At 42.3% G+C, this 144,179-nt stretch overlaps 2 protein-coding genes and 1 pseudogene across 2 annotated transcripts; 2 read left to right on the forward strand and 1 right to left on the reverse strand.

The window, feature by feature from the left end:
- Positions 1-43,761: 43,761 nt before the first annotated feature.
- Positions 43,762-97,591, reverse strand: LOC131483200 (cytochrome P450 3A6-like). Its single transcript, XM_058680606.1, has 13 exons — positions 97,521-97,591; positions 88,307-88,400; positions 86,170-86,222; positions 83,306-83,405; positions 72,515-72,628; positions 72,083-72,171; positions 70,089-70,237; positions 59,879-60,006; positions 59,593-59,659; positions 57,302-57,462; positions 54,984-55,210; positions 47,841-48,003; positions 43,762-43,839 (listed from the first exon to the last, which is right to left on the reverse strand). Exons 1-13 carry the CDS (start codon positions 97,589-97,591, stop codon positions 43,762-43,764), a joined length of 1,494 nt encoding a protein of 497 aa, XP_058536589.1.
- A 15,741-nt stretch (positions 97,592-113,332) lies between these two features.
- On the forward strand, positions 113,333-113,677 carry LOC131483192 (small nuclear ribonucleoprotein Sm D2-like; annotated as a pseudogene).
- A 10,426-nt stretch (positions 113,678-124,103) lies between these two features.
- LOC131483237 (ski-like protein) lies at positions 124,104-126,382 on the forward strand. The gene is given in 3 exon segments (XM_058680829.1): positions 124,104-125,651; positions 125,653-125,872; positions 125,875-126,382. Coding segments are annotated over 3 exon segments (1,950 nt in total). The 3' UTR covers positions 126,057-126,382.
- Positions 126,383-144,179: the final 17,797 nt, after the last annotated feature.

Genomic DNA, 144,179 nt, shown 5'->3' on the forward strand with positions numbered 1-144,179 from the left:
TGGTTCTCTTGGTTCCACAATGTAAAAGAACATGTCATCTGTGAACAGTGATAGCTTGACTTCTTCATTTCCCATTTGAATTCCTTTGATTTCTTTTTCTTGTCTTACAGCCTCTGTGAGTACCTCTAGGACTATTTTGAATAACAGCGGTGATAGTGGACATCCTTGTCTCAATCAAGATTTCAGTGGAAAGGGATCCAGTTTTCCTCCATTCAGTATGATGCTGGCGTTGGGCTTTTCATATATTGCTTTGATTATGTTGTGGAGTGTTCCATCTATGCCTACCTTGATTAGGGTTTTTAACATGAAGTGGTGTTGGATTTTGTCGAAGGCTTTTTCTGCGTCTATTTATGCTATTATATGCTTTTTGTTCTTCAGTTTTTGGATGTTGTGAATCACATTTATGGATTTTCTTATGTTGAACCACCCCTGCGTTCCCAGGATGAGTCCTACTTGGTCTGAATGAATGATCTGTCTGATGTTTTGTTGAATTCCATTGGCTAGGATTTTGTTGAGAATCTTAGCATCAATCTTCATCAGGGAGATCGGTCTGTAGTTTTCCTTCTCAGTTGGTTCTCTATCTGGTTTTGGGATTAAGGTAATATTGGCTTCATAGAATGAGTTTGGAAGGGTTGCCTCCTTTTCTGTTGTCTTGGAGAGTTTGTAGAAGATTGGGGTTAGCTCAGTTTGGAATGTTTTGTAGAATTCTGTAGTGAAGCCATCTGGTCCTGGGCTTTTCTTTGTTGGGAGAACTTTAATCACTGACTCTATCTCTGCTTCAGTTATGGGTTTATTCAGGTCTTTTGTTGCCTCTGAAGTAAGTTTTGGTAAGTGGTGGGAGTCTAAGATTAAGAACATTTCCATTTCCTGGTGGTTTTCTGATTTGAGGGAGTGCATTTCATTGTACTAATTTCGTATTATTTTCTTAATAGTTGCAGTGTCTGTTGTTATGTTGCCTTTTTCATCTTGATGCTGCTAATTCTCGCTTTCTCTTGTTTTTTCTTTGTCAATTGGGCCAGTGGGTTGTCTATTTTATTTATCTTCTCAAGAAACCAGCTTTTTGATTCATTGATTTTGTGTGGAGTTTTTTTTATTTCTATTTGATTTAACTCTTCCGTTGTTTTAATAATTTCTTGTTTCCTATTGTTTGTGCTGTCATTTTGCTGCTGTTTTTCCAATTCCTGGAGGTGTGTTTAGCTCCTGTGTTTGATGCCGTTCATGGGTCTTGGCATGAGCTCCAATTACAATAAACGTACCGCGTAACACTGCTTTGACGGTCTCCCACAAGTTTTCGACTGCTGTTTCTGAATTTTCATTGGTTTCCATATTTTTTTTTTATCTTGTCTTTAATTTCTTCTCTGATGCATTGCTTGTTTAATAGCATATTGTTCAATTTCCAAGAGTTCACGTATTTCCTGGGAGGTTTTTAATTGCTGATTTCCAGTTTCATTCCGTGGTTGTCTGAGAAGGTACATGGTATCTTTTTGAAATTAGGTAGACTTGCTTTGTGTCCTATCATGTGGTCAATCCTGGAGAAGGTGCCCTGTACTGCTGAAACAAATGTGCAATCTGTGGTCTTTGGATAAAAAGTTCTATAAATGTCTACCAAGTCCAGCTGTTCTATTGTTTGTGTGAGTCCTGTTGTTTCTTGGTTGAATTTTTTTTTTTTGTTGATCTGTCTATTAGTGTTTTTTTTCTTTTTATTGTATTGTTGTTGACAATCTTTACATAGTTAATTACAGTTAAAGGAAAAAGAAGGAAAAAAAAAGTTTAGGGGGATAGGAAAGTGGGTAATGCTATTATGTCCATATTGTTTCCATCACGTATCTGAGGTAAAGGGGGATATTGAGGGAGAAGCCCCACCCGGTTTCCCGCCCACCCTAAGTCCCGGATGTGGGGCATGCTCTGAGATATGTGCTCGAGTGGTGTTAATAGTTCTCCAGTTATGAATCGCTGCCAGTTTCGCTCAATGAGGTCGTCCACCAATTGATATGGTCCATCATAAAGTCTCCGTTTGCCCCATAATTTGCTGCCAACATATAGCTGAGATGAATGATTGTCCTGTTCTGTCTTCTGTCTTTTCTTGGTTAGAGTTCTGAGTCCAGCAGTTCGATTGGGGAGATCTCCAAAGATACTTTGAGGTATTCCCAGACTAGTTTCTTGTATGTTCTAGCAAGCACAGGGCCCGGCACAGTCCCTCACCACGATCAGCTGGTGGTTGCAATTGCTGGGTTGGTTCTGTTTTCACTCCCGAGTTGCACTGGAACCAATGGGTGTTGCAGTCCAGTCTGGTTCGGCCCTTACATCACCCAGTGGGAGCTGAAGCCTAGTAGGGGCGACCCACAATAACCCCCACCAGGCCCGCCCCCTACCCTGGTTTGCCAGTAAGTGTAGCAGAAGACCAGTCTGTCCCACATCCCATTTGGCTCTGGTACTTGTCAATGGGTATTAAAGCTTAGTTCTATCTAACCAACTCAACCATCCAGCCCTCCCAGATGTTGTTGAGTGCCTCTCTATCTAGCCATCCCAGCCCCCGTCCTAGTTTTCATGCCCTCCCACGGGAATAGTGACCCAAGAAGGGGGAACCCACTTTTCCCTCCCAGGTCTCTCACTCCCGGTTTATGCACTCTTTATGTGGTCCTGAGATTTGACTCGACAGAATTAGTCCCCAGTGCCAGCTTCTGCCAGCTGATGCTGCGGCCCTGATCTAGTCCACATGCAGCGCACAGGTGTTATAGCCTTGCTTGGTCGGGTCTGTCTCTATCCCAGCCCACGCTCTCCAGTGGGAGTAGCTGACCGGCGAGGGGACCAGCCCCTTAATCCCCCCGCCAGCTCTGCCCCTCCCTTCCTGGATCTCACGTGTGCTGGATGGGTGCTGCATTCACATCCAGTACAGGCAGCCACGCCCTGGCATTCCATAATGTGTACTGGTTGTGTCGCAACCAAACCCGGCCCATCCCACACTCTGTTCTGGCGATCGGATTTGCCAGTGGTTGACATGAACTGATTCAGCCTGGTCTGCCACTGACCCATGCCGAATGTATGCTAGTGGGAAACTTTCCATGGCCTATTCTGGGCTGTTTCCTATCATGCTTCTTGCGCTTACCTGCAGGGACTGTGTCCTGCCAGAGGAGTTGCCCAGGCTCCTCCATCAGAACCCCTCCCAATGCCAGATTTTGTGCTTGCCAGGGGGTTCTTGAGCCAACCCTACTCAGTTCACCTCCTGTCCTAGCAGGAACAGTGGTTTTTCCTGGCTGGCTTTCACCCCATTCTCGTTCTTGTTGTTGGATGTTTCAGCCCAGCCATGGCTCGTCCATACCCACATACAGCTCACACATGGCTCAGAAGAGGAGTGAGACCCAGCCTAGTCAGTCCCACATCTACCCTGGTTCTCCATAACACCAGATGGTGTTGGGATCTGAACCGGCCTGGTGCATCCAATCCCAGCCCACACTAGTGCCTAGGGTGACTACAACTGTTTCCTAGATAGAACGCAGCCCCCATTCCAGCACATACACTCCTTGGTGGGAGCCTCATCCCAGTTGTGGTGTCCCCTTACCTCCCAGATTGGGCCTGTTCCTAGCCGTAAATCACACACCTGCCCGTGGTTGTTCTGAGGAGCATTAGCTGCAAGCCTCAAGTTCATTTAGGATTCCCTCATTGCCAGCATTCTGTTTCCTCCATTTTGATTGAAGGGATCCCCAAAGAGACTTTGAGGTGTTCAGAGATCAGGTTACTAGCAAGCACAGTGCTTCATGCCCGCAGCACTGTGGGTTCAGGAGGGAGCCTCCCAGGCAGCAGGTCAATGAACCAAAAGTCAAAAACTCTCTGGCCGGGCGGCCAGCAGGCGGAGCCTGGCGCCAAATGGCGTGCTGGCCGCCCTGGAGCAGCTCCCCACGTGTACGTGGTAGCTACTGTGTGTTCCCAGGCTTGAGGCGAGGCCATCCCAAGGCCCCCCGGCAGGCAGCAAGGTAGCTACCTGCCGGAAGTTCAAGTCCTTGGGCCCCAGTCCCACCCTTCCTGGCTCCTCCCCCCAGCTCAAGCCACATGGCGAGCAGTAGGGGAGGCCCAGACCCGCTACACAGACCCCCGGGACTCACCCAGAAAAGGGGTAGCCATCGAGGTTCCGGCAAATCTGGGAGCAGCTCCCCACGTGTACGTGGTAGCTACTGTGTGTTCCCAGGCTTGAGGCGAGGCCATCCCAAGGCCTATTAGTGTTAATGGGGTGTTGAGGTCACCCACAATTATTTTATGCATATCTATGTCTCTACTTAAGTCTATAAGTAATTGTTTCACATAGCTGGGTGCATCTGGACTTGAAGCCTAAACATTAAGGATGGTAATTACTTCATGATGGATCATTCCTTTCACTAATATAAAATGCCTTCCCTCCCTTTTGATGTTTGTCACATTGAAGTCTATATCATCTGAAATTAGGACAGCTACGCCAGCCTTTTTTCCTCGTCCATTAGCATGAAATACCTATTGCCATCCTTCACTTACAGTTTCTCAGCGTCTTTTCTGGTTAGATGTGTCTCTTGTAGGCAACAGATAATTGGGTCCTGCCAATGATCTATTCCATTAATCTATGTCTTTTGACTGGTGAATTTAGGCCGTTTTTGGTAAGAGTTAGTATTGAGAGGTTGCGATTTTGTCCTGCCATGTGTGTGTTTTTGTGGGAGTTTGTATCTCCTTAATTGCTGCTCTTTGTGTGGACTTTAGTGGGGAGACCTTCCTGTTTGCCATCTTTGCTTATGTTTGCCTCCTTTTTTTTCTGGATTTAGCACATTTTTAAGGAGATTTTGTAGAGCTGGTTTTGTGCTGGCATGTTCTTCTAGTTTCTCTTTGCTATGGAAGTATCTAATTTCATTCTCAAATGCAAATGAGACCTTTGCTGGGTACATTATTCTTGGTTGACAGTTCAGGATTTGGAAGATCTTTGTCCATTCTCTTCTTGTTTGTAGGATCCCGTCAGTGAAGTCAGTAGTGATTCTGATTGGTTTTCCCCTATGTGTGATCTTTTCTCTGCTTCGTGCTAGTCTCAAGATTCTTTCCTTGTCTTCGTGGGAATGGAACTTGAGCACCATATGTCTGGGTGAGGCTCTCTTTGGATCATATCTTTGGGACTTCTCTGACTGTCCTGGATTTGGGCTGGGTTCATGTTCCAAGTGTTTTGGAAATAAAACTTCCTGTTTAATTTCGTCAAGCACAATTTGCATTCCTGACTCTCTTTCTGATCCTTCAGGAAGGCCTATAATCCTGATATTTGATTTTCTTAGGTTGTCTTTCATCTCCTGTATGGTCTTGTTGGCTTTGTTTAGACTTGCTCCAGCTGTTTAATGAGCTGGGTACCTTCATTCTGCATGTCTTCCGTTTCAGAGATCCTCTCTTCTGCTGTATTTATTCTGTTGGTTAGACTCTCAACTTTGTGCTCTAAGTCAAGAATTTTGCTTTTGACTTGTTGTGTTTCTGTGACTATGTGGTTCTTGAAGTCTTCCCAGTTCTTCTCATTGTCTCTGACAAATTTTATCATTATTTTAAAAAATTCCTTGTCTGGTAGAACTTCCATGTCTTCATCTCGCATCTCTGAAATAGATGCTGGCTTTTAGTCCTTTTTTGGCTGGGTGCTGGCTCTCTCATCTGGATCATTACTTTTTCTGATATCTCTTCCCATTGTGTTATTGTTTCATGTTGATTTGGGGAATGTATTCTCTGATGTGTTTATTCACAGCTTCTGGTCTCAGTGCAGTAGTCTGGAATAGGTTTGAGTCTGCTACTGCTTTTTGGTTTGCATATGAAAGAGAATTTCTCTGAGTTCTATTGGGGACGTTTGGAGACGTTAGGGGTAGGGTAATTTTATTAACCCCTGAATGTTTATAACCCTCTGTAGGTGGTTTTCTCTAAGGTCTGCTTGCTATGGTGTCATCCAATGTGTGTCTTCAGAGGTAGGGCATAGTAGCAGCACTTTTTAGCTTCAGAACTCCGTGTCTCTGCTCTGAGCAGATTTGGGAGACCTCCCACGCCCCTCAGGCTTGTGAGGGAGTATGCATCAGGCCACTAGGGGCTTTAGCTATGGCTGTCAGGGCTAATGCCCACTAAGGCCTCTGCCCTCCCCCACACACTACTGTTTTTTTTCTACAGCCTCTCCTGTGGATTCTTTTCTCTGGTGCCCCCACCATCTTGATAGATTATTGCGCACTCTGCCTGCCCCCTATGCTCACTGGGGCCCTGAGTTCCCGCATGTTGCTGATGCTAGTGCAGTTGCAATTTTGGTGTGCACTCTTCCCAGTCCCTGTGATTGCCAGGGCCCTGGGCGCCCACATGTTGCATATGCTGGTGTCACCAAGGGGTTTCCTGACATGGTCCACCTATACCCTATGCTGATGAAGACATCAGGTGCTGGTACTACTTAGGAGCCTGCAGTGGCAGAACAGCGCAGCCCTGTCCTGATGCGAAATCCAAGCAATGGTGCGCTGAGGGATCTCCAAGCGCTATCCTGCAGAGAATGTGTGCTTGCTCACACCACCAGTGCTGCGCCACCTCGGAGCCTGCAGTTGTGGAGCAGCATGGCCCTCTCCTGATGTGAAACTCATGTGCCAATGCACTGAGGGGTTTCCAAGCACTGTCTTGCATAGAACGTGGGCTAGCGTATATCACCTCGGAGCCTGCAAGTGTGGAGTAATGGGGTGTGGGAGTACTCAAGGCACTTTTGGTGTGTCTCCAGCACACAGGACAGCAGAGCACGGAGGATTCAAGGCACTCTCTCAGTGCATCTCCCACGCACAGGTCCACAGGTTGCGGGAGTATTCAAGGCACTATTTGTACATCCCCAGTGCATGGGACAGCAGGGCACGGAATATTCAAGAAACTCTCTCAGTGTGTCTCCTCTGCTCGGGCCCATACGGCACAGGAGTATTCAAGGCACTCTTGGTGCGTCCCCCACACACAGGACCACAGGGCACAACCTCCGAGTCCCAGTGGATTCAAGGCACACTCTCAGTGGATCCCCAATGTGCACATGACCGCAGGGTGTAGAATTCAAGGCGCTCTCTTGGTGCATCCCTTGTGTGAGGGTCCACAGGGAGCAGAGCATTCAAGGCTCTCTCTCAGAGTCCCCAGCACACAGGACTGCTGTGTGCCACCTCCAAGGCACAGTTTCAGCAGTTTCAAGGCAGTTTCAAGGCACTTGCCCTGTGGCCTCAGTAGCTGGAAACTCCACGGGGAGGAGTGGGGAGAGGAGCACCAAGGAGGCTCAAGCTTTGTGCGTGCCCCTGGGGGGAGAGCTCCAGTAACTGTTGACTCACTGACACCCCTACCCAGCTCACCCACACATCAGGCTCTCTTGCAGTCTGCCTCTGTCACTCTTGAGGATTTGTTTTATTCTCGTTGCCCTTCTGAGTTGTGTGGATCTTTTTGCTTCCACACTGTCCAGGGAACTTCACGCACCTCTCCCTGCAGTTCCTTGCTGCTCCATTTGCATTTCTGTCGCGTTCTATCCCTCTCTCACTGAGATCTCCCTCAGATCCATCCTCCTGTTGGCCATCTTGGCTTCCTCTCAAACTAGCAGCTCTTTATCTGGGTTCACCTCCTGATCTCCTGCTGAATGTCCCTTTCCACCTTGTTGCCAGGGAAGTTCCAACTGCCACTGCAATTCAGATCTCCACTTGCCTAATGCTGCTGGGGTATCAGTCACTTCAATGCTACACCATTGTGTCTGCTGCTATCCTGCGTCTATTAGTGTACTGGCAACCCTCTGCTGTTGTTCTGTCCTCTCCAATTTCCTGGAATGTGCCTTCTCTGCTTCACACTGGTTAATATTTCTCCATCTGTTCAAATGTCTCCTTATCCTATTCCATCATCTTGGTTGTTTGGGTTTGCCATGTACAGTGTCTGTAATATGTGTAGTACACCCATGACCATTGTGAAAATTTGAGGAGTTAATTAATGGATAGAAATGCATACTGCTTCACTTGCTGTGTCCTACTTCAAGAAAAATTTTTAAAAATTTCCAATAAATTAGAATAAAGGAAAATTAGATTGAAATGTATGCAAAGATATAGTTATATGGTTATACTTGGATCAGTCTATCCTACTATCTAAGCCGATTATGAGGTACTTAATTATTTCGCCAGATAGTTCACAAAACTTTCTGCTTGAAGCAAGTAGCTTGAAATTTAACATGATGAGAATATTTATGTTAAAGAAATAGGTTATGGATTAGGAAGTTTTTGAGAGAAACAAAAAATGTGAATGGAGAAATAAAAAAATGTTCACTGACATTACTTGGTATGATATCAATGGAAGTAACTCACTTCTGGTTCTCTGTAAATAAATTTGATTTTCACATTTTGATCACAGAAATAATCTAGAAAAGAGACAACTTGGTAGCAATGATCACTTCTAGCTCTCAAAAATTAAGAATGTAAGAAGATATTTCACATCCAGCACAATGACCATGGGTTAATTTGAAAGCCATCACTTCATGATCAAAGTAGTAGGTAGAGCTTTCAGAAGAAACTGCAAATACACAAATACTTAAAAATGTTCCCCACAAGGTGCATGTGTACTACAAACATAAAAATGAAACGTTGTAGGAGATTAGGCCAGTAAGCACAATTTCACCAAGCAGTCCCACTTAATAAAACAGCTTTGGATACAGTGACTGCTTTCACATATAAATGAACATTTCCAGGCTGAGAGTCTGACACAGGGATGTGGATGTGACTGGGGATCTGCCACTGTTCTACCAATAATGGTGATCCATTGACCACTCACTGGCATTCTGGCATGAAATGCTGTGCTTCTTGTTGTCATATCACTGGTTGGGAGAATTCACTCTGGCTACCACTGTCATATCTGAACACGCATTTCTCTGCAATTTGGAAGAATTGCTCACCTGCCTGGAAAATTGCATGCATGTTTTGGAACAAACCCTCCCTCAGAGCTTCCACACCACAGATCTCACAGAAATCCAGGGTTATCCTTTTAGGAATTTATTGCTTTACAATTCTGGTATTTAATCATAAATTGCAGAAAATCCACTTGCTACTGAAAGAAAATTTAAAAGACAAGATAACCACTTGTCAGAAATGCATCAGGAGCTCAGGACTGCAACTGCTCTCTGAGAAGACCTCTCACAAATCCAGAGGTCTGACTGGAGTCGCCTGAGTCATCATCTCAAAACTATGACTCAAAATGCTAATTGTCATGCCTATAATTTTATTGTAAATGTCACTGACTCATTTTCGTATCACTTCTGCAAAACCAAAATCCTTCATCACACAACAAATACAAAAACTCACCTTAAACCTAGAACAATCAGGCTCAATACAATAACGTCGTGGTTAAATCCTCCCCCAAATCCCATATGGGCACCAGTTTTTGCCCCAACTGCTCCACTTCCCTTCCATCTCCCCACTTGTACCAGGGATAGCAATAGTGGAGCCCAAAGCCTTGGGACCCTGCACTCAAGTAGGGGACCAAGAAGAAGCTCCTGGCTCCTGCCTTTGGATTGGCTCAGCTCCAGTCATTGTGGGCACTTGGGAAGAGAACCAACAGACAGGAGATCTTTATGTCTCTACTTTTCTCTGTATATCCACCTTTCCAATAAAATCAAGTAAATGTTTGATAAAAAATCAATCATAGTTACAGTCCCCCAAACTTGGCAAAAGCACACCATTTTCATGTAATATTGAATTTACCTCTTTATACCTGAGGCAATCTTCTTTAATCCTTTCTACATACATTTTCAAAAAATCTGTTGCATCTTTGGCTTACCTAGTGATATACACTGTTTCACATACTGGGGTGAAGAAAGAAAGAGTGATATAGGAAAAAATATAAAATAATGAAAAGTAAATTTCATGTGGCTCAATTGAGATTCTCATTCAGAGGAGTAAAAGTCATCAGGGTTCCAACCAGGAAGCACTCCCTCCATATTTTTTTTTTTTTTTACTACCAAGCTAATGGATGAACAATGGCACATTCACACAAAGATTCCATCACTGGCACCTAGAGCATCAATGGCCTTTTCTTCATCTTTGCAAGGACCACAGGAGTGGATGAGATCCCCAATTTCAGATGCATTCAACGATGGACACAATAATGTATTTAAAGAATTAGTGTCACTTCTCCCAAAAAAATTGTAAACCAAGGAAGGAAAATGAGTACATCCAGATTCATTCTATGAAACTGGCAGCCAATATGGGCACCGTTTCATATCCGGATTGCTCAACCTCCCATCTAGCTCCCTGCTTATGACCTGTGAAAGTAGTGGAGAATGGACTAAATTTTTGGGCTGGGCACCCATTCAGGAGATCCAGAGGAGGATCCCGACTTCTGGTTTTAGATTTGTTCAACTCCAAACATTGTGGTTATTTGAGGAGCAAAAATTGGTAGATGGAAAATCACTCTCTCAACATTCCCAGTTTTTAAACGGAGAAAGATGTATCACCATAGCAAGTGTGGTGGTGTCTGCAGTATAGACAGAGATCAAAATAACAGAAATTCAGTACAGAAGTAAACTTTATTTTCATGATCCATTGAATCTTGTGAAAGTATTACAGACATTTAAGGAATGAGACCTCCAATTCAGCAAATATTGCTGGCAAATTGAACAGCCACACATATAAATAATAGAGTCAGTTCTTTGTTAAACATTCTGTACAAAGCTAACTGGAGAGGCTGGAACTGTGGTGCAAGAAATTAAGTCACTCCACAGCAGAGACATCCCATATGGATTCTGGTTTAATTACAAGCCACTTTATTTCCTATCCATCTTACTGCTAATGCACTCTGGGGATGTATCAGAAAATGAAACAAGTTCTGAGTCCCATACACCTTGTGAAGACCTTTAAAATCTCCTGACCCTGGCTTTTCCTTGCCTGACCTGAACTAGTGAGACAGTCTGGGAAACAAACCAAATCAGAGATGAAAATTTCGCTCTTAATCTCTAGCCCCACCTCTACACTCATACTTCCTTTCCCTCACTGTAACTCTGTCCTTCAAATCAATAAAAATAATTCATTTTGGTGGCAACTTACTACCATTGCTGTGTTGGTGATGCACTGGCCATCAAGTGGTTGAGAGCACGTGGAGGCCTATGGATGAAGGCTTGGGGCAGGAGAGGGATATAGTTATAGCATTGGTGGGCATGTGGGGACCTGGGACATTACCTCTAGGCAGATGGAATGAACCTGGTGACTTTTCCATGTGTTTGATCCTGGCTAAGGAGAGAGGAAGGGAGGGTCCAAGACAACATACTGCCCTCATGTGCTGATGAATCAGGCCTAGAGAACTCCAATGGACCTTGATCTTGGGTGTGTGGAGGGGTAAAGCAACAGGCCAGCACATGTGGAGCTTGGGACTGTAGTGGTTTGGGAGAATATCAGATGAACATACCAGCCACTCGGCTTCCAAAGACAGGACAAGATCATTCATACAGTCCTGGTCTCAATGATTGTAGATTGAATGGGGAAAAGAGCATGGAATAGGTAGTAAGGAGGGCCACTCTGGGGGTATCTTGCAGGTGAGGGATGACTCCTGAGGAGCTTCCAGTGACAGGGCCATTGAACCTATAGGTAAGGTAGGCTACTGAGACGTTGCCATATGCAGGGGAGAGGACAGAAGATCTTTATGGATCAGACCAATACACCAGGGCACATGGGGGACCTGATGTGGGCTTGTTAGCATGGAACACTTTCGACTACCACACACCAGCCTACACAAAAGCTAGGGCTTGGGGCATGTCTGGCAAGGGCTAGATCCCAGGCTCTGAAAGTGAGTGTCAAAACAGATTACAGGGCACATTAGACTGGCCCATGACACAAGCCAGCATGCAAGATAATCAGATTCAGAGGTAGTTTTCTTTTTTTTTTTTTTTGGAGTTAAAAGTAAGTTTATTTTGATGTAAAAAATTGAAATCATACATATGAAGAATATTCAAAATTAGTGAAAATGCACTTTATGGAAAAACTATGCACAGATTATTATTATTTTTCGTACCAGAATAAACATCTTCAATTCTGCTCTCCATGACCTTTTTGAAATATTTTTTGGACTTACACCTAATTTACCATGTTGTATAATGCTGTAACACCTAATTTACCATTCTGGAAGTTGATCTGCTAGTTCACTCCACAAAATTGATTAAGGGTTATGCTTTTGGTAATAATTTAGGTCATCTGTTAACAGTATCAACATCTTCATGTAGTGATAGGAAGTGTTACAATTTAAGGTCAAATCCCCATTTTTATCTCTGAGAAAGCTTAAAATGACCTTTGTTAGACTCTCCAAACTCCTTATATTCTGCAAGTTGAAATGTCTCATTGAATGTTTCCAGGGCTCTGTCTGCAGCTGACATTCCACTGGTGACACAGTTAAATTCTTGGTATGAAAACATTTGAAACGGGCTTCATCCCATGGACATGACATACGGTAAAACTGTGAAGAACCTAAGATTTCAATACGGCTCTCTCCATGTTTACCTTAGGTTGGATAACGTGTCTTTTGAAGAAGAGCCTTAAGTGACTTAGACACTGCTAAAATGTAGCTATTTTGTTGTTACCCTTCACTTTTATCCTAGGCCGACATTTTTTTTTTTTCTTCTAGAATCTGGAACCTGTCACTCCATTCTCTTCTTGCCTGAAGAGTTTCCTGTGAGAGATCTCCTGTGAGTTTAATTGGCATTCCTTTATATTTCAATTAATTTTTCACGTGCACATTTAAGGTTCTTTTTCTTATGTTCAAATGAAGAGAGCTTGATGATCATGGGTCTTGGTGAAGATCGCTTTTGATCAAGCCTGTTGGGAGTTCTGTGCCCCTCCTGAATCTTGTTTCCCAATTCTTTCTCTAGATTAGGGAAATTTTCCTTTATTACTTCATTAAATACATTTGCAAACTCAGCTTCTTTTTCTGCACCTTCTGGGACTCCCAAAACTCTTATATTTGTCCTGTTAAATTGTCTTTAATTCTTGAATACTTTTTTTGGCCTGATCCAGCTCTGCTTCTAGCTTTTTGTTTGTTTCCACAAGATGACAGGAAATATCTTTCAATTCTGAGATTCTTTCTTCTGCTTTCTTCATTCTATTTTGGAGACTCTCCACTGTACTTTTAATTTGCTCTACTGTGTTTTTAATTTCTGATATATCAGCCTTGATTTGCTTTATTGCTTCCTTAAATTCTTTGAACTCTTGCATGAGCTTTTCATTTTTTAAACATATTTTATTATTATACCTCAAATACCAAAAATGATAGAAGCAACATATAAAGTAAAATTATAAAGCAGCTTAACACATAAATAAAGATAGAAAGATTTTGACAAAATGTTGTTAAGTCTTGCCTGGTAAAACTTAAAATGATAATACATCAAGACAATATATTTTATATCCCTTAAATGGAAGGTTAGTTCATCTTCTAATACTTAACTAATCAACAAAAATATTATCATAACAAATTGGCAAACAAAAACGGTGACCATTATCATCAAAGCAAGGGCCTTTCATACAATTTGAACACATCATTTTTTTAAAAAGAAAATACTATTAACGGGACATAATATGATTAAACCATCAAAGAAAATTACTTTTTTTTTTTACTATTTTTTCGGATTGACATCATTTCATAACAGCCACATCGATCACAGCAACAATAACAACAACAACATAACAACAAATTGTAGCACCCTGATAAAATAATGTGCCACTGAGTAAACAACACATGCATAACTAAAAGGAAACACAGAATTCTCTTAGGAACTATGATGCCATCGTATACTTCATGGGCACTTGATGGATTCTATTAGAGAAAAGAAATTATTTGGAAGCAAGCAAACCACATCAGAACATATGAGATATAGCCAAAAGATCAAACAGACACTCAAAAAACAGTGTAGATTGGACTGTTGGAGTTACCCTTTCCATGTTGGCTTCCTTATATGAGAGAGAATATATGGTATTTATTCTTTTGTGATTGACTCATTTCATTGACCATAGTGGTTTCTAGTTGGGACCACCTGGTTTTAAATAAAATAATATCATTCTTCTTAAAAGCTGAATATTATTCCATTGAGTAGATGTACCACAGTTTCTTTAACCACTCTTCCTTGTATGCACATCTGGTTTATTTCCATGTCATTGCTATTGTAAATTGTGCTGCTGTAAATATAGGATTACAAATCCCCTTCTCATTTACAGATTTCGCTTCTGTTGGGTATATTCCTAAGAGAGGGATTGCTGGGTCATATGGCAGGTTTATTTGCAATTTTACAAGCACTCTCCATACTGATTTCCACAATGATTGTACTAGCCTACACTCCCACCAGCAGTGAAGGCGGGTGCCTTTCTCCCCACATCCACACCAGCATGTGTTGTTTCTCGAATTCTGAATGTAGGCCAGTCTCACAGGAGTTAGGTGGTACCTCAAGGTGGTTTTCATCTGTATCTCTAGGATGGCTAGAGAGCCTGACCATCTTTTCATATGTCTGTTAGCCATTTGAATCTGTTCTTTTGAGAAACGTCTGTTCGTTTCCTTTGCCCATTTTGCTACAGTTTTTGTATTTTCACTGTCCCTGGGTTTCTGAAGCTCTTTGTAGATCCTAGATATTAGTCCCCCATCACTTGTGTAGAATGCAAAAATTTTCTCCCATTCTGTTGATTGTTTCTTCACTTTGTTAATTGTTTCCTTTGCTGTAGAGAAACTTTTTAGTTTGATGTAGTCCCATTTGTTCATTTTGGATTTGATTGCTGTTGCTTTAGGCGTCTTTTCTAAGAAGATTTTCCCTGTTCCTATATCTTGGAGTGTGTTTCCTATGTTTTCCTTTAATAGTTTGATGGATTCTGGGTGTAGGTTTAGGTCCTTGAACCACTTAGAGCTGATTTTTGTATAGTGCGACAGGTGCGGGTCTTGCTTCTTTATTCTGCAAGCTGCTATACAGTTGTCCCAACAGCATTTATTGAATAGACCAGGTTTTTTTTACCTGGATTGTTTTCAATTTTCTTGTCAAAGATTAGTTGACTATACATGTGTGGATTACCTTCTGCTCCACTGATCTTCTTCTCTGTTTCTATACCAGTACCAGACTGTTTGATAACCACTTCTCTGTAATATGTCTTGAGGTCTGGAATTGTGATTCCTCCGATTTGATTTCTATTTTTCAAGACAGCTTTAGCTATTCGTGGTCTTTTGTGATTCCAGATAAACTTCTGTATCAGCTTTTCTATTTTTGAGAAGAATGTTGCTGGGATTTTGATTGGGATTGTGTTGAATCTGTATATTGCTTTTGGTAATATGGTCATTTTGATAATGGTGCTCTTGCCAACATTTTCTTCCAAAAGTTTGAAGGTTTCTGGACGTAGGTTTAGGTCTTTTATCCATTTAGATTTGATCTTGGTGTATGGTGAGAATTGGATCTATCTTTTTGTTTCTGCACGCCGTCAACCAGTTGTCCCAACAGCATTTATTGAACAGACCTTCCCATTTGTTTAGATAGTTGTCTGTCTTTTTGTCAAAGATTAATTGACTGTATCTGTGTGGGTTCCTGTCTGGTGTTTCTATTCTGCTCCATTGATCTTCCTCTCTATCTTTGTGCCAGTACCAGGCTGTTTTGATAACCACTGCCCTATAGTATGTCCAGAGGTCTGGAACTGTGATTCCCCCTGCTAACTTCTTGTTCTTCAGGATGGTTCTGGCTACTTGTGGTTTTTTGTGTTCCAGATGAACCTTTGGATCATTGTTTCCAGTTCCATGAAGAATGTTTTGGGCAATTTGATTGGAATTGCGTTGAATGTATATATCGCCTTTGGCAATATAGACATTTTAATGAAATTGATTTTACCTATCCAGGAGCATGGGAGGTTACTCCATCTTTTGAGGTCTTCTTCAATTTATTTTTTAAGTGGTTTGTAGTTTTCCTCAAATAGGTCAACTACGTTTTTGGTTAGGTTAATTCCCAGATACTTCATGCTTTTCTCTGTTATTTTGAATGGTATTTTGCTGGTTAGATCTTTTTCCATCTTGGGGCTGTTTGCATACACTATGGCTGTTCATTTTTGTTCATTAATTTTGTACCCTGCCACTCTACCAAACTCTCGTATAAGTTCTAGGAGTCTCTGTGTTGAGCCTCTTGGCTCTTCTATATAAAGAATCATGTCATCTGCGTATAGTGAAAGCTGGACTTCTTCGTTTCCCATTTGGATTCCTTTGATTTCTTTTTCTTGTATTATGGCCTCAGCAAGTACCTCTAGGACTATATTGAATAGCAGTGGAGAAAGTGGACATCCCTGTCTTGTCCCAGATCTTAGTGGGAAGGGTTTCAGTTTTTCTCCATTCAGTATGATGCTGGCGTTGGGTTTTTCATATATTGCTTTGATTATGTTGTGCATTTTTCCATCTATGCCTACCTTGGTTAGGGTTTTTAGCAGGAAGTTGTGTTGGATTTTGTCAAAAGCTTTTTCTGCGTCTATTGATACTATCATGTGATTCTTGTTTTTCAGTTTTTGGATGTGGTGTAATATATTGATGGATTTCCTTATGTTGAACCATCCCTGCATTCCAGGGATGAATCCTACTTGATCTGGATGAATGATCTGTCGGATGATTTTTTGAATTCTATTGGCTAGGATTTTGTTGAGTATCTTAGCATCAATGTTCATCAGAGAGATAGGTCTGTAGTTTTCTTTCTCTGTAGGATCTCTGTCCGGTTTTGGGATTAAGGTGATGTTGGTTTCATAGAATGAGTTTGGAAGGGTTGCTTCCTTTTCTATTGTATTGAAGAGTTTGTAGAGGATTGGGGTTAGTTCTGTTCGGAATGTTTTGTAGAATTCTGTAGTGAAGCCGTCTGGACCTGGGCTTTTCTTTGTTGGGAGATCTTTAATCACTGATTCAATCTCTGCTTCAGTTATGTGTTTGTTCAGGTCATTTGTTGCCTCTGGGCTAAGTTTTGGCAGGTTGTATAACTCTAAGAACTTTTCCATTTCTTGGTGGTCTTCTGATTTGTTGGAGTATAGTGCTTTTTAGTAATTTCTGATTATGTTCTTAATGGTTGCAGTGTCTGTTGTTATGTTGCCTTTTTCATCTTTGATGCGGTTAATTCTTGCTTTCTCTTGTTTTTTCTTTGTCAGTCGGGCCTGTGTGGTATCTATTTTGTTTATCTTTTCAAAAAACCAACTTTTAGATTCATTGATTATGTGTATAGTTTTTTTTTGTATCTATCTGATTAATTTCCTCACTTGTTTTGATGATTTCTTGTTTCCTGTTGCGCGTGGGGCTCTTCTGCTGCTGTTTTTCCAATTCCTGGAGGTGTGTGCTTAGTTCCTGTATTTGGCGCCTCTCTTGGGCCTTGACATGGGCTCCAATTGCGATGAATTTACCCCATAGCACTGCTTTGGCCGTGTCACATAAGATTTGGAATGTTGTGTCAGAGTTTTCGTTGGTTTCCATAAAGTTTTTGATCACATATTTAATTTCTTCTCTGATCCATTGTTCGTTTAATAGCATATTGTTTAGCCTCCAAGTGTTTCTGTATTTCCTGCGACATTTTGAATTGCTGATTTCCAATTTCATTCCATGGTGGTCTGAGAGGGTACATGGTATGATTCCTATCTTTTTGAAGTTATTTAGGTTTGCTTTGTGTCCTATCATGTGGTCAATCCTGGAGATGGTGCCATGTACTGCTGAAAAAAATGTATAATCTGTGGCCTTGGGGTATAAAGTTCTATAAATGTCTACCAAGTCCAGTTGTTCTAATGTTTGTATGAGCTCTGTTGTTTCTTTGTTGAGTTTTTGTTTTGTTGATTTGTCTGTTGTTGTTTGCGGGTTGTTAAGATCACCCACTATTATTGTGTGCATATCTGTGTCTCCTCTTAAGTCTGTAAGTAATTGCTTCACGTAGCTAGGCGCGTTGGAATTAGGTGCATATATATTCACAATGGTGATTACTTCCTGATGGATCAGTCCCCTCACCAATAAATAGCCAACTTCCCTGTCTTTTTTGATGTCTGTCAGCTTGAAGTCTATATCATCTGAAATTAGAATAGCTACCCCAGCCTTTTTTTCTCGTCCATTGTCATGAAATATCTTTTTCCATCCACTTACTTTCAGTTTCTTAGAGGCTTTTCTGGTAAGATGTGTCTCTTGTAGGCAACAGATTGATGGGTTCTGTTTCAGGATCCAGTCTGTTAATCTGTGTCTTTTGATTGGGGAGTTTAGGCCATTTGTGTTTAGAGATAATATTGAGAGGAATTGATTTTGAGCTGCCATGAGTGTGTGTAAGTGTGCAATGTGTTTTGCGACTATTACAGTCTGTGCCTGGTTGACTGTCCTCTTATGGATATTAGTGGGGAGGTCTTCCCATTTGCCATCTTTGATTTTGATTTTCATTTTTTCTCTCTGGGTTTAGCACCTTCCTGAGGAGGTTGTCTAGGGCCGGTTTCATGCTCTCAATATGCTATGTTAATCCGTAATGGGGGGGGGGGGGAGTGCAGGGAAGCCTTTCAGGACCATAAAAAGAGTGAGGAAAAAGTACAATATAGCCTATCAAGATCAAATCTGCTAATTCATAGACAACAGATTCAAAGTGGCACTAAAAAATAGTAAAACTACTATAACAATGCATGAGGGGGGAATCGGGTGTGACCCTGACAACCTCTTAACAGGAGGTCATGTGCGTGGAGCAGAGGGGCACTCCAGGGTGGAGCAGGTGGTAAGGAGAAAGCCTGGATCCCAACCATGAAGACTCCCAGACCTTCACCACAAACTATTAATACGAGCAACAAGGACTATATCCCAACTGCCAAGGAGGCCACAGGGAATTGGATGCCCTCAGAGGCCGAGTACTCTGAGGTCACCCACCCCCAACCGGAGCTTCCGCAGGGGATGGAAGAAGTCCAAACACTACCGTGCAGAAACCAACATCACCAGAAAGACAACCAGAAGCCCTGAGCGGTCCGCAGACACAGAAGAACAATAAACGTCCTTCGGGACCAGGGAGGAGAGCTTTCTCTGGTCCGAGCCTGGCTCCACCTCTGGACCCCACCCTCCCTTGCAATGACCATCAGGATCGCTCTGAAAACCCCTCATAGCAAACAAACAATCATACAAACTAAAAAAAACCTAAAATAAATAGACAAACAACAAAAAGTAGAGCTTGGAATCTGACAGGAAAGAACTGGCATGGATTTGCTCATGCCTCGCTGGGTGGGACACGAAGATTAGTCACTCTTCACCGTGGTGTTGGGGACTTTCCTGCACAACCCCACCCCCCAAAAATGTTCTGTACCTTAATTGTTGACAAATGTCTTGTTAGACATACAAGCCAGTATAGATTATCCTAAAATCTGCCAAGATCAGTAAAATTATACTTCAACACAACAAATGGCTAAATCCTAAAATGAAATAGACACGAGACAGCTGAATGGTAACTTACAGCCATTTTAAGGTATATAGCAGCCGGTCCTGTATACAAACGAAAATTGAAATGTCAATGAGCAAATCATAGGTTGTGGTTAAGAACTTGTTTTTTGGATTTTTTTTTTTAACATACTGGTTATGCAAAACCATGTCAATTCCATAATGTTGCAAATTGCTGTTAATGTTATATTGGGACTATTAATTGACTGTGATGATATTCTACCAGCTCTAACTTTGGACCAGAAATGGTCTACCCAAGAAACTGTTCAACCCATCTGGACGATAAGTAGCTGGACTCTATGTTTGATATATGTTTGCAAGGAAAGAATCTTGATTGAATTTGAACTGTAATACTACATCAAGGTGGAGGAATCCACCAGGGGGGAGGGGCATGTGGAGGGGTGTCTATCTTGTTTATCTTCGCAAAAAATCAGCTTTTTGATTCATTAATTTTGTGTATAGTTTTTTTGTTATTTCTATCTGCTTAATTTCCTCCCTTGTTTTGATGATTTCTTGTTTCCTATTGTGTGTGGGGCTCTTCTGCTGTTGTTTTTCCAATTCCTGGAGGTGTGTGTTTAGTTCCTGTATTTCGCGCCTCTCTTGGGCCTTGACATGAGCTCCAATTGCGATGAATTTACCCCGTAGCACTGCTTTGGCAGTGTCCCACAAGTTTTGGAATGTTGTGTCAGAGTTTTCATTGGTTTCCATAAATTTTTTGATCTCATATTTAATTTCTTCTCTGATCCATTGTTCGTTTAATAGCATATTGTTTAGCCTCCAAGAGTTTCTGTATTTCCTGGGGCTTTTTGAATTGCTGATTTCCAATTTCATTCCATGGTGGTCTGAGAGGGTACATGGTATGATTCCTATCTTTTTGAAGTTATTTAGGTTTGCTTTGTGTCCTATCATGTGGTCAATCCTGGAGAAGGTGCCATGCACTGCTGAAAAAATGTATAATCTGTGGTCTTAGGATAAAAAGTTCTTTAAATGTCTTCTAAGTCCAGTTGTTCTAAAGTTTGTATGAGCTCTGTTGTTTCTTTGTTGAGTTTTTGTTTTGTTGATCTGTCTATTGTTGTTAGTGGGGTGTTAAGATCACCCACTATTATTGTGTGCATATCTGTGTCTCCCCTTAAGTCCGTAAGTAATTGCTTCACGTAGCTAGGTGCGTTTGAATTTGGTGCATATATGTTCACAATTGTAACTACTTCCTGATGGATCAGTCCCTTCACCAATATATAATGTTCTTCCCTGTCCTTTTTGATGTGTGTAAGATTGAAGTCCACATCATCTGAAATTAAGACAGCTACCCCAGCCTTTTTTTCTCGTCCATTGGCATGAAATATCTGTTTCCAACCTTTCACTTTCAGTTTCTTAGACTCTCTTCTGGTTAGATGTGTCTCTTGTAGGCAACAGAGAGTTGGGTGCTGTTTGATAATCCATTCTGTTAATTTATGCCTTTTAATTGGTGAGTTCAGGCCATTTGTGTTAAGAGTTACAATTGAGAGGTTGTGATTTTGCCCTGCCATACTTGTTTTTGTGGGTGTTGATATCTGTGTAATTGCCCTTCCTTGTGTGGATTTTAGTGGGGAGACCTTCCTGTTTGCCATCTTTGCTTACGTTTGCCTCCTTTTTTTCTGGATTTAGTGCATTCCTAAGGAGATTTTGTAGAGCTGGTTTTGTGCTGGCATATTCTTCTAATTTCTCTTTGCTATGAAAGTGTCTGATTTCATTCTCAAATATGAATGAGATCTTTGCTGGGTACAATATTCTTGGTTGACAGTTGTTCTGATTCAGGATTTGGAAGATCTTTGTCCATTCTCTTCTTGCTTGTAAGGTCTCTTCAGAGAAGTCAGCAGTGATTCTGATTGGTTTTCTCCTGTGTGTGATCTATTCTCTGCTTCGTACTTGTCTCAGGATTCTTTCTTTGTCTTCGTTGGAGTGGAACTTGAGCACCATATGTCTGGGTGAAGATTGCTTTGGGTCATAACTGCTGGGAGTCCTCTGACTGTCCTGGATTTGGACTGGGTTCATGTTCCAAGTGTTTTGGAAGTTTTCCTGTATAATTTCGTCGAGCACCATTTGCATTCCTGACTCTTTTTCCGCTTCTTCAGGAAGACCAATAATCCTAATATTCGATTTTCTGAGGTTGTCATTCATTTCTTGTATGGTCTTATTGGCTTTGTTCAGACTTGTCTCCAGCTGTTTAATGAGCTGGGCATGTTCGTTTTGTGTGTCTTCCATTTCAGAGATCCTCTCTTCTGCTGTATTTATTCTGTTGGTTAGGCTCTCAATTTTGTGCTCCAAGTCAAGGATTTTATTTTTCATTTGTTGTATTTCTGCGACTATGTGGTTCTTGAATTCCTTGAAGTCCTCCCAATTCTTTTCATTTTCTCTGACATATTTTGACATTATTTTTTTGAATTCCTTGTCTGGTAGATCTTCTATGTCTTCATCTCGCATCTCCAAAATAGACATTGGCTTTTGATCCTTTATTGGTAGGGTGTTGGCACTCTCATCTGGATCATTACCTTTTCTGGTATTTCTTCCCCATTGTGTTAATGTTTCTTTTTTGAGAGACCTAGGCACCAGTGTGCTGAGGGGTCTCCAAGCACTATCCCGTAGAGATCGGAGTCTGCAGGCATGGAGTAGCAGGGTGTGGGAATTTTCAAAGCACTTTTGGTGCGTCTCCAGAACACTGGACCTCAGGGCGCCACTTCCAGGGCCCAGCAGATTCAAAGCACACTCTCAGCTCGTCCCCTACAGGTATGCTACCACAGGGTGTGGGGGAGTGAAGGCACTCTCTGTGCGCACACCCTTTGCACAGGATCACAGGGCTCGGAGGATTCTAGGTGCTTTCTCGGTGTGTCCCCAGTGCCAGGGACTGCAGGGCATGGAGGTTCCAGGTGCTCTCTGGGAAAGCCTCCTGCACGCGGGTCCTCAGTGCCCTCCTGGTGCGTCTCCCAAGCATGGGACTATAGGGCGTGGGGTGTTCTAGGTGCTCTCTGGAAGCACCTCCTGCACAGGCCAGCCCACCCCAGCGCTTGCAGGGGACTGATCGCCCCAGCGCTAGCACGGGACTGCCCAGAGGAGTGCTCGGGGTCCTGTGGGACAGCACTACCCAGCTGAGTGCCAGACTGCAAAGGCACAGGGCAGTATTCAATGTGCCTTTTGCCTTTCTCCTCAGAGCACAGGACAGCTGTGCGTCACCTCCCAGACACAGTTTTGGCAGTTTCAAGGCACTCGCCCTGTGTCCCCAGATGCTGGAATCTCGGGGGGGGAGGGGAGGGGAGATGAGCACCAAGGGTGTTCAGGCTCTGTGCATGCCCCTGGGGGGCCAACTCCCAAAACCTCCGACCCACCACTGTCCCCACCCAACTCTCTCAAACCTCAGGTTCTTGCAGTCTGCCTCTTCCTCTGGTGGGAACCCTTGCTGCAGGTGCGTCTCCTGGCGACTGCATCCGGTGCAGGACCTGACTGGTCCCAATGGGACCTGGAGACTGCGGCTGGTGAAGGCCCCGGCGGGACTTGGCGACTAGGATGGGCAGGTGCCAGCGGGTCCTGATCACTGCTGGTCCTCACGGCCACAGCGTCTGCGGGTCTTGAGGTCTGCGGGTCAACTGCGGCTCTCAGTGGCTGCACTCAAAGGTGACTCAGCAGGTCAGGAGCGGAAAGCCATCTTCCCTGCCCTTTGTTTTGTTTTTCCCTGGTTGCTCTTCCGAGTTGTGTGGATTTTTTTGGCTCCACACTGTCCAGGGAACTTCACGTTCTTCTCCCTGTAGCTCTATGCTGCTCCACTTACGCTTTTGTCACGTTCTAGCCCTCTCTGTCTGTGAGCTCCCTCACAGTCTTCCTCCTATGTCGGCCATCTTGCGAGTCTCCCTCAGTTACAAGCAATTCTTAATTTCCCCTTTGATTTCCTCTCTAACCCATTGCTCATTTAGTAATTTATTACTAAGCCTCCATGTGTTTGTAAGTCTTCCTTGGTGTTTCGACTTCTTGGTCTCAAGCTTCACTCCTTGGTGGTCTGAGAAGATGCATAGTATGATTTCCACTTTTTAAAATTTGCTAAGGCTCGTTTTATGGCCTATAATATGATCAATTCTGGAGAAAGCTCCATGTACTGATGAAAAGAAAGTGTATTCTCTCTCAGTAGGATGAAAGGTTTGATAGATGTCAACTAAGTCCACTTGCTCTAGAGTTTGTGTAAGTTCTATTGTTTCTTTGCTGAGATTCTAGTTTTTTGATCTGTCCATTTCTGTTAATGGGGTATTAAGGTCTCCCACTATGATCGTATTGGAGTCTATTTCTCCCTTTAAGCCTGTTAATATTTGTTTCACGTAGCTAGCTGCTTTGGCATTTGGAGCATAAACATTTATTATGCTGATCTCTTCTTGCTGAAGGCATCCTTTGATCATTATGTGGTATCCTTCTTTATCTCTTTTGATGCTCTTCACATCAAAGTCTATGTCATCTGATATAAGAATGGCTACTCCTGCTTGTCTTTCCTTACCATTTGCTTGAAATATCTTTTTCCATCCTTTCACTTTCAATTTTTTCTGAACTTTGTTGGTGAGATGCATCTCCTGTAAGCAGCAGATAGTTGGGTTTTGCTTTTTGATCCAATCCTTCTATCTCTGGCGTTTGACTGATGAGTTTAAGCCGTTTACATTCAACGTTATTATAGATAAGGGGCAGTTTGGTCCTGTCATTTTGGCAATGTGTTGTTCTATGATTGGGCCTTCTGTTAGCCTTTTAGCGGGATGTTCTCCACATTTGCCTTTGTTTCTGATGGTTGCTATTTCTTTTTTCTTTCATGGGAACCTCCTTGAGTATCATTTGTAGGGCATGTTAAGATGAGACAAAATCTTGAAGTTTTTCTTTATTGTGGAAGAATTTTATTTCATTTTCAAAGACAAAGGAGAGCTTTGCAGGGTAAGTTATTCTGGGCTGAAAATTTTTCTCTTTTAGAATCTGGAATATATCACTCCAGTTCCTTCTGGCCTGTAGTGTTTCCTCTGAGAGGTCAGCTGTGATTTTTATTGGGGTTCCCCTATATGACACTTGATTTTTTTCACATGCGCAGTTAGGGATTTTTTTCTTTTTCTTTTTGTTCAACTGAAGAGAGCTTGATTATCATGTGTCGTGATGAAGTTAGTTTTTGGTCAACTCTGTTGGGAATTTTGTAGCCCTCCTGAATATTATTTTTTAATTCTTTGCTCAGCTTAGGGAAGTTTTCCTGTATTATTACATTGAATACGCCTCTAATCCCAGCTTCTCTTTCTGCACCTTCTGGAACTCCCATAACTCTTATGTTAGACCTTTCAATCATGTCTTTTAATTTTTGGATACTTTTTTTAGCTTGACCTAGCTCTGCTTCCAGCTTTTTGTTTGTTTCTTCATGGTGACAGGACATATATTCTGATTCTGAAATTCTTTCTCCTGCCTCATTCATTCTGTTTTTGAGACTCTCCACTGTATTTTTAATTTGCTCTACTGTGTTCTTCATTTCTGATATATCAGCCTTAATTTGATGTATTACTGCTATTTCTTCTTTGAACTCTTGTTTGTACTTCTCATTGTTGACCAGCAGCTTTGCAATGAGTTTTCTGAGTTCTTTGTCCCCCATTTTCTCAATGCCTTCCTCACTTAACTCTGAGAATGGGATAAGCTTTTGCTCCTTTGTTGGAGAGACTTGAGTAACATTCATAGTGCTTTTGTCTTGTCTTTTGCCTTTTGCAGTTGCCAATCTGTTTGACGACATCTCTATGTTCTATTACCTACAGGTGTACACGTTGACTTTAATGTTCAATCAGTGCCCTGGATTTGAGAAACACAGCTGTCCTGAATAATTGCTTTGTTCGTGGCACTGATTTTGTAGGCAGCACTCAGCTTGTCGCCCCCTGCTGGCCAACAAGTCTAAGTACCTCTTGGGGCCACCCTGGGCGGACTTGGTGGCATGCCCTGTAGAGGCTGTTTTTTTTTCCGTGGAGCCTGTGCAGTGCTCTAAGATGGAGGTATTTTTGTCCCCAGGTCAATTTTTGGCCATTCAGCTGACCGCCCTTTAGTGTAACAGTGTCTGGTCCCGTGACACTGTTATCTGAGAGCTGCTGAGCCAGTGCATACACAGTTTGCCATTCCTCCTCTTGCAATTTATCAGTGTTCGGAGCACTTGCCTCAGTGTCCAAGATGGTGCCCATATGAGGCACCAGAAAGATCAGGGGGCTGTTGGACGTCAGCTGCAGGGACTACACAGACTCCCCCTCCAGGCTGCAAGGTTGTTGCCGTGGACTCAGCTCAGCGCAATTAATCAGCAACATGCCCACTCTGGATCTCCACTTAGGGTTCACACCTGCTGCCCTGCCACCCAATATGGCTCCAGGTGGAGACCTGCAGCTGCTAGCTTTCAGTTCCATGGACCACACCAACCATGCAGGGAGCAGGGCCGGTGCTCCCCTCCACCCCTGGATCAGCTCCGTATGAACAGTCAGAAAGGGGCCTGTGTGTTGCTCTGTGAACTCCACTTTCCGTCTTTCCACACAAGGTGGCGCCCTGAGTCCCTGACTCCCTCTGCCTGCAGCTGGTCTCAATCACCCAGCTCAGATTGTCAGGTCCCAGACCACACTCGCCTTCCTAACTCCCCACACGGACCCAGGCTCTCACCTGGCAGTCACAACGTCCATGTGGAGGCCACCGCTGTATGTCTGACTGGCGCTGGAAACAGATCGCTGGGGCCTGGATCACCGGAACCTGCAGTTCTGAAGACTGGCGAGTCCCTGGTTGGCCAAGAGGTCAGTCACTGGAGCTCTAGTACGCTGGAGGCTGCGTCCTGTGGTTCTCTGCATTCAGCCCCTTGTAGAGAGATCCGTGTGTAGAAAAGCCACAGTAGACTGGCGGCCGGCTGTTAGCGAAGCAAAAGTGCCTCATTTCCATCTCCACAGCAGCTCCATCGCTCCGAACGCCATGTTGGCTCTCACATTTGTTAGGGGTAGATTCTTTAGGGGATTTATGGGTCTAACCTTGTGGAGTTGCAAGTCCCACTAGTTAGTTTAAGAGTTTTAGGGGGTGAAGGATTGAGATAAGCATGACCACGGAACCTGCCAACACTGGGGCTCTGTGAATAGGCTCAAGCTGAGCAGGTGCAGACTGCAGCACCCGCATGAGCACAATAAAAGAGAATGTGGAGCAGACTGGGACACAACATCCACTAGCTCATACAAGGCTATGGTGATGATAGGGGGCAAGATGTCCAGGCAAGGGCCTAGTATCCACTAGTATGTGTGAGATGTCTGCGAGCAGGCTAGATGGGAGAACTTGGGAAACTCTGTTGGTAGATCAAAGCATCCACTGGTGAACAGGTGGTCCAGGTCTGGGTTGGGCAGCATAGGTAAGATAGCTCCATCCACTGTCAAGTTTGTGGGTTGTTTTGGAAGAGGGTGGAATAGGTTGGCTGAGCAAACCTTAGCCCACTGGTGAGTGCAGAAACCAGGCTGGAATGTGAGTCATGCTGTGCTATGGTATCATACCTACTGCTTTACATGAGCCAAGGATGGGAGCAGACTGAGCAGGGGCAGACTGCAGCACCTGGAGGTGAGAGGCTATACAAAGCTGGATAAAAGTAACCACTGGCATACGTAAGATCTGTGGCTGGCAATAGGCCTGGTTGGAGAGCTATGGGGGTGCTTTGGCTGGTTTCTGGGTCCCACTGGTAAGCAAAAGGGATGCAGTGAGGGATGCTATCTGGTCTGAACATGACTACAGTGTCAGCACAAGTGTGTACTGGGTCTGGGATTTACCAGACTGGGCTAGAATCCAGTATCAACTGGTGCTTTTGAGAACCAGGGTGTTTGTAGAATGAACTGGACTAGGTCTCTGCACCTGTTGAGCTATGTGTGAGCTTTGTCTGGGTGTGGACCAGGCTTGTCTGGGCTGTAATACCCAAGCGTAAAACCAGAAAGGCTGAGAGGGGATCCGGAAAGGCCATTGCTCCTGGTAGGACAAAATGTGGACTAAGTAGTTCTTGACAATGGACCAACAGGTATGCATGAGATCTGGCATTGGGAGAGGTTCTGATTGAGGAGCTTGGGGAACTCATCTGTTGGGACACAGTCCTAGCAGATTAGTGCAAAAACCAAAAGAAGGAACTGCCTAGACAAGACAAGGTAATGGTGCCCGTGGCATGCATTTGGCTCAGATCTGGGGTGAACCAGGCTGGGCCAGTTCATATCACATGCTGGCAAATTAATGCACCAGAATTGAGCATGAGACATGCTGGGTCAGGATGCAATACCAGCCAACCCACATTTGGGCCGAAGTTGAAGGCTCCCTTGGCTGGGCTAGACTATAGCCCCCACCAGTGTGAGCTAAAATTGGTGGTGTGCTGGGCTCAGCCAGTTTACAGCAACCACTGGCAAATGTCAAAGTGAGCATGGCCATACCAGATGGGATGCAGCACCCAACCATCACAAGTAAGGTTCAGAGAGTGGGGGTAAACACATTAGGGGGATTACAGAGGGCCTTCCTGCTGGACCACTACTCCAACTGCTAAGCATGAGAGCCGGGATTGGGGGCAGACCAGACAAAGCATGTTTTCAATACCTGTTGGCCTCATGTGAGCTGGATCGGGGACAACCAGGCTGGGCTGAATGTACCTTTGGTGCATGCATAAGCCAGAGTGGGTGTGGGTTGGTTGGGGTTTGCCATGGCATCAGCTAGCAGATGCTGGCATGGGGAGCAAATTCTATAAATCTAAACAGCAAAACCACCTGGAGAGTGCAAGAACTCTGTGTGGAAGTGGGCCCAGTAGGGAACCAGTGGGCATCTCCCTTTTGGGGTGCCACTTCTACCAGTGAGCAGGAGAACCAGGACTGGGGCAGGCATGGCTAAATGGAGAGTGGCACCTGCTGTCTGATCTGTGGGATAGAGAGTGGGCTGGGTATGTCAACACCCACTAACACGTATGAGAGGTGAATGGGATGTGGGACAGACTGGCCCAGTCTGCTATACATACTGGCAAGTAGAGAAAACAGTGCAGGGAGTGGGCATGGTGGAGATTATTTTACCTCTCTCTGACTAGGCTGCAGCTCCCATTGGTTTGCATGAACGCTAAATGTGTGACGAATAGTGCTGGGGTCCATGAAGTGGGTGTGGATGACACAAAGGTGTGAAGAGAACAGCTCCCTGTGTGGCAAGGCCTGGGGGAGCTTCCAGCTGTCAGGCAAGGCTCAGCAAATTTCTCTCTGACCACCTTGATGCAGTCTCACCACCTTTTTTGCATGGAAACTCAAGCACCCCACTAAAAATTCTGTGATCTATTGAGGCATTGTTTGCCCCTGTGAGATGGCTTTTGACACCAATGTGAGCTTGAGAGTTAATGTTATTGATAATGTCTTGGTGAGTGGGCCTTTAACTGCACACAGGAGTACAATTAAACCCATGCAATTTCTGGACACCTTATTGTGTACCTACCCATTGCCCTGAAATTGGGCCTAGACATATAGCGTGCCTTCTGGGAAATGGCTTAATAAGAACTTTACAAAGTAATGGAAGTGATGGGAGTGAGAGCAGAAACTGCTATGGCAATAAATATAGTTATTGTTCTCTCAAAGGCTAGCCTGTCTTTATAATTTTTTGGAGCACAGAAAATGCAATTGTTTTAGCCACTTTTATAATTTTTAGCTAGAGGAATTAAGGATGCTTTTATTAAAGAAAAATGCTTTTGATTATTTTCTCATTGTTTATGGGGTTGTAGAGTCTGTAGTTATAGGGGGATTCTATATTTGAAATTTCTGTTTTGGATTTTAAGTTTTTTTCCTTATAACCTATTTTCCCATTAAATGATGGGTAAATTGTAGAAATAGAAATGTGGTGGGAATGTACAACTAATTAGCAGGTAATCGCATGTGCCTTGTCCTTGGAGTCCTGGCTGCTACTCCATGGCTACTGCTGAAGAATACATAATGGCTTGCTTTGAAGAATATGAATACAGTATTTTGCAGAATTATCTTTAGGGGCACCTACTTAGCCTTGAAGTGCAGACGGAGTGACCAAATGTCTGTACATGCCCCCTTAGTCTTGAAGTAAAAATAGAATAATTAGTTGTTTGTGTAGAAGCTTGTGAGGTGTCTGAGTGAATAAAAAGGACCACTTTTTCTTGGGCTGTTGTGAGAACGCACCAAATGTCTGTGTCTGTGTCTTTATCGCTGACTCCACGCACCCTTCCCAAGCTCTGAACTCGGCTGGGGCTGGACTTCAGCAGAATAGGATGTGGCAAAGCTACAACACGCATTAATTCACTCAGAAGATAGGATTTGAGACAACTACCCAGCCATTGGAACTAACGCTGTGTGCATAGGCTGATTTGGATGACAGACTGTGCCAGACCCTGTACTGGCAATTAGGTCTGCGATTACCTCAGACAAAGGTTCTCGCCAACTGAAGTGCTGGAGAAAACTCCAACCATGGAGGAAATTTCAGGTTCCATTTTCTGAACATGGAATGCATGTGTCAGCTCTGGGCCTCTTCAGTGTCTTAGAAGTAGCAGTGGACAGCATATTCAGGTGCATATGGAGGATATGCCTTACACTGGAGCCTGCAGAGGACATATGGTACCATAGCAGAGGATGGAGGATTTGCTCCTTGTCATACAGTGCCTGGGGCAGCCTCTGGTGACCTGTGGGCTAACATGGGAGCTAGAGGAGTTGGCCTGGGATCTTGCTCAGATGAATAGGGGATGACAGAGAGGAGTGAGCCTGGGGTCTTTCACTCATTCTCTTCATTTTAAAATGAACAGAAGTTTAAAACAATGTCCAAAATGGGTGCAGGAATTCCCAGGCCAAGAAATTCTGTACAGAAAGCCATGAAAAAGAAACACAGGGAAAGGCCTCAAAGCATTTGTTTAGGGCTGAACACAAGTGACAAATCACTTGTACAAGGGGCACAAACTACATTTCTATACTGTCTTATCATTGGATTTCTAGTTGGCAATTGGGTGTCTGCAAACACAGAACCATTGTTGTGCATGCCCTGACAGGGAAAAGAAAAATCACTCAATTCCTTGGGACCCAACAGTACACCAAAAGGAATGGAATGCCTGTCGCTGGAACAGGGAACACAATAAAGTATAGTATATACCAAATTTGCACCTAAGTCAAAGCTCATTTTTAAAGCTTTTCTCTTACTAATTTGAGTTAAAATAAAAAGAACACATGGCAAGTTTACCTTCTTCTAACTATACATCACAGAGATGTGAGAACAATATAGCAACAATTCTTATTTTCACTGGCCTCACCACAGTTCCCAACTGTTGCCACCAGAGGTGAATGACTCCTTATTCCAGTTTGCAGTCATGATGGACTTTATGTTCAGAATTGGTTCACTAACAGGTACACATCTGAAGCTCCTCTACAAAAAGACAAATTCACAAGACAAGAACACATGAAATGCAAGAGGATGTGACATGCAGGATCTATTTAACCATAGTCACCTCTGTGTTCCTGTTCATTGGGAACAACAATACTCCATTTTTTAAAATACAGAGGGGCACACTCAAGCAGCAGATTTTTATGACTGGACTCAGGAGAGAATGATTAGGGTAGAGGACACTGACCTTCCTTCTGCTGCTTTCCCAATGACAAGAGTCCATATGGTAGAAGTATGTGTCCTGAATTACATCAATATCAACACAATGACACCAGGAGAGTCCCTCACAGCATTTCACTGTCCAATAAAACACATGAGTCCACAGAAAGAGAAGAGTCAGGGTCTCAGGATGGGGTGTTTCTTGCCTGGATCCCAGACACCAGCCACCACGTGCATGTGGTGAACTTTCCCTGGGCATGCCTGGGCGGGGGCTGCTCCTTTTGGGGTGAGTACACTGAGGGGGGAGGTCTCCATGACTTGGCAGGTCCAGGGCCCACCCGCTGCCCTCATTTGGTGGTGAATGGGGTTGGGGAGGGGCGCAACCTTTGGCCTGGGAGTTTAAACTTCCAGAAGCCTCCTGGCTGCTGGTAGGTCTCAGGACGGGGTGTCTCATACCTGGATCCAAGACGCCAACTACCACGTGCACGTGGTGAGCTGTCCCCGGAGAGCCAGTTCGCCATTTGGTGCCAGGCTCCACATGCTGGCTGCCCGGCTGGGCAGCTCTGGGGTTTTGGTTTTTTTGAATCGTTGCTTAGGTAGCTACAGGTTGAACTCACTGAGCTTCTAGGACGTGAATCAAATTAAAGTTTCCCAGTGACAGTAACTCTTCCTTTGAATAACTAGTAATCACTGAAAAATGCTGACCACCAAATACCAGTCCATGCAAAAGCTATGGCTCGGGGCTTGTCTGGCAGGATCATATCCTATTACCTGACATGATGTTGGATCAGGAGATGGGTCACATTAGGCAGGACCATGATATTAACTAACACTCGAGAACCATATCCAGGGGTAGATTCTGTGAGGGATCTGTGGGCCAAACCCTGTGGAAATTCTAGCCCCACTGGTTAACTCGAGGGTTGGGGTGGTGATGGCCTAAGCTACGTGTGACCAAGGAGTCTGCCATCAATCACAGGTAAAGGAAACTGCAATAGTCTGGACTGTTCAAGGCAGCAGCACCCAAATGTGCATCCTGAATAGGGTGTGGGGTGGGCTGGGCTGCAATGTTCACCAGCTCATACAAGCCCAAATGGAAGGCCAAACTTCGCTGGAACCTGGCCTAAACCCAATGGCACGTATGAGAACTGGGTCTGGGAATGGATTTAGTGGAGGAACTTGGGAAACCCCCTTGGTGAGTCATAGCTCCCACTGGTGAACACGTGGTCCAGACCTGGGGGTCGGACAATCTAGGCAAAGTAGCTCCAACAGCTGGGTAATGTGTCAATTGATAATGGAACATGGTGGATTAGGCAGGACTGAGCATACCTTAGCCCACAAGTGAAATTAGAAACCAGAATTTAGCACAAGTCATGCTGAGCTAGGCTCTTGCACCTACTGGTCTGCATGATCCAGAAATGCTAAGACATTGTGTCTAATGAAGAGGTCAGGACAGGTGAGGGGCTGAGCCAAGCTGAGTCAGAGCAACCACTGGCAGGCGCGTGATCTATGGCTGGGAACAGGCCCAGTTGTGGCGCTAAGGGGACAACCCTAGCTGGGTTCAGGTTCCTACCAAAGGGTGCGTGGCCTGGAATGGGGCTACATTCTGATCAGGCAATGGTTGTAGTCTCCCTTGACACAAATGCGGACTGGGATTAGATGCACTGAGCTGTGCCAGACTCCAACACCTTCTGGTGTTCTGGAGGACCAGGGTAGATGTGGGATGGACTAGGCTAGGTCTCAACCCATACTGAGTCATGTGTGAGCCATATGTGGGTATGGATGAGCCATGGCTGGGCTGAAACATCCAACAGCAAGAACCAGAATGGGTTGAAGGCCAGTCAAGAAAAGCCACTGTTCCTGCTAGGACAGGAGGTGAACTGAGTAGGACTGGCTCATGGACCCCCAGGTATGCACAAAACCTGGCATTGGGAGAGGTTCTGATGGAGGAGCCTGGGCAACTCCTCTGGCAGGACACAGACCCAACAGGTAAGGGCAAGAAACATGATAGGAAACATCCCAGAACAGGCCATGGAAAGTTACCCACTGGCATACATTCGGCATGGGTTGGGGGAAGACCAGGCTGAATCAGTTCATGTCATCCACTGGCAAATCTGAACGCCGGAACAGTGTGGGTCGAGCCAGGTTCAGTCGCAACAAAAACTAGTGCACAATATGGAATGCCAAGGTGAGGTTGTCTGTACTGGATGTGACCACAGCGCCCAAGCAGCATGCATGAGAACCAGGAAGGGAGGGGGCGGAGCCAGCATGGGAATAAGGGGTGGTTCCCTTGCTGGACAGCTACTCCCACTGGAGAGCGAGAACTGGGATGGGGGCAGACCAGACTGGGCAAGCTACAGCACCTGTGTGCCTAATGAGCACCAGATCAGAGAAAAGCCAGGCTGGGCTGATTGATCCCACTGGTGCAAACAAAATTAGATTGGGTAAGGGCTGCTTGGGCTTAGCCACAGCATCAGCTGGCAGAAGCTGGCACTGGGGGCTAATTCTCTCTAATCAAACCACAGAACTACCTGGAGTGTGCATAACCCAGGAGTGGGAGATGCCTGGGAAGGAAATAGTGGGCTCCTCTCTCGTGGGTTACCACTTCCATGGGAGGGCATGAAAACTAGGACAGGGGCTGGGGTGGCTATACAGAGACCCAACAGCATCTGTGTGGGCTGCATAGTGGAGCTGGATAGATGGAACTAAGCTTTAATACCCATTGACAAGTATGAGAGCCGAATGGGATGTGGGACAGACTGGAATACTGCTACACTTACTGGCAAACCAGGGTAGGGGGTGGACCTGTTGGGGGTTGTTGTGGGTCACTCCGACTAGGCTGCAGCTCCCACTGGTTTACGTGAAGGCCGAGTACGTACTGGACAGAAACAGGCTGAACTGCAGCACCTATTGGTTTATGTGGAAGTCGGGGCTGAAAACAGAATCAGCCCAGCAATTGCAACCACCAGCTGTTCAGGTCGATGGACTGTGCTGGGCCCTGTACTTGCTAGTGCATTCAAGAATCTGGTCTGAGAACACCTCAGACAAAGTTTCTTTGGAGATCTCCCCAGTCGAAATGCTGTACTCAGAACCCTAACCAACAAAAGGCAGAAGACAGAACAGGTCAATCAACCATCTCAGCTATATGCTGGCAGCGAAATACTGGGCAAATGGAGACTCTATGATGGACTATGTCAATCAGTGGATTCTTCAAAGACCTCATTTTGCTTGGAGTGGCAAGATTGGCAGTGATTTGTAAGTGGTGAACTATCAAAACCACTTGAGCAAGAACCTCGGAGCATGCCCTACATCCGGGACCTGGGGTGGGTGGGAAATTGGGTGGACCTTCTCCCTTAATACTCACCTTTAAACATGAAGGAAACAATATGGAAAAAAAAAAATAACCAATCACAATGTAAGGGATAAATGGTGATATTGGGTGGGGGAAATAAAAAAAGCTAAAATTAAAAAAAAAGAAAGAGTAAAATCATCAAAATGCATTTAAGGGATAACCCATAACTCTGAACATGGAACAGAGATTGGGAAAGGAAAGGCACAATTCAAAGGGAGAAGATGTCAGGGCAGTTCTTCAGTCTAGAAACACAAGTAGTCAAGAGTGTTGTCATAAAATTCTCTTCTTCACAACTCATACGGCAACATCCTTGAGGCTGATAGAGGAAATGACTGAAACTCGGAATGTTCTCTCCAGAATTCAGCTAGTCACTCTGAGCAGTGAACTCCAGGGATTTGATCTGGAACATTGAACTTACCACACTCTGTATGAAACTTATTGAGCACTCTAGGAAGAAATGATTTGATTAGCATACATCAATTATACATAATAATAGTCCACACTCCGATGTATCAATACATCTATACGGCATGTATTGATTGAGTCAGATTAATTAGCACTGACATTGTACACCACTGCTTTACACTTGGGACCTTTACTCTCTTCAAGCTCTTTATTTAAAAAGAACAAAATCTATTAATCTGAACTGCAGTCATCCAGCAGAATATAATGTGGAGCATTCACAATTTATCTTCCATTTAGCCATTTTGAGACCTGTTATCCAATCTTGAAAAATACTACCTCTTCTCGATATTCTCCACAACTGCACAAAAAATTTTATAGGTTTTCTTGAAAATAACCATTATAACTGACAGGAGGCTACTTTCCACTGTAGTTTTGACTTGCATTACCTGGTGACTTGAAATATTGACAATTTACTCATATTCTTTATGCTATTTAGAGGTTCTTTGGAAAACTGTCATTAATTTCTCAGTTTTTGATCAAGATACTTGGAGTTTGTTGTGGAGTTCCTTATATGATCTGGAAAATGATGAACAGTGCTTAAATATCCTCTCCCTATAATATGCCTTAAAAATCAAGCTGGAATTCCTGAAGAGGCATCACAGTGTGTTCATGTGGATATAAAATGTCAGCCATTGGTTCTCACTGATTCAGTTCCTTAGATTGCCACTTAAATAACAAGAATGTGTTAGAAGAAAAAATTTGAAAGTAATTGGCATGTTTAATGCATACTTATACTAGTAAATACAAACAATAAAAAATACAAATGTTACTACTAGGGCGATCTCATTTATTCAAATATATTTTTTAGTATAATTGATAAACTACTAAGAATGTTTTATTGTGTGATCCAGCTAAGCAAGGGATGAGAGGACTAAAAGAATATGGAGAGATATGATTAACAAGAACTTTCTAGAAAAAAGATGGCCGACAGCGGAGAGCTGGTGTAAGGTGGAGTAGAGAGAGAGGGGGACCGATCCAGCAAAGAAACAAACCAGGAGACACAGAATTGCAGGAAGAGGAAAGGGAAGATCACTGGAGCTCACTGAAGTAAGAAGATCTACACAGCAAGGAAGAACAGCCATAAAACGACAGAAGGGAAAGACAACACGTGGCAGGAAACGTGGTGAGTCCTGCTCCCAGGCAGGGGGAAGGAGGTGGATTCTCAGCTGACCCAGGGAAGACAAAGGCAGCTAAAAAAAAAAAAAAAAAAAAAAAACAACCCACACCTGCAAGGGCACAGGCCACTGGAGTGCTGGAGACCCTAAAGGTAGCTACAGGACTGAAAATAGGGGCCATTAACCCATGCTGAAGTAGAGGACAAGCAGGGGGGGATTTCCAGTAACACGCCTCCCAGCAGGTCAGCAGCTTTGAGAGAGTGCAGAGGGGACTGGAGCTGCACTCTCTGGCTGGGTTGCAGCAATCCCTGAATCAGCTCCGAACTGTGGACTACCTACTAGAGACCCCAGTGGAATCTCCTGCTGTTCTCAGCCAGAGCCCCAGAAGTTGGCCAACACTCAACAGAACCTCCCGACCTGGACAGTAGGGCAAGCTAGTAGGGGCACGGCTACATGCCTCCCATGGCTCCGCTCCTTTGAGAGAGTGCAACAGGGAGAGAAACCCTCACGGGGGCAGGGTGCGGTTGTGAACTGGGAGCAGTAAACAACTGAAGACTCAAACAGATTAGCCTGCTGAATTCAGCTCAAACCCCAGAAGTGGGACTTTGCTCAACAATCTGCCAACCCCAGCTGGGCAGCACTTTTGAGAGAAAGCTCTCGGGAGAGGAGCAGGGTACTAGGGTCGGATCTGAGGAACCTCCCTAGCCAGCTCAGGGCTGTGGATACCTTGCAACTAGTGGCTAGAGTCTGCAGTGGAACCCCCTTGCCTACGTGGTCTAGCAGGGACACAATGGCATGTCTTCCAGCAGTGCCCTCAGGCAGCCAAAGGCTGCAGCAGAACCCCTGGTGTCCTAGATCCAACCTCCAGAGGTGGAAAGCAGCTCAGCAGAGCTTGCCTACAGGGGTCTAGCAGGGACACAATAGCATGTCTCCCAGCAGCGGCTGGCGGTTAGAGGCTGCAGCAGAACCCCATGCTGTGCTAGATCCAAGCTCCAAAGGCAGAACGAGGCTCAGCAGGGTCTGCAGCAGAGACATAATAGTGTGTCTCCCAGGCGGCTAGAGACTTCAGCAGAACCCCATGCTGTGCTAGATCCAAGCTCCAGAGGCAGACACAGCTCTGCAGTTTGCCTACGTGGTCTACAGGGACACAATAATGTGCCTCCCAGCTGTGGCAGCGTCTTTGAGTGGGAGTTGCAGGGGAAGGGGCCTGGCACCAGGGTTGGGATGCAGAGCGTCCTGACCCAGCCTGGAGCAGTGAACTACAGACTTCGAACAGCAAGCAGTTGGAGAACCAGGCAGAATCCCCTGCTATGCTCAGCTAGAGCCCCTAAGGCAGCAGTGCCACCCAACAGATCTCCTGATCGGGAAAGAAGCACGGGCAAGTAGGGCCATTGCAGCGTGCTTCCCAACAGGGGAACACATTTGAGAGAATATAGCAGAGTGTGGAACCAAATGCTCTACGTCTGTCCGAAGCAAAGATAAGAAGCCTGAGGTTGCAAATTCTCTCATCTACACCCTATCCCCACTGGCATACACAAGACAACACCTAATCAACTAGCAACAACAGAACCAGGTTGCAGAGATATAAACCCAGGCGCAAACGAAACAACCCAACACCCACCCCACCATCACCTGCTGTCACCAATAGAGTAAGAAGAATTACGCTCATGCCAACGTTCCATGCAGTAGCAGCTAGAAAACACCTCCTATAGGCTACAGCACTGAGGGCAGTGGCTGTGGACAAGCAAGTCAGAGATTAAAATTCCAAAACGACAGGAAACAACATCACAATGAGGAGGAGTATCAAAAAAAGTAATGACTTAGAAGAAAGATCAAGCACTATCCGAAAAAAAAAGAACCAAAAACTAATCTCAATATCAGAGATGCAGGATGAAGACATAGAGGAATTACCAGATAAGGAATTTAAGAAATTAGTGATAAAATTCATCAAAGACAGCGAGAAGCACTGGGAAGAGTCCAAGAAATTCGAAAACCATGTCACTGCAGAAATAAATCAAGTCAAAAAGGGAATCCTCGATCTAGAGCACAAAATTGAGAGCTTAACCAACAGAATGAATACAGCAGAGGACAGGATATCAGAATTGGAAGACAATCAGAATGAAAGGCAGCAGCTCATCAAGCAGTTGGAGACAAATCTGGAGAAAGCCAACAGGTCAATACAGGAAATGAAAGACAACCTCAAAAAATCTAATATAAGAACAATAGGCCTCCCCAAAGGAGTGGAAAAGGAGATAGGCTTACAACAGGTTTTCAATGAGATAATACAGGAGAACTTCCAGAACACTGGAAATATAAATCCAGCACATATCCAGGAAGGACAAAGAACCCCCAACAGATTTGACCCAAAGAGATCCTCACCCAGACATGTAGTTCTCAAGCTCCCTTCATGCGAATACAAAAAAAAAAAAAAACTATTCTAAGACAAGTAAGAAGAAAGGATAAGATTACTTTCAGAGGAAGGCAAATCAGAATAACAGCCGATCTCTCAGAAGAAACACTCCAAGCAAGGAGAGAATGGGGTAAAACATTTCAAATCCTGAAACAAAACAACTGCCAATCGAGATTAATGTACCCAGCAAAGCTCTCATTTGTATTTGCAAATGAAGTCAAATCCTTTAACAGTAAAGAGAAACTCAAAGAATACATCAGCACAAAACCTGCACTAGAAAATCTCCACAGGAAGGTGCTAAACCCAGAAAGAAAAACTGAAAACCAAAATCAAAGATGGGTAATGGGAAGACCTCTCCACTAAAACCATACGAGGAAAGTCAACCAATCAGAGATCTTAATAGACACAAATCCAAACTTGCACGCTTACACACACACACATGGCAGCTCAAAATTACAACCTCTCAATATTATCTCTAAACACAAATGGATTAAACTCATCAGTCAAAAGACACAGATTAACAGAATGGATCAAAAAACAGAACACAAACATATGTTGCCTACAAGAGACACATCCAGATGTGAAGAAAATGAAAGTGAAGGGGTGGAAAAAGATATATCACACCAATGGACGAGAAAAAAAGACTGGGGTAGCGGTTCTATTTTCAGATGATATGGACTTCAATCTGACAAGCATTAAAAAGGACAGAGAAGGATATTATATGTTGGTGAAGGGAACGATCCATCAGGAAGTAATTACAATTGTGAACATATATGCACCTAACTCCAACGCGCCTAGCTACGTGAAGCAATTGCTTACAGACTTAAGGGGAGACATAGATACGCACACATTAAATATGGGTGATCTTAGAACTCCACTAACAACAATAGACAGATCAAAAAAACAAAAACTCAACAAAGAAACAACAGAGCTCATACAAACTTTAGAACAACCAGACTTAGAAGACATTTAAAGAACTTTTTATCCTAAGACCACAGATTATGCATTTTTTTCAGCAGTGCAAGGCACCTTCTCCAGGATCGACCACATGATAGGACAAAAAGCTAATCTACAAAACATCAAAAAGATAGGAATCATAGCATGTACCCTCTCAGACCACCACGGAATGAAACTGGAAATCAGCAATTCAAAATGCCCAAGGAAATACAGAAACACTTGGAGGTTGAAAAATTTGCTATTAAATGAACAATGGGTCAGAGAAGAAATCAAAGATGAAATAAAAAAAAATTATGGAAACCAATGAAAACTCTGACACAACATTCCAAAACTTGTGGGACACTGCCAAAGCAGTGCTACGGGACAAACTCATCACAATAGGAGCTCATGTCAAGGCTCAAGAGAGACCCCAAATACAGGAACTAAACACACACCTCCAGGAATTGGAAAAACAACAGCAGATGAGCCCCACATACAACAGGAAACAAGAAATCATCAAAACAAGTGAAGAAATTAATCAGATAGAAATAAAAAAACCAAACACAAAATCAATGAATCAAAAAGCTGGTTTTTTGAGAAGGTAAACAAAATAGACACCCCGCTGGCCCGTCTGACAAGGAAAAAACAAGAGAAAGCAAGAATTAACAGCATCAAAGATGAAAAAGGAAACATAACAACAGACACCACATGCATTAAGAACATAATTGGAATTTACTACAAAGCACTGTACTCCAACAAATCAGAAGACCACCAAGAAATGGAAAAGTTCTTAGATTCACACCACCTGCCAAAACTTAGCCCAGAGGCAACAAATGACCTGAACAAACACATAACTGTAGCAGAGATTGAATCACTGAATAACGATCTCCCAACAAAGAAAAGCCCAGGACCAGACGGCTTCACTACAGAATTCTACAAAACATTCTGAACAGAACTAACCCCAATCCTCTACAAACTCTTCAAAACAATAGAAAAGGAAGCAACCCTTCCAAACTCATTCTATGAAACCAACATTACCTTAATCCCAAAACCGGGCAGAGATCCAACAGAGAAAGAAAACTACAGACTTATCTCTTTGATGAACATTTATGCTAAGATACTCAAGAAAATCCTAGCCAATAGAATTCAAAAAATCTTCTGACAGACCATTCATCCAGATCAAGTAGGATTCATCCCTGGAATGCAGGGATGGTTCAACATCCGGAAATCCATCAATATATTACACCACATCCAAAAACTGAAAAACAAGAATCACATGATAGTATCAATAGACGCAGGAAAAGCTTTCGACAAAATCCAGGACAACTTCCTGCTAAAGATCTAACCAAGGTAGGCATAGATGGAAAAATGCACAACATAATCAAAGCAACATATGAAAAACCCAACGCCAGTGTCATACTAAATGGAGAAAAACTGGGGCCCTTCCCACTGAGATCTAGAATAAGACAGGGATGTCCGCTTTCCTCACTGCTATTCAACATAGTTCTAGAGGTACTCGCTGAGGCCATAAGACAAGAAAAAGAAATCAAAGGAATCCAAATGGGAAACGAAGAAGTCAAGTTTTCACTATACGCAGATGACATGATTCTTTATATAGAAGAGCCAAGAGGCTCAACACAGAAACAGGGTGGCAGGGTACAAAATTAATGAACAAAAATCAACAGCCATAGTGTATGCTAACAGCCCAAGTTGGAAAAAGATCTAACCAGCAAGATACCATTCAAAATAACAGAGAAATGTATGAAGTATCTACGAATAAATCTAACCAAAAACGTAGTTGACCTATTTCGGGAAAACTACAAACTAATTAAAAAAGAAATTGAACAAGACCTCAAAAGATGGAGTAACCTCCCATGCTCCTGGATAGGTAAAATCAATTTCATTAAAATGTCTATATTGCCAAAAGCAATATATACATTCAATGCAATTCAATTCAAATTGCCAAAAACATTCTTCATGGAACTGGAAACAATGATCCAAAGTTTCATCTGGAAACACAAAAAACCACGAATAGCTACAACCATCCTGAAGAATAGGAAGTTAGCAGGGGAAATCACAGTCCCACACCTCTGGACATACTATAGGGCAGTGGTTATCAAAACAGCCTGGTACTGGCACAAAGATAGAGAGGAAGATCAACGGAGCAGAATAGAAACAACAGAAGAGAACCCACACAGATACAGTCAAATAATCTTTGACAAAAAGGACAAACGATAATCCAGGCAAATGGGAAGGTCTGTTCAATAAATGCTGTTGGGACAACAGGTTGATAGCCTGTAGAAACAAAAACATAGACACACATCTATCACCATACACTAATATCAAATCTAAATGGATAAAATATCTAAACCTGCATCCACAAACCTTCAAACTTTTGGAAGAAAATGTTGGAAATACTCTGCAAGATCTAGAGGTAGGTCCCTACTTCCTAAAAAGGACACCAAAAGCAATAGCAATCAAGACCAAAATAAACAAATGGGATCTCATCAAACTAAGAAGCTTCTGCACAGCAAAGGAAACAATCAACAAAGTAAAAAAGCAGCCCACAGAATGGGAGATCTTGGCGCACGACATAGGTGATAGAGGGCTAATATCCAGAGCATACAAAGAACTACAAAACAGCCAAAACACCAAAATAAACAAGCCACTCAAGAAATGGGCACGGGAAATGGGCAGACATTTCACAAAGGAACAAACCCAAATGGCAAATAAACATGTGAAAAAATGCTCAAGCTCCCTGGCAATAAGGGAAATCTAAATTAAAACATCAATGAGATACCACCTAACGCCAATAAGACTGGCCCACATGAATAAAAGCACCAACAACACTTGTTGGCGAGGTTGCGGGAAAAAAGGAACCCTACTCCACTGCTGGTGGGGCTGCAGATTGTTTCAGCCTCTATGGAAATCAGTATGGAGAATATTCAAACAACTCAAAATTGACATACCGTATGACCCAGCTATAGCACTCCTAGGAATATATCCAAAAAACTTGTTTTACGAGAAACCAACATGCACTCCTATGTTCATAGCAGCACAATCAGTAATTGCAAAAACATGGAAACATAATGGCATTGCCCACTTTCCTATCCCCCTGAACCTTTTTTTCCTTTTTTCTTTTTTTTTCTTTTTCCTTTAACTGTAATTAACTATGTAAAGATTGTCAACAACAATACAATAATAAAACAAACAAACAAACAAACAAAAAGAAAAAAAAATGGAAACAATCAAAATTCCCATCAGCAGAGGTTTAGATAAGAAAGCTATGGTTCATCTACTCCATGGAATACTACTCAGCTATTAAAAAAAACAAAATGCAGCTCTTTGTGGCCAAATGGGCCCAACTGGAAACCATAATGCTAAGGGAAATGAACCAATCCCAAAAGGTTAGATACCACATGTTTGCCTTAATTTAAGATGATATAATGTTAAGCATAACATGTCATGTTATGGATGTTATGTCATATTTAGTATTTAAACTAAAATTGAACTGTGAATGGGGGGTCACAGAAAGTGGTTAAGAAATCGCCTTTATTTTTAACATGTTGACTGCTCAATACCATATCAATTAATCCCATAATGATGTTAATTGTTGCAGATGGTATGTTAGTGCTTTTATTTGACCGGGATGATATTCTGCTGTCTCTGCCCTCAGATCAGAAAGGGTCTCCCCAGTAAGTAGTTGGACTTGACTGTACTATAAGATGTTGGACTCTATGCTTGGCATATACTTGCAAAGAGGAAAGTTCAACTGAACTTGAACTATGGTATGCAACAAGGTGGAGGGACCCACCATGGGGGGCGTGGGGGGAGAATCCCAGATTCTATGTAATTACAACACAATGTAATTAATGAATAAATTTAATTTAAAAAAAAAGAAATTTTATTCTGATGTTGTGCCTCAGAGGGTTAGAATATAGGACACAGATTTCCAAAATATTTAAGGTATAAGACAAAGCTGTTTAAACTCAAGTGTGTCCTTTAATGCAAACTACAGCATTGTGTATTGTATTACTATTACTACTACTCATTTTGAGAGCACATGTACAAGCATATGGACATCAATAATACTGTCTAGACTTTGTTAAAATGGATTTTTTACGTCTCAAATTTTGTACACTGGTGGACAAAATGTATTTCATGGAGATATCTGTATCTTTGACAATGTACCTATTATAAAGTGACTGAATTTCCAAAAATAAAAAAAAATAAAAAAAAAAACAAGAACCAGTGAGTTTGAATCTACACATCAGGCACTGATTTATTCATCTCCTCTCTACTATACAAAAGAGAGTACTCTCCACACAGAGATGGCTCAATGTGCCCCTCCCCTACCCTGCAACGCTTCTTTGTATGACACAGGTTAGTTACAACCTTATTCGTAACTATTAGTATCAAAATGCATTGAGGTCTCTGGTGTTTTGCGTACAGCTTCCATGAAAAGCAAAGGCGATGTTCACAGATAATCAAGCTTGATGTACAGTTCAATTTCTTGACACAATCTTCAGAATAATGGGCTTCTTAGGCTTGAGGATTCCGTGTGTGGCTAATTTAGGGGGAATCTGCAACAATGAAGTAAACATACTGAGAAACAGAAAATTAAGCACAATCAATAACAGAAGCAAAACAGAAAAGCTACAATAACAATACTGAAATGTGCTAGCATCATTTCTGACCATATGGTTAACACATTTAGAAAAGTCTGATGAAGTTAATTTTTCTATGTTGAAACTTAAGTTGCTCTTGAGTGGATAACATATTTCAAGCTCATAAACAGTTCTGACCTTATGGAAAAGTCAATTGCATTTAGTAATGCAAACGAAAATATGTGCTTTTTGTTTCTAACATCTTCTCTTGTTTTCCAGCTGTACTGTGAATTGTAACTGCTGGAATTCTGAAGTTCTGAAGAGCTTTCTTGAATCCTCTTAGCTTCATTATCAGGGAGCCATTTATTTAGTGTGGGAGAGCATGCAATATTCTCATCTCAGTAAAGACAAGCTGCAGCAACTCCTCACAGACATGAACTAGAGCAGCATGAAGATGACTGGAAGCCTGACAAGGAGGAGTTATCTCTCACCACATGTGGCAGAGACCTGCTTTCCTGAAGTGATGAGTCCATTTCTTCACACATTTACAAACTTACACACTGAATTTCAGTTGGTGGCCAATTCTACTCTCCCAGCTTCCTCTGCAGAAAACATACTGAGGTCAAGGAGATGAATATTAAATGCAACTTAAACTCTAGACATAAGTTTCCTAGGGCCTTCCCTAGTAGGAATCTATGGCCATACTCTGTAATGATACTCTGCCACAGTTCATCACAAGACCAAAACCAGAGCAAGATGGAAAAAGATGAATACTGGACAGCTCCTGACAACCACTGGGACTGGGATTTTTAGCAGCCATTCCACCCAATCACATGTCAGTTCAAGCCTCTGTTACTGCATTTTCATGGTATTAACAGTTTGCACTTAAAGATAGAATCAAGAAGGTTATAAACTGAAACATCATGGGAGAGGAATTAAAAACACTAAATGAAAAGTAATTGTAAAAATGATAATATTCATGTGAGGGTTACAAAAGCATGCACTTCAGAACATCAAAATATAACAATTAATTTGCCTGCAAAAGGCATAGGCAAAGTCACATTAGTTCTCATCTATCATGATCATCACATTGGATATCTAAAACAAACCTAACACATGTGATGCTGACGATCAAATATAATGAACTATTCATTCTCACTGATTCTGTTCTATAAATTCTCATATTAATGGACATGAAGGCAAAAGATCACTGCTTATTATAAACATAACAAGTGATCATATTTGAATTTGAAATTCCACTTATACACATCTTTAGGAGATATACACAGAGATCTCTTGATAATATCATTTCAAATAAATTCCAAATCAAAGTCAAATCATTCTTCAACCTCTTTTTTTGCATGCTGACAGTGGGATGAGCCCCATAAAACACATTATTGAAAGATTATTCAAGGACGAAAGTGACACTAAAGAGTGTAGATTTGGGGAAGCATTCAGAGATGTAGGAAAAACAGAATTAAGAAAACAGTGTAGATATCTTGTGGCAGGGTGAGTTTGGGAGGGGTTTGGGCCTTGGGATTCGGAGGCAAGTGCCGCTCCTCACCGTGTGGCAGCTGTGGGGGGTGCCCCTGCTGGGTCGGACCCAATGCTGTGGGCTCAAGCCAAAGACACTGCCGCAAGGCAGTGAACGAGTCCTCCACCGTGTGGCAGCTGTGGGGGGTGCCCCTGCTGGGCCGGACCCAATGCTGTGGGCTCAAGCCAAAGACACTGCCGCAAGGCAGTGAACGAGTCCTCGGCCAGGGAGCTCTGGTGTATTGGTTGTCTGAATCGCTGCTTAGTTAGCTACTTGAGTCAAGGATGCTAAGTCACACTGTCTAAGGCAGAGGCCAGGACAAGTGAGGGACTGAGATAAGCTGAGTCAGAGTAACCACTGGCAGCCGCATGATCTACGGCTAGAAACAGGCCCAGTTGGGGAGGCATGGGGACACCTTACCTGGGTTGATGTTCCCACCAAGGGGCACTTGTGCTGGAAGGCGGATGCATTCTATCTAGGAAACAGTTGTAGTCACCCGAGGCATTAGTGTGGGCTGGGATTGGATGCACCAGGCCAGTTCAGATCCCAACACCATCTGGTGTCATGGAGAACCAGACGGTAGATGTGGGACTGATTAGGCTGGGTCTCAACCCCCTACTGAGCCATGCGTGAGCTGTACGGGGGTATGGACAAGGCTTGGCTGGGCTGAAACATCCAACAACAAGAACCAGAATGGGGTGAAAGCCAGCCAGGAAAAGCCACTGTTCCTGCTAGGACAGGAGGTAAACTGGGTAGGGTTGGCTCATGGACCCCCTGGTATGCGCAAAATCTGCCATTGGGAGGGGTTCTGATGGAGGAGCCTGGGCAACTTCTCTGGCAGGACACAGTCCCTGCAGGTAAGCGCAAGAAGCATGATAGGAAACAGCCCACAATAGGCCATGGAAAGTTTCCCACTATCACACACTCAGCATGGGTCAGGAGCAGACCAGGCTGAATCGGTTCATGTCACCGACTGGCAAATCTGATCACCAGAACAGAGTGTGGGATGAACCGGGTTTGGTTGCGACAAAACCAGTACACATTATGGAATGCCAGGGCGTGGTTGCCTATACTGGATATGAATGCAGCACCCAATAGGCACACGTGAGATCCAGGAAGGGAGGGGCAGAACCGGCAGGGGGATTAAGGGGCTGGTTCCCTCACCAGACAGCTACTCCCAATGGATAGCGTGGGCTGGGATAGAGACAGATCTGGCTAAGCAAGGCTACAACACCTGTGCGCTGCATGTGGACTAGATCAGGGAAAGGCCAGGCTGGGCTGATTGTTCCTGCTGGTGCAAGCATAAATTAGAGTGGGTGAGGGATGTATGGGCATAGCCACAGTAGCTGGCACTGGGGACTAATTCTGTCAAGTCAAATCACAGAACCACATAAAGAGTGCATAAACCGGGACAGAGAGACCTGAGAGGGAAAAAGTGGGTTCCCCCTTCTTGGGTCACTATTCCCGTGGGAGGGCATGAAAACTATGACGGGAGCTGGGATGGCTAGAGAGGCACTCAACAACACCCGTGAGGGCTGGATGGTTGAGTTGGTTAGATAGAACTAAGCTTTAATACCCATTGACAAGTACAAGAGGCAAATGGGATGTGGGACAGACTGGTCTACTGCTACACATACTGGCAAACCAGGGTAGGGGGCGGGCCTGGGTTATTGTGGGTCGCCCCAACTAAGCTGCAGCTCCCACTGGTTGATGCAAGGGCCGAACCAGACTGGACTGCAACACCCATTGAATCCAGTGCAACTCGGGACCGAAAACAGAACCAACTCAGCAATTGAAACCACCAGGTGATTGGGGTAATGGGCTGTGCTGGGCCCTGCGCTTGCTAGAACATACAAGAAACTGGTCTGGGAATACCTCAAAGTTTCTTTGGAGATCTCCCCAATTGAACTGCTGGATTCAGAACTCTAATCAAAAAAAGACAGAAGACAGAGCAGATCAATCATTCATCTCAGCTATATGTTGGCAGTGAAATATGGGGCACACGGAGACTTTATAATGGACCATATCAATCAGTGGACGACCTCATGGAGCGAAACTGGCAGCGATTCATAACCGGAGAACTATTAACACCACTCGAGCACATATCTCAGAGCATGCCCCACATCTGGGACTTGGGGTAGGTGGGAAACCGGGTGGGGCTTCTCCCTCAATATCCCCCTGTACCTCAGATACATGATGGAAACAATATGGACATAATAGTATTACCCACTTCCCTATATCCCCCTGAACCTTTTTTCTCCCTTTTTTTCTTTTTCTTTCTTTAACTGTAATTAATTATGTAAAGATTGTCAACAACAATACAATAAAATAGATTATAAAAAAGAAAACAGTGTAATGACAAAGCATTCTATTATAACACGAAAACAATCGGTTTTTGAAAAACCTGTCAGAAAAATATTCTCACTACATTAAGTACACTAACCTGGGTTTCCTTGCAAGGCTTGAAGGAGAAGTTCTGCATTAATCGGACCAGAGCAAGTTTTATGTTCATGAGAGCAAACCTCATGCCAATGCAATTTCGAGGACCAGCTCCAAAGGGAAGGTATACATAAGGATTAATATTGTCCTTGTTTTTCTTATTGAACCTGATTCCACAACAGAAATGACGACACATTAGTGATGCGTAGAATCACAAAAATCACTTAGTTGGACTTATCAATTGGACCTTTGAGATAATTATTGTTTGGCCATTCAAATCTTGCTATTATTGAACTTTCAGAATTCTAAATTGGAGAGCTGTTCCAGTTAGCAATTACCCTCACCACACAGGACTTTTCTGTCTTGTTGATGAGATAATGTGAGTGCTGTTCAAAAAGACACTTTGCACCTTAACATTATATTAAAGGTGGTGATGAGTTCACATTTTGGAATACATATGGGAAGTAAGGATGGAGGAAGGGAAAGCAGGTTCCTGCTTCAGCTGACAACCATATGGACATATGTTAACTGAGGAAAAAGATGATGTCTGCTAGTGTCTAAACAAAACTTTTCCCCCATTTTCTCTCTTCTCCAACCTCCTTTCCACCTGTCTTCCTCCTCATTCTCTTTCACCTTTCTTTCACTTCACTCCTTATCCATATACTTATTCTCTTTCCAAATTCTCCATCAAACACTCTTTGACATTACTCCCCACCAGCATACTTCTTCTCTCTTGCCATAATTGTTTAAGTGAGTTACTGACATGACATCTGATGCTATCATACTTTAATAACAGCAGTGATTTATTTTATATCTCTTCAATCAAGTCACAAATTATTTGAATATAAAGCTATCATTTCCTCATGCAATTCCTGGATAGTTGATGGTATTGAGAAAATAGTGTTTATACTGGGAAAACGACCATGGGATATTGTTCTTTGATTTTAAAATAGAGTTACAGTTTTGTACAATATCCTTAAATTTCTATAGTTTTTTCTTTTTGAAAAATTAATCTATCATTTTTATAAGGAAGTCAGATATACATGTAGGAGGAGTGACAGAGGTGAAGATTCCCATCTGCTTTTTCAAACCCAAAGTGGCCACAATTGCCCCCATAGACTTGTATTTCTCTCTTACATATGGGAATATTTCAAACATTCTCCAGCTTCAACATTGATAACATCCAGTGTTCTCATTGTTTGGCCCAAGCACTGACACTTAAAGGTTGATGACTAAAGTATTCGAAGAGAACCCTACAGACTTATCACTGAACATGAATAAAGCTACAGAAAGTAGATGTCCTGATTGCAGGACACAAAGAATTCATGGATTTCAAAACAAAGGGTTATGCGAACACTAATTTAATTGACTCATAATTACCACATGAGCACTCTGTGCCATCTGTAGGGCCAACATGCCCTCAACAAAATTTCTGTCAACAGGAAGTCCATCTGTAAGCGATAAAAATGTCTGCATCCCAAGACTTCTGACTTGCCAGCCAGTGTTCCATAAATTTCTTCACTTTTCCTTACCAAAACAACAATGGTAGCTGATCCACCATTTCCAAACTGTACAATGTGCAAAAGCCTGACCTATATTACTACTTCCAAGAATAGCAAACAGCTTTGGGAGCCAGTGACTTCACACTGAAAGAAGGATTCACTCACTACTAAGTAAGCATGTGGCCTGCCAGAAGATAGCAACTAGAACCAGGATCAGGGTGCAGGCCCCGGTCTCCCAAAGATTAATTCCACAGCTTAGCTTGTTTCTCAGAGGGTAACAGGATGGGCAATTTTGGCCTGATACATCTAGCAACTGGCTTAACCGCAACTTCCTGCTTCCTATTTGTCAAGTTATCTGCCAAGGGATTGGATAAACACTGGGAGGAACTCGAGGGATTTAGGGTGGCCACTTGAGGATTGGATAGACACTGGGAGGAACTCAAGGGATTTAGGGTGGCCACTACTGGGAGGAACTTGAAGGATTTAGGGTGGCCACTTGAGGACTGGATAAACACTGGCAGGAGCTAGACAGAGTATAAAAGAAAGCCTGGAGTTTCAATAAAGATCAATCTATCATCGATTGGCATTCGGTGTACTGCGTGTTGTCTTGTTGTCTTTTTTGTAACCCTAGTCCCTCCGCTCAGCTCGGGGTACGTGGTGACGCGGGCGTTGCCAACATCTGGATGTCCCACCAAGTTTGAGAAAGAGAGGATACGACGAAGGGTCGTCCCGGGAGGCTGGACAGCTGATTCAGGTAAGTGGGACATATTGTAAGTCTCTCCTAAACTGGTAGGAGAGGGAGTTTCATTTTGAAATATAGTTAGGTTTTAGTTTTATTTTGAAATATAGTTAGATTTTAGACTTATTTTGAAATATAACTAGGTTTTAGATTTTCTTTTGTAAGTTTTCGATTTATTTTGAAGTATAGTCAGGTTTTAGATTTATTTTGAAGTATAGTTAGGTCTTGGTGTTTAATTTATCCGGTGAAAAGTACGATAAAATGGGTTCTGCCTTCTCCCGGGATAAATTGGCCACCGAGCCTGAAGAACTTCTACATCAACTGGGGATGCCAGTTAAATTTAAAATGATTAGAAATTTTGTTAAAGCCATTCAATCTAGCAGTCCTTGGTTTATTGTTTCAGGCAACTTGAATATTCCTGATTGGGAACAGGTTAAGGCCAATTCACCATCCTGTTTACAAAAAGACCCAGATAATTTCCCCATTGTTAACATTTCTTTGTGGCGCTTAGTCCGTGATTCATTATTTACTCATAAAGTGAAAGTTGAGAGACAGTTAAGAGAAGTACAGACTACTTTTGAAGAAATCCAGGGGTGGGAAGTTCTACGGTCCTTGGAAGCCTGGAATGAGGCGGCCTCGAGTGAGGCCACCCGGAGTAAGACTTCTTCTTTAGAAGAGAGTGAGGTCTCTTCTTTAGAGGAGAGTGAAGCCTCTTCTTCAGATGAGAACGAGGCCTCTTCCTCAGAAGAGAGTGAGGACAAATGAGATGAGGAGGTTTTCTTAAAGTGGAAAATTAAGGATAAAGAGAAGGTTTTCTTAAAGCAGGAAATTAGGGACATTAAAAGAAAGTTAAAGAAAGCAAGAATAGGTGCACGTTCCTCTGGCAAATTGTCCAGTTCAAGACAACCACCATATGTCCCTAATTTTGTGACCCCTACCGCTCCTCCTGAGGAGGAAGCCACGGGCCATTCACCCAATAATTACCCCATGCGGCCATTGAGTGATGGCCTCACTGATCAGCCTGTGGGTGGGGTTCGATGCTTCCCTGTAATAGAGGTCCCAGTTCGAGGAGGTCCCCCTCACCGGGAGCATCAGCCCCTTCAATTTAAAGACCTCAAAAATGTAAAGCAGGCTGTTAAAGATTATGGTGCCCAGGCACCCTTTATTCTTGCACTCATAGAATCCTTTTCAACTTTGAATCTTACTCCTAGTGATTAGATGCAATTGTGCCGCTCTGCTCTCGATGGTGGCGACTTTCTCCTATGGAGAGGGGATTTTCAAGATAGGTGCAGATTCTTTGCTGAGCAGAACTGGGGGCTGGGGGACATGCAGATCGAAGCCTTGAAATGCTTACTGGCGCTGGACCTTTTGAGGGCATCCAACAACAAGTTAATTATCACCTAGGAGTTTATGCACAGATAGCAAATGCAGCCCTTGGAGCCTGGAAGGCCTTACCTAACGCTAATACAGGAGACCAGCTTTCCAAGGTCTTGCAAGGCCCTACAGAACCTTTTCAAGAATTTGTGGACCGTATTATGCAGGTTGCTACTAAGATCTTTGGTAACGTGGAACCAGCAATGCCAGTAATTAAGCATATAGCCTTTGAGAATGCTAATAAATATTGCCAGGATGCTTTCAGGTCCCACAGAGATAAGTCCCTGCATGATTATCTTAAAATTTGCAGACATATTGACTCCACCCATGCCCTTGGGCAAGTGATAGCAGCCGCTGTTCAACACCCTCAGCCCCACCCTAGGGTGCCTCCCAAAACCTGTTTCAGATGTGGACAACCTGGACATTTTAAAAAACAGTGCCCCAAAATTCCGCGACAAGGAAGATCACCCCCACAATCCTTGCAGGCCCCAGATCTTTGTCCAAGATGCCATAAAGGCTATCATTGGAGCAGTGATTGTAGGTCCAGATATGATGCCCAAGGCAATCCCCTATCGGGAAACGGGATCAGGGGCCCGCTCCGGGCCCCCCAACCTCAAGTGTATGGAGCCCAGCAGACACCTGTAACCTCTGGAACAGCGCAGACTCCTTCCAGAGTCCCTCTCCCACGGCGAGGAACACCGACATTTCAACCCTCCTCAGAGCAACACCAGGTAGCGCAGGACTGGACCTCTGTGCCACCTCCGGAGAGGTATTGACCCCGCTCCTGGGGCCCCAACGGATAAAAACAGGAGTCAGGGGCCCCTTGCCTAAGAATACCTTGGGCCTGATCCTAGGGAGAAGTAGTGCTACTATGCATGGAATCAGAGTACTCCCCGGAGTGATAGATGAGGTTACTCCAGCAAAAATAGAAGTCATGGCAGAATCAGCCAAAGGCACTATAATCATTCCACCAGGAGCTAGATTTGCCCAGCTGATCTTGATCCCCAAGGTTCCAACTGACAACCCCATTCTTAAGAGAGATAGACAAGGAGGATTTGGAGATTCTGGCCCCTTAGCATGTTGGGTCTCCCACATGCAAACCCGACCCACCTTACAGTTAGAGATAGAAGGGAGAAAATTCACAGGTTTACTTGATACCGGGGCTGACAGTACAGTTATATCCCAGGCACAGTGGCCAAGTTCCTGGCCATTAGAGGCCACCCCAACCGTTCTCCAAGGGATAGGAACTTCTCAGCCACAGAAAAGCGCCAGGTTGTTAAGGTGGAAGGATCAAGAGGGGCATTCAGGAGTTTTCCAGCCGTATGTCTTACCAGATATTCCTATCAATCTGTGGGGAAGAGATTTGTTGAGTGTCATGAATGTTGTATTGACCTCTCAGCCTGTGCCAAATATGCTTAATACACAGGGATACTTTCCTGGAAAAGGTTTGGGCAGACATCTTCAAGGTGACCCCCAACCAGTCTGTGACAGGGTTAAAAATTAGAGGCTGCAATGGAATTGGTAAAGGAACAGCTTGAGAGAAATTAAAAGAAGCCCATTGTTTACAGGTCTTTGCCTATATTTTAATATAACTCACAAAACAGGCATCCCTTATAATCCTCAGGGTCAAGCCATTGTTGAACGTTACAACCGTACCCTTAAAGTTTATCTAGAAAAAATAAAGAAGGGGGATGTGGCTGAGCATTGCAGCTCACCCCATTCCTTACTGGCATCTGCCATCTATGTGCTAAACTTTTTAACTGTCACTAATGATGTAGCTCCTGCAGAGTGCGATTGGCTTCGCCCTGCTAATGAGAATAAAGGCCAAGTAAAATGGAAAGATCTGGCCACAAATAAATGTACTAACCCCTAGATGGGTTCCCGAGAGACTTACACGACAAATCTCCTTGGCTCCAACTCAGCATAATCCCACTCCTAATGATGTTCTTGCAGGATAGGAGACCCTGACAGCAGTGGCGCAACTTCCTGGTATCCTGCCCATGTGAAACGCAGATCCCCAGCTGCTCCCCGATTTACCATCATATATGTGTTACCCCTGTGAAATGGCATTTAACTGGCAGCATGGATGTTTTAGGAGCAAAGCGCAATCTTGGCCATGGGGCTGATGGTCGTAGCCATGATTGCAGTACTATTTACACTTCTTTACCGCCTATGCAGGCAACAAGCCTGGGAGCAGGTCATTATTTGACAAACCATGATGCCTTTAGCTGTGGAAAACCCTAGCGCTCAAGTTTTGTTGAACATGGTATGATGGGCAGCCAGAGCCGGGTAAGATCTGGCAGCGCTGATGACCAACCTAAGACAGGGATTTCCCAGGTGGGGCTCCCCATGACGGGTAAGGCGTCAACTGACTGCTGGACAACCTAAGACAGGCGTCCATTAAAAAAAAAAAAAAACAAAAAAAGAGGGGGACATGCAGGCCCCGGTCTCCCAAGGATTAACTCCACAGCTTAGCTTGTTTCTCAGAGGGTAACAGGATGGGCAATTTTGGCCTGATACATCTAGCAACTGGCTTAACCGCAACTTCCTGCTTCCTATTTGTCAAGTTATCTGCCAAGGGATTGGATAAACACTGGGAGGAACTCGAGGGATTTAGGGTGGCCACTTGAGGATTGGATAGACACTGGGAGGAACTCAAGGGATTTAGGGTGGCCACTACTGGGAGGAACTTGAAGGATTTAGGGTGGCCACTTGAGGACTGGATAAACACTGGCAGGAGCTAGACAGAGTATAAAAGAAAGCCTGGAGTTTCAATAAAGATCAATCTATCATCGATTGGCATTCGGTGTACTGCGTGTTGTCTTGTTGTCTTTTTTGTAACCCTAGTCCCTCCGCTCAGCTCGGGGTACGTGGTGACGCGGGCGTTGCCAACATCCGGGCACCCAGACTCTCTTGACCTGACTGACTCTTCTGTCCATCCGCAATGAGGACTTCTCATTAGCACATCTTGTGGTTTTACAATTGCTTTACAGGAAGAGGCCACCAGATGCAAATTGGAAAGCTTTTCTATAAGTACTATGACATTTCACACCCAAAGTAATTAGCATAGGAAAACTGGAAAGAAGTTTTAAAAGCCTGCACACTTAAAATAAACTACAGTTAATAAATTACAGCTAAATGCAAATATTACCAAAACTATATAAATATTTATATGTATATACTGTCTGTGTATCAGTAGAAGACAACATCCAAGATCCACAATAATACACAATCCACACACTCAAGTCCATAATAGGAAATTACATAGCATTTTCAGAGCCTCCTTGTATAATTTAAGCTTATGAGAAGCAACAACAACAATTTGGATTTAAGCATGACAATAGTATGCTTTCTCCAATTATCAGTTTGGACAATTTTGAAAACAATCATTATTTTTCCATAAGAAAAGCTTCTAAAAATAAGGTATACAAATGATTCTACCCTCACAAGTTCCTTATCTTCACAGATATTTACCACATATGCTTGAGCAAGATTGTTTCAACGTAGGTTCCCCTTTCCAGGGATCCTGTACCTTTCAGGGCGAAACTCACAAGGCTTTGTCCAGTACTTCAGATCTTGGTGAAGGGCATAGGTCGGAATTGCCACAATTGTCCCTTTAGGAATGAATACCCCATTTATTTCAATGTCTTTCTTGCATATCCTCTCAATTCTGGTAGCAAGTGGGTATAATCTGAGAGTTTCATTCACCACCATGTCAAGATATTCCATCTGCATGACAGCATCATATGTGACAAGCATCTGGGCAGAAACAAACAGATTTTGACAAAATGAGATTTGAAATTGAAACAGATGTGTCCTCCATCCTGTTCAATGAACAGTGCCTCCAGATGTGGAAAGTAGTTGTGAACAAGGAGATTTTGTGGACAAACCCCTAACCAGGCTCAGAAATCATGAGCATGGCCTTACAATGCTCATGCTTTCTCATGTGTATGAAAGAGATAAACATTGGGCATGGCATGGTTGCCTAATGGCTAAAGAACTCGCCTTGCATGTGCTGGGGTCCTCTATGGGTGCTGGATCCAAATAGGGCAGCCCCACTTCTCCTCCAGGTCCCTGCCTGTGGTCTGGGACAGCAGTGGAGGACAGCCCAAAGCGTTGGGACTCTGCACCTGCATGGGAGACCCAAAAGAATCTCCTGGCTCCTGGCTTCAGATTGGCTCAGTTCTGGCTGTTGCAGCCACTTGGAGAATCAATCATTGGATGAAAGATCTTTCTCTCTGTCTCTGCTCCTCTCTGTATATCTTTCAATTAAAAAATGATGAATCATTTTTAAAAAGACAGATGAACAGAGTAGAACACTGTGCTTAAAGAAAATAGGCAGGGCCCAGTGTGATGGCGTAATGGTTAAAGTCCTCACCTTACATGCCTGGGATCGCATATGGTTGCCGGTTCTAATCCCAGTGGCCCTGCTTCCCACCCAGCTCCCTGCTTGTTGCCTAGAAAAGCAGTTGAAGATGGCCCAAAGCCTTGGGACCCTACACCCATGTGGGAGACCCGGAAGAGCTCCTGGGTCCTGGCTTCAGATTGGCTTAGCTCCAGCCGTTGTGGTCACTTGGGGAGTGAACCATCGGACGGGAGATCTTCCTCTCTGTCTCTCCTCCTCTCTGTATATCTGCCTTTCAATAAAAGTAACAAAATAAATCTTTAAAAAACAAACAAACAAACAAACAAAAAATATGCAAAGTCACAGTCACCTCTCAAAGAGAGGCTACAGCACTGCCAACAAAATGGACCATTAAAAGCAGAGAATCCCTCAATTTGCCTCAGAATTTTCTCCTCAAAAATGCTGGTTGGAAACTGCTTTGGCCCCATATAAAATATCTGAAAGGGCCAAGATTGGCATGTAGCAGGTGAAGCCACCGCTTTCAATGACACCATCCCTCATGAGGGTCAGGAGGTATCTATTCCATTTTCATCCATCTCACAGATAATGATCTGAAAATGGCAACATAGTGCATGCCAGGACTTTCTGTCCCAGTCACCATTAAGGGAGACCATAAGCAACTCTGATTCCTGCCTTCATCCTGATGTCACACTTGTCATTGTGGACATAAAGGAGTGACAAGAAAATGAAAGATCTCTCTGTCCCTCCTTCTCTTTTTTCCTTTCTCTGCATTTATCTCTCAAAATAACTGAAGAAAGAAATAGTTTTTCTAATTGTCCAACTAGGCCCCCGTTATTTTTTTTTATATATGTGTTAATATGACAATAAATTCAGGTCAACTGAGGTTCTACAGAGATAGGAAAACACTTTCACTCCATATATTATTTCTAGAATTGTCCCTCGTGCATACCTTAAGGCTGTGTTTATCTGGCCATCAAATAGCCATGCCACACTAGATTCCAGGCTCCTTCACAATCAAGAGCAGACACCCTGAATAATCTCTTGTCTTTTTTAACACTGGTGGTGTGAATGGAGGATGAGAATGGCAGGAAACAGAACACAGTCTGCCTCCCTAGGCCAGTCTGGACAGCCCTGGCCAGCTTCACCCACGCAACAGCTCAACAAGACAAAATCCAGTCAAATGAAGCAGACCTAATGACCACAGACTTGAGTAACAAAGACTCCTTCTAGGTGCCTTTGTGGATTCTTGCACCTGACACGTAGGACAAACACTGATTTACCAAGTTGTTATAGTTCTGTGAGTAGCACCTTCAGCCCCTTTTCCCCATGAGTTTTTCTCCTTAGATTATTCCTTTTCTTGTAAATGAAGTATCTTCACTGCATACTTTGCAAGCAGTTCCCTGAACAGTGCTCTAGAGGCATTCTATCAAGACACTACTCCTGTCCCACAGTTCACCCATCCCAAGTACCACTCATTCACTCACCTTATTGGAAAAAGCTGTATCAATCTCCTGCTGCAGTTTCTGCTGAACATCAGGGTGAGTGGCCAATAAATACATGATGAAAGAAAGAGTATTGCTAGTGGTCTCATAGCCACCAAAAAGAAACATAATTGACTGGGCTACCAATTCTGTATCAGTCAGAGCTAACAAGAGAAGAAAAAGATTTTAAGCAGAGTAGGTCACTGTGAGTCACCCTATAGTAGATGAAAAATTCCATATTGCCGGGGTCCGTGTAATGGATGTAGGGAAACAGGAAGGTGTGAGACACATTGCTTCCATTGCAGGCAGGGCCGCGAAGGAACTCCCCGCCGAGCAGGGCTCCGGCAGGACGTTGTTTTGATCACCTGAATGCAGCCCGCTTTCCATTGCCCGACACCGGACTTCCCCACTGAGTTTTCAGTAATCTGCCTAGGCATTGTCTGCCCCTGCGGAGTTAACAGTTGATGTATGGTATCTGTGCTAGCTTGGAAGTTGATGTTATTGATATTTGCTTCTAGCATAAAGGTTTTTGCCTACTACTGCTACGGCTGCCACCATTGCTATGTTAATCAAAGGTGTCCCGTCCCCAGGTGCCAGGGACTTGTTTACAGCCTTTTCTCTCCCATTGATGTATTAGTCAAAGGTGTCCCATCCCCAGGCACCAGGGACTTGTTTACAGCTCTTCCTCTCCTATTGACGGTATGCTAATCAAGGGTGCTAACTCCCCAGGTGTGGGGAAAACCCATTCTTTCCCTTCTCTGATCTTTGGATCTCGCCTCCTGTTTCACATTTCCTCTCTTAGTTGATTCAAGAGGTATGAGCCTGCCTTAGGTGAGACAAATGGCAAAATTATCTTTAGCAACACCCATTTAATCATGACGTAAAAAGTCTGAGCCAGAGTTTAACTGATTCTGTATAAATAAAGCGGACGGCTTTATTGCCGTGTCCACTATCTTCAAGGAATTCTGGTGGTCCGTCTCTTTCTTTGCGCTGACTCCACGCACACTTCGCGGGTTTCGAGCCTCGGCTGGAGCTGGACTCCGGCACCATATATAAACAGATGTTATTGTACACCAAGTTAAGCTACCGCCTACAAAGACAGCATTGGATTTGACTGCTGGAATCACGTCTAGGTTCCTGATTCTAATTCAGCATTCTGGTAGTGATTCTGGAAGGGAAAAAAAAAAAATATGGCTCCACTACTTGTGTCCCTGAACATGCACAATAGATTTCAACAGAGTTTCAGGTTCTTGGATTATCTCTGCCCAGCCCCAGTCTTGGCAGCCATGTGTGGAATCAATCAGTGATGGAGGGATACTCACTCTCTGGTTCCCACTTTAATTCTTATTTTAAATAAATAAATACTTAAAGGAACAAAAAGTTTACAAAAATTTCAAAATTATTGTAGGAAAAAAATGTGCAAATATGCAGCAGGTTGGCTCAATTGGCTAATGCTTCACCTCCCATGGCCAGCATTATGTAGGGTGCCAGTATTTATCCCAGCTTTTCTACTTCCCATCCAGCTCCCTGCTTACAGTCTGGGAAAGCAACAGAATAGGATCAAAGGTAAGGGTTATGCAATGGCATGGGGGAGTATGAAAAAGCCCCTGACTCTCGGTTTAGGATTGGCTAAACTCTTGTCATTGTGGCAGTTAGAGAGTAAATCAGTGGTTCAAGTCTTTTCTGTTTTTCCTTTACTCTGTAAATCTGATTAGCATTTCCAATAGAAATTTTAAAAAAGAAAAAAAAATGAAGAAGAAATTCAGTGTTAAAAATGAATGTTATTCACACAGAGCCAGAAAAAAATATTTCCTTGAGTTCACTTTATCCCAGCTTATCCCATGCACTGCCATCCTCTCTTCATTACAACATCCTCATCACCAATTCAGTTAGGTGATGTCAGGAGAATGCTTCTCTGTCACACATGCACAGTGCAACCAGTACACCATTTGGATAATATGGAGTATCATTGTCCTTAAGGAAAATACATTAAATTCTACTTATAATATTTGAAAACACTGAGTGTAAAATAATGACTTTACTGTATAAAAACTAAAGGATGTTTCACTTATGTATATGTGAGTTAAATTAAGGGGACAAGAATGGGCTACAGATAAAATTGTGACATTTAGAATGTAGTCCAAGGATGAACTGCAGCTAGGAGCTCACGAAAAATTCAGATTTCCAGCAACAATTACACAGGACAACATGGAAATTCTTCAGAATTCTGAAAATAGATCTACCATCTGACACAGCCATTTTTCCCTCTGAGTTTCCCATGCATGCTTGGTTACCTTTGTAGGAATCAACTTCCTTGGAATTCTGGGAGTTAATCATCAGTTGTAGAAAATCGACTCGGTGCTGAAAGAGAAAGATCAAAGCAAGATAACCTATGTCACAAGTCCATCAGGAGTTCAGCAGTGCAGCTGCTCTCTGAGGAGACCCCACTCAAGTCTAGAGTTCTGCCTGGAGTGGCCTGAGTCATCATCTCAATACTATATCTCAAAACGATCATATGGCTGAAACTCCAAAACCTGGGCAAAAAAAGAACACCCTCATGCAAGTAGCATCACATTTTACCTTTTTCTTATCTTTGAGACGTTCTTCTTTAATCTTTTCAACAGAGGTTATCAAAAAATCTGTAACATCTCTGGGGTACCTAGTGACATTCAATGCTTCATATACTGGGGTGAGGAAGGGAAAGAGTGCTACAGGAAAAAGACAAAAAAAAATGATAAGGAAAAGCAAATTTTATGTAGCATAATTATAATCTCTGAATCAGGACAGTAAAAGACCTCAGGGTTCTCAACAAGGAAGCATTCCCTCAGTGTTCTCTTTAGTCTTCCAGAACAAACACTGAGCAATTGCACAACCACATACAGAGGCCATTACTAGAATGGGCCATCAATGGCCTTTTCTTCATTTTTGCAATGAAAGGGTCCTGGAATGAAGCTCACTGGATAGAATGGCACAAGTGACTGCAATTGAAGAACAAGGTACTTAACACATTCCTTAAAATGAACTGTAGACTTTTGGTGACAAAGCTTAGAAAACATCCTAAGAAACATCTAATCAGAAGTGCAATGACCAAGAGCAATAGAAGAGACAGGCACGATGAATATTACTAATGCCTCCCCCCAAAAACGAAGTAAAAATATTTATCAACTGTGAAGTAAACTGAGGAATACTTTGAGGAAATGGGGGATAAAGAATTTTAAAAGTGGCATTCCTTTGCTGAGATGGTGGGGGGTGGATGGGTAAGGGTTTGTATCAGCTCATGGGAGCCTGAGGATATGGGCTTGGTAGGGGCAGGGGGGCATCACCAGTGGGGCAATGGGGACCTTAGAGTTCACATCTAAGCAGGCAAACAAACCTGGAGAATTCCTCATGTTCTTGGTGCCAGGTGAAGTGAGGAGAGGGGAAGGCAGAGCCACAGGGCAACATGCTGCCCTGGTATGCTGGTTGACCAGGCCTGGAAAACTACAATAGGCATGAATTATGGATAGGTAAAGGGGTAAAGCAATAGTCTAGCACATGTACCAGCAGCTTGGGACTCTGGGTGGGCAGGTAGAGCTCTGTATCAGCACACCACTCACTGGGCTTGCAAAGGTTGAGCTGGAGAACACAGGCACTGATGGGCACAAGGATTGTGGATTCATTAGGGAAAGGGGTAAAGGGATATGTGGAAGGGAGGACCACTCAGGGAGTTTGTTGCAGTAAGAAATGATTCCTGAGGAACTCCTAGCAACAAGGCCACTGTAATTGAAGAACTTTATGGTCTGACTGATGTACTGCAAAATGGGAGACCTGAGTTGGGCTTGTTAGCATGAAATACTGCTGACCACCACAGACCAGCCCACACAAAAGCTAGGGCTAGGGTCCTTCCTGGCAGGATTAGATCACAGTATCTGACAGTGAGTGTTGTCATAGGGGATGGGTAATATTAGGCTGGCCCGTGACACCAGCACAATAGGGAAGCAGGTCCAGGGGTAGATTCTGTGGGCGATATGTGGGCCTAACCCTCAGGAATCACAAGTACTGCTGGTTAGCTTAAGATTTGGGATAGTGCAGGGCTGAGCTAGGCATGACCATGGAACCTAACCTACCAACACTCATTGATAGTGGGGCTAGGAACAGGCACAGCAGGTTCCAGTTGTAGCTCCCATATATGCACCACAAAACAGGATATGGGGCAGAACAGGTCAAAACGTTACCCAGCTCATGCAATGCCTGGGATGAAAGGGCAAGCTATGCCAGGTATGGATCTACACCACCTGGCATGTGTGAGATCTAGGCTTGGGATTGGACAAGGTGAGGAACTTTGGAAACTCCCCTGGTGGGCCATAGTTCTGGCTATTGAGCACATGTTTCAGGCCTGGGCAATGGGCATGCTCCCCATGGTAGCTCTACCCACTGAGAAGTGTGTGGGATGGTTTTGAAAGACCATGGAAGAGGCAGGGCCAAGCAAACCTTAACACAATGACAAGTACAAAACTATGCGGGAGTTTGGATCATGCCAGGCTTGGCTATCATACCTACCAGTTTGCATGAGGCAGAGATGGGAACAGACTGAGCAAGGCCTGGATGCAGCACTGCCTACAGGATTTGGGAGTAAGGCCAGCCAAGTCAGGCTAGGCTACAGCATCTGAAGGCAAAACGCAAGACAGGGGAGGGGGGATACCAAACTAGGCCAGAGCAACCAGTGGCATGCACATCATCCGTGCCTGGGAACAAACCTGGTTGTGGAGTTAAGAGGACACCAAGGCTGAGTAGGGACATAATTGGTGAGTGCAAGGTTTCAGTGGGGGCTGTAATCTGGTCTGGGCATGGCTGTAATGTACTTCGGCAAGGGTGTGGACCATTATGGTGTGTGACACACTAGATTACAATCCAGAACCCACTGGTGCTAATGAGAACCAGGGTGGGTGAAAGACAGCCATGTGTGAGCTTTGCCTGGGTGTGGACTAGGCTTTGGTGGCCCAAGCACCCAGCAATAAGAACCCACGTTTGTGAGGTCAGCTCAGGAAAGGACACTGTTCCTCTTAGGACAGGATGTGTTTTAAGTCGGCTGGGCATGGACCCACCAGTATGTGAGAGACCTGACACTGGGACAGTATCTGATGGAGGGGCATGGGGAACTCCTCTCTTGGTACACAGTCCCTGTAGGTAAGCACAAGATTCAATGCAGGATGCAGCCAAGACCAGGCCAGTTTATGGCTCAGGTCTGGGGCAAGCCAGGATGGGCCAGTTCATATCACCCTCTGGCGAATCTGAGCACAACAAAGTGGTGTGGGTTGGACAAGTTGGGCCACAATACCAGCCAGTTCACATTATGGCTGGGACTGGAGGAGGCAAGCAAGACTGAGCCATGGTAGAACTCCGACTGGCAAATGTAGATGTGAGGGGCCCATGCAAGACTGGAAAACATTTAAAGCAATGAAGAACAGCACATAGTGATCAAAGAATCCAAACAGCAAGAAGAGATCAACTGACAGGTTTATTAGGATCTTATTTTTTTTTATCTCTAAATTTAATTGTTTTTCTCTCTTACTTTTCTTTGCTAGTGTGGGTAAAACAGTGCTTTGCTCAACTTCTTTTAAAATAATGGCTTGTTCCTAAGAACCAGGACTGGAGGCAAGTCTGGCTAGACAGGTGCTGATACCCACTGGCCAGAGTGTGGGGTGGAGGGTGGAGTAGGCTGAGATAAGTTAGGCTTCAATGGTCAATTATGTATACAAGAGCTGAAGGGAAGATAAGACAGACTGGACCAATCCATTGCACAGGCTGACAGACACAGAAACTAGGGCTCGGGTCCAGCTCAGAGGAAGTTTTGGAGGTCACTCTGAGAGGACTGCAGTTCCCAATGGTATACATGAGGGATGACTATGTGGAGGAAAGGGTTGGGGTGAGCCACAGCACCCATTCCTTTGTGTAAGCAATGGGACTGGAGATAATCAAGCTGGTGGAATAGGGTCATGACACATTTAAATGGACAGAGAAATATTAGCCAGCATCAAGCAGAGAGGGCACCTTCCAGGAAATAGGAGAGGACAGACTAACAGTACAGGGACATTTGGAGAATAATAGGCACAGTAAAGCAATGAATACAATGGTGTGATGCTACAGTGACTGAATACACCAGTAGCATTCAGCAAGTGGTGATCTGAACTGCACCAGGAGCCAGAAATCCACCAGGAACCAAGTGAGAGGTGGGGCTCATTGAGAACTCAGAATGTGAACCCAGTCAAAGAATTGCCCAACCTGCTGGTTTGTTTGAGTTGACCAGGAGCAGAGACAGAGCAGCAGATTTCAAATAGGTGGTGCCGGAACAGGGTGTATTTTATAACCTAAGCCCACTAAAGCCAAACCAGGTGCCCTCTTGTGTAGGGAGGCAATGGCTATGGGACAGAACTGTGCATGAACCAAGTTGTAAGTGAACTCATTTCTGGCTCAGTGAACTGCAATGATGTGGCATCCTTCAGGTTTCACCCAAAATAGGTCCAGGTAGCCCCCAGACCTAATGGCCAGCAGATGAAGAACTCCACAAGTTTCACATGAGGTGTCACTTGGTACAGTGTGGCAAAAGCTTTGCCACTGTAGGGACAAGAATGAGCTGCACATATATTTTCTGGGGAATTACATTAATTGAAACTGGGAGAAACATTCAACAGACAATGGTGCAAAAATAGTGCAGGGTTACAGGAAATATAGAGTGGTGAGCCAGGAGCTGAGATATGCAGACCATGGTAGAAGTCTAGCACAAGAGCAAAGATATGAGACTAGCTGGAGGAAGTGGCAAATGTAACTGCAAACTAACAACCGTGTGCCAGCTGCAATAAGTAAGTTGAGTTGCAGACCTGTGGGTGACAGAGCTTGGAAATCTGCCCCATGGAGATGAATCTGATAATCAGAAGCAAAATGACCAAGAGCAAAATATGACACAAAAGCACAAGTTATATTAATGAAGACTTCCCTTCAGAGGAGCAAACACCTTTGCCAACCTCAGGGATCATTGAAGAAAACATTGAGAAAATGGGGGATAACAAATTCAAAACACTTGTTATAAAGCTTCTTATCAACAACATGAAGCACTCAAAGAAGGAGTTTAAGCAGTTTAAGGAATATGTTACACAGGAAATAGAGCAGCAATGAATCAAATGAAAGCTGATATATCAGAAATTAAGAAAAGGTGAAGCAAATTAAAAGTACAGTGGGGAATCTCCAAACTGGAATGAAGGAAGCAGAAGAAAGAATTGCAGAATTGGAATATATTTTCTTTCAGCAAGGGGAAGCAAACAGACAGCTGCAAGCAAAGCTGGGTCAAGGTAAAAAAAGTATTCAAAAACTGAAAGACACTATTAAAAGGACAAATATAATTGTTATGAGTCCCAGAAGGTACACAAAGAGAAGCTGGGTTTAAAAAATGTATTTTAGATATAATAAAGGAAATCTTGCATAATCTGCAGAAAGAAATGGGAAATAACATTCTGGGAGGGCACAGAACTCTGAACAGGGTTGAACAAAAGCAATCTTCACCATGACACATGGAAATCAAGCTCTCCTCAATCGAACATAAGGAAAAAATCTTTAAATATGCTAGTGCAAATAATCAATTGGCATACAGAGGAATGGCAATTAAATTGACAGCTGATCTCTCACAGGAAACTCTACATGCCAGAAGAGAATGTAGCAACATATTCCAGATTCTAAAAGCAACGAATTGTCAGCCCAGGATAATGTTCACAGCAAAGTTGTCCTTTGTATTTGGAATGAAATAAAAATTCTTCCACAATAAATAAAAGTTAAACAAATATGCCTCTTCCAAACCTGCCCTACAAAGGCTAGTTAAAGATGTTCTCTTGACAGAAAAATAGGAATAGCCCAACCAAAATGAAAGACAAATGTGAAGAACATCACAGTAAAAAACAATAGACTAAATCAATGAAGAACACATTGCTAAAATGACAGGACCACATTGCCACCTATTTATATTCACCCTGAATGTAAATCTTTCAAACTCATCAAATATCATAGAGAATTAGACTGAATTAAAAAGGCAAAACCCATCTATTTGTTACCGACAGGAGATACATCTCACCAACAAAGATCAATGGAAACTAAATCTCATGGATTTTGTTGTTTTAATTTCATTTCTTCAAAACACGTTTTTTTTTGCTCATTAAATTCTTCACCGACTCAAGTCATACAGTAGTATCATTTTCTTCATGACGGTTTTTTATTTCCTTTTTTTATTTCTTCAGCAACACATTAGTCATGCAGTAGCATGCTACTTAACATCATGGTGTTTTAAATTTCTTTTGTTCTTCCTGTTGTTGATTTTGTTTTGTGGCCTTTCACTTTGGGGGGTTTACACTAACTGTGTAGTGGAGAATGAAATGTTTAGATGTGAGGATACGGGCGCAGTATGCAACTCTACTTCTAGATTGAGAGTGCACTCCCAGTGAAACTGTTGAAACTGTACCTTGACAATGGGATGCTGCTCATGCCCACAAGGATGGATTTGTGACAGTCTATTATGTACTATGCTGTTGTAATGCTATGGGGGACTTCAGTGGGTGGGGTGGGATTAGAGTTCAGGATAATGGAAATCCTAGGGCTGATGGAACTGTATCCTAAAATGATAATAATAATAAAAATAAAACATATAAATAATTAAATAAAACTGAAAAATAAAGGGGGCTCGAGATGGATCTGACCTAGTAAGTGCAATTATCAGTGTGAACATAGGATGATATGGGTGAAAGAACAACATCTACTCCTATAAGTGGGCACGCACAGAAGAGTTTGGTCTGATGCCGCATGGGCAAGAGTACTTTAAGGATCCCAGAGCAAAACTGCTAGACTCATAACTCCAACCATGGGGAGAGCAGCAGTACCAGTGGTCTGTCAATGGAGTGCATGTGTCCCAATTGGGTCTCCTCAGTGGCTTTGACAGAACATTGGACAACATATTCAGAAGAACATGGAGGATATGTCAGGCCATTGGAGCCTACGGAGGACACCTGGTACCAGAGCAGAGGAAAGAGTTCAGAACAATCTGGTTGACTACCCCAGTGAAGCATGACAGCACATATCAGAGCCAGTGGGAACTTAGAGGTGGACTGTGCCAACCAATGAACCTTGGAAAGATATCCTCATCCTTGCATCTCTGAGATCAATGTTGAAACCTCTTGAGCAGAACCCTTGAGGCATGCTCCAATTCAACGACTTTGCAATGACATCGGGTACCATGCCCCATTCCTCTGGTACTGAGGTGTTTTGGAGGCTGGGTGTGGCTTCTCCCTTTACTTTCTCCTTCCCCATATACAGGAAGAAGGAAAGGAAAATGTGGACACAATGGTTTCACCCATTTTGCCCTGATTCTACACGTTTTCTACTTCAATTGACTTAAAAACATCACCAAAAACCTTTTTAAAAAATAAAAATAAAAACTGCTCATTCCTGTTGCAATGTGTAGTTTGTTCAGTTTCAATTTATTTTGATGTGATTTTTTTATCATTTCCTGCTTCCTGTTCACTTTTTCCTTTTTAATAATCCTTAAGATGCTTTATCAGATCATTTATTCAAGATATTTTGATTGCTTTGTAAACATCTCATGTTTTAAATGTCCCCTTTAATGCTGTTTTGGACACATTTAATGAGTTGTGATTTTTTTCTTTTCTTTTTTTTTTTTTTGAAGTTTTTTTTTCTGCAGATTTATTCAGTGATACATAGGCCACGTAGTAGCATATTTTCCTCAAGAAAGTTTTTATTTTATTTTTCATTTCTTCATTTTCACATTGGTCATTTAGTAGCATGTTATTTAACTTCATGGTGTGAATTTTCTCTATTTCTCCTGTTCTTGATTTTGCTATGGCTTTTCATTAAGGGCATATTTAATGACTAGGTCGTACAGACTTTCATGAACAGGCATCAAGATACAATGCAGTATGCGACTCTGCTTTCAAATTACAAGTGGACTTTCAATGAAACTGTTAAATATATCTTGACAATAGGATGATGGCTGTCTGCCATTCTCCATACCTACATTGTCAGGATACACTTAAATAGCAGAATGATGGACTATTTATGATGAAACATACTATTGTAATACTAAAAGGGGTATTAATGAAGGGAAGGTGATTTAGGAGGAAGTAGGGGAAATTCCAGAACTGATGAAACTGTATCATAAAATTAATTAATTAAAAAAACATTTGGAATAATATAAACTTCCAGATTCATACTATGAAACTAATATTACTCTGATAATAACATTAGATATCAAGGCCTGTGCAGTGGCAACCTGATCAATAATCTGTCTGCAGATTAAATGACTCAATCGAGCCTGGCAGAATAGCCTAGTGACTGAAATTCTTGCCTTCCATAAGCCAGGATCCCATATGGTCACCAGTTTGTATTCCTGCTGCTCTTCTACCCATTCTTGCTTGTGGCCTGGGAAGGTGGTAGAGGTATCCCAACGCCTTGGGACCCTGTACCTGCATGGAAATCCAGGGAAGAATCTCCTGGCTTCTGGCTTTGGATCAGCTCAGCCGTTGCTATTATGGTCACCTGTGTTGTGAACAAGTGCATGGGCAATCTTACTTTCTGTCTTTCCTCCTTCCTGTAAATCTGATTTTGGAATAAATACATGAATCTCTGCAACAGCCAGAAAAGGATGTTGACTGCTGTCTTCAGATTAGCTCAACTCCAGATGTTATGGCCATTTAAGAAGAAACTGGCATATGAAAAATCACTCTTTCATAACTCCCTATTTCAACATACAGAAAGCTATAAGACCACAGCAAATGTGGCCTTCTGTATAGACAGAGATCAAAATAACAGAAGTAGAGTCCAGAAGTGAACATTATTTCCATTTTTCTACTGAATAAAGTGAATGATTTATTTCCATAAAACAGAGGGGGCTATTCAGTTCAACATTTAGTGCTGGCATAATTGGATAGACACAGACAAAAAGAAAAGAGTCAGACCCTTATTTATCATTCTGTACAAAGCTAATTCCAAGAGCTGGCACCGTGTTCTGAGAAATTAAGTCATTTTCTGCAGCAGAGGCATCTCATATGGGTCCTGGTTCAAGCTTTGGCTGCACCAATTCTGATCTAGGCTCCTGCTAATGTACCTTGGAAATGCAGCAGAAAATGGCACAAGTCCTCAGGCCCCTGCACCATTTAAAGACATTCATGAAGCTCCTACTCCTGGATTTGGCTTTGTCCTGCCCCCAGCACTCGAGGCAATTTGGGAAATAAGCCATATCAGAGATGAAAAATTCTCTCTCAATCCCTCGTTCCCACCTCTACACCCAACCATCTCTAGAACTCTTCCATCCAAATCAATAAAAATAAATCTTTAAAACCTTAAATGCATCAACAGCTATAAAACAGCTATAAATGCATCAATAGATATAAAGCTATACAATTCTAGCATAAAAGCCATGAGGGTTGAGTTCATGGTTTCAGACTTGGCAATGGATTCTTAGAATTGATACCCAAATCACAAGCAATAAAAGGAAATACGTAAATCGTACATTACCAAAATTTAATCATTTGCACTTACACAGCTGCTATCTATATAGGTAAACGATACCCACAGAACAGGAAAAAGTAGGATGCTGCACCCTTTGCCATTTCTATACCTGCAGGATCAAGATATATCTATGTAGCACAATGAGTGCTGTATTATTGCTTATTAATCAATATACTGTTGCAATAATATATGGGAGATCAGAGTAGTGGGGATTTGAAGAGGGGTAGAATAAATTCAAGATCCTATGGAATTGTATTATAAGATAAAAATTATTTAGAAATTAATAATACTGCAATAAACAAAAATGATTCACACTTACACAGAAACTGTCAAGAGTGGTAAAAGATAAAAATCAGGAGAAATCTTACAAACAATTTATTTGGAAAGAGAATATATCTAAAATATAAAGATTTCTTGCAACTCAAAAACACAGAAAAAATAATTCAAATAGTATGGCACTGGAAATTGAGTAGACAATTATTGAGAGAAGACATGAAAATGGTAAATGATGGTTAATGTGATTATCAATTTGAGGATGAACATTTAAACCAACATGGGTTATAAATTCTATTCATAATAAATGCTATATGATGAAAAAGATGGAAGAGTCAATCACTGGCAAAGAAGAGAAAAAATTGGAACCTTACATACTCCAAGTGAGAAAGCAAAATTATACAAGTATTATGGAAAACCCTTGAAAGTTACTGAATTAGCTAAATAGAATTATTGCCACTAATTCTACTACTGAACTTATATTCGAAATATTGAAATGGATATAAAATCACAAATTTAACTTGAATTTTCAAACAATGAACACAGTTTTCAAGCCAACACAATAACAATTTCAAATGTCCAACAACAAATGAATCCATTGATAAAAATACTGAAAGTTACATAATGGAATAATATTACTTGCTGCTATGTGGAAATGATGTTATGACACACACATCAACACAGAAAAAAATTGAGAACCTAACAATGATTGAAATAAGCCAATCACAAGGGAACATGTATTACACGATTCCATTTGAACACAATTAAGGAAAAAGCCAATTTATGGAGATAAAAGATTAGTGATACAGGGGTAAGGAGTGATGAGACAAGGAACAGAATTGCTGGAGTGACAAAAATATTCTAGAATTGGTGACAATGATGACTTAACTGTACATTTAAAACAGGTACATTGTTGCTTCTGAAGTATTTCTCAAAGACATATTTTCAGAAGAGGAAGAAATGGTGCAATACTTACTAACTGAGAAAAGTAAAGGACTAAACAAATTAAGATTTAATAGTCTCCTGAGATTTTTCAAGAAGGGATCCTGCGGGTTTCTAAGGGAATCAATGTTCACGCCAAACGATGTTGCAGTGATCACATCCATGCTGTATGCCTCAAGGATTCTGTGGGGAGAGATACAAGGACAATTAAAACCAGCACCTCCTTGCCATTCTTGAGCCACACATGCAGCAGGAAGTGCTGAGAAAGCACATGTCAAGCACAACAGGCAGACAGCCAAACAGTTCCTGGACCACATCCGGAGGCAGGCATTGAGGCTCAGTGGCTTAGGTTTAGTAAGCACATATCACCAGTCAAAATTCTGCTTCAAATCCAGCCGACCACACATCTGATCTAGCTTCATGCTATCATATCCTGGGATGCAGAAGATGGTAGGTTAACAGCTTGGTTCCCTATTACACATGTAGGACATGCATGAGTTCAAACAACCTAGCATGGTGAACTAGCAAATGGAAGATCTCTCTCTCTCTCTCTCTCCCATCGAGATAAACATCTTTATAAAAAATAGAACTACCACCTAGATCATCAGAATGATCAGTACTACTATCACTCACATTCAAGCATATCAAGGGTGGAAGATACAGTTGTCTTTGCCCTGGGTAGCAGGGACTATAGTAAAATTAAAGATGCATCTAAGCTCAAACAGATTTAAAGACCATAATCACACAGGTTACAGAACTCTGTGCTGTATTTGGATATAAGACCTAAGCTTTAGCAGGATAGCTGGAATAATTCACTCTTCCCTGGGAGTCATGAAGGTGGCGCTCATCCAGGTCTTGCCTCACCTTAGAAACTATCTGGAAAGATGATTTTTTCCTAACACATTACTAAATATCAACACTCTGATCTGAATTGCAAAACAATTAATCATTCTCTCCATTCATGACAAAGCTCTAAAATACACCCTCTTTTCCATCTCCAGAATCTGAGGTGGCCCTGAGGGTAGAATTCCCTTTAAAAGGTAAACCAAAGGACAACCGTGGTTAAATTAAATATAATAACTCTCCACTTAACTTATTAACAAGAAGAATTCATTACTGTGTGAAATGCTATCTGCTTCTCCAGGAATTCGTAGTTTACAAAGCTTACTCATGAATAATTCAAAGTTAGCCCATGCTGATTGGGAGAGCAAATATTACAAAGTAAGGATGTTAATTTGGATGCCATATTCCATATGTTAGTCCTCTGTCCAAATAGCAGCTCCAATAATAAATTCCAGCAAATACATGTTCTTGGAGATACCATGTAGTAAGTCAGGCATTTGTGTCATTCCACCCCCCACTTGAGACAAGATTGAATCCCTAGCTCTTGGCTTAAGCTTAACTAATCCCTAGTTGCTGCAGATATTTAGGATCAGGAGACAGAATATATCTCGTTCTAGGCCTCTGATCACACCAAATAAATATAAATATATAAATAAATATTCAAGTTTAGATAACAAATTATTTTCTTGCCATCCCCCAAAGACTTTTCTGGGCCTTCTCTCTCCACATATTCAAGAAATTTGAAGTAAAAGATATACTTCAACATTTAGCATTTTTCTAATATAGTCAGCAATTCCATGAAGGTGTTTTGGTTCTTCCTACACACACACTGGGACTCTCCTGGCATAGACCCTGCTTCCCAATTTGTACCAAATTCTTCCCTTAGTTCTCAATCCCAATTCCATACCATCTTTAAAAAAAAAGCTTCTACGCATGAATTTTGTCTCTCAAATAGTCAAAGTGACAGCCAAGCTGGTAACTGTATTTTGTGCTCTATTCCAAGAAAAACCAGTCTGTCACCAACTTCGTTTGTGTTGTATGTGACCCTTTCTGGTTGAATAACTGGAGTTTTAACACAACATAACCACTTCTGTATGCTCACTCTAGGGATTCCAGAAGAGAAATTTCAACTCCATGCCATACACTGAAAGAGACCTGAATCCCCACAAATACATTCCTACTTACTCTTTCAAGTTGACGGGCTTGCCTTTCTCTGCTTCCTGACTCAGGTTTTTCACCAACACATCTCCATAATGGGAAATGATGGGTAACATCTAAGTACACACACATACAACACCAGCCACAGTGAGATTCAGAGATCCAAGTCACAAAAGGAAATAGTTGTCTAATGCAAGCAGAAGTGATATAATGTCTAAATATATACCACATAATTCGCTGTAAAAGCAAATGTTCAAGTCAAAAGGATTGGATTACCAAAGCAGAGGTAGCTCACCAACATTTTTAATAAATGCCATTCTCTCCTATGTTATAAACACAAGAGGTCATTTTAAGCAAACTTGGGCACAGTAAATTTCCCCTTCAACTGGACTAGGATTTTCTTTCCAATTGTTCCCAGTTTCAGTTAAGTTTCTAATTAAACATATACTAATTTATTACCTCTCTGAGTTTTCCACTAGTGAAGGTTGGAGACAGCAGTGTTCTAAGTCTCTTCCATTCTTCATCCTTAGAATTGGTGAGGGCATTTTTCATAATTCCCAGTGGCCCAAAAGACTAGAATTCAAATAAATACATTTTGTCCAGCATAAGTTCTGAAGACCATTACTGTTGTAAATGTTTATTACACACACATCAGCCATATCAAAGTATTTAGTAGAAGTCTACCAGTAGGAATGCTAAGATTATGTGCTCAATAAATATTATTCCAAATGCCTAACCTCATTAGAGAGTTGATGTGCTGTGGTCTGAGGCATTTATTTCCTTTGTCCTATAAAAAAATCAATTTGTCATATATCAGAGAATCTGTCATTCCAGGAGACTAAACAGAAAAAGAAACATCCTCTAATATAGAGCAGAACAGAAATGAATTGCTGGTGGACATCCAGATGGCCAAAAAATCCTGTATGTTTCTTTGAAACAATTTTGTTTTCCACTCTGCCGTACTCTATACACAAAAGCATGCACATGAACAACAACTGATAAAAGAAGAGAACTTTCCTTGAAAAGTAAAACTGCATTTCATTTAGGTTTAGTTACTCTACTTTGAGATATTTATTCCCTCCAAACCAGGAAATCATAGTATCAAGCAAAGAACTAAACACTGAAATCCTGTTATTTACAACACAATGGATGGAATGGAAGCTTATTTTATTAAAACCAATAAACATTACACATAAAAGCAAACGCCAAATGTTTCTCTCATGTGTAGAAGTTTTATAACACATTCTGAACGAAAAGGAGGGATTGCTGCAGGCTTTGAAGCACTGCAAGAGGAAATAGAGAAGAATGTTGAATGGCGGGCACCATAACACTGTTTTGCAATAAAATTCAGCATCTGATACAGAGTGGCACATCTATACTTCACAACAAAATATGTTTTTATTGAATGAAACACTGAAAGAAAAGAACTCATAGGCCCTGGCATAAAGAAAAATATAAGAAAACATAAAGAACAGTGTCAGTGGGACCCCATAACTGCACCTACTGTGCTATTTATGATTCAGATCCCTGCTAATGGCAGAGGAAGGCAAAGGAGGATGACCAAAGTGTTTTGGCTCCTGCATCCATGTGGAAAATCAAGAAGAAGCTCCTGGTTCTGAGCTTCAGAAGTGCCAAACTCTGGCCATTGCGGTAATTTGGGAGTGAACCAATGGACGGACACTCATGCTCTAAGTCTCACTCTTGCTCTCTTTCACCCTCTGTTTCATTCTTTTTCTCCTGCCACCATCTTTTTCAGTAACAGGTTTCTGGTATGTTTAAATGAAAAATCATTTAACAAGGCATATGTCACCAGTTGAGGCACAGAACACTGTTGGAAAGGGTGTGCAGAGAAATCCTCCATATGTGCTTGCAATGAAAGAAACAAGCCTGGGTTTGAACTGTAATACTGCAATAAGGTGGAGCAATTCACCATGGAAGGAAGGGACAGGGAGTGGATGGGGAAACATCAGAGCCTATGAAATGATGTTATAAAATGAAATGCAATAATGGACTGAAAAAGATGGCCGACTGCAGAGAGCTGGTGTAGGGTAGAGTAGGGAAGGAGGGGAGCCGATCCAGCAGAGAAACAGGCCAGGAGGCGCGAAACTGTAGGGAGAAGAGCAAGAAGGTCACTGGAGTTCACTAAAGCAAGAAGATCTACACAGCGTGAAGGAACAGCTGCAAAAAGTAGGAAAGAAAATACAGCACGCTGCGAGAAACCTGGTGAGTCACGATCCCAGGCAGGGGGAAGGCAGCAGAGGCTCAACCGCCCCAGGGAAAACAGAGGCGGCTGGAAGGATAGGCGTCCACACCGACAGGGGCACCAGTCCCCTGGAAGGCAGGAGCCCCCAGAGGAGGCTACTGGACTGATCACTGGGTGCATTATCCCTGCAGAAGTGGAGGAAAAGCAGGGGAGATTTCCCAGAGGCTTGCCTACCCACTGCTCAGCGGCTGTGGGAGAGTGCAGAGGGAACAGGAGCGGCGCTGTGGGACTGGGGCTCAGAGATCCCCATATCGGCTCCGAGCTGTGGACTGGCTGCGGGAGAGTCCGTGGATCTTGTTGCTGAACTCGCCCGGAGCCCCAGAGGCTGGGCAACGCTCGACAGGGCCTCACGTCCTGGGCAGAGGAGCAGACTAGTGGGGGCACGTCTCACCTCAAGGGCTCTGTGCCTCTCAGAGATCCGCTTCCACCCTTGAGAGAGTGCAGCTGAGGAAGTGGCTTCTTCAGGGCAGAGTCCCCAGCTGGGCTCAGCTAGAGAGGCCAGACCGGAGCGGGCTCAGCTGAACTGGCTGGACAGGTTTTCCCAGCAGGAGCCCGCTCCGAAAGACCTGCCTGCAGTGTTGCAGCCCTTGGCACTGGGGCCATGGAGATCTCCAGCCCAGCACAGGCCGGGGTTGGGGATTTTAGACTCCGAGCAACAGGAGCCCTTGCTGTGCTAACCTCAAGCCCTGAAGGAGAGTCTCGGCTCAGCACTGAGGCAGAGACCCCCGCTGTATTAGCCTTGTGACCCAAAGCCCAGGCGCGGCTCAGCAGAGTGAATCTGTAGGGCACTGCCTTTGAGAGGGAGCCACAGGGGAAGGGACCTGGCACTAGGGCTGGCCCACAAAGCCTCCTGACCCAGCTCGGGGCTGTGATCTACAGACCCTGAAAGCAGCTGGTGACTCAGGCAGTAAGCCCTGCTGGGCTCAGCCAGAGACCCCAAACCAGAGCCGGCTCAGCTGAATCACCGCTAAAATCTCAAAACAACAAGAAGCAAAAACACAATGAGGAGAAGTATCAGAAAAAGCAATGACCCAGAGGAAAGATCAAGCACTCCCTCCCAATACAACCAAAAACTAATCTCAATATCTGAGATGCAAGATGAAGACATAGAGGAACTATCAGATAAGGACTTTAAGAAGCTAATGATGAAATTCGTCAGAGAGAGTGAAAAGAGCTGGGAAGAGTCTAAGGCATTCGAAAACCATATCACTGCAGAAATAAATCAAGTCAAAAAGGGAATCCTCGATATAGAGCACAAAATTGAAAGCCTAACCAACAGAATGAACTCAGCAGAAGACAGAATATCAGAATTGGAAGACAATCAGAATGAAAGGCAGCAGCTCATCAAACAGTTGGAGACAAATCTAGAGAAAGCCAATAGGTCCATACAGGAAATGAAAGACAACCTCAAAAAATCAAATATTAGAATAATAGGCCTTCCCGAAGGAGTGGAAAAGGAGACAGGCTTGTAACGGGTGCTCAATGAGATAATACAGGAGAACTTCCAGAATACTGGAAATATAAATCCAGCACAAATCCAGGAAGGACAAAGAACCCCCAGTAGAAACGACCCAAACAAATTGTCTCCCAGACATGTGGTCCTCAAGCTACCTTCAAGTGAATACAAAGAAACCATTCTAAGACAAGTAAGAAAAAAGGATAAGATTACTTTCAGGGGAAGAGAAATCAGGATCACAGCCGACCTATCAGAAGAAACGCTCCAAGCAAAGAGAGAATGGGGTAAAACCTATCAAATCCTGAAACAAAACAACTGCCAACCAAGAATAAGGTACCCAGGAAAGCTCTCATTTATATTGGAGAATGAAATCAAATACTTCAACAGTAAAGAGAAACTCGAAGAATACATCAACACTAAACCAGCTCTGGAAAATCTCCTCAGGAAGGTGCTAAACCCAGAAATAAAAAATACAAACCAAAATCAAAGATGGCAAATGGGAAGACCTCCCCACTAAAATCCATACAAGAAAAGTCAACCAATCAGAAACTCTAATAGTCGCAAATACACACTTGCACACTTACACTCATGGCAGCCCAAAACCAATTCCTCTCAATATTATCTCTAAACACAAATGGCTTAAACTCACCAATCAAAAGGCATAGATTAACGGAATGGATCATCAAACAGCACCCAACTATATGTTGCCTACAAGAGACACATCGAACCAGAAAATCCTGTAAGAAATTTAAAGTGAAAGGATGGAAAAAGACATTTCATGCCAATGGATGAGAAAAAAAGGCTGGTGTAGCTGTTCTAATCTCAGATGACCTAGACTTCAAGCTGACAGACATCAAAAAGGACAGAGAAGGACATTATATATTGGTGAAGGGACTGACCCATCAAGAAGTAATTACAATCGTGAACATATATGCACCTAATTCCAATGCGCCTAGCTTTGTGAAGCAACTACTTACAGACTTAAGGGGAGACATAGATACACACACAATAATAGTGGGTGATCTTAACACCCCGCTAACAACTATAGACAGATCAACAAAACAAAAACTCAACAAAGAAACAACAGAGCTCATACAAACATTAGAACAAATAGACTTGGTAGACATTTATAGAATTTTTTATCCTAAGACCACAGATTATACATTTTTTTCAGCAGTGCATGGCACCTTCTCCAGGATCGACCATATGATAGGACACAAAGCAAATCTAAATAACTTCAAAAAGATAGGAATCATACCATGTACCCTCTCAGACCACCACGGAATGAAACTGGAAATCAACAATTCAAAATGCCCAAGGAAATACAGAAACTCTTGGAGGTTGAACAATATGCTATTAAACGAACAATGGGTCAGGGAAGAAATTAAAGATGACATCAAAAAATTTATGGAAACCAATGAAAACTCTGATACAACATTCCAAAACTTGTGGGACACTGCCAAAGCAGTGCTACGGGGTAAACTCATCGCAATTGGAGCTCATGTTAAGGCCCAAGAAAGTCGCCAAATACAGGAACTAACCACACACCTCCAGGAATTGGAAAAGCAGCAGCAGATGAGCCCCACACGCAACAGGAAACAAGAAATCATCAAAACAAGGGAGGAAATCAACCAGATAGAAATAAAAAAAACCATACACACAATCAACGAATCAAAAAGCTGGTTTTTTGAAGAGATAAACAAAATAGACACCCCGCTGGCCCGTCTGACAAAGAAAAAACAAGAGAAAGCAAGAATTAGCAGCATCAAAGATGAAAAAGGCAACATAACAACAGACATTACAACCATTAAGAACATAATCAGAAATTACTACAAAGCACTGTACTCCAACAAATCAGAAGACCACCAAGAAATGGAAAAGTTCTTAGACTCACACAACCTGCCAAAACAGCCCAGAGGCAACAATCAACCTGAACAAACCAATAACTGAAGCAGAGATTGAATCAGTGATTAAAGACCTCCCAACAAAGAAAAGCCCAGGCGCAGATGGCTTCACTCCAGAATTCTACAAAACATTCCGAACAGAACTAACCCCAATCCTCTACAAACTCTTCAAAACAATAGAAAAGGAAGCAACCCTTCCAAACTCATTCTATGAAGCCAACATTACCTTAATCCCAAAACCGGGCAGAGATCCTACAGAGAAAGAAAACTACAGACCTATCTCTTTGATGAACATTGATGCTAAGATTCTCAACAAAATCCTAGCCAACAGAATTCAAAAACACATCAGACAGATCATTCATCCAGATCAAGTAGGATTCATCCCTGGAATGCAGGGATGGTTCAACATTCGGAAATCCATAAATGTGATACACCACATCCAAAAACTGAAAAACAAGAATCACATGATAGTATCAATAGATGCAGAAAAAGCTTTCGACAAAATTCAGCACAACTTCCTGCTAAAGACTCTAACCAAGGTAGGCATAGATGGAAAAATCCACAACATAATCAAAGCAATATATGAAAAACCCAAAGCCAGCATCATACTGAATGGAGAAAAACTGGAACCCTTCCCACTGAGATCTGGAACAAGACAGGGATGTCCGCTTTCTCCGCTGCTATTCAACATAGTTCTAGAGGTACTCGCTGAGGCCATAAGACAAGAAAAAGAAATCAAAGGAATCCAAATGGGAAATGAAGAAGTCAAGCTTTCACTATATGCAGATGACATGATTCTTTATATGGAAGAGTCAAAAGGCTCAACACAGAGACTACTAGAACTTATACGAGAGTTCGGTAGAGTGGCAGGGTACAAAATTAATGAACAAAAATCAACAGCCATAGTGTATGCTAACAGCCCCAAGTTGGAAAAAGATCTAACCAGCAAGATACCATTCAAAGTAACAAAGGAAAGCATGAAGTATCTGGGAATTAACCTAACCAAAAATGTAGGAGACCTATTTGAAGAAAACTACAAACTACTTAAAAAAGAAATTGAACAAGACCTAGAAAGATGGAGTAACATCCCATGCTCCTGGATAGGTAAAATCAATATCATTAAAATGTCTATACTGCCAAAAGCAATATATACATTCAACGCAATCCCAATCAAATTGCCCAAAATATTCTTCACAGATCTGGAAACAATGATTCAAAGGTTCATCTGGAAACACAAAAAACCACGAATAGCTAGAACCATTCTCAAGAACAGGAAGTCAGCAGGGGGAATCACAGTTCCGGACCTCTGGACATACTATAGGGCAGTGGTTATCAAAACAGCCTGGTACTGGCAAAAAAATAGAGAAGAAGATCAATGGAGCAGAATAGAAACACCAGAAGGGAACCCACACAGATACAGCCAAATAATCTTTGACAAAAAGACAAACGACAACCCAGGCAAATTGGAAGGTCTCTTCAATAAATGCTGTTGGGACAACAGGTTGATAGCCTGCAGAAACAAAAAGATAGACTCACATCTTTCACCATATACTAAGATCAAATCCAAATGGATAAAAGATTTAAACCTACATCCAGAAACCTCCAAACTTTTGGAAGAAAATGTTGGAAACACACTGGAACACTTAGGGGTAGGCCCTCACTTCCTAAAAAAGACTCCAAATGCAGTAGAAATCAAGACCAAAAGAAACAATTGGGACCTCATCAAACTAAGAAGCTTCTGTACAGCTAGAGAAACAATCAACAAAGTAAAAAGGCAACCCACAGAATGGGAGAAGATCTTCGCACACGACTTAGGTGATAGAGGGCTGATCTCCAGAATATACAAAGAGCTACAAAACAACCAAAATGTCAAAACAAACAAGCCACTCAAGAAATGGGCATGGGAAATGGGCAAACACTTCACAAAGGAACAAACCCAAATGGCAAATAAACATATGAAAAAATGCTCAAGTTCCCTGGCAATAAGGGAAATCCAAATTAAAACATCAATGAGGTACCACCTAACGCCAGTAAGACTGGCCCACATGAATAAAAGCTCCAACAACACTTGTTGGAGAGGTTGCGGGGAAAAGGGAACCCTACTCCACTGCTGGTGGGGCTGCAGATTGTTTCAGCCTCTATGGAAATCAGTATGGAGAATATTCAAACAACTCAAATTCAACATACCGTATGACCCAGCAATAGCACTCCTAGGAATATATCCAGAACACTTGTTTTATGAGAAACCAAAATGCACTCCTATGTTCATAGCAGCACAATCAGTAATTGCAAAAACATGGATGCAGCCAAAATGCCCATCAACAGAGGATTGGATAAGAAAGCTATGGTTCATCTACTCCATGGAATACTACTCAGCTATTAAAAAAAACAAAATGCATTTCTTTGTGGCCAAATGGGCCAAACTGGAAACCATCATGCTAAGGGAAATGAGCCAATCCCAAAAGGTTAAATACCACATGTTTGCCTTAATTTAAGATGATATGATCTTATGTATAACATGTTGTGTTTTGAATGTTATAGGTTGTGTATAAAGTAAAATTGAAATGTCAATGAGGTGGTCACAGAAGGTGGCTGGGAACTCGCATTTACTTTTAACATATTGGTTACTCATTACTATGTCAATTAATTCCATGGTGATGTAAATTTTTGCTGATGGTATGTTGGAGCTTTTAATTGATCGGGATGATAGACTGCTGGCTCTGTCTTCAGACCAGAGAGTGTATACCTAAGAAGCCGTTGAACTTGACTGGACAATAAGATGCTGGACTCTATGTTTGGTATATGCTTGCAATGGGGGAATCTCAACTGAACTTGAACTGTGGTTATGCAACAAGGTGGAGGAATCCACCATGGTGGGAGGGTTTGGGGAGGGGTGGGGAGAATCCCAGTACCTATGAAACTGTGTCACATAATACAATGTAATTAATGAATTTAAAATAAAATTTAAAAAAATGAAATGCAATAAAAAGAAAAATCATTTAGAAAATTAAAGACTAAACATGTTAACATGTAATCATGTTAACTACCTGATCAGTTGATTCTACATTTATTGAAATATCATACTAAAATTTAAAAATGTACTATATGTAACCAAAAACATACTTATTATGATCATTTTTTAAAGTAGATAATACCTCTGAGACTACAAACCTATTGTGAGGCCAGTATTTGGCACTGCATGCTAACCCTCACTCATTGCAGTTCTGACATCCTATATCAGCCCTCACATGCTATAGCAGCATTCTGATCCAGCTTCCTGCATATACCCGAGAGACACAGCAGTGAATGATGAAGTCATCTGGTACCTGCACTTACATGGGAGACCCCGGGATCCTATATGGGTGCTGGTTCTAATCCCGGCAGCTCCACTTCCCATCCGGCTCCCTGCTTGTGGCCTGGGAAAGCAGTCGAGGATGACCCAAAACTTTGGGACCCTGCACCTGTGTGGAAGACTTGGAAGAGGTTCCTGGTTCCCGGCACAGCACCGGCCCGTTATGGTCACTTGGGGAGTGAATCATCGGATGGAAGATCCACCCAAAAAACAGCCAGGTTCAGGGAAATCATGTTTCAATGCTATAAACTGCTAAAGACTACAATTAAAATAAGCATGAGACAGTATAGAATACGGTTGAATGTAAACCAAAATTGAAATGTCTATGAAGAAGTCACAGGTTGTGGCTGAGAACCTGCATTTCCTATTAACATATTGGTTAATCAATACCATGTCAATTAATTCAATAATGTTGTAAATGGTTGGAAATATTATGTTGGGACTTTTAATGGATTGGGATGATACTCTGCTGGCTCTACCTTCAGACCAGAGATGGTCTCACCAAGAAACCATTGAACTTACCAGGACAATAAGATGCTGGACTTTATGCTTGATAAATACCTCCAATGAAAGAATGTCAATTGAATTAGAACTATGGAAATGCAACAAGGTGGAGCAATCCACCATGGGGGGAGGGTTTTGGGAGGGGTGGGGGGAATCCCAGTGCATAAAAAAATGTATCACACAATGCAATGTAATTAGTTTTAAAAAAAGGAAATGCAATAAAATATGTTAAAAAAAACTTACGAAGACAACATGCAAATACAATTGCAGTCACTTCTGATAAAAATAAACAATTTATGTTGAAAGTTTAACAGATACAGATATAGATGTGGATATAGATATATAGAGATAAATAGATGGATAAATAGATAAATAGATCGATAGAATATATATACTGATAGCAATATGTTAATGAAAGGAATCCAAGAAACCTAACACAATGAAGGGGCATGCTATGTTCATAGACTGACAGACTCACAACTCTAACGACACAGACTCTAACACAGTTCATCTGTGGTTTGTTGTAGATAAAAATGAACTATCCTAACTTTGTATGGAATGACAAGAGAACAAGAACAGCTAAGCCAGTTCTGAAAAATAAAGTGGGAGAATTCACTCTACATGTTAAGGTTTATTACAGAGCTACTATCACCAAGACACTATGGTATTATTGGATAATTAGACAAAGTGATCAGTACAACAGAACAGATGATGAAACCTAGACCCACACAATCACTCCTAACTGATTTTCAAAGGTGATAAAGCAATTTGAGGAAGTGAGTGAAGGAGTGTTGAAACAATTGGGTAGCACATAGTCCAAAATTAACTCTAGTCTAAACCTCAAATGTGACATAAATATTAGGTCAAAATAGATTATATGCATAAAACATAGCCATAAAATTGTAAAAAAAAAAAGTCCTAGGCAAATAATTTTTAGATTTGATATCAAAAGCACAATGAACAAAAGGCATGCATGAGTCATTTTGTTGTGAGTTCATTCTTGTATCCCAGGGCCCTAATGAAGGTACAATGAAAACTAGATCTTTGTTATTTATGGGCAGTACAAACTATAGTGATAAGAGGGACATTGTCTCCTACATGGTTGGGAGACACTCCAGTGGCTACATGATGGACTTGGGAAAATTCATGCAAGGCACACGTTGTGAGACTGGAGGGGATAAAAGAGGAGAGGAGAGAGAACTTGGGGGAGAGGAAAGAGAGACTCTAGTGCCAACTAAACTTTATCAAAAAAACAGCTTAAAAATTGAAAATTTAAATAAATATTTTTTCCTTTGAAAAAATAAAATAAACATTAGGCAAAATATAATAAAAAAGTAAAAATTCCTATAAGGAATCTGTTAAAAGTAATGGATGAGATGCATGTTGTGGCTCCAACAAAATAGTAACAGGGAGTCCGTAATAAAAGAATTCTGATCTTGTTTGTGCTGCTAGTTACACAAATCTACATATGTGTTCCATGTGGTTAGCTACATGCACACACACACACACCGAGAGAGAGAGAGAGAGAGAGAGAGAAAGAGAGAAAGAGAGAGAGAGAGAGAGAGAGAGAGAGAGAGAGGTGAAACATGAAACCTGACCTGAGTAATGTTTGTTCTCTACTTGCCACTGGAGAAATAAACTAACTACAAAATGAAATGAAAAACAAAATGAAACACTCATGAAACTTCCCTGGTAATTTTGTTACTATATAATATCTAAGAATAGAAGCTTAACAATTAATAATTAAACTTGAATAATAAGCAATTCCTACCCTTCCGTTTGTGAAGCTGGAGTAACATTCTTTCAGCAGCACTTTTTTTGTCATCTCTGGATCAGTGATGACCAGCACAGGCTGCCGACCCTCAAACAATCTATTATGGGAAAACAGAAATGATTAAACACAGCAAGCCTAATGCAGCAACCACCACAGCAAGCCTAATCCAGGAACCACACTTTGATGCTAGTGTCATGTTTCTCAAACTCCCTTTGTATAACACAGAGCAACATCTCTTTTTGGTTCAAGTTAGAGTAGGATGTACGTAAGATTCCAACCACAGAAGACACACTTGTCTTCATAAAGGCAAGATCACTCAAGAAAAGGAAAATAAATTTAAAAACTAAATAGTTCATTATAAAATCACACATACAGAAATAATACTAGATTGTTGCCACTGTGGCATAGCAATAGAAAACCACCACCAGAAAAGCTGCTCCACATTAGAATCAGCTCCCATGTAGCAGCCTGGGAAAGTAGCAGAAGATGGCCCATGAGTTTGAGGCCCTGACACCTATGTGAAAGATTGAATAAGCCTCCTGGCTCCTGGCCTTCCTTGGTCTCATACAAGCTATTGGGCCACACAACGAGTGAACCCCCAGAAGGAAAATCTCTCTCCGTTTCTCTCTGCCATTATGATTATGAAAACATGATCAATAAACATTTTGAAAGAATTTTAGAGCATTTTTAGATCTAGGTTCAAAGAACTTAAAAAAGAAGATAATTTCAAACTTCACTAAGTAAAAGATAAGCTGAATTTGAGGTAAAGCTTCAACTAATGCATAGTTTGTTCATCATATATATTTTCAACAAACCCTTTTGTAATATCATGTATTTCATTATTTTTTTCAATTTCTTGTTTTGTTATTTTATGATACAGTTCCATAAACGCTTAGATTACTCTTCCACTATATTACTATGCTAAAGTCCTTCATAAACAGTCACAAGTCCAACATTCTGCTATGTAAATATCCTGATATTATATGTATCGAGAGTAGCAGAGAGTCCAGCATCCTATTGTTATGGTATATGTAACACTTTCATTGTGAGTCCATCTGTGATTTTGAACTTGAGATGCATACTGCATTGTGTCTGCATGTCTGGATATGATTGTCTCTCTTACATAGCTACTATACATACCTTTAAATGAAATCCATAAAACAAGATTAAGAACAGGAAGAAAAACAAAATTTGCAACAACATGAAATCAAATAAAGGAGTGAGCATTTCCCTACTAGTGACAATGGCAATCAGTCACCACATCCTATACTGCGCTGGCTGAGTTCAATTTGAAGATCCAACCCCAGACTCCATATTATGCCAAAGAAGATCCTGAGGTGAAGAAGGTGATTACACAGGTGGTTGCTTCCTGTCACTCTCCTGGGATATCTGGAATATGTTCCTGGCTCCTTCCTCCTACCACCCATTATCCGCAACCAGACAAACCCTAACATTCCTTGGCATTGGTGGCATGAAACAATACATGGCAGAGATGCTCTTCTCTTTTTGTGTCTCTCAATTCTTAAAAATGATATTACGCAAGTAAAACATAAATGCAAGTGAATCACTTAAGACTAACAAATATTAAGGGGAATTTAGGATTGAGTGAAAAGAGGTCCAATGCTGCATGTTCTCCCATTATAGCAAAACACTTTTGTAGGCCATGTCACCTCAGAAGCCCCTGAACCAGCTCTAAGAGTTTAGTGAGACAAGATCTGAAAAAAAAAGAATATATATATATATATATATATATATATATATATATATATATAGGAAGAGACAAAGTCTCCCATTTTGTGCATAGATTTCAAGCCTATCAGTTATACCTCTTTATAAATGATAAAAATGAAAAGTGTGCCCAGTATGTCATCAAGCATATCAACCCAAGAGAGGACCAAATAGCTTAAATAACCCTATGTTTAATCTATAGATTCAGGAGAAAAAAACAATTTGTATACTTATTTTTACTAAAACTCTCGGTTTAAATTCTTGAAAACTAAAAATAAATCATACACTTGCAGAGATTAATACATACATATATGCATATATATTGCATAGATATGATGTATATATACAACACATTTACTTGTACCTCTCAATTCTTCTCTTTTTTCTAAAGAATTCAATTCACTCATTCATTTTTTAAAGGTATATTCTACAAAGAGAGAAGGAATGATGCAAAAGGAAAATTTTCAATCTTCTGATTCACTCCCCAATTGGCCATAAATGCCAGAATTGAGCTGAAGCAAATATGTGAAGAGGAGCTTCTTTCTAGTTTCCCATGGGGGTCAGGGCCCCAGTTTCTGAGCCTCTCTCCACTGCTTTCCCAAGCAGTCAGCAGAGCATTGGATCAGAAGTTCAGCAGCTGGACACACACTGGAGTCCATATAAAATGCCAAGACTAATAGGTGGAGGAATAACCATCTATACCATCATGCCAGCTTGACCAATAATCATTCTTTCAAAATCACATATTAAATAAAATCTTTTTTAATGGGATTTAGATATTTTGTTAAAAAGAATCAACAGACAGAAGATATGCTATCACACAGCCACAAAAGCATATTAGAATGTCCTGGAAAATGTATTATACTCAATTATTGACCCAAAAGCAGCCAAAATATATAACAACCATGCCCTGTTCGGACTGGGGTCCCTTGGTCAACAACAGCTGAAAAGTTGATGACCTACAACATTTACACCAAATTCAGACACTGACACCTGGGGTGTATGCAGTCCTTGGTAGAACAAGTCTTTACAACTTTACTCTGGATAAGCTTATATCAAAAGGTTCTGAGCTAAGGTTGTCCCTTATACAGTGAGTACCTCACCAGAATGAGGAAGCTTTTCCAAATACTCACCCCCACTTATTTCCATATTTTTTATAGCATTTCATGTCAAAATGCCACATGCCCTGTGAAGGGAAATGAAATGTGATTATTATTGTAAACAGAGTAAACTTGATCTCCATTTCAAGTAAACTGAACCAATTGCAATGGCAGCAAGCTTAATGCTGTTATACTTTAATTATCCAGAATCTCCTATTTGCAGACTCCTGGGAGAAAAAAGGAAAAGACATTTGAAGTGCAGAATTCAAAGGCAGTCTTGAGTTTCCCTGAATATTGTGGAAACCCGGTGGCTTAACCTTGTCTACAGACATGATGCAGCACTTGTCACTATGAAGAATTCTTCTGGGCCTCTGTGGTCTCCATAAATCTCCTAAACCAGCAAATATTTTCCTCCATAAGCGCTTGAGGAAACAGACTTGGGGAAAACTGTGAGGGTCCTAGGGACCCATCTACTCACTGCTCTAAACCTCACAAAATTTCTAGACTTCTGGCAGATTTAAGATACTAAAGACACCAGTTAACCTCTTTTTTCTCAAAAATGTATGTCAGTCATGCGTATGTTTTTGAGTAAGAAAGTGCATTGGTGAAAGAATGCATGTGAACTCACCTACCAGTTTTGGAGCAGAATATGGGCAAAAGGAACAGATATCACCTTTACACACAGAACCCAGCATATTATTTTTTAAAGATGTATTTATTATTATTACAAAAGCAGATACACAGAGAGGAAGAACTTCTATCCAATGAGTGACTCCCCAAGTGACCGGATTGGCCTGAACTGAGCCAGTCCAAAGACAGGAGCCAGGAGTCTCTTCTGAGTCTCCTGCACGGGTGCAGGGTCCCAGCGATTTGGATCATATTCTACTGCTTTTACAGGCAACAAGCAGGGGGTTGGATGGGAACCAGAGCCACCAATATTAGAACCAGTGCCCATATGGGATCCCTGCGTTACAAGGCAAGGTCTTTAACTGCTAGGCTACCTAGTTGTGCCCTGACCAAGCAATTGATAAATGCACAGGGACAAGCATTCCAGCATAGCAGCTAAGTTATCTCTCTCTCATATTTGAGTATCTGTGTCCCATATCTGGGCCTGCCTCCTCACTTTAAATTTCCACTGTTACATATCCTAGGCTGCATGAGGGATGGCTCAACTAACAGGGTACCTCCATTCTGCTCAGAAGGCCTGGATTCAGTTGAACTTCTGAGCTTATGACCCAGTGTAGTCATGGATATTGAAGGCATTTGCAGAGTACAAAAGCACATCAAAGCTGACCCTCCTCTCCCCCAACTACTTGTTAGCAAATAAACAAATAACATATATCCAATATTCTGGTGGTATATAGCTATGTGCCTAGTAAACATGTTTTTAAGCTGTGCATGAAGAAGAGACTAAACATTATTATGACCTCTGCTACAATCAGCAAAACTGGAATCTAGAGCACACAGCTTCATGAGTCAACATGGGGTCCACGTGCTGCATCGGTCCAAATACCGAGCTTGGTTATATGTTCCTGAGAAACTGCCAAACAAAACTCAAAGTTCTCTTCATAGTGCTCACATAGTGTAAATATCAAGTTGCAGCTGAACATTGAGTGTTGATGAAACACAGACATTCCCTTTTTAAATATTTATTTATTTTTATTGCAAAGTCAAATGTATAGATAGATAGATAGCAGGAGATACAGAAATGAAGATCTTCTGTCTGATGATTCAATCCCCAAGTGACCACAATGGCCAGATCTTTGCTGGACCAAAACCATGAGCCAGAAAATCTTCCAGGTCTCCCATATGGGTGCAGAGTCCCAAAGCTTTGGGCTATCCTCAACTGCTTCCCAAGGCCAAAAACAAAGAGTTAGATGGGAAGCAGGGCAGCCAGGATTAGAACCAGAGACCATATGGGAGGCTGGCACATTCGAGGTAAGGATTTTAGCTGCTAGGCCACCACACCAGACCCCAAATTCCCTCTTTTACTGAGGCAAATATGAGGATTTTGAGCCCAGACTAAACTTCTCCATCACTTGGAAGTGATCCACACATCTGTCAGAAAGTTAGCAAATTAAAATTTGTCCCCTGTGGAGAACTCCATTTCATAAACCACAACAGTCTATGCAAATATGTGAAGAAAAGTAGCAGTTCAAATGATACTCACCTTGCGGTAACCCATGAGTGAGCCCAAGAAAGGCAGAGGTGTTGGCCCAGGAATGCCCAGCTTCTTAAAAAGTCCATGTGTAGAGGTGCCATATCTGTAAAGTCAAGGAGGAATCACGTCACAGGTGTGATAAATTTTTATAGTGGACAACTGCTCAGATACCAGAATAAACAAGCCAGGGAGGTAACACATAGCCAAATGATTAACAGCAGAACTCATTACCTGCTTCCTCATTACCACAACTCCACCAAGAAGTCATGACTTGATAAAGACTCTGAAGTCTTTAAAGTCCCAATCCTGGACTGAGTCCCTGAAAATCTTCCCCAAATGACTGGTACTGAGAGGTTCAGGCTGGAATGCCCCCAAGGTATTTCATTCACTCATAAATAAGGTGAGGATTCTTGTTCTGGGTCCATACTGGATAAAATAATTTTTCTTTGCTCTGAGTACAAGTTGTTACATAACTGCTTCCAACAAATATGGCAATCACTAAGAGTCTGAGGTCATTATTCTTGCAGTTTGCTTTCCAATTTTAGACTTTATATTCTGTTTCTATAACCCATATCATATTTAGGTCATGACCCTTCTTAAATCTGCCTTTACACAATATATATATAAATTAATGTTTTGGGTTACTGCCCTATATGAAAGATATGAGCAGGAAGAAAACTGCTCAAAATGAGTTATTGACATCCCCATTTCCACAAAATTAAAGTTGTGCTTTCAGGCTTCATTGGCCATAAAAAATGTGAACAATTTTCAGCAATGTAAGTATTTTCTTTTCTTCTTTTAAAGATTTATGTATTTTATTGGAAAGGCAGATGTACAGAGAGGAGGAGAGACAGTGAGAAAGATCTTCCATCTGATACTTCCCTCTCCAAGTGACCACAACAGCCAGTGCTGCGCTGATCCAAAGCCAGGAGACAGGAAATTCCTCCAGGTCTCCCATATGGGTGCAGGGTCCCAAGGCTTTGGCCCATCTTCGACTGCCTTCCCAGGCCACAAGTAGGGAGCTGGATGGGAAGTGGAGCTGCTGGGATTAGAATTGGTACCCATATGGAATCCCTGCATGTTCAAGGTGAGGACCTTAACCACTACGCTATCGTGCCTGGCATGATGTAAGGATTTTCTTAAGACAATCTAGCTGTTCTGAACTTGGGAAAATGCAACTATGCATATCTTCTCTTAACTAACACTCAAGGACTCATACCTAAGCCATGCCTTCTCTCATGAAAATCACAATTACAACTGCTGATACTCACCTTGTAAATGCAACACCACACACATTCACTCTTTTTAAAATGTTCAGTCACAAAGCACCAATTTTGTTTCTTCTGCCTTTCAACCATCTCTGAACCAAAACCATGGCGGCCAGTGCACTTCAGGACATATATGCTTGTAACCTGATTTTTCTGTCTTATATAGACTCCATTATCTGAGGTCCTGGATCCTTGTTAATGCTCACTACAGTGACACTGAGATAGCAGACTGGAGGAAGAGAAGCAGAAGAAGTGGAAACCACTTAAAGGCTGAAGCTGCAAAATTCACATGGATGGTCACACGGTGGGAAATTTAGCAAGTGTTACCAAAGTATATACTTTTTATAAATGATTTCACATATACAGCCACTCTATTAGCAATGAGAATCTTCCACTCTTCTTCACAGTAATAGGTGCATAAATTATGGAATACATATGACATGTTCTGTATGAAGTGAGTATGATCAATAACCTCTTGAGATATTAATCTTCAGGGCAGGATAGGGCACCAATGCTCTGTCAACTCAGTATATCATTTGGGATTTCATAAAACTGAAGATCTGTATAAACATACATGCATTTGATTGCCAGACACCCAGGCTATAACACTAGGGCATTGGGAACCCTCCAGTAGGACAGGTATTAAAATCAAGACACTGGCTGCCAAATTTTGCAGGAGTGAAGGGCTTTGCTTATTTTCCACTACACTACATGCTTTATTATTGACACGATGGCCAAGGAATTATTTTTTCTACTATGTTCCAGTGCCAGCATCCTATTAAAACCTTAGTTCAAGTCTTGGCTTCTCCACTTCCAATCCAGTACGGTATAATGTGTTCGGTAAAGCAAAACAAAGTTATCCAAGTGCTTGGGCCCCTGCAACAAAAATAGGACACTCAGAAAAGTTCTGGCTTCTGGTGTTAGATCGGCTGTTGAGTCTACTTGTTGAATCAACAGATGAAAAATATTTTTCTCTCTGAATTCACTCTCTCTGTAATCCTTCATTATTTATGTCTAATAAATCTTTTTATTATACATAAAATGTATATGATATATGCATATAATAAATATCTAATCTTTCTACCTGTCACATAACCTCTCAAATGAAAGTGAGGAAATAATTTATTCTGCTACCACCTCTGTAGGGAGACACTATGTCATTCATAAGTTCAAGAGTGAGCACAGTCGAGTAGAAGTTTAATCATGAGCCTCTGGAGCAGGCATCCCGTATGGGAGAAGTTCATGTAAAGCTTCACTAATTCAGATCCACCTTTCTGCATATGTCTTGGAAAAGTGGAGGATTTTCAACTTCTTGCAACCTGTAGCAGTATGGGAGACCTGCAAGAAGCTCCAGTTTCCAAGCTTCCAAACAGCTCATCTCCAGTCACTACGATCATTTGGGAATGAAAAAATAGGTGCTAGAAAGCCCAGTACCTCCTTAAAAGAGTTGGCTTGGCTTTATAAATAAAAAAAAAATCTGAAAAAAAGAATGCTAAGTTCACACAAGACAACATAAAGGTAGAGTGTAGGTTGGGGAATCGTTGGCTTCTATTGTTCAAAAAAAAAAAAAAAAAGCAAAAATCAAACCAAACAAAGTAATAATATTATGTAAATAAAGTGAAAATCTAATACCATCAGATTGCAAGTATTTACCACAAGAATTCCTAAGCCGAGAATCAAGATGGTGGAATAGGGTAAGGACACATTAAAACAGATGGGGAAACATTTAATCAGAATGAAGCAGACAGGACACATTCTATGAAATAGGAGAGGACAGAACCGCAGCAGAGGGGTGCCTGGAGACTGTCAGACACAGGAAAGCAGTGGACACAATGCTGTGGTGTTGTGGTTACTGATACTCCAGCACGGCATTCAGCTAATGGGCAATCTGAACTCCATCAGCAGCCGCAACTCCACCAGCAACCAGGTGGGAAGGGATTTTCACTGGGAACTTGGGAGATCAGCCCAGACAAACAATTGTCCATCCTGTTGTTCCATTTGATTTGACCAGGAGCAGAGACAGAGCAGCAGACCACAGACAGGCAGTGTGAGAACAGGGTGAATTTCAAAGCCCAGTCAGCCCCCTAGGGCCGAAATGGGCACCATTTTGTATAAGGAGGAAAAGGCAAGGGAAAGAAATGAGCATACGTTGAGCTGGGAGTGAACTCATATCTGATTCAATGAACAACATCAATGTGGCATTCTACAGGTTCCATCCAAGACAGGTCTGGATAGCCATCAGTTCTGACAGCCAGCAGATCAAGAACTTTATGTCAGGTGCTATTTTGTACACTGTGGCAAACACTTTAGGACTGCAGGGGACAATAGTGAACTGCAAATGTGCTGAGCTCGTGAGAACTCACTGAGTTCCATAAATTGCACTGGTCCCACAGGAAAATAATGCCAACTGTGATATCACATGGGCCAAAATAGTTCCGTGTGGCACCAGACCCAAAAGCCAACAGGTTCTGGCAACATCAGTACCAGCCACAACCTAGCTATATAGGACACCTGGTGTCTCTCTAATCCTGGGCTCCATCCAAAAGTGAGAGAAAGGTTGCAGAGACAACAGTGCAACCTCAGCACAGTATCACAGGAGGTGGAGAGTGGTGAGCTAGGAGCTGGGGCTGTGGAGACCATGGTGGATCTCACATAAGAACCCAGACCTGGAACTTGCTGAAGGGTTTGGCACAATTGGCTGTAAGCAAAGAGCTGGGTACCAATGGCAATAAGTAAAATCAAACTGTAGAACTGTGGGTGACAGAGCTTAGAAACCTGTACCAAGGAGAAGAATCTGATAACAAGAAGTACAATGCCCAAGAGCAAAAGAAGAGACAAAGGCACAATGAATATTACTGAAAACTCCCCTGCAAAAGTGCAAAACCCTTTGCCAACCTCCGAGTTAACTGAGGAAGACATTACGAAAATGGGGGGCACAGAATTCAGAAAACTCATTTTAAAGCTTCTGATCAACAATGAGAAGCATATACAAGAGTTCAAAGAACTTAAGGAAGCAATAAAGCAAATCAAGTGAGATATATCAGAAATTAAGAACACAGTAGAGCAAATAAAAGTACAGTGGAGAGTCTCCAAAGCAGAATGAAGCAAGCAGAAGAAAGAATCTCAGAATTGGAAGATATTTCCTGTCACCAAGGAGAAGCAAACAAAAAGCTGGAAGCAGAGCTGGATCAGGTCAAAAAAGTATTCAAGAATTGAAAGACACTATTAAGAGGTCAAATACAAGAGTTATAGGAGTCCCAGAAAGTGCAGAAAGAGAAACTGGTATTACAAAAATATTTAATGAAACAATAAAGGAAAATTTCCCTAATCTGGAGAAAGAATTGGGAAACAAGATCCAGGAGGGGCACAATACTCCCAACAGGCTCGACCAAAAGCGATCTTCACCATGACGCATGATCATCAAGCTCTCTTCAATCGAATATAAGGATAAGATCCTTAAATGTGCACGTTGAAAAAATGAGTTGACGTACAAAGGAATGCTGATTACACTCACAGGAGATCTCTCCCAGGAATCTCTACAGGCAAGAGGAGAATGTAGCAACATAGTACAGATTCTAAAAGAAAAAAAAAGTTGTCAGCCTAAGATAACATACCCAGCAAAGCTTTCTTTTGTCTTCGAAAATGAAATGAAATTCTTCCACAGTAAAGAAACGTTAAAATAATTTGCCTCTTCCAAACCTGCACTAAAAATGATCCTTCAAGATGTTCTCTTGACAGAGAAGAGGAATAGCACCCAACAAATCCAAAGACAAATGGGAAGAACATCCCACTAAAATGACAACAGAAGAATAAACCAATGAACAACCCATTCCTAAAATGACAGGACCAAAGCACCACCCATATATACTAACCCTGAATGTAAATGGCTTAAGCTCAATCAAACATCATAGATTACTAGACTTGATTAAAAAACAAAACTCATCTCTTTGTTGTCTAGAAGAGACACACTTCACCAACAAAATTCATTGGAAACTATATCTCATGGGATTTGATGTTTTGGTTAGTTTCATCTCTTCAAAACACATTCTTCTGATTAAATCAGTCAATGACTCATAGATCATAGAGTAACATCATTTTCTTCAAGAAGGTTCTTTTTTTTTTAAAAAAGCTTTAATCATTTCATTACAGCCAGATATACACAGAGGAGGAGAGACAGAGAGGAAGATCTTCCGGCCAATGATTCACTCCCCAAGTGAGCCGCAACGGCAGGTGCGCGCCGATCCAAAGCCAGGAACCAGGAAACTCTTCCAGGTCTCCCAGGCGGATACAGTGTCCCAATGCATTGGGCCGTCCTCAACTGCTTTCCCAGGCCACAAGCAGGGAGCTGGATGGGAAGTGGAGCTGCTGGGATTAGAACCGGCTCCCATATGGGATCCCGGGGCTTTTAAGGCGAGGACTTTAGCCGCTAGGCCATGCAGCCGGGCCCAAGAAAGCTCTTGATTTTCATTTCTTCTGCTACAAGTTAGTCATTTAGTAGCATATTATTTAACTTCATGGTGTTGTTAATTTCTCTTTTCTTCCTGATGTTGATTTTGTTTTGTGGCTCCTCATTTAAGGGCATGTATAGTAGCTGTGTAATGGAGACTGTCATATCTAGTAACATGTTGTTTAACTACATGTCATTGTAAATTTCAGTTTTTCTTTCTATTGATTTTATATTATGACTTTCCATTTAAGGGGATGTACATTAGCTGTGAAACAGAGACTAATATCCAGATGTGAGAATACAATGCTGTATGCATTACTACTTCCAGACAAAGATGGACTTACAATGAAATTGTTTACTGCATCTTCACAATAGGATTCTGGACTCTCTGCCATTGTCCATGCCCACTAGGATGGATATATGACTATATATTAAGAACTAGACTTTAGTAATGATACAGAGGAACTAGGATGGGGGTTGTGGGGGGGAATTGGGGCTGGGATAAGGGAAATACCAGAAGCCTATGGAGCTGCATCATAAAATGATGCTAATAATAATCAAATGTAAAAGCATTCCTAAACCTTATTTCTAGTGTCAAGATTTGCAACTTTTAATTTTGCTTCAGTAAGATTCACTAATTCCCACAGATGTATAAAAGAAGTAGAGATCAAATGTGGCATGAATGATGCCTCTCTCATATTCAATCCAAATGAACCCTGCTCCTCAACTGCTCTGTGAGACAAGGAATATTACCATAAAGTCCAATCCCTCTCCTGCATGTGCTAGATGGTTTTGGTTCATGCTCTTGTGAGAGACCATGGGTATGGGACAGGCAGAGCTAGACTACAGCACCTGCTGTGTCATTCGAGAGCTTGGCTTGGGGGTGGACCCGCCTGAATTAGACTGTAGTACCCATTGCTATGAACCAGAAGGGATTCAGGCCAGTTGGGTTAGACCAAAGTGCCCACCAGTGAGAGCCAGGACTGAGTCTACCCATGCCAGTCTGGGTAGCAACACCTGCCAACATATGAAAGAGCTATTGCTAGAAGCAAGCCTGGTAGGGTAACATGGCAAACACCCCTGCTGGGCACAGATCCTGCTGGTGAGCACAACAGCTGGTGCTGAAAACAGGATAGACCAGGATGGGCTGAAGCACAGATTGGCATACACGAAAGCTGGGACCGTGGGTGGCCCAGGCAGTGTTAGTTTATAGCACACTCTGGCACAAGTGAAACGCAAGACAGAGTGCAAGCCAAGTTGGGTTGGACTGCAATACCTGCCAGCTCACGTGAAGGCTGGGTGTGGGCTAGGTTGCTACACTGTCAGTGGGATCTTGGACTGGGGATAGGCCAGGCTGAGCCAGGTTGTAGCACTTGCTGGAGAATGCTTAAATTTGGAGCAGGCCATTTCAGACTGGACTATAGCACCTGATGGCACACAAAATTCCTGGGTCTGGGAGCAAATCCAGTGGGGAAATTTGGGGCCTCCCTTACTTACCTGCTGCCTCAGCTGGAGAGCATGAGAACTGGGACTGTGGGTGAGCCCATCTGGAATTGGGCTGGGTAGAGCTGGACTGCTATACTAGCTAACATGTGCCTGTACTGTTTGTGAGTTGTGTTAGGCTGAACTGCAGAACCTTCTGGAAGGTATATGATTCAGTGCTGTGAACATCGCTGGCTTAGGAACTATGGCCATTCACCTGCTAGGCTATATCTATTGCTGGTGAGCACAAGAACCAGGACTGAAAGTGGGCCAGGATGGACAAGACAGTGGTGACACTTGGCAGCATGTCAGGGCTAGCTCTTTAAGTGAGGCAGGCTGAGCTAAGCCACAGCACCCACAGGTATTCATGAGAAACAGATATGATGTGGACTGAACAGGGATAGGTTGCAGCAAAAGATGGCAAAAACCAGGGCTGGGAGCCATCCTTGTTGGGGTCTTTGGGGGAACTGATCAAGCAGTTGCATCCACTGGTATATGTGTTGATTGCAGCAAGTGACATAGCACACCTGACCTGCGCTGGAAAGTCAAGAATCAAGAATGAGTTACTCCAAGTAAGGTTTCTTAGAGGACTCCAAAGAAAATACTAGATTCAGAAGCAGGCCTCAAGAAAAATCACAGGATATATGGTGCAAATTTGGGGCACATGTGTTGGAACTGGGCTGCTCCAATTGTTGATGCCTGTATGGTTGACAGCATGTCCAGATGCACGCGTGGGTCATGAGAGCAAGTTGATCTAGACAAGTAGGGGATATCAAATGACTTATCTGAGGATGAAAAACAAAATGGGTTGGACAATTCTGGCCAAGCATTGCAACATGTTCCTAGGTCTGTGGATGCAATAGGTGGACTTTGTCAACCATCAGACCTTGGAAAGAATTTCCACTGGAGTAAAGAAAGCAACAATTTCTCAGAAGTATCAAAACTACAGAAGTAACTTCCTTGAGACATTCTTCCCCAAATATGGTTCTCTAAGGCATCATCAAAGGACTGATCCCTATTCCTAACATCTGAGGTAGTCTGACATTAAAATAACACCTGCTGCTCACTCCACTGCAGACTCAGGACAAAAACAAACAAGCAAACAAAATTGAAGCATATGTCATGCACACATTCCTCCATACCTCAACCTCTCACCCTAAACAGTACTCTAATAAATGGACACGATCCCTCTCAATGCTGAACAATATTAAAAGGAAAATAAAAAAATGAAAAAGAAAATATAAATTGGATTTGGTGATGTTCTGGTTTCTTGAGACTACTTGAAGAAGAATATCAGAGGGAAAATAAATCTCTAAATTAAATGCTGATTTCACAGAAACTATGAGAAAAAGGGAAAGAAAGCTGCAGGGTTACTGGCATGTATGCCCTTCTCTGAAACTCACCATTCACCTAGGGCAAGGCTGAAGTGTCAATTCACAGGATACAGGTGCCAGGAAGGGAGTTCCAAGGCTGAAGCACAGAGCGGCAGAAGAACTGAATCTGAGCCTCTGCTGAAGTCCGGGACACTGGGCTGCTCTGTGTCAGTGATGCATGGGCAGCGGAAGGGTGAAAGGCAAGAGCCAACCACACACACAGGGGATGACTTCCCACACTCCTGCAGTGTGGATGCAGACTCAGAAGGCAAAGCTACTCCAAATCAGTGCAAGTTAACCTCTTCTGCCATCAGAATCTCGGGAGTGTAGGCCCTAGCTGAGGATCTCATTGTACTTGGCAGCCCTATTTTTATAACCTATTTCAACTGAATTCTAATTAGACAGCATGGATCAAACTGAGAGTAAATCAGCATCTCTTCTCAGAAACAGATGCCATTAAGCATTCCTACAAGCAGAGATGGGGAACTGGATACATTAGTTGTCTCACTGAATTCAGTAATTATCTTTCTATTGCTGTCACTCAGCTCTTGCACAATTTCCCCTCTGACCACCAGAACAGATGAATGAAAGATAAACCACATTACCATTCCAGATGCAAGACTAAAGGAGAAATCAGATGAACAGCTACTCACAGATACAGGAGCACCAGGCTGGTAGCCATGAGAACCCAGGTTTCTAAGGAAAAGTCTGGCATCAGATCCATTGTCACTCACTGCTGCAGCTCTTCTCTGAGTGTTCCCTGCAACTGTGTGTACTGCTGTTTGCTGGGCTGTGTGTGCACAGCTGCCCTGCCCTGTAAGCTATGATCCAGTCAAGTTGACTGGAATATTTATGTACTGAGGAATTAGGTGTGGCTGGAACTGCAAGAGTAGAAGATTTACTTGTGCCCTGCTTGCTCTCTGGACTCTCTCCAATTTGGCAGTTGGTCTTGAACACCCCTTGGTGATCTCTTAGGTTCATATTTTGTGGTCAATCAGTTCTAAAAAAATCAATGTTGCTGACTTACTAGTTACATCAGAAACACAAGTGAAACTTGGATAGCAAATCTCCTCAAACTATCACTGTCTCTACAGCTGCCCACATTTAAATAATCTGAAATTCACACAAACAACCTACACCAAGACATCTTACTCACGAAGTTTCCTCTGATTAGAATGACCCTGTGCCAATAGATGGCTACTCCTCCCTCAAATCCCTAAGCACACAGAAACCCTACTCTTAGTATCATTCTTCACCAAAGTCCTCTAACACACCAAGCACTCTCTCCTCCAGGTGTCATCAGTTCCATACACTCATTTGTGTCACTGTCCTCCCTGCCCTCCAGCATCACCATCAGCTCCTGCTGTGCTTTCATTACCACATCACAAGCATCTCAAAGCATGTCCTGGGTCTTAGTCTCTGTTATACCTCTAGTGTCTAGCACAATGGATGTCATCAGGTTGGTTGAGTCAGGTAATATTGCTAGGCCCTTTTTTAAAATATTTATTTATTTATCTATTTATTTATTTATTTATTTATTTATTTATTTATTTGACAATCGACATAATTAGGGTAAAAAGGTTCAAGCACTACAGGAAGATGGGCAAGACAGTTAGTTCCATATTGTTTCCTTAATATATCTGATGTAAAAGGGAATTTTAAGGGAGAAGCCCCACCCAGTCTCCCACCCACCCCAGGTCCCAGATGTGGAGCATGCTCCAAGGGTTCTTTATAACCATTCTTAGTGACCCTGTGGAGAACATTGAATCTTCCTGGATTATTACCAAAGCAAGAGGAGCTATCAGGGCCTCAGTCCCCATGACTGAACATAGTGGGTGATCCACCAAGATTCTGTTGCCACAGAGTTCCTCAAGTGTGGACCAGATGGAACCTTGGCTGCCTTGGGCTACATCAATTCAGGCTGTGTTTGGTGCACTCAGAGCCCTGCAGTAGACTAATTAGATTTCATTCAATTTGGTTCTCTCTCCACAGGAAGATTATCTATCCCAAGAATGGGTGTGATGTAAAAACACAAGAGAACAGTCCACATGTCCATATGGACCTCAAACACCTTGTCCATAAAGGTTGTAGCAGATGTCACTTGTTGTAGGGTTTTTGACCCTGAGTACGGCAGCAACCTCAATTCTTGTCTCGCAGGAAAGAAGAATTTTCATGCAGAGACAGTTTAGTTTTAAAGTAAGATTTATTAGAAAAGCTGAGAAAGGAGACTCCTGTCCTAGTGATGGGAGGGGGCTCTGAGATAGAAAAGACCATTTTCCCCTGCCATAGTGGCAGGAGGAAAAGTAAAAAGACCCCTATTAATGGTGGTGAAAGCAGCTTTTAAAGGTTCCCCTCAAAGATGTTTCTCCATAAACAAAGAAAATTCCTGGTTTCCATGGTACCTGGCCTTGGGACAAAAGGCCAGAAAGGTGTCCCTGGTCAACTTCCTTTGTCCCTTTCTAATGATAAAGAGGCCATTCTGAAGCCCTCCCCCTTGACAATGGCTGGAGACAGAAATGGGCTGAAGCTTCAGGTGGGGAATAGATATGTTAATGTCACCCTTGTCTCTTGGGAAAGTAGGTTCCTGATAAGATATGCTCTTATCTTGGAAGAGACCTGCTCTGGTGAATCCAAGACATGGTGGGGGAAAATACCCATTCATATTTAGGAAGAAAAATGACTTGGGGACCCAGAATACCCTAACTGCCTACTATCCAGTCTAACTCCTCTCACAACCTTAGGTAGCATAGACTACACCCAGAGCTTTAAAAAGACAACTCTGTATTTCTCCTTTGGGACTAAAGGGATAGAAAAAATATACCATCCAACTTTCTAGTCAGTAGGAGGTATATTTGATGGATGGTTTCCATACCTTAGCTTGGTATGAAAACCAGCCTACAAAGGCTGGGAGAAGGCATAGAATGTCCTTTTTATCCTCCTTGCACTGCTCTGAAGCTGCTGAGCAAAGGACAAGCAGGACTTTATCATTACTGCTCATGTTCCAACTCCTCCTGCAATGTCCCTCTCCTGATAGACAACTCTTGCACCTCTCCACAGTACTGCATGCCTTACAAAACATCTCACACCATCCTTAATCAATCCTCATGGCAGCCCTAGGAGATAAGCAGCAATGAGACTGTACTGGTTCCCACTTTTGGGGGAAGCCATGCAGTTGTGTCGGATGACATGAGCATTGCTCTTCAGTTAGCAAGGCTACGGGGGATTCTTGGCTGCTTGGCAAGACCTGGCAGAATGTGTCTGGTCACCTCATTGCTGCCTCACCCCATTGTATGGCTACTCAATCACCTCTCTGATATTTCACGGAATTCTCCTGAGGCTGTTGTTGTTGTTTTCCTGCAAATTTGAAATGATTCTTGCAACTGGTATAACACTTGAAACTGATCAATCAGATTATGATAAAAGCGTCTTTAGCAAATTAAGTCAATCATACTCAGCTAAAAGCATACAATAATGCAATTGATCCCACAATGTTCCACAATATCCTGTTATGTTCCTGTGATTTGGCCTGGAGCTTGGCCTAATATAAGGATTATTTTCCTCAAGAGACAGCTTAATAATATCTTGGAACAGATGGCAATAATGGAGGTACAAAGAATTTGTTTACTGTGCAGTTTTCAACTGTGACAACACATGAAATGACACATTTTGGCTTCTCACCATGGAAAGCAGAAAGTATATGGTGCATTTTATAAAGGGAGACAAATGTGAAACTTCAAAGAACAATGGTTTAAACTTGAAACTTATATTTGTACTTATATATAGGAGAAGAAAACATTTTAAAAATATAAAAAGATGTTTCTTGTAAAAGCCTTCTGTTCATAGTACAAGATGAAGGTGATGGTAATTGATATATGACTGATTAAAAAAATCTAATAATGAATTTGTGATATATGTCTTTATAAATTCCTTTCATTTATGAGATTTTATTTTAATTTAGTGTTTTAATATATAAGTAATATTAGTTTAGGTTTAGTGAAAATTAATTTGGGATAAAAGTATACCACCTGTCACTACGTAGCCACATGTGCTGCAAACCGTGGAGTTCCTGGCTTCAGCCAGATGACTGCAGGTTTGAATGAGTAATAGCTTACTGAAAATATTTTCCCTGAAGCAAAATATTAATGATGCTTTTTAGGATTGTTGTTGTAATCATTCTTTTATAATGAAGTAAAAATGAAACAATTGAATGTTGTGCAAAAGCTTGTGATGATTTGTGTATAAATCATGAAGGGAACTTTCTTGAGTTGTCCAATATCAGCATCATCATAGTAGTGGTCCAAGTTGCCACCTCTTCTTGTCTTTTAGCTAATCCATGCATCCTTTGCAAGCTCTGAAGTCAGCTGGTGATGGTCTCCAGCACTCTTTGTCATCATGGAATCAAACAAATGGAAGAGATTCTTTCCCAAGCAGTTAAAACAAAAAGTCATAGAGACACATGCATGCCGTCGGCCAAAGAGGTAGCAAGCTAGGACCCAGGCTGCTGTGTGTGGCACCAGAGGCTTGTGCACTGGGCATGCTGGGCTGTGGCAATGGTGGCAGTAGGCAGGTGTGGGAGCTAGGAAGCTGTGTGTGAGAGGTCCCAGATGCATCTGAGGATGCCACTCCACCACCCCCAGCCTCTCTCCGCTGGGCTCCATGCTGGGTGCAGAGGCAGGAAAAGGAACTCGCCTTGGGCACCCTGAGAGCAGCCTTGGTTTTTCAACACCGCCCTCCTCCACCCCAAGTCGTGGTCCTCCCTCAATGTTAGTAGGCAACTCTGCAGGGAAGTGGAGGCTGCTGCCCTCCAGCCTTGCTCCTTCCCAGGGTTTGTGCTGACTGTTGAGCTGGAACCACACTTTTTTCTTTTCTTTTCCTTCCTTCCTTCCTTCCTTTCTTTCTTTCTTTCTTTCTTTCTTTCTTTCTTTCTTTCTTTCTTTCTGGTCTGCCGGCGGGAGCAGGCATCATTCAGGGAAGTCTTCTGGATCAAGACAGCATCAGATCCTTTGGCTTCATCATATCTACAGGAGGACATTTCTGGATTCTGCTGAGGAAATTCAAACTGGTGTCCTGGGGGAAGTAGAACATTGGAAAGACATTCTTGATCACCAGATTTATGTATGGCATTTTAGACATCACATATCAGGCAAAAATTGGCATTGTTTTTTTCTTTTTTTTTTTTTTTTATCAAAAACAATGTATTTGGAGGACAGAATAATTAGGCTAATGTGTGGGATACTTTGGGTCAGGCACATTTCCATAGCCTCATTCTCAGTCACATGCTTGATTCTTTTACAGGTTTAGTAGTTTACAATGTTACAAAAGTTAATGGCTTCCAGCAAACTCCAAAATGGGTTGATAAGGTCAGAACAGAAAGAGGAAGTGATGATATCATCATGCTAGCACAAATTAAAACAGATCTTGTTGACAAGAAGCAAGTATCTACTGAGGAAAGCCTCAGGACCAGCCAGTCGGCAAATGCTGTTCCTGCTAATGCCGGTCACACCTTCACTTCACCCTGTTCCCAAAGCCCAACAATTTGCCACCCTTCCTCTCATTGGCTGCAGTGTGAATATTGGCTTGACCCTCTTCGCTTCAGTAATAACATATGGCAACTCATCATTGCTACCTGTCTTGTACAGATGATTTCTTAGCTTCACAAGCACAAAAGTCAGTGTCTTTATTATTTGTATTTTACAAAAAGACAAAAGGTTCAGCATAGTCCAGTGAAAAATTACACATTTTCTTAATTTTTTTTCTTTTTTAATATGATCATATACTACAAAATGATGGGAATTTCAGCAGTAGTATCAGTATGACTTGTTTAAGAAACAATATGTTCACAATAGCACTTGGCTGACCTCCTTGAGCTCCCCATGCTTTCCTCACCTTTACTTAGTCACCCCAGCCTGGCCTTATGTAGGCCATCCCCTAATCAACCACCAGATAGGGCATGTACCATGTAATGTCACTCCTTTGCTTCAGTCCCTGCAATAGCTCACAATACCTACAGTTATATTCTGAATGCATCCAGCATTGCAAGACCACACTTGATCTCTCTAATGACTTACTAGTGTTGTTTCAGTCTATCTAGCCATGTGCAGGCCATAATTGAAGCAAATGGCATCTTTTGCTTCCTTTCAAGGACCCCAGAAGTTATATGTAGATATTTCCTTGCATGTGTTGGGTCTTCACCAGGCCATAGTGATCCCAGTGCATGTTCAACATAGTGGATTTCTATCTATATCTAAGGAGTTGACCATGGCATTCTCTCCCTAGGAAACCTTATCAATTACCTCAATATATAGATGGAGAGAGGGTCCCACTTGTGAACAATCATAGTTCCAACAGAAAATTCACAGTTACCCAAGTAACTGAAAGTTTAGAAAGTATAACAAAGTAATCATCCACCCACGTAGCCTGCATCCCTTTTGGGTACTGTTTGAGTTCAGCTGTTTCATATTTAATCCATCTCCTGATAATGCATCTGGGAAGGCAGCAGAAGACGGTTCAATTCTACAGGCCCTTGCAAGCACGTAGATAACCCATTTGAAGGTTCTGGCTATGGAGCTTCATCTGCCTCAATCCCAGCTGTTGTAGCCATTTGGAGAGGGAAGCAGAAAACAGAAGGTATATTTTGCCTTCTAACTCTGTCTTTAAAATAAAAATTGAAAATACCCAAGTCTGTGTGCACAGAAATATGAGAAAGAAGAGACTACACAGGGAAATGAATCTTAGAAAAACACAGGCAATAATAGTAATCAAGATACAGGCCAGGCATAGAATCTTGGGTTTTTATAGTAAAAGCATAGCACTGGAACCATAAGAAACAGACCTGAACTTCTGCAGGACTCACCATGGTGTCCCTGTGCTTAGTAGGCACAATGATGACGTCTCATACTTGTAAGCATTTGCATCAGAAATAAGAAAATCTATACAGGTGAAATTCACTCACCATAAATCAAACATTTTATGGGCTAGCATTGTGGTATAAGAGATTGTCACTATTTATAATACTGGCTTCACACAGAAACTCCTCCTCAACTCCCACTGTTACATTTCTGAACAAGCACCCCACTAAAACACCTGAAAATTACGGTCCAAGTGTTAGGATCCATGATACCAAGATGGGAGACATGGATGGAATTCCAGCTTCCTGGATTTGGCCACACGAAATCCTGGATGCTGATGCCATTTGGGAAGGGGAAATGGTATATAAACTCTCTCTCTCTCTCTCTCTCTCTCTCTCTCTCTCTCTCTCTCTATCTCCATACTTCAACTAAAAAACACAAATTTGAATTAATCATAAAAGAAACAACCAGTAGAACTTATAAACCTCACATTGCTGGACAACCAACCTCTCAATCTCATCTCAAACATGCACATCATTCCAAGAGAAAGTCCTGTTCCACTAAATGCTTTCCTCACATTGCTTCTCTCACCTCCTGAAAACTAATAATGTGTTATGTTCTGATAAGTCAAGCCATTCTGGACAGTTCACATGAAGAGGATCAAACAACATGTGAACTAAGATGGCATAATATGTCAAGAGTCATGCATATGAGTCATAATAATGGCTACATTGTGTTACATTGTATGTATATATCATTTCTTTTCCTACTTATTAATTTATGAATATTTCAGGCATCTTTAATTTTGACTGTTTCAGAATTGATTGAGGTGAGCCTGAACAAGTATTTTACAGTTAGACTTTTCCATTTTCTTCAAAATATCACCAAATATAGCATTTTTGGATTACATGGTATCTCTAGGCCTAATCGTTTGAGAAAATAAAAACTATTTCCACAGCAGTTGCTCTACTTTATATTCTCACTGGCAAAAAAATGAACACCATTCAGATCAGATCAGCTCTGGATGTTGCAGTCAGTAGGCAACAAACCAGTGCATGCAATTCTGTCTCTGAGAATCAAGATGACAGAATAAGATAAAAAAGATTTAAACAAATGGAAAAATACTAGAAAGAGGCAGAGAGGGCACATTTCAGGAAATAAGAAAAGACAGACTGATGGTAGACAGGTACCTGGAGATTGAATGACAAGAGAAAGCAACAGTGTCAACGATGTGCTGATGCAGTGATCAGATACCCTAGCAGCAGTCAGTGAAAGGCAATCTTAACTTCACAGGCAGCCAAAGCATCACCAGCAGCCAAGTTCCACCCAAAATAGGTCTGGAGAGCTCCCCGATCTAATTACCATTGAATGCAGAACTCCATGAGCGGCACAACAGGCAACATTTTGTACAGAATGGGAAAAGCTATGAGACTGCAGAGACAACATTAAGCTGTGCATGCATTTAGCTGGAAGCAAATTCACTGATCTCTGTGCACTGCACTGATCCCACATCAAAAATATTACCGACCTTGACATCTTATGTTCCAACAAAATCAGCACCAACAACAGCCTACTTCTTTATGACACCTTGTGTCTCCCTAATCCTGGGACATACTCCAAGTGGAAGTTGGAGAAAGATTGTATAGACAATGGTGCAGCATCAACAGGGGATCATAGAAGGTAGAGTGGTGAGCAAGGAGCAAGGGCTACAGAGACCATGGTGGAAGTCTAACATGAACCTAGATGTGACACTCACTGGAGGGAGTGGTACAAATGACAGGAAGCAAAGACATATAAATCAACTGCAATAATGAAACCGAATTTTAGAACAATGAGTGAAACAGCTTAGAATCCCTGCCTGAAGGAGAATAATCTACTAACCAAAATTAAAATAACCTAGAACAAAATAAGAAACAAAGGCATAACAAATGTTACTGAAGACACCCCTACAAAGTGGACAAAGCTTTTGCCAAACTCAGAGGTAATTGAGTGATACATTGAGAAAAATGGGGAAAACAGAATTCAGAAACCTCATTACAAAGCTTCTTATCAACAAGGAAAAGAACATAGAGGAGTTCAAGGAATTTAAGGAGTGTATCACACAGGAAATAGCAACACTGAAACTAAATCAAGCAGAATTTATTGAAAATGAAAGATGCAATAGAGCAAATTAAAAATTCAGTGGAAATTCTCAATAATAAAATGAATGATTCAGAGCAAGAAATCTTGGATTTGGAAATATTTATTTTCACAAGTGGAAAACAATCAAAACATGGAGTTAAAGTTGGGTCACAGTAAAAATTATTCAGAGCTAAAACACACTATAAAAGGCCAAATCATCCAGCTAGTGTGTTTGATTTGACCAGGAAAAGGGACAGAGCAGCAGATCTCAGGCAGGCAGTGCAGAAGCAGAGTATATCTCACAGCCCATTCTGCCTCCTAGACCAGAATTAGGCACCATTTTAAGGAGGCAAGGGCCATGCACAGTACTGCACATGCACTGAGCTGTGTGTGAACCCATTTTTTACTCAATGAACTGCAATAACATGACATCCTAAGGTTTCATCCAAGAGAGGTTGAGGTATCCCCCAGACTTGACAGCCAGCAGATCAAAAACACCAATAGTGGCATAACAGATGCCATTTCTTGCAGTGTGACAAAGAATTTAAGGCTGCAGGGGACAGCCATGAATTGTGCATGCAGTGAACTTGGTAAGAAATCACTAAATCCAGTGCATTGCACTGGTCCCACAAAATAATATCGTCTATGGCATTATACAGGTCAAAATAGGTCCATGTGGCCCTCAGACCAAATTGTCAACAGGTTCCAGCAAGATCAGCACCACCAACAACCTCTTTATACAGGACTCCTCTTGTCTTCCTGATCCCAGGATTTGAGAGTGGAACCTGGGAGTGGAAGACAGGTTGTACAAAGTTTGCAGCCTCAGCACCATATCCCAGAAAGTGCAGACTGGTGAGCCAGGAACTGGGGCTACAGAGACCATGGTGGAAATCTAACAAAAGGGCCCAGACCAGGAACATGCTGGATGGAGGATGTTGGACTCTCTGCCATTGTCATGCCCGCAATGCTGTACATATGATTGTGTATGAATAACTCTGCTCTAGTAATGATATGTTAACTTAGTGAGGGGCGAGGGAATTGGGGAGGGGATAAGGAAAAACCCAGGGCTTATGGAACTGTATCACAAAATTACAATAATAAAAAAGAAGTAAAAAAGAAATATGTATCTAGACACATTAAAAAAAAGATGTGGATAAAAATGTTGCTAAGATATTTGCACAAACTTTGACAAGAACCAGGGGCTCAATTGCTGGGTTGGTTCTGTTTTCAGTCCCGACTTCCACTGGAACCAATGGGTGTTGCAGTCCAGTCTGGTTCTGCCCAGCACATACTCGGCCTTCACGTAAACCACTGGGAGCTGCAGCCTAGTTGGGGCAATCCACAATAACCCTTACCAGGCCCACCCCCTACCCTGGTTTGCCAGTATGTGTAGCAGTAGACCAGTCTGTCCCACATCCCATTTGGCTTTTGTACTTGTCAATGGGTATTAAAGCTTAGTTCCATCTAACCAACTCAACCATCCAGCCCTCACAGATGCTGTTGAGTGCATTTCAATCTAGCCACCCCAGTCCCCATTCTAGTTTTCATGCCCTCTGGCAGGAGCAGTGACCCAAGAAGGGGGAACCCACTTTTTCCCTCCCAAGTCTCTCTCACTCCCGGTTTATGTACTCTTTAGGTGGTTCTGTGGTTTGACTTGACAGAATTAGTCCCCAGTGCCAGCTGATGCTGCGGCTAAGCCCAAATATCCCTCACCCATTCTAATTTATGCTTGCACCAGCAGGAATAATCAGCCCAGCCTGGCTTTTCCCTGATCTAGTCCACATGCAGCGCACAGGTTTTGTAGCCTTGCTTAGTCTGATCTGTCCCCATCCCAGCCCACGCTCTCCAGTGGGAGTAGCTGTCCGGCGAGGGGACCAGCCCCTTAATCCCCCTGCCAGCTCTGTCCCTCCCTTCCTGGATCTCACGTGTGCTGGTTGGGTGCTGCAGTCAAATCCAGTACAGGCAACCACACCCTGACATTGCATAATGTGTACTGGTTTTGTCGCAACCAAACCCGGCTCAACCCACACTCTGCTCTGGTGATCGGATTTGCCAATGGATGACATGAACTGATTCAACCTGGTCTACCCCCAATCCATGTGGAATGTGTGCAATTGAACCACCAGCTGATCGGGGTGATGGACTATGCCAGGCCCTGTGCTTTCTGGAACATACAAGAATCTAGTCTGGGAATACCTCAAAGTTTCTTTGGAGATCTCCCCAATCGAACTGCTGGACTCAGAACTGTAACCAAGAAAAGACAGAAGACAGAACAGGTCAATCATTCATCTCAGCTGTATATTGTTGGCAGCGAAATATGGGGTGAACGAAGACTGTATGATGGACCATATCAATCAGTGGACGAACTCATCGAGCGAAACTGGCAGCGGTTCATAACTGGAGAACTATTAAAACCACTTGAGCAAATATCTCAGAGCATGCCCCACATCCGGTACTTGGGGTGGGTGGGAAACCGGGTGAGGCTTCTCCCTCAATATTACCCTTTACCTTGGATACATAATGGAAACAATATGGACATAATAGTATTACCCACTTCCCTATACCCCCGAACCTTTTTTTTTTTAACCGTAATTAACTATGTAACCATTGTCAACAACAACACAATAAAATAAATTAAAAAAAAAAAAAAAAAGAACCGGGGCCAATATTTGGCAGGCTCCTGCACAAGATGCTGTGGGAGTAGCACCGGGTGGTGCTGGCTTCAAGGTGGTTCATTCAATGTTGTGACCATGGACAACTGCCTGCACAACCTGCAGCTCATGCCTTGGTGCTGGCTGCCCCAAGCCAAGGAGACATCCAGCAAGTAGAGGCAGCAGAGCCTGTGTTGGCTCCTGATTCTGGAGTTTCCTACAGACCCGACAGAAGAACAGTTCCCCGTACTGCACATGATTTTGCACTACAATGCCAACAGGAACATGGTGGAGGAAGAGGAGAACTCGTTCACCTACTAGGACTGGCCTGATCTTGACGGTGCTTGAGACAAAGCTCCAGGAGTTCAAATATCTATGGGTGCTGCCAATGGCCTGCTACTATGAGTCCCATTGCAAGCAGATGGACTGGCACACCCACAGGAAGGGCTGTCAGGAGCGAAATTGCCCCTGCCTGCAGGAGCTGGAGCCTGAGCAATGACTGGGCTGTGCAACTATTCTTCAGTGTGCCATGAGACTGGAGCCTGTACCTGAAGGCACCCATGAAGCATGTGCCAGCCTATAGATGCAGGGGTTGGATACCCCCTGACGCCCTGGTTATTTGTGTTAATATGTAGTCATTTCTTCAGTGACACATTAGTCATTCAGTCGCATGTTACTTAACTTCATGGCATTGTAAATTTTTCTTCTGTTGTTGATTTTGTTTTGTGGCTTTTCACTTACAGGGATTTATACTAACTAATAGAGACTATCATATCCAGTTGTGAGGATACAATGTAATTTACATCTCTACTCCCAGATCAAAGATGGACTGTCTGTGGAACTCTTAACTTTGTCTTAACAATTGGATGCTGGACTGTCTATCATTGTCCATGCCTGCAATGATGGATTTATGACAGTTTATGAAGGACTATACAGTTACAATAACATGGGGGAATTCAGCAGTGGAGAGGACTTGGGGAAGGGCTAAGGGAAATCCTAGGGCCTCTGGAACTGTATCATAAAATCATCATCATCATCATAGTCAGAAATGGAAAATTAAAAATCATAAGCATTGTCATTTGTGTACATTCCCACTAATACTTGTCATTTTCCTTCTTTAATTTATTGATTGCTTTGATTCATCTTTTTGGTGATAACATTCCTGGGATTTTAAATTTGTGGAATTGCAAGAAACATCAAGGACATGGTGAACGGACAGGGTATGGCTCTGAAATTTACTAGGTGATCCTGGACTTTCTGGGTCTCCAGGGCCATCCTGTAAATTACTAACAGAGAGGGCCACAGCATGTGATTGAGGCAGCCTTTCCACACCAGTATTTACACTTCTTGAGCCTCAAATGCCTGATCTGGAAATGGAACATTCAGGATTATATCCTCCCTTCCCAGAGCACTGTTCATCAGGACAGACCCTGACCTGTGACCTACAATGGCCTTGGGACCTTGATTAGCCAATCTGGCTCATGCTGGACTTGATTACAGATATTGAGAATAGAGAATCTGCCTGGTACCTGGTCCTCACCTGTTTCAGCAAAACAGTTCGTTCTAGATAGAAAAAAAAAAAAATTCCACTAATGGCAAAACAAGCATGAGAGTTATAAAGTAACTGCAAATTGTGCAATGTGTTCTCTCTTATTGAGAAGAGGAGGCAGAAGATAAAGTTTTAATTTTAAAGCCAAATGAAATGTTTGAAGTTTGCCGAGATTGGACTTTCGACTTTGTTCCTGGCAACTTGGTTTAAGCAGCTCTGTTTATCACGTTGGTGCTCTGCTCAACTGTGGGAGCACAAGTTTCCAGAGACCATCATATTACCATCATATCCTATCTACTTTCTCCAGGGTGGTTAACCCTCCACTTGTGCTGCTACTCCTCATAAAAATGAAACGTACTAGAAAAAGTAAGTTGGTCTATCATTGTTAGAGATGACATGGTTTTTCTCCAGAAGAGAAACAAAACTACTGAAGTCTATTGGTAAAGTTGTAACATAGAAAATCAACACCTAAAAATCAATAGCTTTTGATTTCCTAAAATATTCCATGGCTGAAAAAGAACTTATAAGCCCTATGCACAATAGATTCAAAAACTGTAATATCTTGAAATATATTTAAGAGTGATCTGAGAGCTCTCTATGGCGAAAATGGCACAATACTTTAAAAAATGAAACTGCTTTTGAAATAAAAACTAAATAAAAACTACCATTTTAAAAACAAAAAATGACAAAACATTAAGCAGAAAACGGAAAAGTGTAAAATCTCCAATGTTTGTGGAGCTTTAAAAATAATATCATCAGGGCCCGGGGAAGTGACCTAGTTGCTAAAGTCCTTGCCATGAATGTGTCGGTTCCCATATAGGCACCAGTTCTGATCCTGGAAGCTCCTCTTCATATCCATCTTCCTGCCTGTGGCCTGGGAAAGCAGTTGAGGATGGCCCAAAGCCTTGAGACTCTGCACCCACATGGGAGACACAAAAGAGACCCTGGCTCCTGGTTTCGGATTGGCTCAGCCCAAGCCATTGCTGTCACTTGGGGAGTGAATCATTGGAGAGAAGATCTTCCTTTCTCTCTCTCTCTCTCTCTCTCTCTCTCTCTCTCTCTCTCTCTCTCTTTCTCTCTCTCTCTGTATATATATATATCTGACTTTGCAATAAAAATAATTAAATCTTTGAAAAATCATCAAAATCATCAAAATCAAATTGACATATTCAAAACAGTCCTAATCAAAATAGATGCAACTTTCTTCTCAGATCTGGATAAAATAATACTGAATTTCATATGCAGGGGACCAACACAGAGGAAAATCAAGCCACCCCTTCCCTGCAGTGCCAGCACCCCATATGGGCACCAGTTCCTGTACCAGTTCATGTTCATGCCTCAGCTGCTCTACCTTCGATTCAGAGATCCACTAGATCTGTGAAAGCAGTGGAGAATGACTTAAGCCTTTGGTCCTTGAACTCACAGGGGAAACCAAAATACGCTGTTAGCTCCTGGTTCAGCTCTAGGTACTGCAGCTATTCTGGGAGTGAACCAACAGATGGAAGATATCTCTTTGCCTCCCCATCTCTGTTTCTGCATATAAAATACATATGTCTTTTAAAAACATTCATATGCAAACACAAGAGACTCTGAATAGATAAATCAATCTTTAGCAACCAAATGAGAGCTGGAGATATCACAACACCACAGTTGAAGACCTACTGCAATCATAGCAAACTGTAGGCCCAAACAATGGCTCAATTAGCCAATTATCTCCTAGCAAGCACCAGGTTCCTATATGTGCACAGTTTATCATAGCTATCCCATTAGCAATCCAGCTCCTTTATGATGGAGTGGGAAAACAGCGGAGGATGGCCCAAAAGCAACAATAGGAAGACCCACAAGAAGCTCCTACATCCCAACTTCAACCTGGCTCAGCTTTGCCAGTTGCAGCTATTTGGGAGTGAAATAAATGATGGAAGATCCCTCTCTTTCTCTCCTTCTCTCTGTAAATCTGCCTTTCAAATATAAAAAAAAAAAACTAAATCTTAAAAAAAAAAAACTGATTCAGGCAAGAACATAGATGTTTTGACAAAAAAATAACTAACTAAATAATAGACATCCTAGCAACAAACCTACACATCAGGCCAACTACTTACAAATTATTATGAATTACACATATGTCCTATAATAAAACACTATTCAAGTTGAGAATAAGAAATGAAGTTCCCAGCAACAAGAGGTAAAACTCACATTAATATGGTCAAAAGTTACAATTGCCAAAAAAAGTGCCCTGTGAAAGCTAGCTGAAATATTATACACACTCAATACCATCTGGAGGATGTTGATCGATGAGATCTTAAAGATTTTATAGTTTTTCATGAGAATTCATTTGTATCTTACATGCTTTTAGAAATTATACACTGTAGGTGCTCTTAAAAATTGCACATTTCAAGTTAAATTTAATGCCAAATACTCAATTTGATAATTCTTGAGAATGAAATCACCATTCTCATTAATTTTAATAGTCATTTATTGTTGGTATGTCTGTAAGAAAATTACTGATATGTGTGTAATATTAAGTCCTACATGACAGGTTAACTTCAAATTTAATAATTACTTTTTTAGGATTTATTTTATTTATTTAATAGGCAGAGTAATAGAGACAGATCTTCATTCGGCTTATTCATTCCTCAAATGTTCACGACAGCTGGGGTTGAGCCAGGTCAAAGCTGGGAGTCAGGAAATCCATATGGGTTCCCCAAATGGGTGCCAGTGGCTCAAGCACTTGACCTTCACCATCACTATACCAGTTATATTATCAGGGAGCTGCATTGCAATAGAGGAGCTGGGAGTCCAACCCATGCCTAAATATGGGATGCCAATGTCACAGGTAGCAGCTCACAGTACTGTGAGATAACAAGGGCCCCCATTCACTTCTTTAAATAGCTCAGTTACAAAATATGTATTTTGCATCCATCTCCATTCTTGATTCCAAAACAGCTATTGCAAGCATTTGATAATTGAACCAGCAGATGATTATAAATTAACATGTTTACTTCTCTGAAAACCACAATGCTTAACATGAAATAACCAGGTCAGTGGAGTTCTACTTAATTTAAGGTTACTTATTTGAAAATGTTATAAAATACATATTTATATATTGATATATGTATATCATACATATCTATATTATATATAGATATATGTGATAAATATGTATGTATATAGATAAATATATATCCTGGTGTTTACAATTATTTCATCTGGACAGTTAGATCTATGTTGGGAGAAAAAACTTGCCTGCAGAGGCAGCGGCAATGCAGAAGGAAGTAACCAGAGGGAAAGGCAACACCATGATCCTCCTCAACAAGCCTAAGAGTGAGATGACACCTGAGGGGCTGCAGGAGTGGAAGAAGAAACAGTTCAACATGAGATCCACTTGGTGCGAATACAGTTGGTCAAGAACAGCACACAGGTGCTAATCAAATAGCAAGACAAGAAGCTCCTGGGCTGAGATGGACTTCAATAAGCACTGCAACATGTTACTGGAGAATGTGAAAGTGATATGAACTGAGGTCCCCAAGAATTGCAAGGGCAAGAAATTCAAGCCAGTGAAATGCACCATTAATGTTAAAATGTTCATGTGGTGTGAATAGGTCATCGTGCTCTTACCCAATCCACTGATTGCCAGCAAGTAAGGGCCCCCCTGCCCCAAATCCTGAGCCTGTACACTTGTCCCTGCCACCAGATAATACTCCATGGTTTAAAAACAAACAAACAAACAAAAAAATGGCCTGAAATCATTCTCTTCTTTTTGCTGTGGCTTTAAATCTTTAACAGTATGATTCCTTTCTTTCTTCTTTTTTAAAATTTTTTGATGATATTTAAACACAAAGGGTAAATGGTTACAAGAAAGGACATTGTTTCTACATTCCATTTTTTTCTTCCTGTGTCTGAGCGAAGGGGAATGTGAAGGGAGAAGCCACACCCAGCCTTCTATCCATCCCAGGGTCCCTGATCGGGGGTAGGCTCCAAGGTGGTTTTGATAGTCCAATAGTCTGAATTACTGCAAATCTCACCACTCCAATCATAATGAAATCTCTCTTTTTTTATTAATTATTTTGCATTATGTGACAGTTTCATAGGCTCTGGGAATGCCCCAACCCTTCCCATGCCCCTCCCCCCTGGTGGATTCCTCCATCTTGATGTAGTATTACAGTTCAAATTCAATCAAGATTCTTTCCTTGCAAACATATACTAAGCATAGAGTCCAGCTACTTATTGTCCAGATGGGTTGAACAGTTTCTTGGGTAGACCATTTCTGGTCCGAAGTTAGAGCTGGTAGAATATCATCCCAGTCAATTAAGAGTCCCAATATAACATCAACAGCAATTTGCAACATTATGGAATTGACATGGTTTCTGGTAACCAGTATGGAAAAAAAATAAAAAGCAAGTTCTTAACCACAACCTATGATTAGCTCATTGACATTTCAATTTTAGTTTATATACAGGACCAGCTGCTATATACCTTAAAATGGCTATAAGGTACCATTCAGCTGTCTCGTGTCTATTTCATTTTAGTATTTAGCCATTTGTTGTGTTGAAGTATAATTTTGCTGATCTTGGCAGATTTTAGGATAATCTAGACTGGCTTGTAACTCTAACAATACATTTGAGGACAATTAAGGTGCAGAACTTTTTTTCTGGGGGTGGGGTGTGCAGGAAAATCCTCAACACCACGGTGAGGAGTGACTAATCTTTGTGTCCCAGCCAGCGAGGCATGAGCCAATCCACGCCAGCTCTTTCCTGTCAGATTCCAAGCTCTACTTTTTGTTGTTTGTCTATTTATTTTAGGTTTTTTTAGTTTGTATGATTGTTTGCTATGAGGGGGTTTTGGAGCGATCCCGATGGTCATTCCGAGGGAGAGTGAGGGTCCAGAGGTGGAGCCAGGCTTGGAACAGAGAAAGCTCTCCTCCCTGGTCCTGAAAAACATTTATTGTTCTTCTGTTTCTGTGAACCACTCAGGGCTTCTGGTTGTCTTTCTGATGACATTGGTTTCTGCGCAGTAGTGTTTGGACTTCTTCCATCCCCTGAGGAAGCTCCGGTTGAGGGTGGGTGACCTCAGAGTACTCGGCTTCCGAGGGCATCCAATTCCCTGTGGCCTCCTTGGCAGTTGGGATATAGTCCTTGTTGCTCGTATTAGTAGTTTGTGGTGAAGGTCTGGGAGTCTTCATGGTTGGGATCCAAGCTTCCTCCTTACCACCTGCTCCACTCTGGAGTGCCCCCCTGCTCCACGCACATGACTTCCTGTTAAGAGGTTGTCAGGATAGCACCCGATTCCCCCCTCATGCATTGTTATAGTAGTTTTACTATTGTTTAGTGCCACTTTGAATCTGTTGTCTATGAATTAGCAGATTTGATCTTGATAGGCTATATTGTACTTTTTCCTCACTCTTTTTATGGTCCTGAAAGACTTCCCTGCACTCCCTCCCCATTATGGATTAACGTAGCGTATTGAGGGTATAGTAGGTTTTGCAGTTTTTCGATGTAGATCTTAAGTATTCCGACATTAATTGTTGGTTTATAGATTATATCGCATTATCTTATTGCATTGGATACAGGTTGTTAGAGATTGCACTAATATAATAATACACAGGTACTATCTGCCAAGTTGTCATCTTTTCATCTCAGATTAAGGCAAACATGTGGTATTTAACCTTTTGGGGTTGGTTCATTTCTCTTAGCATGATGGATTCTAGTCGGGCCCATTTGACCACAAAGAACAGCACTTCATTTTTTTTAATAGCTGAATAGTATTCCATAGAGTAGATGAACCATAACTTTCTTATCCAGTCTTCTGTTGATGGGCATTTTGGTTGCTTCCAGGTTTTTGTAATTGTAGATTGTGCTGCTATGAACATAGGTGTGCATCTTGATTTCTTGTGCAGGAGATGTTTTGGATATATTCCTAGTAGTGCTATTGCTGGATCATATGGTTTGTTGATTTTCAGTTGTTAGAGTATTCACCAAACTGATTCCCATAGAGGCTGTACAAGTCTGCAGTCCCACCAGCAGTGGAGAAGGGTTCCCTTTTCCCCACATCCTCGCCAGCAAGTGTTGGTGGTATTATGTATGTGGGCCATCCTTACTGGAGTTAGGTGGTACCTCATTGTTGTCTTCATTTGGATTTCCCTTATTTCCAGGGAACTTGAGCATTTTTTCATATGCTTGTTTGCCATTTGGGTTTGTTCTTTTGTGAAATGTCTGCCCATTTCCCGTGCCCATTTCTTGAGTGGCTTGTTTGTTCTGGTGTTTTGGTTTCTCTGGAGATCTTTGTATATTCTGGAAATCAGCCCTCTATCTCCTATGTAGTGTGCAAAGATCTTCTCCCATTCTGTAGGTTGATTTTTTTTTTTTTTTTTTTTTTTACTTTGTTGATTGTTTCCCTAGCTGTACAGAAGCTTCTTAGTTTGATGAGGTCCCAATTGTTTATTTTGGTCTCGATTTCTAGTGCTTTTGGAGTCCTTTTTAGGAAGTCAGGGCCTACTTCTAAGTGTTGCAGTGTGTTTCCTACATTTTCTTCCAAAAGTTTGAAGGTTTCAGGATGTAGGTTTAGGTGTTTTATCCATTAGATTTGATCTTAGTGTATGGTGAAAGATGTGGGTCTATCTTTTTGTTTCTGCAGGCTATCAACCAGTTGTCCCAACAGCATTTATTGAACAGACCTTCCCATTTACTTGGATTATTGTCTGTCTTTTTTCAACGATTAATTGACTGTATCTGTGTGGGTTTCCATCTGTTGTTTCTATTCTGTTCCACTGATCTTCCTCTCTATCTTTGTGCCAGTACCAGGGTGTTTTGATAACCACTGCCCTATAGTATGTCCAGAGGTGCGGTACTGTGATTCCCCCTGTTAAGTTCTTGTTCTTCAGAGTGGTTCTGGCTATTCGTGGTTTTTTGTGTTTTCAGATGAATCTGTGTATCATTTTTTCCAGTTCAATGAAGAATGCTGTGGGTAATTTGATTGGGATTGCATTGAATGTATATATTGCTTTTGGTAGTATAGACATTTTGATGATATTGATTTTACCTATCTAGGGGCATGGGATGTTGTTCCATGTTTTGAGGTCTTCCTCTATTTGTTTTTTGAGTGTCTTGTAATTTTCTTCATAAAGGTCTTCTACACTTTTGGTTACATTTATTCCCAGATATTTCATGCTTTTCTCTGTTATTTTGAATGGTAGCTTGTTGGTTAGAACTTTTTCCATCTTGCGGCCGGTTGCATACACTATGGCTGTTGATTTTTGTTCATTAATTTTGTATCCTGCCACTCAGCCAAATTCTCATATGAGTTCTAGGAGTCTTTGTATTGAGTTTTTTGGTTCTTCTATGTAAAGAATCATGTCGTCTGCGAATAGTGAAAGCTTGACTTCTTCATTTCCTATTTGGATTCATTGATTTCTTTGTCATGTCTTATGGCCTCAGCAAGTACCTCTACGACTATATTGAATAGCAGTGGTGATAGTGGGCAGCCTTGTCTTGTTCCAGATCTCAGTGGGAAGGGCTCCAGTTTTTCTCCATTTAGTATGATGCTGGCATATGGGTTTTTCATATATTGCTTTGATTATGTTGTGGATTGTTCCTTCTATCCCCACCCTTGTTAGGGTTTTGAACATGAAGTGGTGTTGAATTTTGTTGAAGGCTTTCTCTGCATCTATTGATACTATTGTATGGTTTTGTTTTTCAGTTTTTGGATGTGATGTATCACATTTATGGATTTCCTTATGTTGAACCATCCCTGCATTCCCTGGATGAAACCTACTTGGTCTGGATGGATGATCTGTCTGATGGTTTTTTGTATTCTACCGGCTAGGATTTTGTTGAGAATCTTAGTGTCAACGTTCATCAGGGAGATCGGTCTGTAGTTTTCCTTCTCTGTTAATTGTCTGTTCAGTTTGGGGATTAAGGTGATATTGGCTTCATAGAATGAGTTTGGAAGAGTTGCTTCCTTTTCTATTGTTTTGAAGAGCTTGTAAAGGATTGGGGTTAGCTCTGGTTGGAATGTTTTGTAGAATTCTGTGGCAAAACCATCTGGGCCTGGGCTTTTCTTTGTTGGGAGCTCTTTAATCACTGATTTTATCTCTGATTTGGTAATGGGTGTATTCAGGTCTTCTGTTGCTTCTGGGCTGAGTTTTGGTAAGTGGTGGGAGTCTAGGAATCTTTCCATTTCCAAATGGTTATCGGATTTGTTCGCATATTTTTCTTTGTAATAATTTCTAATTATTTCCTTAATGGTAGTAATGTCTGTTGCTATGTTGCCTTTTTCATCTTTGATGCTGCTAATTCTTGCTTTGTCTTGTTTTTTCTTTGTCAATCGGGCCAGTGGGGTATCTATTTTGTTTATCCTCTCAAAGAACCAGCTTTTTGATTCATTTATTTTCTGAATGTTTTTTTTTTTTAATTTCTTTCTGATTTAGTTCTTGTCTTGTTTTGATAATTTCTTGTTTCCTCTTGTTTGTGGGGTCCTTCTGCTGTTGCTTTTCCAGTTCCTGGAGGTGTGTGCTTAATTTCTGCATTTGTTTTCTTATGCTTTGACGTGAGCGCTAATTGCAATAAACTTACCATGTAACATTGCTTTCGTAGTGTCCCATAAGTTTTGGACTTTTGTATCTGGGTTTTCATTAGTTTCCACAAATTTTTTGATCTCATCTTTAATTTCTTCTCTGACCCATTGTTCGTTTAATAGCATATTGTTCAGCCTCCAGGAATTTACGTGTTTCCTGGGACATTTTGAGTTGTTGATTTCCAGTTTCACTCCGTGATGATCTGAGAAGGTACATGATAGGATTCTGATATTTTTGTAGTTAGTTAAACTTGCTTTGTGTTCTATTATGTGGTCTATCCTGGAGAAGGTGCCATGCACTGCTGAGAAGAATGTGTAGTCTGTGGCCTTAGGATGAAATATTCTATAGATGTCTACTAGGTCCAGTTGTTCTATTTTTTGTGTGAGTTCTGTGGCTTCTCTGTTGAGCTTTTGCTGCGTTGATCTATCTATTGGTGTTAGTGGGGTATTCAGATCTCCCACAATTATTGTATGTTCATCTATGTCTCCCTTTACGTCCAAAAGTAGTTGTTTCACGTAGCTGGGTGCATCCGGGCTAGAAGCATAAATGTTAAGAATGGCGATTGGTTCTTGTTGGATCCTGCCTTTCAAGAAAATGTACTGCCCTTCCCTGTGCCTTCTGATGTTCGTTACTTTGAAGTCCATATCATCTGAGAATAGGACTGCCACACCAGCCCTTTTTTTCCTCATCCATTGGCATGGAATATTTGTTTCTGCCCTTTCACTTTTACTTTCTTGAAGTTTCTTCTAGTTAGATGTGTTTCTTGCAAGCAGCATATATAGTTGGGTCCTGATTTTTAACCCAGTCTGCTAATCGGTGCCTTTTGAGTGATGAATTTAAGCCATTTGTGTAGAGGGTTAATATTGAGAAATTATAACTTTGCCGTGCCATATGCCTGTGTTTTTGAGGTTGTTGGTGATTGATTGTTGTTTCTGTGGATGGACTTTATTTTTTTTAAGATTTATTTTTATTACAAAGTCAGATATACACAGAGGAGGAGAGGTAGAGAGGAAGATCTTCCGTCCGATGATTCACTCTCCAAGTGAGCCTCAATGGGCCGTTGCGCACCGATCCGATGTCGTGAACCAGGAATCTGTTCCAGGTCTCCCACTTGGGTGCAGTGTCCTAAATCCTTGGGCCGTCCTCGATTGCTTTCCCAGGAGCTAGATGGGAAGTGGAGCTGCTGGGATTAGAACCGGTGCCCATATGGGATCCCGGCGCGTTCAAGGCGAGGACTTTAGCCCGCTGGGCCACGCGGCTGCGCCCTGTGGATGGACTTTATTGAGATCTCCCAGATTACCATCTTTGCTTATGGCTTGCTTCCTTTTTCTCTGAGAGTAGTGCATTTCTAAGGAGATTTTGTAGAGTTGGTTTTGTGTTGGCATATTCTTCTAATTTCTCTTTGCTGTGGAAGTATCTAGTTTCATTCTCGAATACAAATGAAATCTTTGCTGGTTAGAGTATTCTTGGTTGACAGTTGTTCTTTTTCAGTACTTGAAAGATTTTTTTTAATATTCATTTATTCATTAATAACATTGCATTACATGACACAATTTCATAGGTACTGGGATTCCCCCCCTTCACCCCAAACTCTTCCCCCATCATGAATTCCTTCACCTTGATGCATAACCACAGCTCAAGTTCCATTGAGATTCCCTAATTAAAAGTTTACACCATACAGAGTCCAGCTTCCCACTTGTCCAGTTCAAGTTCAACGGCCTCTTAGGGAGGCCCTCTCAGGTTTGTAGGCAGAGCCAGCAGAGCGTCACCTCAATCAATTAGAAGCTCCAACATATCATCAACAACAGTCCAGGTATGATGAGGCTGGTGCAGAGTCCACTGATTGACATAGTCCATCTTAGGGTTTCCCCTTGTCCAGTTTTCCGCTGGAAGCATAAAGCTGAGGTGGTTGATTCATCTACTCCATTTTCCTTCTTTTCTTGGTTAATGCTTTGATTCCTCCATTTTGTTCAGGGGAATCCCCCTAAAAAAAAAACTTTGAGGCATTCCCAGTCCAGGCTCCTACATGTACTACTAGTAAGCACAGTGCTCGCCACCATCCATCACTCCGATCAGCTGATGGTTTTAACCCCTGGGTTGGTTCTCTTCTGAGCCCCGACCTCTATTGGAACCAATGAGTATCGCATCTCTCCCCAGCTCTGCCCATCACACTCTCGTCCCTCACCTAAACCAGTGGGAGGAGTGCTGGTCGGGTGTTGCATTCCCTACTGGCACAGGCCATTTCACCTTGGCATTTTGTGTTTTGTACTTTTTTTTTTTTTTTTTATCGCAACCAAACCCGGCCAGGCCCCCACACAGTTTCAGCACTTGGGCTTGCCAGTGGATGACGTGAACTGACTCAGCCTGGTCTGCCCCAACCCGAGCCAAGTGTATGCCAGTGGGTCACATTCCAAAGCCTCTGCTGGGTTATTTACCTCCATGCTTCCTGCGTTTATTTGTAGAGTCAGTGTCCTGTCAGAGGAACTGTTCAGGTTCCTCCCTCCGACTCCTTCCTGGTGTCGGGCTTCACGCATTCCAGCAGGTCCTTCGGCCAGCTCCGCTCTTCAATCCATTCTGGTTCCTGCTGTTGAGATTTTCAGCCCAGCCACGGCCGGGGTCCTGGTTTGATGGCCTCCTTTTGGGGTGGGAAGGTTGTCCTGGGACCCGGAGGAGCGGATTGGGAACGCCTCTGAGCTCGCCATGCCATGGGCTGGAGTGGGGGAGGAGCTAGCAGGATCCAGGCGGGGGCCCAAGCGGCTTGGCCCCGGGCCGCCATGCGGCCCGGGTGCTTGGGTCCCTGCCACGATTCCAGCCTAACACAGCCAAGCTTTCCACGACGTACTTGCGTACATGGGGTGAGTACTTGAAAGATTTTGTTCCACTCCCTTCTTGCCTGGAGCGTCTGTTCTGAGAAGTCGGCAGTGATTCTGATGGTCCTGCCCCTAAATGTAAGCTTCTCTTTGGTTCGTGCTAACCTTAGGATTCGTTCTTTGTATTCATTGGAGGGTAACTTGATTACCACATGTCTTGGGGAGGATCGTTTTGGGTCCACCCTGTGGGGAGTCCTCTGGCCTTCCTGAATTTGGATTGGGTTCATGTTCCAGGTATTTTGGAAGTTCTCCTGCATAATTTCCTCAAGTACTGGTTGTATGCCTGTCTCTCTTTCCACTCCTTCTGGGAGCCCCATGATTCTGATATTTGACTTCTTGGTGTTGTCATTCATCTCCTGGATCGTCTTGGTTGCCTTGTGTAGTTGTGATTCTAGTTGGTTAATAATCTGCCTGCTTTCTTTCTGGGAATCTTCCAATTCAGATATTCTGTCTTCTGCTGTTGTAATTCTGTTGGCTAAGCTCTCAACTTTGTGCTTCAAGTCTGGGATCTCGTTTTTGAGTAATTTTGTTTCTGTGATTATGTGGTTTTTGAAATCTTTGAGCTCGTCCCATCGTTTTTCATTGTCTCTGAAGAGTTTTATAATTATTTTTCTGAACTGCTTATCAGAGACGTCTTCAATTTCTTCATCTGTAATCTCTGCGATTGACCAGGCTTTATGGTGGCTTTTTGGGGTAATGCTAGCTGTTTCTACTTCGCTATATCTCTTATTCCGTCCCATACTTATGACCCAAGGTATTGCTGGATTCTCACCCTTGACCTCTGTTGCCAGCTAGTGGGTGGCCTGAAGTCTTGCTGGCCAAGGTTTTTGTTTTCCTTCTGGACCTGGGAGTTTTTTTTGTTTGTTTGTTTGTTTCCCTTCTCGGTTTCATTTTTCAGCACCTCAGGTTTCAGTGCCTAGGCGCCCGGGTCTCTTGGGTCTCTTGTTTTTTTTTGTTGTTGTTGTTTTGGTTTTGGTTTGGTTTGGTTTGGTTTGCTATGTTTTTTTTTTTTTTTTTTTTTTTTTTTTTTTTTTGTCTGAGGCACGGGATCTGGCGGACCCTGCTCTACCCCCTTTTCCCCGGACTGGATTGGCCCAGAATTTAGATTAGCTGTGATCCTGTGGATTTCACCCTCGCTGCCGCAGTTGCCAGATACTGAACTTCAGGGTCCTAGCGCCCTTCCGGTACCATGGCTTTTTGTTATGGCGGAGTGTGTGTTAGGTAGCCGTCCCTATCTTTGCCTGGGTCCCACCTAGGTTTTAATATCACCACCAGTGCTAGAGATTTCAGCACTCCTGCAGTTTTTAGCTACCACTGGAGGGGCTTTGTGCAATGATTTCCTAAAGTTGCCTGTATATCCTCGGGTTAAAATTCCCGCCGGCCTTTCCCCTGCTGGGTTCTTTTTTTTTTTTTAAAGATTTATTCATTTTATTACAGCCAGATATACACAGAGGAGGAGAGACAGAGAGGAAGATCTTCCGGCCAATGATTCACTCCCTAAGTGAGCCTCAATGGGCCAATGCGCGCCGATCTGAAGCCGGAAACCTGGAACCTCTTCTGGGTCTCCCACGAGAGTGCAGTGTCCAATGCATTGGGTTGTCCTCAACTGCTTTCCCAGGCCACAAGCAGGGAGCTGGATGGGAAGTGGAGCTGCTGGGATTAGAACCGGCGCCCATATGGGATCCTGGGGCTTTCAAGGCAAAGATTTTAGCCGCTAGGCCACGCTGCCGGGCCCTCCCCTGCTGGGTTCTTAACTCACCCTTTTCGAGCCGGCAAGCCAAGCCGCTAAGCCGAGTCACCAAGCGCTGCCTTGGTTTTTTTGTTGTTGTTATTTTTGGTTGATTCTCCAGATTGCATGGATCTTGTTGATTCCGCAGTGTCCTGGGAGGTTTGCACACCTGTTTATACTATTTTTAACTATACTTGCTCTGGCACTTTTTGGCCCTCTCTCTCTGCCTTCCCCTTACATCAACCCTCCATGGTTGGCCATATTAGTGCTCTTTTTTTTTTTCTTACTGTATCTGAGGGAAGGGGAAGATGAAAGGAGAAGCCACACCCAGCCTTCTATCCATCCCAGGGTCCCTGATCGGGGGTAGGCTCTAAGGACACTACCCAGGTGGTTTTGATAGTCCAATAGTCTGAATTACTGCCAATCTCGCCACTCCAACCATGATGAAATCCCTCTTGAACCCACTGGCTGACAAAGTTTCCCTCAATGTCTTCGTTTGCCCCACTATGCACTCCAAAACATGGCTGGGGTAGCCATCCACAGCTCCTGCAAAGCACGTGGTATCTACATGGCCCCAGGCAGGCCTAGCCCAGAGTCACCCCTGCCACTGCTGCCAGCTGGCTAGGAGCAGAAGAACCCCTTAGTAGAGCCCATGAAAATGCCTGCCACTCTTGTCAAGCATGTGGGATCCAGGTCTGGCCTGAATTTTTTTCTTTCCATCATTCTTTCTTAACTGAGGGATCATTCCTGTTAAGATAGTACCTCTTCATTATATCAAGAGATTCTCTATTTTCATTCCATTGTTACAGGATTGCAGAACAAAAAATCTGCATAAATAAGCAGTGCTTTCAAGGAATCCCTGGTCCCAAACATTTTTTGAAAAAATTATACTTCGGTTGATGATGGACATTCATGCAAATGAGAAACTGATGAGCAACGTGAAGAAAGAGCACCTGGAGGAGTGTGGAGAGGCAGCGATGGAGACAGATGCAGGCAAGCAGGGCAAGCGAACCTGTGCTTTCATGCCTGAGTCTTTAAACCTCAATCCAAGTTTGAAACACACGTTGGCACAATTCCATTTAAGTAGTCAGAGCTCTCTGGGTGGTCCGGCAGCCTTTTCCGCTCGTTATGCCCAAGAGAGCATGTCACCTACAGTATTTTTGCCTCTGCCATCACCTCAGGTTCTTCCTGGCCCACTGCTCATCCCTTCAGATAGCTCCACAGAACTCACCCAGACTGTGTTGGAAGGCGAGTCGATTTCTTGTTTTCAAGTTGGAGGAGAAAAGAGACTCTGTTTGCCCCAAGTCTTAAATTCTGTTCTCCGAGAATTTTCACTTCAGCAAATAAACACGGTGTGTGACGAATTATGCATATATTGTTCAAGGTGTACTTCAGACCAGCTTCATATCTTAAAGGTCCTGGGAATTCTTCCATTCAATGCCCCATCCTGTGGGCTGATCACATTAACGGATGCACAAAGACTGTGTAATGCCCTTTTGCGGCCATGAACTTTTCCTCAAAATGGCAGCCTGCTTCCTGCTAATCATTCATTGGCCCAGTTAAAGGAAACTGGCAGTGCCTTTGAAGTGGAACATGAATGCTTGGGCAAATGTCAGGGCCTGTTTGCACCTCAGTTCAATGTGCAGTCTGACGCTCCGTTTATTCAGTGTCTGGAGTGCTGTGGGATGTTTGCACCTCAAACGTTTGTGATGCATTCTCACAGATCACCTGACAAAAGAACTTGCCACTGGGGTTTTGAATCAGCCAAATGGCACTGTTATCTTCATGTGAACCAAAAGTACTTGGGGACACCTGAAGAAAAGAAGCTGAAAATAATTTTAGAAGAAATGAAGGAGAAATTTAGCATGAGAAATGGGAAGAGAACTCAACCTAAGGCAGATGCGCCATCAGGAATGGAATTACAGCCATGGTATCCTGTTATAAAGCAGGAAGGTGACCATGTTTCTCCGACACATTCATTTCTACATCCCAGCTACTATTTACACATGTGTGATAAAGTGGTTGCCCCCAATGTGTCGCTTACTTCTGCTGTATCCCAGTCCAAAGAGGTTACAAAGACAGAGGCAAGTAAGACTGTATCACGACTGCCAGAGAAACAGCACGCTGGTGGGAAACCTCAAAAAATAGCGTCTTATCCGGATGTCTCACTTGAGGAACAGGAGAAGATGGATTTGAAAATAAACAGAGAATTATATGGTCATTCAGATCGATCAATCTTAAATAGTTCTCCGAATAAGAAGAAATCTGACTCTGCCACTTGCAACTTAGTCAGAGACACAAGCAATGTGGGAGTTGACCGTGATGCTACAGCCTCATTCCTGCTTCTTGTCAAAGATGTCACTTGTGAAGATGATAAAGGAAAAATCATGGAAGAAGTAATGAGAACTTATGTAAAACAACAGGAAAAACTGAACTCAATTTTGCAAAAAAAAGCAACAACTTCAGATGGAAGTGGAAATGTTGAGTAGTTCAAAAGCGATGAGGGAACTCACTGAAGAACAGCAGAATCTGCAGAAGGTACTTGAGTCTTTACAGAGTGAACATGCTCAGAGAATGGAAGAGTTCTATGTTGAGCAGAAGGACTTAGAGAAAAAATTAGAGCAGGTAATGAAGCAGAAATGTACCTGTGACTCAAATTTAGAGAAAGACAAGAGGCCGAATATGCAGCACAGTTGGCGGAACTGAGACAGCGACTGGACCTTGCTGAGGCTGATAGGCAAGAACTCCAAGACGAACTCAGACAGGAGCGGGAGGCAAGACAGAAGTTAGAGATGATGATCAAAGAGCTGAAGCTGCAAATTTTGAAATCATCGAAGGCTGCTAAAGAATAGAAGCTGTTAAAAAGGTCGTCTGTGTATTACTGACGGGGCTTTTGTTTGTTTATTGCTTGATTTAGTAATTGAATTCTGCGCAACTTTTCTGCATGACAGTAGCTAGGCATTCTGTTCATTTGTAGATTGCAGAAAGTGAAGAGATTATATATTAGTACACATTTTTTTACATTTTCCAAATGAATGAAAATGTACGTTTCTTTGTACTTTTTTTTTCCCTTCAGTTTAGCAACAATACGAATTTTAAGTAGTAGATATCCTTCTATATTTCTTATGTAAACTTAGCAATTGTACACTTTGTAAAAGCTGCATTATATGGTGGAAAATAGCTGTGGACAGTTTTGTTATCCATATTTCAGATTCAATTTTAGATACTATGGTGGCATTGTCTTTCACATATATAATATAGAACTACTCAAGGAGTTGAATCTCCGTTTTTCTCATTAACACAATCTCCTTTGTAGGATGGTGCAGTGTTTTCATTATTATACATAAATGCTTTTATGTTTAGATTGTGGAATGAGTTTCCTCCGTCCACAGTGCTTTTCTAAATGTCTCTTGGGAGGGATTTTGCGAATAAAGGAGTGGCATAACCTATGGATGTAATTGGAAAGAGTGACATGCTTTGTTGTGCAGTGCTGCTAATCATAAAGAAGTAGTTGTAATTTGTTTTTCAGTTTAAATGTGGTTATATTTAGAATTTTTTTTATGCAGCAACTTTAGAAAAATAAATGATTTCTGAACTTTTGTTTATGTTGTTGATAGTGGTGTGAAAATAATAATGTTCTTGAGAAGAACTGATACAAATGTAAATCGGTTTGTATTCAGGCCACAATCCTTCTGTACAGGCTTTATATGTAGCTAATGGATCTGAATGAAATTTGTATAATGGATTTGTTTTCTTTAAATTGTAAAATATTAAACATCTTGGAGGTTATTTTGAACTTTTGTATGTTTAGATGTTAAGTCTTACCAAAAATTCGCACGAATGGACCATTTTCAATTATTACTTAGTGTCAAAACCGGGAATTTGCAGTCGGCTGATAGTGTGTGATAGATTAGGAGTTTAGTTACCTGCTACAAAGGCTTTTAGATGAGTTTTAGTTGACGAAGGAATCATACTTTGGGGCCAGGCAACATTTTCTGCACTTTTTAAAAAATTATTTGCACAGAAAAGTTTCATTCTTTAAAGACAAATTTTTTTTTCCTATTTTTGGCTTAAAAGATAAATGAAAAGATATTAGTATGCCATTTTTTAAAGGGAATTTTATGAAATCACCATTAGTTTACCCCATGGATTTTGTTTTCCATGCATTCTTACAATGTTCTATATGAAATTGTTTAACAGAGTTAAGTTTATTTTTAAAACAAGTGAGCTAGAATCAAAGTTACATACTATGTCCAGTGTAAAAGGTAGATACTTTATGTTGTAGAAGTTAAAAAAAAATCACTTAGTTTATCATTTAACCAGTTATTTTCAGATTGTTTAATAGGGTGTGGTCTGAAAATGGTTTTTTTTCTATTTTTTTTTTCAGTTTACTATGGTTACCCTGTAATTTAATTTGTTGATTTATTGGAATGTCCTCAACATGGAATAAATGTGTATTCCCTGATAAAATTTATTAGACTTGGCAAAACAAAAATCGCAGGCATTTATGATATTTATTTACTTCACTGATGAACTGGTACAGTAACTCAGTTTTTTAGAAGGCAAGCTCAAGCACCTATAATTTCATTTAGTTTTCTGATTTGCTTATGTTACTTATTAAATGATAAGTTCTGCTTATTTACTTATTAAATGATAAGCTGGCTTATCATTCATGTTACTTATTAAGTGATAAATTTACTTGTGTCAACTCAAAGCTTCTGAAATAAATTGCTTAATCTTTGAAATATATTATTGTAAAATTGTAAGCTATGTCTAAATACCATCAAATTATTACAGACTATTTTTGTAGTTCTTCACTTATTGAAACTTGCTATGTGATACTTTTCATTTCTGGAAGGTACATTAATGTGCCATAGCTTTCTGACTTTGTGGAGAATAATTTTTCAATGGATTATAGATATTACATCTATTACTGTTAAAAGTAACTTGAAGTTATACTGTAACACACAGCTTAAAAACAATGTAGAGTTTTTAATACTTTAAAATGGCCTCTGCTAAAATGTCTTACTCTAGTAACATTTATTTGTATGCCCATTTTGTAGAAGGAAGAAAGGAAAGTAGCATACTAGGTGGTTTAATTTGGTTGGTGATAGTTATATAGTTGATACTTTATGAGAAAAATGTACCAAATCTTTGAAAGTAGTCAATGTAAACCTTTCTGCTATCATTGAGGAAACTGTTAAAACATCTTCATTTCTTCATCTTGTACCACTATGAAAAGATTTGACCTACAATTTAAGTTTGGCTTATGCTTAGATTTTGTGAAGCATATTCTTTTGTTTGAATTTCTGTGTCATGGAAACTAGTATGTTTTATGCTTCTTGGACTAATTTTCTGACATCTGATGTATTCCCCATTTAGATATAAAATCATTTGTATATATTGAATTATAAAGCAGTTACTAAAGTAGGTAAAATGTATTGAGTACTATACTTAGAAGTTGTTCATATCTTAGAATGACGGAACAACCAGTTTATTTATACACCAATAAGGAGAGTAGATGATAAGGAAATTCAAGTACCACAGAACATGCTGAAGATACTTCTCTAAAATTGAAACTGCTATGAAGCTTTTTAATCAACTTCAGAAATTTTCTTCTCAAGTTAAGACTTGTGCTTGGATTATTTAGGGAGAATCCTCATTTTTATTTGCCCTGTATGCATTCAATATGCATATGGCAGGACATTAACAGTTAATGTAATGAAAAATTGTGCTTATACTGTACATCTGTGTATGTGCTTAGAACTACTTGTTCATTCATGTGGTAATTCTCAGCAATAAGGGACACTGAACTGCTGTAATATATGTTGTGGAATTGAATTATTTAAACAGCCTAAATATTTCGTTCTATTATAGGACACTTTCAGTATTGGAAGAAAAGTGTATGGGTATTTTATATTGCATCTTGATCAAACAATATCTTTCTTTCTCTCCCTCTCTTTGGTAGAATCTTTTCATTTGAATGGCTTCTAAACTAATATAATTTGGAACCTGTTTAGTATAACCATGGAATCTTCTGTAGTGCTACTGTTTTTGAGCTAGAAAATGATCAAATGTAAAAACAATCTAAAAATTAAGCCCATAAAACAAAATAGTATATTGTTAGTTTAATATAAAAGAAATTTATCAGGTTTTTTTTTTTTTTTTCAGTATAGATACCTCACTTGAAAAAAAAGCACAGCCTATTGAAAGTAGTAGTAGTACTGGTAAAAGAATTACTAAAAACATTACTAAAAAGATTACTAAAAGAATTGCTAAACCTAGGACATTTTTTTGCAAATTTAGAGTTTGTGAGAATTAAAATATTCTTGCTTTAAGCCTTCCTGATAGTACTATTTGTTTATCTTGATAATTTTAAGCCAACATTTCCATACTTAATCTGTGTGATTCTGCAACTGTTGTACAAGTTATTAACTATTGACCACAACTCAATTAAGAATTTTGCCAATGATGTACAGTTTTATGAATAAAATTGCTGTGGTTGGTTGCATTACATGACACACAAAACTGTCCTCTACCTCATGTGAATTAAATATTTTATATGATTTTACTAAAAAATAAGACTCGCTATCTGGTCATTTAGTTTATAAATTTGGAATTATGTTTATTGAAACATGACATACTGTGCTCTTAGCTTATACCTCAATTGTATTTTGTGCTGTTTTCCATTTTCATGGCTTGTAAATAACTTGTATAGATTGTGGATCAGATTCCAAATAAAAACTTTCAATGTCAATGATAAAAAAAAAAAAATTATACTTCTGGCCCTGCTGCGTGGCCTAGTGACTAAAGTCCTCGCCTTGAAAGGCCCCAGGATCCCATATGGGCACCAGTTCTAATCCTGGCAGCTCCACTTCCCATCTAGCTCCCTGCTTGTGGCCTGGGAAAGCAGTTGAGGACAACCCAATGCATTGGGACACTGCACTCGCTTGGGAGACCCAGAAGAGGTTCCAGGTTCCTGGCTTCAGATCGGCGCGCATTGGTCCGTTGCGGCTCACTTGGGGAGTGAATCATTGGACGGAAGATCTTCCTCTCTGTCTCTCCTCCTCTCTGTATATCTGGCTGTAATAAAACGAATAAATCTTTAAAAAAAAAAGAAAAAATTATACTTCTCCAATTGTGGGCAACAACCTACACTGCGCTGTACCTAGGAAAGTCTTGCACTGCTGTGAGAAAACATTTAGTAGCTGGCAGGCATCCTGGGCATGGTTAATGTTAAATTTGTGCTAACCACATCAATGTGCCTATCGTAATTTTTTTTTCTATAGAATGGGGGTGGGAGGGTTAGGCAACTGCTGATTCCATGAGCCCCTGGGGATGGGAAGTCTGTAGGTCCCAGGTTCCTGGCCTGAGACCTCAGGCCCAACTGTGCAGTAGTTGGTGCCAAGTACATGAGCTTTGGGGAAAGGGGTTCTGGCAGGGAGTCTGGCTGTCCTGATCTGGGTCTTTTGGCATACCTGCACAGTAGGTGCCTGGGTCATGAACTACAGTGTGGGTGTCCAGCATGGCCTGCTTCAGGAGGTCCAGCGAACTCTACTCAGTGGAAAATATGGAGCAATGAATGGTAGGGTCAGGCACACACACCAAGCATATGGCAGCCCATCAGGGCCTTCACAGGACATCTGGTACCATAGCATGGGGAAGAGGGTAGAATAGTTCAGACAAATTACTCCAACCAACTGATGACAGCAAATGTAAGGGCAAATGAAGACTCTCAGGTTGACTATGTCAGACAACTGACATTGTAAGGATTTCAACAGCCTTAGAGCGGAGAGACTGACAGCATTTCACAACTATCAAAACCACTTAAGAAGAACCCTTGGAACATGCACCATATCAGGCACCTTGGGTTGATACAGGGTGGCTATTCCCCATCAATGGACACTGGCATTATTGGGAGGCTGGGTAATGAGAATCCTACATATATATTTTCCCAGATAAAGGAAGAGGAAAAAGAAATTTGGAAACAATGGTCTCACCAACTTTCCCCTAACCCTTGATCCTTCCCACCCTGATCAACTTGCAAGCATCATCAAAAATGAACATTTAAAAAAAAATACTTAATCGGCCCAAGTCCTGTTACTTCTCTCCCTTATACTTCATCCCCTCAACCCTATTTTCCAAGCTATTTGCTTTGTAATATGGTACTGCTTATGACTTCCAGAATAAAGGAATATTGGCAAACTCTCCCCTAAGTGTTGGAGTCCACAACTCCTGTATCTAAAGGAATATAGTTGGAGTCATTAATAAGTAACTCTGCATAAGTAACTCTTCCTTCTTTCCTTAATTCTCTCCCTCACTACAAGACCATGGTCCTCAGTGCTTGATCAATGCAATGTGGTGGACTTTGATCAGGCCTGCATCTTTTTGTGCTTGTATCCCTATGAAAATGACCTGGATTGACCTAAAAGAACCAAAGTACTCCTTCTTTTATATACAACACCCCTTTAGAACTGTCTGCCTCTGGTTTCTCTAGGATTCAATAATACACACCTACTCCTTATTCTCCTGATGTTGTGGGACATACATTCCACCTCAAACCAGCATCAAGGGCTACTGAGAAAAAATTGGCATCAGCAAAGAAATGAAGTAGCTGAGGTCAAAAATACAGACTTTCCAGGCTCAGGGTTCTAAGTCCTAGATTGATTTTGGATTTCTCAGCTAAGACTGCAGGTTTTTAAACAATGTCTCTCTCTCCCTTCCTCCATTCATCCCTCTCTCCCTCCATCTTTCTCATTATCACTCTCTTTGCTTCCCTCCCACCATTCCTCTCTCTTACTCATCTGCAGCACCTTCAGTCACATATAAATACAATTTCACTTTATGTACTGTCTGTACTCATCAATAGAACCCCATGCGGTAGGAATTTTTTTTAATAATCAGCACTGCATAGATAATTAAACTTAGCCACAGAAGCATTAACTGATGCATCCAAGGAGACACAACTAGTTACTGGCTAAGACAGGAATATATTTTCAACAGTCCGTCTACTCAATAGCAGGTAGATCAGCCTACACATAACATCTATCAAAAGAGGGTATATCATGACAGATTGATTTTTACTCTGAATTCAAGTGTGATTAACAAAGTACACAAACATGAGATCACATTACAAGACTAAAGCGGAAATGTAATATTAACACAATGGTTTTAGAAAAATTAGAAGTATTCAATTATTGTTTATGAAATTAGTATAAATATTGAGGTCTTTTCAACCTGATCATTTTATCTACCAAAATGTCAGTAAAATATTTCAGAAATATAAAAACATTAACTGCCTATCAAAATGTATTAAATTGTGCATACCAGTTAACATTGGCAAAAAACTTACCAAAACCAATATGATCAATTAGCAGGTATTTCTTAGTTGTTAAAATGTACATGGTGAGACTGATGGAGAACCATTAGCCAGGATGAAGCAGAGAGGGCACATTCCAGGAACAAGGAGGGAACTGGCCTTTGGCAGAGGAGCACCTGGAATCTCATAAACACTGGGAAGCAGTGAAGATAACAGAGCGATATTGCAGTGACTAGACACCCAAGTGGCAGTCAGCAAGAGGTGACCAGAGCTCCACCTGCAGCCAGGTGGGAAGCAGAGTACACTGGGAACGCAAGAGCTAAACTGGGCATCGAACTGCATGTTCTGCTGGTTTGTGTAACCCAAATATGAGCACAGAAAGAGTGAATGCTGCCGCAAAACAGTGCATTTTACAGACCACTCCCAACAGTGCCACACCAGATGCCATTTTCTGTACTGACAAAAAATCCGTGGGACTGGAGAGACAACAGCGAGGTGTGGATGCATTAAACTGGGAATTAATTCTCTTCCGGCTCAGTACATTGAATTAGTCCTATAGGAAAAAAGCCTAAAACCCTTACCCACATAGAATCCTACAGATTCCACCCCCAAAACATCTGGGTGGAACTAGACCTAATGGACAGCAAACCCAGAGCCACAACAGTGCCACATCAGGTGTTTTATGTTTGTTTGTTTGTTTGTTTGTTTTGTTTTTGTTTTTTACTGAGGCAAATGCTGTGAAACTGGAGCCACTACAGTAAGCTGCATAGGCACAGAACCAGGAGCAAACTCACTTTTAGCTGGGCACATTGCACTGGTCAGATGGAGAAAGCTGTATCAAACTGGCATACAACCAGTTCTACCTAACATAGGTCCAGGTGGCTCTAAGAACTGAAGTGCAGCATGTTCTGGTAAAACCAGCACCATCAAAGCCCCAGAGATTCAGGACAACTGGCATGTCTGTAATTCTGTAAATTCCTCAAACTAGGAGTGGGAGAAAGGCTATGCAGGCAAACATGCTCAGGAGCAAATGAGACAGAGGCAAAATGAATATTACTAATGCTTCCTGCAAAGAAGCAAAAGCCTTTGCTAACTTCATAACTGAAGAAGACATCAAAGAAAAGGGGATACAGAATTCAGATAACTTGTTATAGCTTTTTCACAATAATGAGAAACAAATAGAGGAATTCAATAAATTTAAGTAATATATCACACAGGAAACAGCAACCATGAAACAAATTCAAACAATTTTTTTTAGAAATGAAGGACACAGCAGGGAACATTAAAAATTTATTGAAATGCTGAATGAATGAGGAACAAAAAAAGAATCAACCAGCATGTGCATAAGCTGACTGGCGCGACAGGCTATGCCAGACCCTGTACTGGCAAGCACACACAAGAATCATGTCTGGGATACCTTCAGGTGAAGTTTCTTTGGAGATTCCTCCAACTGAACTGCTGATCTCAATACCCAAACCATGAGGAGATTATGACAGCCAGTGGACTCTGAAAACTTGGACACAGAGATTGACAGCAATTCAGTACTGTTCAACTCTCAAAACTGCTTGAGCAGGACCCTTGGAGCATGCCTCACATTGGGGACTTGGGATGGGAGGGACGCTGGGTGGGGCTTCTCCCTTTGTTTCTCCCCTGACCCCTGATACGGGGGAAAAAGTGATGATATTAGTGTGGAAATAATGGTCTTACTCACTTTCCTGTAGTCCTTGATGCTTTTCTTGTTCATTTAAATGGATAAGTCTTCCTACTTGGTGCATGGAAGGTGCTGGAGATATGTGCAATTTACCAAAGTGTCTGATTCACCACTTTTTTTTTTTTTTAATTTGGCTGGCAATAGCCATTCTAACTCACCTAAAGTTAATTCCCGCTGTACCTTTGACTTTCATTTCATAATTAGTAAATTAGTAGTAATACTGGGCATTAACTCCAGTCTTTTTTAATGGTTTGTTGGTCGTTGCTCTCATTATATGCTTTCATTTTTAAATTATTATTATTATTATTTTATGATACAGTTCTGTAGGGTTTGGGATTTCCCTAACCTCCACCCCAAATCCCCTCCCAGGATGAAATCCCCCCCTTTTTTTAAACAAACTTTACATAGTTAATTAGAGTAAAAAGGTTCAAGGACTATAGAAAAGTGGGTAAGGCTGTTAATTCCATATTGTTTCCTCCATGCATCTGAGGTAAAGGGGGATACTAAGGAAGAAGCCCCATCCAGTCTCCCACCCTCCCCAGGTCCCTGATGTGGGGCATGCTCCGAGATACTTGCTCAAGTGGTTTGATGGTTCACCAGTTATGAATTGCTGCCATTCTCGCCACTCCAAGCATGATAAGGTCGTTGAAGAATCCACTGATTGACATAGTCCATCATAGAGTCTCCGTTTGCCATTTTCTACTGCCAACATATAGCTGAGGTGGTTGATTGACTTGTTCTGTCTTCTGTCTTTTTATGGTTAGGGTTCTGAGTCCAGCAGTTCGATTGGAGAGATCCCCAAAGAAATTTTGTGTGAGGTGTTCCCAGACCAGATTCTTATATGTACTAGTAAGTACAGGGTCTGGCACAGTCCATTGCCCTGATCAGCTGGTGGTTGCGATCACTGAGTTGGTTGTTTTCAGCCCAAACTTCCACTGGAACCAATGGGTGTTGCAGTCTGGCCTGGTTCGGCCCAGCACATACTTGGCCTTCACATAAACCAGTGGGAGCTGCAGCCTAGTTGGAGTGACCCACAATAACCTCCACAGGCCCGCACCCTACCCTGGTTTGCCAGTATGTTTAACAGACTAGTACAGTCTGTCCCACATCCCATTTGGCTCTTGTACATGTCAATGGGTATTAAAGCTTAGTTCCATCTAACCAACTCAACTATCCAGCCCACACAGAGGCTGTTGGGTGCCTCTCTGTTTAGCCACCCCAGCCCCTGTCCTAGTTTTTGTGCCCTCCCGTGGGAGTGATAACCCAAGAGGGAGGAGCCCACTTTTTCCCTCCCAGGCCTATCCCACTTCTGGATTATGCACTCTCTAGGTAGTTCTGTGGTTTGACTTGAGAGAATTAGCCCCCAGTGCCAGCTTCTGCCAGCTGAATGTTGCGGCTAAGGCCAAGCAGCCCTTACCCACTCTAATTTTGTTTGCACCAGTAGGAATAATCAGTCCAGCCTGGCTTTTCCCTGATCTAGTCCACATGAGGTGCACAGGTGTTGTAGCCCTGCTTAGTCTGGTCTGCCCCGATCCCAGCTCTCACTCTCCAGTGGGAGTAGCTGTCCAGCAAGGGAACCACCCCCATTCCCCCTGATGGCTCTGGCCTCTCCCTTCCTGATTCTCACGCATGCTGGTTTGGTGCTGCGGTCACATCTGGCACAGGCATTCTGTGTTGTACACTGCTTTTGTTGTGACCAAACCTGGCTCGACCCACACTCTGTTCCAGCGTTCGGATTTGCCAGTGGATGACATGAACTGATTCAACCTGGTCTGCCCCTGACCCATGCCAAGTGTATGCCAGTGGGTAACTTTCCATGGCCTGTTCTGAGCTGTTTCCCTCCATGTTTCTTTCTCTTACCTGTCGAGTCTGTGTCCTGCCAGAGGAGTTGCCCAAGCTCTTCCATCAGAAACTCTCCCAATGCCAGATTTCACACATACCAGGGGGTCCATGAGCCAGCACTACTCAGTTCACCTCCTGTTCTAGCAGGAACAGTGGCTTTTCCTGACTGGCCTTCAATCCATTCTGGTTCTTGCTGTTGGATGTTTCAGTGCAGCCACGGCTTGTCCATACCCACATATAGCCCATACATGGCTCAGTTGGGGTTGAGACCTAGCCTAGTCCGTTCCACATCTACCCTGGTCCGTCAGAACACCAGAAGGTGTTGCAGTCTGGCCCAGCCTGGTGCATCTTGTCCTAGTCCCCAGTTGTGCCAAGGGAGACTACAACCATATCCTGACCAGAACGCAGCCCCATTCCAGCTCGTGTGCCCGTTAATGGGAACCTCAACCCACCTAGGGTGTCCCCTTAGCTCCCTAACTGGGCCTGTTCCCAGCCAGTGTTCAGCATGCCAGTGGCTGCTCTGACTCAGCTTGGCTCAGCCCATCACCTGTCGCGACCTCTGCCTTAGACACTGTGGCTCAGTGTCCATGGCTCATGCAGACCAGTTGGTACAAGAACCTAGTTGGGCATGTCCTGTGCTCTATCCTTGTTTTCAATCTTACTTGTGGGCTAAGGTTTGCTCAGTACTGCCTGGTGTGCCCATTCCATCGCTTTTTCATACACTGATCAGCTATTGGAGCTACTTTGCCCAGACTGACCAACCCCCAGGTCCGGACCACCTGTTCACCAATAGGAGCTATGACTCGCCAGGGGAGCTTTCCAAGTTTCTCCCTCTGATCCCCTCCCAGATCCAGTTCTCATACATGCCTCTGGGCTTAGGCAAGTGCCTGGCACAGTCTGGCCCTCCCCTTGGCCTTGCATGAGATGGTGAATGTTGCAGCCTGGCCCACCGCACACCCCACTCAGGATGCACATCCAAGTGCCACTGCCCCAACCAGTCCAGACTGCCATAGGTTCTCCACTATGTGATCGATGGCAGGCTCCCCGGTCACACCTAGCTTAGTCTACCACGGCTCCATCTCTTGAAGTAACCTGTGAGGCTAGAATTTCCATAGGGTTTGGCCCACACATCCCTCACAGAATCTTCCCCTGGATATGGTTCCCTAGCATGTTTGTTAATATCATGGCCCTGCTTAATGTGACCGGTCTCCGCTGGGTCAGTTCTGTTTCCAGCTCTGTCATCCACTTGGACCAATGGGTATTGTGGTCCAGCTCAATCCTACCCACTTCATACTCAGTCCTCATGCAAACCAGTGGGAGCTGCAGCCTAGTTGTGGTGATACCCCATAACCCCCACCAGGCCTGGTCCCTTAGCTAGTTCCCATGCATGTGAGTATATACCGCAGGCTTGTTCAGTCTGTCCCACCTCCAATTAAGCTCTGGTGTGTGTCAATGGTCATGAAGTCTAATTCGACCCAACCCACCTACTATTCAGCCCACACACATACTGGCAGTTGCCTTTTTGTTTAGCAGCCACTGCCCCTGTTCCTGGTTTTCGTGCTCTCCAGTGGGAGTGGTTACCCATGAGGGAGGTGCCCACTATCTCCCTAATAGGCCATTCCAAATTCTGGATTGTGCACTCTGCAGGTGGTTTTGACTTTTAACTTAACAGAATTTGTCCCCGGTGCCAGTCTCTGCCATCTGATGATGTGGCAAAGCCCTATCAACCCTTGCCCACTCTAATTTTGCTTGCACCATTTGGAACAGTAGGCCCGATCAGGCCCTTCCCTGATCTAGCTCACATGAGGCCCACAGGTGTTCCTCTCACCTGTCTCAGACTTTGCCTTCAATGCTGTGGCATAGTATCACTGCCTTCTATAGACCAGTTGTTGTAAGAGCCTGGGTTGGAATAACATATGCTCCATCCAGATTTCTATTCTTTTTTTGTGAGTTGAAATTTGTTTGGCCCTGCCCAATCTGCCCCCTTCCAGTTGCAGCTCAGCCCACTCCACATCCTGTTTTAGGATGCTCCTTGGGGTGATGCTGCCTTGACCTGCCCAGAATGCCATTGGTTCCTTTACCCATAAGTGATGGCAGGTGCCATGGTCACTCCTAGCTTAGCCCCTCACCACCCCAGCTCATGAGCTAACCTGTGGGACTTGTATTTCCACAGGGTTAGGCCCAGATTTCTCCCATAGAGTTTATCACTGGGCCAAATTCATTCACGTGCTGGTAAGTGTCTTGAACCTGTCAAATGTGAACAGTCCATTGTTCCACCACCCAGTCAAGCAATGGTGCCCAGCTAGACAGGCCCCCATCCATAGCTTTGGTGTGGACCGATGTGTGATACTTTGTGTTAATAGCTCTTCTCAGGATTCCTAATTTGGCAGGTGATTCAGTCTAGCTCAAAATGATCTTATGGACACTCCCTTCCAATTCATCAGGTCTCAGTCACCATGCTTACTCCAAAGTTTCCTAAGCAGCAATTTCATATCCTAAAAACCCAATAGCTCGCCACTGGGCAGCCAGCAGGCAGAGCCTGGCACCATTTGGTACACTGGCTGCCCAAAGCCAGGGACTCAGTCACTGCCTTTAGACAGCGGTTTTGGCTTGCTGAGTCCCCAGTCTCAGATCTGGCCCAGATGTGGCGCACCCCCAGAGATGCCACAGATGGGAGGCTGCCATCTGTCCCTAATGCAAAGGGCCCAAATCCAAACTTTTATTTTAATTTTTTAAAGATTTATTTGTTTTTATTACAACTCCAGATATACAGAGAGAAGATGAGATAGAGAGCAAGATCTTCCCTCCAATGAGTCACACCCCAAATGACCGCAACGGCCAGTGATGTATCAATCTGAAACCAGGAGCCAGGAACTTCCTTCTGGGTCTCCCATATAGGTGCAGGATCCCAAAACATTGGGCCATCATCAACTGCTTTCCCAGGCCACAAGCAGAGAGCTGGAGGGGTAGTGAAGCTGCCAGGATTAGAACCGGCACCCATATAGGATCCAAGAACGTTCAAGGTGAAGACATTAGCAGCAAGCACACACAGCCGGACCCTCTCCAAAGTTTTTTATACCCCATGAGAACCCAGGTAGTGTATGGCATTCCTATTAATTCTTAGCTTTCATGAAGCTAGCAGTTTTTAAAATAGTTTTCTTATGTCAGTTAAAACTTTAAAAAAATCAAGGGAGAAAACATTTACACAGAGTCTTGGTATGATTTGCTCTGTTATTTCCAAATACAGGCAAACATGAAGAAAATATAATATTCAGACTAGTGGTTATCTTGCCAATTATTTTTAACCAGAGGGATTCAGAAAGCAGAGAAAGCACCAGAACTCAATGTGCTGCTTGATGTTCTAAGGTTATCACAAGTCCAGGTGTTCCTGACTTGCAAATTGCTTCCTTGTTCACAGATGAACTCGGGTACTTCAGTTAATATCTACTGAAAAGACTGGGAGAAATTCCACTTGATTATGGTGCATGATTTTGTTGACAAAAGAAATGGAAAATGGCACAGTGGATTAACTCTAATATGGCTTAAGAACCAATCTAGAATTCAAAAACAGGCTTCACACACTATGTTATGAGAATGCAAAATGTAAGTTGTTGGTGCTCACATACCCAGTTCCATAGATTCCTGTTTAAATGTCAAGAATGCATCCATCAGTGGTTTTTATAAAGAGACTGACATGATCCATGGAATATTTACTAGAGAAAACATAGAATACAAGTGGCACAACCAGGGTGACATAATTTTTATTTAAATTTTCCTTAGAATTATTCAAAAAGTAGTTGGGGTATTTATTGTATGATCCAGCCAAGCAGGCAACGATATGAATAAAAGAACAGGGACAGAGATGATTCGGGAGAAACAGAGGTTGAGTCTACATATTTGGCACTGATTTGGTCAGATCCTCTGTATTAATGATAGTATTCTGCACACATAGAAATGCCTCAATGTGCCCACATTCTGTAATCATTTTGTGCCAGGCATATTTCATTTTTATCTCCAACTACTATTTTAAAAATACATTGGGGTCTCCAGTTTTGGACACAGCTTCCTTGAAGAGCAAAGCCGAAGTCAACAGGATAATCCAGCACCATATATAGTTCCATCAGTTGACATAATATTTAGAATAATGCATTTCTCAGGTTGAAAGAATTCTTGTGTGGCTAATTAAATGGTGATCTGCAGCAGCTAAATAAGTATGCTGAGACACGGGTTGGGAACACAAAGTAGAACTCCACTTCATTGGCCAATCTTGTCTGATGAGCAGAGGAAGCAGCCAACTCCCGGCTGATTTATATGCAGATGGCATCACCCTTATTCTATGGGAGGCCAATATGCCCATCGGGCACCGGGCTTTGCCTATAGGATGCCCACCAACAAGCTCTGAGGACTAAGGGCTGATGAATTATTGCCTAGGGACACCCATGGATATGGACACCATATGTGTAACAGTGTCCTAAGGGACACATACCAGGGCCACTGCACTGACTTGTAATTGAAGGCAATGAGACTTGGTGGTATGGAGGGGAAGAATGGGAAGATCTGTATGGGTCAGACAGATTAGTGAGCCCACATGAGAGTCCCGAGATGGGCTTGTTAGCAAAGAGCATCAATGACCACATGCCATACCACACAAAAGTTATGGCTGGGGACAGTCTAGCAGTCCCAGCCAAAGTACCCGGATGAGTGTTGGAACAGGGGACAGGTCAAGTTATGCAGGGCCATAACACTAACCAGCACGTGAGGCAAACTGGTGCAGGTATGGATTCTGAAGGGGGAAGAGAGGGACCAAAAATATGGAAACATAAATCCTGCTGGTTAACTCAAGAGTTTGGGTTGGTAACTGGCTGAACTAGGAGAGAACATGAGTCCTACGAACACTCACAAATACTGGAGCTGAAAATAATTTCAGCAGGTTAAACCCGCAGCACCTGCATGTGCATCCTAAAACAGATTGTAGTGCGGGCTGGCACACAACATCCACAAGCTTAATCAAAGGCCAAAATAGAGGTGCAGGCCATGTTGGGCAAGGGCCTAGCACCTGCTGGGGCATGTGAGATCTAGGTGTGGGAGTTGGCTGAGTGGGGAAGCTGGAAGACTCCTCTACTGGACCATAGCTCCCACTGGTGAGCATGTGTTTCAGACCTAGAAGATAGGCAAGCTGGGCAAGGTAGTCTCACCCACTAGCAGGTGTGTGGGTTGATTTTGGAAGGGTGCAGATGCGGCAAGGCTGAGCAGACCTTAGTCCACTGGTGAATGCAGAAACCAGGCTGGAGTGCAGGTCGTGATGGGCTATGGTATCACACCTACTAGTTCACATGAGATGCGGATGGGAGACACGGATGGGAGCAGACAGAGCCAGGCCATGTTGCAGCACTCACCAGCAAGAGTTGGGCCTGGGGACTGGCTATGTCAGGCCAGGCTGCAGCATCTAAAGGCAAAGGCTAAGACAGAAAGGGGCTATTCCAGATCAGGTCAGAAAAACCTCTGGCAAATGTGAAATCTGTGCAGGGGAGCAGTCCTGGCTGGGGAGCAAAGGTGTCTTACTGGCCAGGCTATCATCCCCACTGAAGAGCATGAGAGGCACTGTCAGGGCTGCATTCTGGTTTGGATATACCAGCAGAGTAACTCAGCATGTGTGTGGCCTGGGCATTGGATGTTCCAGACTGGTCAAGAATCCAGCACCCTGGGCTTGGCAGCGTGGCCTAGTGGCTAAGGTCCTCGCCTTGATCCCATATGGCGCTGGTTCTGATCCAGGCAGCTCCACTTCTCTATCTCTCCTCCTCTCAGTATATCTGACTTTGTAATAAAGTAAAATAAATCTTTAAAAAAAAAAAAAAAGAATCCAGACCCGGCCCAGCGTCGTGGCTTATCAGCTAAAGTCCTCATACTGGACGTGCCTGGATCCCATATGGGCATCAATTCTAATCCTGGCAGCTCCCCTTCACATTCAGCTCCCTGCTGGTGGCCTGGTAAAGCAGTCAGGGACAGCCCAAAGCATTTGGATCTTGCACCAACATGGGAGACCTGAAGGAGGCTCCTGGCTCCTGGCTACGCATCAGTGCAACATCGGCCATTGTGGTCACTTGGAGAGTGAATCATCAGACAGAAGATCTTCCTCTTTGTGTCTCCTCCTCTATGTATATCTGACTTATCAATAATAATAAATAAATCTCCAAAAAAAAAAAAAAAAGAATCCAGCACCCTCTGAGACTTGTGACAGCCAGGGTAGGCATAGGACATGCTAGGCCAGTTCTCTGCCCCCGCTGAGCCATGTGTAAGCTGTGTCTGTGTATAGATCAAGCTCGACTGTGCTGCAGCATCCCAGAACAAGAACCAGAATGGGTGTGGGCTGGTGAGGAAAAGACACTGTTCCTGCTAGGACAGGAAGCGGCCTGTGTATGGCTGGCCCTTGGACCCACTGGTTTTCTGTTTTTTTTTTTTTTTTTTTTTTTAATTATTTATTATTTAACTTCAGTAATTACATTGTATTATGTGACACAGTTACATAGATACTTGGGTTCTCCCCACCCCTCCCCAAACCCTCCCACCATGGTGGATTCCTCCACCTTGTTGCATAACCACAGCTCAAGTTCAGTTGAGATTTCCCCATTGCAAGCATATACCAAACATAGAGTCCAGTATCTTATTGTCCTGTCAAGTTCAATGGCTTCTTAGGTATACCCTCTCTGGTCTGATGACAGAGCCAGCAGAGTATCATCCCAGTCAATTGAAAGCTCCAACATACCATCAGCAAAAATTTACATCATTATGGAATTAATTGACATAGTAATGAGTAACCAATATGTTAAAAGTAAATGCGAGTTCCCAGCCACCTTCTGTGACCACCTCACCTATACTTCAATTTTAGTTTATACACAACCTATAACATTCAAAACATAACATGTTATACATAACATCATATCATCTTAAATCAAGGCAAACATGTGGTATTTAGCCTTTTGGGATTGGCTCATTTCCCTTAGCATGATGGTTTCCAGTTTGGCCCATTTGGCCACAAAGAACTGCATTTTGTTTTTTTTTTAATAGCTGAGTAGTATTCCATGGAGTAGATGTACCATAGCTTTCTTATCCAATCCTCTGTTGATGGGCATTTTGGTTGTTTCCATGTTTTTGCAATTACTGATTGTGCTGCTATGAACATAGGAGTGCATGTTGATTTCTCATAGAACAAGTGTTCTGGATATATTCCTAGGAGTGCTATTGCTGGATCATACGGTATGTTGAATTTGAGTTGTTTGAATATTCTCCATACTGATTTCCATAGAGGCTGTACCAGCCTGCAGCCCCACCAGCAGTGGAGTAGGGTTCCCTTTTCCCCGCAACCTCGCCAACAAGTGCTGTTGGTGCTTTTATTCATGTGGGCCAGTCTTACTGGCGTTAGGTGGTACCTCATTGATGTTTTAATTTGGATTTCCCTTATTGCCAGGGAACTTGAACATTTTTTCATATGTTTATTTGCCATTTGGGTTTGTTCCTTTGTGAAGTGTTTGCCCATTTCCCGTGCCCATTTCTTGAGTGGCTTGTTTGTTTTGACATTTTGGTTGTTTTGTAGCTCTTTGTATATTCTGGAAATCAGCCCTCTATCACCTATGTCGTGTGCGAAGATCTTCTCCCATTCTGTGGGTTGCCTTTTTACTTTGTTGATTGTTTCTCTAGCTGTACAGAAGCTTCTTAGTTTGATGAGGTCCCAATTGTTTCTTTTGGTCTTAATTTCTACTGCATCTGGAGTCTTTTTTAGGAAGTGAGGGCCTACCCCTAAGTGTTCCAGTGTGTTTCCAACATTTTCTTCCAAAAGTTTGGAGGTTTCTGGATGTAGGTTTAGATCTGTTATCCATTTAGATCTGATCTTAGTGTATGGTGAGAGATGTGGATCTATTTTTTTGTTTCTGCAGGCTATCAACCGAGACTCAATACAGAGACTGCTAGAACTTGTACGAGAGTTTGGTAGAGTGGCAGGGTACAAAATTAATGAACAAAAATCAACAGCCATAGTGTATGCTAACAGCCCCAAGATGGAAAAAGACTTAACCAGCAAGATACCATTCAAAATAACTGAGAAAAGTA

Source organism: Ochotona princeps, chromosome 24, assembly GCF_030435755.1.
Source record: "Ochotona princeps isolate mOchPri1 chromosome 24, mOchPri1.hap1, whole genome shotgun sequence".
Lineage (NCBI taxonomy): Eukaryota > Metazoa > Chordata > Mammalia > Lagomorpha > Ochotonidae > Ochotona > Ochotona princeps.

Coding starts and splice junctions, on each gene's coding strand:
- LOC131483200 (XM_058680606.1), bottom strand. CDS start 97,591: ATGGATCTGATGCCAGACTTTTCCTTAGAAACCTGGGTTCTCATGGCT. Junction 83,406..86,169: donor AAATATGGAAATAAGTGGGG/GTGAGTATTTGG, acceptor TTCCCATAATAG/ATTGTTTGAGGGTCGGCAGC. Junction 70,238..72,082: donor AAGCCCGTCAACTTGAAAGA/GTAAGTAGGAAT, acceptor CTCTCCCCACAG/AATCCTTGAGGCATACAGCA.